Raw genomic sequence first — 114,014 nt, 5'->3', positions numbered from 1 at the left:
CTCGTCCGATGTATCGGTGCCGATCCGATAATGATTTAATTTTTATGTAATCCATGATTTAAAATCCAGCTCTGCGCTTTACACCTTCAAAGTTTTTTTTTAAATAACATATCAACAATCAATGGTAACTAAATTTCTAAGCGCTGAAGCAAATTCGGCATAATAACTTGGAAAACATTAGTTTTATACGGCCAATTTGATTATTATTGCTTATTTCATCATAGTTTTGACGTCATTTGAGAAAAATCTGTTTGATGAAGTAAAATATTTGTTTTGTCGAACATCATGATCGATTGGGCTAGCCATTATAATTATTTGATAAATTCATAATAAATATTTAGCTTAACACTTTTTTTACAAAACCCTCTAAAAAGTTAAGATTTTGCAAAAAAGTAACTGTACAGGCTGCTCTACAAAGCTATATACCCCAGAATGAAGGCTTTTACACAAATTTAACATAACTGTTTGATAGGTTGGCTAACTCTTATACCAGCAATTAAACTCCATATTAGGCGTCAACTCTTCAGAAATGAAATCAGCAAATAAGACCCGTCAAAATACAAATAAATGATTTATGACAGACACAGTTAAAAGATGATTAACTCCCTAAAATAACCTCCAGCCAACGCAGGTGCTAAGCAAGGACTGTTAGTTACAACATTTGATACTTCTCCCAAACAGCATTACATCATAATTTTATAGCCAGGGACAGGCATGGGAAATTTTCAGGTGGGCTAATAATAGTTGAATGAGGGGCGATATTAATTTACGCAACATCTAAAATTGACTACCGGTACTCAAATTATTTTTTTAACAGAAAATGGATGTTTCACCGTAACCGCATTGTTCCACAACTTTTTGCAACTGTTTAACATAATGGTTGGAAGTTTTAGAGACGGCTAGACGCAGTAAGAAAATCAAAGTAATATAGAAGTAGGTTGCGTATTAAACGTGTTAAAAAATGCTATACCCATGGACTTTGGTATTTTTATAATTACACTATTAGATACCAAAACAGATTATTTCAAAAGAAATTATCACTTACTTACAAATCACAGTTCATTTACCAAACAACAATTCGATTTTTTAGAAATTAAATAAAAATATTTTTTATTACACGCAAAACGTAGAATTCAAATAGCAGTTAGTAAGTCCTTGAATTTATACATGTTTTTTACCAAAAAAATAATTATTATCTAACAAATGTCTACTTCGTCCTGAACAGAAAATATCTAAATGTAGGTAGGCTACAAATTTCCAGTTCTCACTGAAACTTGAACCAGGCACGTTGTTGTCTAAAGCAGTGAAAAAAGTAACCGGAAAGTCCCGGACGGAGTTCCGGTAAATAATTTTTGCGTGAACACCATACCGGTAAAACAATGTTCTTTTTTGCCAGGCCATTTAAACTGAGATTTAAGCTGCACATTTGAGCAGTTACATCGAAGGATAACCTCAGACTTCCTATAAGGTTACTTTTTTAGAAGCCCCGTTATAACGTAACTTTGTGACGTCATCTCTGAAATTTTTTTCAGTAGAAAAACTATTTCACTTAACCATTGGTCTACTTTACTTATTTATGAAGTTATCGAGAAACCATTTCAAAAACAAAAAAACACTTAGCAGCTCTTACAATACTAAAAATCTGTACGTTCGTAAAACTATGGCAGTTCTTGTATAACTATTGCTGCAAAGCAAGTAGCTTCTTATCAACTAAAACAAAGTAAATTGTTTCGGATCCACTAAGACACACTATTCTATAACTTGCGATCCAAGTATGAGGTCACAAGCAGTATGGAAAACGTGGTTCTCGTGTTTCGTACACCCCAATACGACTTTCAAGTCACCAACATTTCCTCCTACTACTTTTCTGTTCCTTTCCCTGGGATCCGAGTAGCGAAAATACGTTTAAAAGCGCGCAAGAAAGTTAATCATTAAAAACAAACGAGGTTTCGCGCCCACTCTTTCCCACTCTATTGGTTCGTTCCACTTTGTCAACATTTGCTTTGTTACGTCACACCTTGCTTGACGTTCAAATGTTGCTTTTCTTTGAAAAGGGGAACTTTGCCTTTGTCTAATCTTGATGCCCAATCAACGTGCCTTTAACCTCGTGCCAAAAGATATGCCGGGGCCATCTTTTTTGTAATGTATTCACGTGGCAATTGTGACATCATTGTTCAAAACGCGGCAAACTTTGTTGACACTCTGAAATGCTATAGATGGGTTTTCGATACGCATCTAACAATAATATGGAAATGTGTTGCACTTCAGTTTTTAAATTTTCAATAAAATGTTTAATTTACTTAGAATTATTAAATAAATAAAGTAATTTGAATGAAATTCGATCCATTTGTAATTCTTTGCCTTTGCATTATTTATAAATTTAAACAACCGTAAATGTACAGCGAAAGTATCCAGCAGTATATTTGGGTACTTAAAAGGGTCGTTTCATATTAAAAGAGTTTTCAGTAGCAGTCTCTAAGTTTGATACGCAACAAACAATATTCTGAACACGTTTTAAAGACAAAATTATCCCAGGCATTATTCCTGTCAAGTCACATTGTTGGCAAGGTCTATTTTAAAAAACAGGCTTGTTTTTAACCCGAGTTTTTTATGCATCTTTCTGTCAAGCTGACAGTTTATTGCCATAAAGAAGATTGCCCAAATAGTTAAATCGCGCTTATAAATGTTAGAAGAATCCTTTATAATTGATGTTATGCCTTGCAGCAACAGTATATTCAGGGTTCATTTAGTTACTTTTTACATTTCTAAGCATTTAGAAACGATCAATCTTCTCTGTTTAACTGAACTTGAACCTAATTATGTATTATGCCTTGACATTTTCGGTCGCTGTTCTAAACACGAAAATAATGGCTACCGCCACCTTGCGTAATTTTGCTAATGATTTATGATTTCTATGAACAAAGCTGTAAAAAAAAAACTTAAAAAACAACAGTTTTCTAAAGAGGAGAATTCTGTTTTTTACATTTGTAATGTACAGTCATGAGCGTACTGACATTTACTTAATATAAAAGCAATGTTGTACAAAGCTACGATAGTATTCAGGTACTTCAAATAATGTACATAAACTACAAAAAATTGGCAAACGGAAACAATTCAATAAAGTAACACAACAAAAGACAATGGAAAAGAAATTTTTTTTACATGTCACGATTAACAAGAGCAATGGAAACAGAGAAATGGAAAAAAGATTTTTAAGAACTATTGTTTAAACATAAAACTTTATTTTTTTTACAAAACACTTTAACATTACAAGCACCGAAAGCAGGGTTGGGCAAAGCAGGGGTGGGCAACGTGCGGCCCTTCACTTTCTTCCAGCTAATTTTCCCTAATTAGGGCTATGAGTGTGTACAATGTTTCGGACTTTTGCTTTATCAGTTTCCTGTTTGAAGAGCGATGTAACCCATAGGCTGGATCGCTACACTAATGCAGTTAAACTAGAATGGGAAGCATTTATTACAAAAAAATCTTCAGTCATAAAGTTTTACTTGTGTCACGTTGTTACGATAAAGAATTGTTTTGCAACAATTACACTTGGCTGGTACACTCAAGGTTTAGCAGACTTTTGCCACGCATATTGACTGATTTTATGTTTAACAAATTAAGACCCGGCCCGCGGCTTATTTTCCTTAAAATACGTAGTCTAAGCGAAAACAAGGGCAAGTTTCTACATGTTTGGTTGTATCGTAAACACTTTTTCGAGGATCTAGTCATGACCCCGCCAAATTCGATTTTTAGCCTGTTTTAAATACTAAAACGGAAATTGTTTTCGCGCTTAGGGCGAATCTCTTCTGTCTTTCTCGTAAGTTCCACGCGGTTTTTGACAACTTTTCAGACAAATAGCGTCTTCTGCACTGTGGAACTTTCTCCAACAAAAGTTTAACAAACTTAGCATAATATTTGTATATTTTTTGCGCGTCGAAAGTATTCCGTCTTTAAAGTATGAACGAAATAACGACCGTTTTCTAAATCTAAAATATACCGATTCACCTTTTGTCAACCTAATTTAGTTAATGTCAGCAGTGTACTTTTTTGTATGTGTGCTCAATGCTTTACGATAAATCTAAATAAAAGTTTGCATTTTAAAACAATTATAACTATCGAAAATAAAGTCAACAAATATAACTATCGAAATTATATTCAAAAAGCTGTACACAAATTCTAAAGTAGCCTACTACACACTTTCAATTGATCTTGTCCACCATTCCACTTTTGACGTAAACTATGCAAGATTTTACGTTAGATTTATCCTGGTAATGGAGATTGTAATGTTTCTTTAAATGAAGTGTGTATTTTAGGTAAGGGTAAAAAGTTTTTGTTTTGTATTTATATGTATAAAACGTTTAGTGCATGCTCCACTTGTAAGATTGCGGCAAACTCGTTTAATTCTTTTAAAACAAGAACACAGACCAACCCTGTTAGGTATATGTTCTGTTTCGTTAGGGCTTGTTTGTTACAGGGACTGAGTTCCATCTGGTTTCGTCATTAAACCTGTTGGTGCTTAACGAAGCAGAATAAAAAACTAGTGGCAATATATTCAAAGACTCAATTCCTTTCATAATTGTCCATTATGTTTGACCATCGCAAGCGAAACGTTTTGCAGTTATTGTGTAAATAATTTTTCTAAAATTCCAAAATTTATATTCTTTACATTACGCGGTGTCCGTTTTTTCGGCCATTAGTTTTACGACAATGCAGCCAACCAAAAAAGAGCAATAAAAACTCCCCTAAACTGCAGCTGCGATATAGAGGCCAAACGTTTGTCCGCCTAACTGTGACATAATGGATTAACGATGCTGATAAACTATATTTTTATTTTAAAATTGATTTTCTAAACTCCCATGACTATAGTCGCACATCCGCGACTTGATATATTATGCTGATATTGTTTTTCCATTTAGAAATCCATTTCTACATGTTTGCCTTAATTAATCATCAGTTTTACGATAATGCAGCCAACCAAAAAAGAGCAATAGTGTCTGCGCGTTCAAAAGCAGAATGTACTCCTTTAGCGGAATCTGTTTCGCTGCTTTCTCAGAAGTCTGTATAACTGATGTCGTTTTAACCAATTTCTTTTTGGGAAATATTCTACCACTAGATAGGAGAAAAGAGCCAAGAGAAATTTTACGGTAACGTCACATTTTGTTTGCAATTTCTACCCCCAGCTAAAGGCCCCTAGGTGAACAGACCCCTATATTCGCAAAACGACAAATAAATATCAGGCTTCTACGTATCTGGATATTTAAAGTCTCTACGATTGATAGTTTAACTGAAAAATTTAAAAACGGGTCTGAAACAAACCATAACAAAAAAAAACATATAAGAATTCGAGCAAAACAAGATATGTCCCTAAAATAATTTTTGGCGAATACAACTCGTTCATATTCGAATGCTTTGTTCAGCTCGCGACGCGACTTGGCACAATGCTGCGCGTTTTATTTTCAATGGGCGCGTGCGACTTGCCCTTTAGAAAGAGGCTTTATCTCTAACCTGGAGGTAGTGTACTCATCTCTGTTAGCACCTGTTTCGCATGTTGCTTCAACTAAACATATCAACACCAGGCCGTACAACTTAAAATTGTAGCAAGCAAAATACTAAAGTTGAAGGATTTTTAGGGATGACGCAAAAGTTGCGTCATAACATGTCGTCATACAAAAACAAATTTTAAGAGCACTGCGTTTATTTGGTTTTAACAATGCTATAATTAAACACTGTTGCAGTGACTTCTTTTTAAAGGTACGTCATCCTCAACGTTGATTAAAACCTGCAAAAAAAGACACTTGTAAACTTCTAATTGCTCAGTTAACAACTTTTATTGTATTTTAAATAAATCACAGCCGAATGTGTTTGCTGGAGTGGAATACTATTTTGCTTATAGCTATTTGCAAAATAAATAAAAGCAACATCTTAAATACCAAAAAAATGCAAGCAGTTTTGTAATTTGACTCTAGCTATTTTGCTCTCCAAAATACCAAAATTAAACTAAAGGCTTTCGTATACAGCAGTGTTCTACAAAAAAACTTTCTTTAAAAGTAAAAACCACCCATTAAATTGTACCAAAAAAATATAAACTTCAAGGTTGAAATATACTGTACTGTGGCGAACCGTGCATCGACGTCGACGTTCATCGAAGCGTGTAGATTGCCCTTTTTCCTATTTCGTCATTGTACTTTATAAACACGTTTTGTGTTGCGCTACCCCTTGACTTTACTATGTCACAAAAAAGCGCCAACCGCTTTACTGGTGACCCAGCGTCTTCAAAACGTTTATTAAAGGTAAAAAAGAAGTTTTACAACGGGAGCCTTTTTAATGTTTTTCGCCTTTTCTACAAAGCTTTCCACGTTCTAGGCGACGCAGTTAGGTTTTTGGCTACTCGGCTCGGAGTCCGGCACAACGCAATCGAAGAACCCTTTTTTTTGGCATCTGCGCTTTCCCGATAGGAACGCGCAGCGCAGCAGCTAATCAGCATGCCTCACTTTGGGAGAACCAAGACGCAATGTTTTTCTCTTTAGTTATTTACACGAAGTATTTAATTTGCCTACTCATTGGATAACCAAGACGCAGCGTTCATTGCTTCAAATTCCAAAGATCGACTTTTTGTTTAAACAGTTCTCTCGGGAACAGAAACACTTGTTTGAAAGCCAACTATTGCAGAGCTCGCCTATTATTAAACTATTGGAAAACAATATCCTCGACTTTACCATGTCGCAGCTACGCAAAAAGCACAAACGCTTTAATCCTACACATTCTGTGAATTGAAACTCAATAAGATCAGTGAGCTCCAGTCAAACCTATTTATTGCCTAATTAATTTATAAAAAACCAAATTTGTACACACTCCATTTCAACCTGACCGAAAGAGATGTAATCACACTTAAATACCCATTGTGTACACCAGGGTTCAAACCTTTTTTAACAATGCCGGATTACTGTAAGAAAGTAAGACCCAGGCAGAGGTTTTTAAACTGGGGCCAATGGACCCCTTGTGGGTATGTGAGCTCATTTTTTGAGGTCCATGTAGGCTTAGTTTAAATGGAATACTTTTTGTAAAACTACAGGTTAATTAAAAAACTATTTAGCCTCTCCTTAAATGTATTTAAACTCGATTCAAATTTCCTATTTGCAGACTAGTTCGCCCGAAAACAGCAAGTTTCTTAACACCATCTTTTAATTTCGTGCCTACTCTGGTTCACGCCAATCAAAAACATATTTTTAAGGGTCCGCGTAAAAAAAAGTTAAGAACCACTGATCTAGGGCCTGAAGTACTTTATTTACCTGATCAAACAAAGGAAGCATAAAAAACATTTAGCTTAATAACTTGTATACACCATAAGGCCTATATACACACATAACATAGCTGTCAATATTCACCTGGGTAGGATGGGTGGCCTCGTTGAGGGGATACCCTAGCTGAGGGAGCGGAGGGCTTGCCACTGTGGAGTATCCTAGCTTAGGGAGCGGAGGGGTTGTCACTGTGGAGTATCCTAGCTGAGGGAGCGGAGGGCTTGCCACTGTGGGGTATCCTAGCTGAGGGAGCGGAGGGCTTTGCACTGTGGAGTATCCTAGCTGAGGGAGCGGAGGGTTTTGCACTGTGGAGTATCCTAGCTGAGGGAGCGGAGGGGTTGTCACTGTGGAGTATCCTAGCTGAGGGAGCGGAGGGGTTGCCACTGTGGAGTATCCTAGCTGAGGGAGCGGAGGGGTTGCCACTGTGGAGTATCCTAGCTGAGGGAGCGGAGGGGTCGTCACTGTGGAGTATACTAGCTGAGGGAGCGGAGGGGTTGTCACCGTGGAGTATCCTAGCTGAGGGAGCGGAGGGGTCGTTACTGTGGAGTATCCTAGCTGAGGGAGCGAAGGGGTTGTCACTGTGGAGTATCCTAGCTGAGGGAGCGAAGGGGTTGTCACTGTGGAGTATCCTAGCTGAGGGAGCGAAGGGGTTGTCACTGTGGAGTATCCTAGCTGAGGGAGCGGAGGGGTTGCCACTGTGGAGTATCCTAGCTGAGGGAGCGGAGGGGTTTGCACTGTGGAGTATACTAGCTGAGGGAGCGGAGGGGTTGTCACTGTGGAGTATCCTAGCTGAGGGAGCGGAGGGGTTGCCACTGTGGAGTATCCTAGCTGAGGGAGCGGAGGGGTTTGCACTGTGGAGTATACTAGCTGAGGGAGCGGAGGGGTTGTCACTGTGGAGTATCCTAGCTGAGGGAGCGGAGGGGTCGTTACTGTGGAGTATCCTAGCTGAAGGAGCGGAGGGCTTTGCACTGTGGAGTATCCTAGCTGAGGGAGTGGAGGGGATGTCACTGTGGAGTATCCTAGCTGAGGGAGCGAAGGGGTTGTTACTGTGGAGTATCCTAGCTGAGGAAGCGAAGGGGTTGTCACTGTGGAGTATCCTAGCTGAGGGAGCGAAGGGGTCGTCACTGTGGAGTATCCTAGCTGAGGGAGCGGAGGGGTCGTCACTGTGGAGTATCCTAGCTGAGGGAGCGGAGGGCTTTGCACTGTGGAGTATCCTAGCTGAGGGAGCGGAGGGGTTGTCACTGTGGAGTATCCTAGCTGAGGGAGCGAAGGGGTTGTCACTGTGGAGTATCCTAGCTGAGGAAGCGAAGGGGTTGTCACTGTGGAGTATCCTAGCTGAGGGAGCGAAGGGGTCATCACTGTGGAGTATCCTAGCTGAGGGAGCGGAGGGCTTTGCACTGTGGAGTATCCTAGCTGAGGGAGCGGACGGCTTGCCACTGTGGAGTATCCTAGCTGAGGGAGCGGAGGGGTTGTCACTGTGGAGTATCCTAGCTGAGGAAGCGAAGGGGTTGTCACTGTGGAGTATCCTAGCTGAGGGAGCGAAGGGGTTGTCACTGTGGAGTATCCTAGCTGAGGAAGCGAAGGGGTTGTCACTGTGGAGTATCCTAGCTGAGGGAGCGGAGGGCTTTGCACTGTGGAGTATCCTAGCTGAGGGAGCGGACGGCTTGCCACTGTGGAGTATCCTAGCTGAGGGAGCGGAGGGGTTGTCACTGTGGAATACCCTAGCTGAGGGAGCGGACGGCTTGCCACTGTGGAGTATCCTAGCTGAGGGAGCGAAGGGGTTGTCACTGTGGAATACCCTAGCTGAGGGAGCGGAGGGGTTGTCACTGTGGAGTATCCTAGCTGAGGGAGCGGAGGGGTCGTCACTGTGGAGTATCCTAGCTGAGGGAGCGGAGGGGTTGCCACTGTGGAGTATCCTAGCTGAGGGAGCGGAGGGGTTGTCACTGTGGAGTATCCTAGCTGAGGGAGCGGAGGGGTTGTCACTGTGGAGTATCCTAGCTGAGGGAGCGGAGGGGTTGTTACTGTGGAGTATCCTAGCTGAGGGAGCGGAGGGCTTTGCACTGTGGAGTATCCTAGCGGAGGAGTTGTCACTGTGGAGTATCCTAGCTGAGGGAGCGGAGGGGTCGTCACTGTGGAGTATCCTAGCTGAGGGAGCGGAGGGGTTGCCACTGTGGAGTATCCTAGCTGAGGGAGCGGAGGGGTTGTCACTGTGGCGTAACCTGGAGTCTGTAGGTAGTTCTACAATAACAAGTGAAGAGATTGATAAAAAGTTTTGGCAAAAGAGACCTTAAATAACAGCCAAAGGAATAAAAAATTACTGCAAACTGGTCTTTGTTACTACTTCAGTGAGGTGGTTTTCTTTTGAAGCCCTGCATTTTTCTAATTTTAACGAACTGCAAGTTCTAATTCACAAGTGTGAAATGCAAATAATATGACAAGCAAGGAATTAGGAAAAATAACCGAACATAACAAGAGAGATTCTAACATTAGTAGGAAATATTAACAAAAGCAAGTAATGTTACTAGTTACTTGCAATTAATTCAAGTGACAGTTTAATTATCAACAATTTGTGCATCCTTTCTCACGTTTGTTTCACAACACAAAAGAGGTCCCTGAAGTCCTAATTAAACCACAAATTTAATGACTACTATTCAACATGATAATAATCATTGGTCAAAAAGCAGCTTCCTAGGGGCTAAATCACAGTGGTTATTAAACACATACAGTATATGTGTGTGGAATTCGTTGATTGATACGGTACTGTAGATGCCCTTCAATATGAAGTTGCTTGTACGAACAAAATGCAGCAGGCAACGTGCTATTGTCGTCTCTCGACTTGCTCGCTATGAGCCTGTGTAGCTCAGTTGGTAGAGCCACGGTCCAAGTATGACCGAGGTCGTGAGTTCAAACCTCACCGCAGACTAGTTTTTCTAGTCTGCCCTGCTTGCATCATTGATCGACAGTTTCGGTGAGTCTGCGATCGTTTTTCGGTGTACTATAATATTTAACATAATATGACTTGGACCACAGAAGTCTACTCCGTGCCGCGCAACGGGGCCGAGGGCTTCGGCTGACAAACCCTGAACTAAAGTAATTGACCAGCATAACATAAAGCAAAGTTGCTATCTGGAAAGCAAAAAGAAAACAACATGATAGGCAGGTAATTGTAAATTTCCTATGAAAAGACAAACGAGCAATTAATATCACTATAGAGAGTGATATGCCCTTATTACAGGTAAGATTAGTAGCAAGTTGGGAGGGCTGATAATATCGAATCGTAGCCGATACCCGATGTTAAGTGGTATTATCGGTACATGTCTGATACTACGGTGGTATCGGTGCTAATCCGATCGCAAATCGATACATGAATTTTAGCAATGGTTTGCGATTCAACACATTTGATTCGAGCGATAATTTTTTTGAAAATTATACATATTCCTTTTATTACTTAGTGAAAAAGGAGTAAAAACTGTTGTATGTTGTAAAATGCATGTGTGAGCAGGGCTATTATCAGGTCGGATTGTGGTACTCTTTGTCCACCATATGGGGGTATCGTTATCGGAATAAAATGGCAGATACCGGAGATCCCTAACTGACAACTCTATTGCACGCAAACTTTTAATTTTCACGAAACACTCACCTGCCCGACTTGACCGCCTTGATTGGAGTTATGATAGTGATCGTTGTGATGCTTTTCAAGATGAAAGTGTTTTGCTCTTACGTTAAGGTTTACCTGAGGAGGATGAGCATCCTCAGTTCTGAGTTAATAACAAATTATTAAAAATCAATAGGACCAAACTATGAAAAGCATTTGACGATAGTTTTTACTCCAACGTAGCGGTTTCTGCCTTTAATAATACATTCTAAAAATCAAGTCAAAGAACAACTAAATGTAACTAACCTGAAAATTGAGGTTTAGTTTATTTTAACACGTTTAGGTGTTTACTGTGTTGATAAACACGTAACAGCAATGACATTATTTAGTATCATATCAGACGAAAGTAGCTTTTATTTGAAGTCAAATTTAAACGCTGATGTACAATTTCTGGCTTAAAGTTTGATTTTGGGCTAGAACTATCCGACAATATCCCGATACCAAGTGATAATATCGGACTATCAGTATTCGTCCGATACTAGGGTGACATTGGTGCCGATCCGATACCAAATTAAAAGGGGAATTTCTGCAATGATTCGTCACGCAACGCAGCATTTTCTATCTTCAAAGGTCAATTAATCAATTCTATCCAGTTTACAATCAAAGGTAACTGAGCTTCTAAAGCTAAATCAAACTTTGGCCTAATAATGGTCTATTTTACCTAATTGAACGGGGCGGTAGTGTCATGTGGCAAAGGCTCGGATCCCGCTAGGACCAAAATATCGGGTGTCGGAATAGGAATAAAATGGTGGCGGGCATCCCCGTTTTGGTTTCAGTCGAAGTTCGTGTGAACAATACCAGTTGTGTGGTTCAGTAGATCTGTAAACGAGGTTGCTTGCTGTAGGGCATGAATCTTACCTGTGGTGTCCGACCACTGCCTTTTCCCTTTGTCCTTGATGAGGAGCTTGTTTGTGATGCTTCTCCTCTCTTCGTTCATGGCCCTTGTTTTCCTATAAGAGGCAACACACGGCACATGTATCCACCACCACTACGCTTGTGACATCTTGAGAACAAATACACAAAAGATTGATAACAAAAATCGCGTTCCAAGATTTTTTAAAGGCTTTAGCTGAAGAGCTCTGTCCATAGAACATTGTGCTAGCCTAAAGAGCCTCGGGTTCTGAAACTTTTAGATGTGAGTAAAGCACAACAAGATCAGTGGCCGCGACAAGCAGTTAACCCGCTTGATAATAAAATGTTTCGAAATAAGAATAAGCTCAGTGACGCATTTATAAAGGATAACGTCAGTTAACGAACATTTTTCACAAGCATATTTTAATATAGTTTTTTTGACTTAAAACTGATAAAGTAAGGTCCAAAAAAACAAAGGGCAAATAAGGTCCAAGTACAACAATTTTTATTCCAAATCTGCCATGAGTTACTTGGTTTTTAAGCAATCAAACCGTTGCATGAGGCCAACACTTTGATCAATGCTATATATTAATTGTCCTACATGACACTTATAAAAACCTCTAGTAAAATACGTTTAAGCAACACGAGTAAAAGGAAAAGTGAAAACAAATCACTGCGTAAACATGTAAACAAAGGGGGTCGTGATGTCAGCTGGTCAATGCTTTCGAACTTACATGGTGACGTCAGTGTTATTTGCATTGAACTGCGTTGTTGTAGATATATTTGTTATACGCATTCTGTGTTGAAGCAATACTAATCGCACCCTAGTGTTACATTTTAATTGACATTTCGTTTTGGCTTCATAAGTCATCGGATATTGACCTAGAGCCAGTTCCTTTTAGGACGCACAAGAGTCACTTACGGGCTCACTAGGATATGTTAACTTAACCCACATAAACCTTCTTAGTTACCGACTAGTACTGTTAACTGCGGTGGTATTTGCAAGTGGCATCTTCTATATGCTAACTTGTTTCGCCCACCGGTATCTATAATTCGCAACTGGTTCGCTCATCGACTAATACAATTCTAATCACCAGAACGTCTTGTGGTTGGCTCGCGAGTTAGATACGCAACCTGAAGGTGTCTAAACGAAAGCGTCAATTAGAACGTACATCTGTGAAATAAACTATTATAAGTTCAACATCTTAACTTCGAGCCCAACGAACGACCCTCTGTTTAAGTCGGTACGATTTAATTTGAATCCCCCCTAATACCAGCAGATTTTTTAGGTTTGAATTTTCCCAGCCGTCTCCCGAAATATTTCCTACTTCTGTAAACACAGCAGAAAGTTAACGTCTAAATTATTTTAAAGAGCTTTCAGCTGCAAATGAAACGCGCCTTGTAATCCACCAAAATTTCTTAGCGGTCACCAAAGCAAAAACCTTAAAAAACGTGGTTATAAAAGCTAAAAAATAAACAGCGCGACTTCAAAAGTTGTCGGGTCTATCGTTTTTATATCTATTCGAACTGGTGTTCGGTGACAAAGGAAGCAATTAAAACCATAAGTTACTGCAACTGTACTACCGTTCGCAAACTGGCACGCAGTGGCACTTTACAAACTTAAATACGGCGCTTGGTGCACAGGTTTCAGTCAGCCAACATTCTGCGTTTGTGTCGCGGTCCCTACGCTCGTGCGCTAGTGCATTTTTACGTCATAATGACAGACTTGGCTTCTTATTGCCGAACACTCACCTTATCTCCACCCATGCTGGTGAAAAGAATCGACAGTAATATAGACGTAGACCGCTGGTAAATACCGGAAAACAACAAAAGTAAAAATAACAAAGTAATCAGTGATTAATCACCGACGAACAATTTTTAGGAAGTAATGTTGTCAATATTACTATTTTCTTGTGCAGCCATCTAAAACACGTTTAGCAATATAGTTTAAAGCGTTTCGACCTGAAATGAAGCATTTTTACCCCAACCGATAAGAAATTTCGCAAAATCCCAATTCCCAGGTCCATAGTAAAAAAGGTAATAAACATCAAATATTTTTTTAAATATATTTTAGGTAAAATTGGGAATTTAACGTTGTATTATTTTACATGCCTGTGTTTGTTATATGCACCATTTGGCTAACGGTATTTTGCCTGTCCCTGGGAACATTTTTCCCAAAAATAAACATATCTATCTATTTATTAGATGAAATACCCGGCGTTACCAACGTTGAATAGATTTTCTAACTGATAAAGAATAGTTGTGTTCCTGCGATGTAAGTAAATTACGCCCGCAATACGCGCGATGATTTGCGAAATCAACCTAAATATGCGTGGTTAAACAAAATGAAACATTCCATAAAAGCCACCGCCAACAAACTAAACCACAAATTTACTTATTACGCGTTATGTTATAACACAGTTGTGAAAACACTGAGTATAAAAGTCCTAACTTCGCAAAAGTGATAAATTTAATTGATTTTTACTGCCAAGAAAAATATGCCTTTTTTGCAACATCAAACCAACCCGTTATTCGTTTGAAATAAAAACTGCTTACTGTTAAAACTGCTGCAATAAACGCAATATTTTTGCAAACTTTGTCTGAATTTTTTGTGACTAAACTTAGTGCAAGAACAGTCTGGATAAGGGAGGGCGCACCGGAGTATTAATTCGATCAATGTGTCATTCAAAAACGAATGTTTATTGGCAGAAAATTATTATAGTGTGTTCGAAAAAAAATGACCAACCTCATCAAAGCACATGTACTTAACACCTGGCTTTTACATCCAAAGGCCAGGTGGTTTTCACAAAGAAAATCAAGGAACAGAGTGTTTGAATTGCGTGAAGCAATGCAAAGATTTCTAATATTCGTCCGATACTAGGGTTGTATCGGCGCCGATTCGATAAAAAATGATTTAAGTGTTCATGTAATCCACAGTTTGGATTTCAACATTGTGCTTTACACCTTTTAAGTTTTTTTTTCAGAAAAAAAAACAAAAGTTACAAAGTTTTGAAGCGCTGAAGCAAATTAGGCTTAATAACTAAAGAAATATTACTTTTATACGGTCAGTTTTATTCTTATTGCTTATTTGACCATAGTTTGTACGTTAATTGAGGAAAATCTGTTCAACGAATTAAACTATTTGTATTGTCGAACATCATGCGCGATTGGGCTAAGCATTATAATTATTTAATAAATTAAGAATAAATATTTAGTTTAACACTTTTTCACTACAAAACCCACTAAAATGCGAAGTTAAATGCCAGAATGAAGGCGTTCACACAAATTTAACATAGCCTAACTGTTTGATAATTTAAGTCGGCTGACTCTTGTACCAGCAATTAAACTTCGTATTAGGCGCCATCTCTACAGAACTGAAGTCAGCAAATGTCACCCGTCAAAATGCAAATTTTGTGTTTTATAACAGACCCACGTCACAAGATGATTAACCTCTAAAATGACCTCCAGCCACACAGGTGCTAAGCAAATAATGAGTGTTGCAACATCGTAGCTTCTCCGAAAGAGCATTCCACCATGGTTTTATTGCCAGGGACAGACATGAGAAATTTTCAGGTGGGCCAACAGTGCACACAATAGCTGAAGAAGGAAGATGTTGATTTCTGTAACGTCAAAACTGTCTGTCCAAACTATTTTTTAACAGAAAATAGTTTGTTTTACCGTAAGTGCTTATTCTACAGCTATTTGTGACTGATAACCATACTGGTTGGAGGTTCTACGGGGACGTAGTAAGAACATTAAAGCCATAATATAAGTAGTTTGCATTTTAAACGTGTTGAAAATCCTACCTACTTCTTCATGATGTTTCGTATTTTTGTAACTACATTATTAGGGACCACAACTGATTATTCCTTTACCTAAACAACAATTCTATATTTTAGAAAAAACTACAAACAATTTTTATTACACGCAAACCTTAGCATTCAAAACTGCATCGAGTAAACCCTTGGATTTATATAGGCTCTATGTTTTTTTACCATCAAATATTTAACAAATTTATGCTTCGTCCTTAAAGAAAAATATCTAAATGTTGGCGACAAGTTTCCAGTCTTCACTGAAACTCGAACCAGAAACGTTGTTGTGAACGTTTTCATGTGTTCCAGTAAGAAGACTATTCTACTTAAGGTCCATGATGCAGTATTAACAGTACAGCATAATAACTTCTGTCTGTTACATTATTTTAGTTGAGTGGGTTGTTTTATTTTAGTTGGGTGGGTTAATTTTAGTTGGGTGGTTGGCACACACAATAAACCTAAATGGCAACAAAGCAAAATCTAAACCAAAATACACAGTTAAATAGTACAGAATAAGACTTAAATCTGTATGAATACTTAATTCATCAGAACAAGGGCTAAATGGTTAAAATAACGCTTGAAACTGTAGGGAGAGGACATTCGGGGGCCGAAGGTCTGCTTTTGGTGTGACCCTAGCATGACCAGCATCGTTGGAGCGCCGCTGTTTTGGCGTTGGACTTTCGGTGTTTTCGCGTTGGACTTTCGGTGTTTTGACGTTGCACTTTTATTGTTCCTTTCCCTGTGATCCGAGTAGCGAAAATACGTTTAAAAGCGCGCAAGAAAGTCATTAAAAACAAACGAGGTATCGCGCCTACTCTTTCCAACTCTATTGATGTTATATACACTTTGTCAACATTTGCTTTGTTACGTCACACCATGCCTGACGTTCAAATGTTGCTTTTCTTTGAAAAGGGGAACTTTGCCTTTATCTAACCTTGACGCCCAATCAACGTGTCTGTAACCTCGTGACAAGATATATGCCGGGGCCATCTTTTTTGTAATGTATTCACGTGGCAATTGTGACATCATTGTTCAAAACGCGGCAAACTTTGTTGACACTCTGAAATGCTGGATGGGTTTTCGATACGCATCTAACAATAATATGGAAATGTGAATAAAGTAATTTGAATGAAATTCGATCCATTTGTAATTCTTTGCCTTTGCATTATTTATAAATTTAAACAACCGTAAATGCACAGCGAAAGTATCCAGCAGTATATTTGGGTACTTAAAAGGGTCGTTTCATATTAAAAGAGTTTACAGCAACAGTCTCTAAGTTTGATTCGCAACAAACAATATTCTGCACACGTTTTTCATACAAATTATCCCAGGCATTATTCCTGTCAAGTTACATTGTTGGCACGGTATATTAAAAAGAAAACAGGCTTGTTTTTAACCCGAGTTTTTTATGCATCTTTCTGTCAAGCTGACAGTTTATTGCCCTAAAGAAGATTACCCGAATAGTTAAATGGCGCTAATAAATTTTAGAAGAATCCTTTATATTTAAAACTAGGCCTTCCAGCAACAGTATATCCAGGGTTGATTTCAATCTTCTCTGTTTAACTGAACTTGAACCTAATTATGTATTATGGCCTTGACATTTTCGGTCGCTGTTCTAAACACGAAAATAATTGCTACCGCCACCTTGCGCAATTTTACTAATGATTTTTGATTTCTATGAGCAAAGCTGTAAAAAAAAACTTGAAAAACAACAGTTTTATAAGAGGAGAATTCTGTTTTTTTACATTTGTAATGTACATCATGAGCGTATAGACATTTAATTAATATAAAGTAAGCAATGTTGTACAATGTTACGACAATATTCAGGTACTTAAAATAATGTACAAAAACTACCGAAATGTTTGGCAACCGAAAACAATTCAATAAAGTAGCATAACAAAAGGTAATAAAACACAAATTAAAAATATACAACGTGTTGACATGTGACGATAAACAAGAGCAATGGAAAGATAAAAATGCTAAAAAAGAACTATTCTTTAAATAAAAAAAATAGTTTTTTTACAAAACACTTTTTAAGAAGTTAAAATGGCAGTAGTTTAAAACATTTCCTGTTTTGTTGAAAGATAAAAATATTTCATACGCAAGTAGCAGGTGCACTTCTTTCATCTTACTTAACCGTTATTAAACGGTCCTCTGATAAAAAACATGATTCACAGCATAAAGTAATATTTGCGCAAAAATTGTCTGGAATGTAATACGAACGCACAGCAGTAATATATTTGCCTCAAGCAAGACGCAATAAGAAAAAGTCGTTGTTTTGCCAATACGGTAAAACAAATTAAAAGATCTAGTTTAGTCAAAAACTATTTGAAAGAAACCCAACTTTAAAATGAGGTTTTAACGAAAATCAAGCTAAAGCACACCAACGTGTTCAAGTGGTAAAAAAATACAAATTGAAATGGGCCTTATATATGTAGGTAAAGGTGGTTCTAAAAAATATCAAAAACAAAAACCAGCTTTATTTAGTTAACTGTCGCAAAAAGTATTCCAAAACTAAAATATTGAAAAAGCATTTAAAGCTTGTGAAATCGAAATGTTAACTTATTCCAAGTAATTTGAAAAGTTGAGGCAGAAAAAGAAATGTTCTACCTTGAGCTGAATAAAAGTATCTTCTGTTTGACAACGAAAAAACTTTTTTTTCAGTTAAAAGCTATAAAAAATTAGTCTAGATATCATGCGATTGAAAGAGCCCCCAAAGCTTTCACGAATAAAAATTGTCTGAACTTCAACAACTAAGAGAACTTTAAAAAGCGTGACTGTGAAACCTACACAGATTTTTAATACTATCATTAAAAAGGCACAAGAGGTGAATTAAATGTTATCAGAGATATTTCCTTGCATCTTATATATCACAGGTACTGCGACTTATTACCACCACACCGTTACCGAACCGGTTGAAATGGAGAAAAGCTTCACCCTCAAAAGTAGTCGGAGTTCTTTCCATCGCCAACAAATGCGTTTTCCCGTTCCACAGTTAATCCCGGACCCACGATGTTCTGGCTGCTTCGGGCTGGTGCCTTTATCAGCTTCTCAACCAGCGACTTGGCTTTGTTTTCTGGCACAAAAGTGATTTTGGCCTTCAGTAACCGGCAAATTCAGTTATATGACGCTTTGAATTATATTAGAAAGGATTACGGCATGGTCTCATTGAGAGAAGACGATTAATTATTTGGCCAACAATTGTTTGGTAAACTTATATTTTAGTAGTGACCAGCGGTTTAGGTACCTGGTTTAAAATTGTTTATAGCCCATAAGTACCTGGTCCTGGATTTGAATCCTGTGACCAAATGGCCGAAATATTTTTATCTCGAAAGTTAGACTTTATTCAATGCATCAAGAAAATATAGCAAAATTTAGAAATAATTTGTTTAGTCATATTAGTCGGTATTTTAAGGATTGGATTCAAGGCTAGAAAAAAACTTGGCTACGGTAAGATTCGAACCCAAGGCCTCGGCCAAACCGCGACCGTACCTACAAAGTTTTGGATGTATATTGCTCCGTTAGTTTTTCTCACGTCTAAAGTGTTTTTCTCGTCCACCTGTTATCGGAAGAATGGGTTTATTGTCAGGAACAATGCGTCGCGTTTGTTTGATTGTTCTGTGGACCATTTGAGAGGACGCTTCGTCGCCATTGTTCGATTCGTTCGACGCCTTGCGATTATTTCTGAAAAATAATTGCAAAAAAATAACGCTTTAAGTGGCTTTGTTTCAAAAAAAAATTGTTTGTCGCCACAAATGCAAATACAGCTCAATCAAAAACCATACATAGTTCTAATATATGGCCATAAGATGATTTTTTAAAAGACCGGGAAAACTTTTTCAAATCGACAAAACATTTGTCATTAACTGAAGATGATACCTACTCGCATCGCAACGTCTTAATCAATATGATGTCGATCTACTCGAACTTTTTAGCCTTGCAATTTATTATCAAGCTACATTACAGATCCGTGCATAGTGTACCCAAGTAAAAACCTACTTTCCAAAAACTAAAACAACAAAAGAACAACTACTGCATAATTAACAGGAATTAAATTAAGCATTAGGCAGCAAAGACAGCATAAATTAATAAAATGAACTGCTATTGAAACGCTTCGGTATACGCTGAGCACTGTACTTTTAGTTAAAGCGATGCCTGTTTGACCAAGTTTTAACGTCCCACACAACATACCGTTGGTCGTTCTTGGCAGGCATCGGTCTCGTGACAAGTGTGTGCGTTTCTGTGGCCACAGAACTCACAGGAGAAGCGTTACGCGGTAGTTTCCGACCAGGCTGCGTCAACAAAAAAGTATACAGGTTTTGGTGATAAATAGAAGGTATATATATATAAACAATGATAATAAAAAATCAGTGAAAAGAAGGAATGCTGGCTGTTGTACTTGATTTTTTAATCTTTTTTACCATTCAAAAAAAAAAAAAAAAACAAGTACGTATTATTGAGTTTGCTACAATACCAAAAGGCGTTCCTAGGGTAAGCTTCCATTAATTTGCGAAACATTTTGTGTATTTTGGTTCATCGCAAAAATGTATAGGAAAAAACACGATTAGCAAAAAATCTAAAAAACATTTACCCTGGTCTAGGGTTAAAGCGGATGGTGTTTTATGTTTCTACGTATAGATTAAATTTGCAATCCTTAGATTCCGTAACGAACGTCTGGCAAACCTTTTTAAACTTTGGCGAACTTTTGAGCCAGTCGTGTACTTTTTCGTCCGGGTCCAACGTTTTTGCGGAAGGCACTCTGTTGGCGCGTTTGCGGACTCGTTTGTGGACCGGTTCCTCAAGTCGCCGGTTCCTTAAATGGCATTTAAAATAACAAAATTAAAGTCGCAAGACTGTATACTATCATATCAAAACAAATTCGAAGTACTTTACAATTGGAGCATAATGTTTGGAGGTTGTAGTCAGAGCAATATTGCAGTAATCGTTTTTTCACGCATGTGAGTTTGAATGTAGTTAAGCCAGCAAACTGTAAATTCTAAAGGTGGAATAGCATAATGGTGGAATATTTTCCAACCACGTACTGTGGGTATGTTATATGACACCCATGTGAGTGGATCGCTGTATATCCACCCTATTTAGTTACACGGGATGGATGGGAAGAATACAGCCTTCAGATTCGGAGCCGGACGATTTGGAAGTCGGGAGTATGACTCGGGTTGTTTGATTTCGACTCCACAGCCCCGACCTAGCATTTCTTGATAAATATGCATTTGAGACATTCTATGCCAAATGTATATATTTTGTAGATTTAATGACAATCAGGGGCTGGCAGTTCTCCGACTGAAGAATGCCCTTTATCGTGACTGTTAATGTATTAACGCGTTATTTTACTTTTTAGGAAAAGTTTTCTTCTCGGTCAAACGCAGTGGCTACCAAGTATTTGCTCGCGGCACCCTAAAAAATCTTAACTATTTCGCTGCACACTTTTAACAGAACAACAATAGAGTAATTTTACAATCGCCCTTACACAAGACAAACTATATGCAAGTGTCTTAAAATTATTAATTAGTAATGGATAGCTCGTCTTTAATTCTAAAAACCTTGCGTGTAAGGCTATTTGTAAAACAAATATTTCTTTTCTGAAAGTACAAAAAGTTTCGCGGCACACTTTTGACAATCTCTCGAGGCACACTAGTGTGCCGTGGTACACAGTTTAGGAATCACTGGTCAAACGACTACATACTCATACAAAGGTTCTCTGAAGGCTGAATAATATGGCACGTAAAACAGTTCTGTCGCCAATTAAATTAGTCTTCTCACTTTTTTTCTTCTTTCACCTCCTGCTCCTCCTCCGATGCTCCTGGCTCCTCTCGGATCGGGGAACATTCCCGGAAGTTTTGGCCCCACTTGGGCGCCTTGTTGCCGACGTCCGATGGCCTAATACAAAATGTCGGCTAAGTTTTGAAAAAAAGGTTGCCAGAACGTAACACAAATGCTCTCGGCATGCTACAAGCACCTGCTGAAGGACTAGACTAGAGGAAACACGTTATCGCTAATTATTTTCTAATCGTTTCGTTGCTCGCGTTTTTTTTGCATTTTTTTTGTGTGCGTTTTCCATTTATTGTACGAGCGTTCAGTGTCATTCACCCGGACGAAGGTGACTTACATGGGTTACCGAAACGTTGATAGTTAATTACAATTACCAGAGGAGCTGTGGTTTGTATTACTATGCCTGGTACCAACAGTTAATATGTAACATAATAGCATGCGTAAAATACAAATTATAGAATGTTAATGTTCTATGATTGGCAAATAAAGATTCTTCAAACCTGGACATAGCCTTGTCTCCTGCATTTCAATCCTGCATCAGACTGTAAGTAATCTATTTATATCGAAAAACTATCCAAGACTAGTTGTAAACAATTGCGTTCACTAAATTAGAGATTCGCTAGATTAATAAAAGGCACGATTAGGGAATGGGGTGGTTCTAAATTCCTAAACTTAAGATGCATGTGTAACTTTAAAACAACCCACCCATTTGAATAGAAATTGAGTTAGATTCCACAAATATGTGCCTCTTTAGATTTGTGAATTCGTGCTAATGTTTCTCGACTTGCTCTTCTCTGAGCCTGTGTAGCTCAGTAAGTAGAGCGGCGGCCCCAGTATGTCCGGAGGTCGTGAGTTCGAACCTGCAGGTTATTGTTTTTCTAGCTCCTTGCATTATTGATCGACAAACTCGGTGAGTGTGCAATGGGTAACGGTGTACATGCTTATAATGAAGAGTTTTTGGTTAATTTGGTCACCATAAAAAATAAAGCTCTAAAACATTTTGATACCATAAATTAAAGTTTAGTATAATAATCAACAGTGATTCTAGCCCTTTCACAACACAAGGGACCACCAACTCGCAAGAAATGGGCAGCCTGAATTGTAAACAATATTGTAAACCAAACTAAAAAAAACACGGAAAAAAATTTAACCTTTGCACGGTTTATAAAAACACGGTTTATTTTGCTTATAAACAAATCCGGCCAAGACTCCACAATCCGAATAGCCACCCACTCGTATGAACTGGCCATGCTTGCTCCACTCTGCTGCTGTCCTTTATCCGGGTTCTTGGACCTCTTCCGGAACTGATCCAGGATCCTGGCCGCATCATTCGGTTGGAGGAAAACGCTCTTTTCTCTTCTGAAGGAAGGAGGAACTTCGGATCCGTAAAGATCGTCGCGAACCTTCTGGATAAGATCCATCGCCTCCTAAGTAACGTCAACAAAGTATTGATTAAAATGCGCCTGTTTTGTTAGAATTGTATATTTCAACAGGTGAGACATGACCACCGTGCTATCTGACTCCACTAAATCGAAACTAAAACAAACTGCCATTGTAATTTAAGGAGCATACTGTCAGGTCGCTTGTAGATTTATTGTACATTCACATAATTTAACATAGCTCGCTTTCAATAAAAGAGCTTACAGCGCAGTAAACCACGTGTTGCCAGTAAGGCGTGCATTGTTGACTGTAGTGTTTAATCCAACAGCAGCGTGACACTATATAGCACAAGAGCGACTACGATGGGGATTAATTGAGTTGAAATGCCGGCTGGATTTGCCAGAACGGCCACGAAAGGAAATGAGTATCTAGGTGAAATATTTAACACTTTACCAGGCGAACACGCTATAATTACAAGCACAAACAGACATGCGTCGTTCCTCTACAGAATTAAGCTCAGGTATATCCGATATAATTTAATTGCGAGCCCTTTACAAATTTGTTAGTGATTCGTTGCAATACATTGGCTTATATAAAGTAACTTGATTGTAGTTCAATCAGTTGAATACACTTAGTTAAAAATATTAAAAATATAGGACCTATTCCAAACATTTACAAAATGCTATTAAATTCTGTATGGGCTTTGATATTCAATCTACGTCTAACTACAACCTCTATAAATTGGTTTAAAATGGTACTTATTTTAGTTTTCAAATTCAATACCTCTGACGACACGGGGTTACTATGACGTGGTTGTGACATCATCAGGTGATTGACCACTCCGGCCGCTTCCTCTGGGCTCAGTTCCAAGCCGGGGTTATCTTCAAGGGGCTGATTTTGTGGGGCATTGTTGAAGTGAGGGGGGTTAGGGGGGAAGGTGTTCTGGCCTGGATACCGGGGAATCCCCGTGTTGGCCACTGTTGCAATGGGTTGGAATGGGGGGTTCACCGAAGGCGGGAGTGGGTAGGGATTATTTATGTAGTCGTTGGGTCCGACTGGAAATTAATGAGGAGTGATAAAAATGTCATAATTTATTTAAAAAATATAGTAGATATATTTATTTTTACTAATTTTTTTTAAAGCCATAAGCATTATCCTTTTGTTTTGTTGAGTTTAACTATTTTGAAATGAAAATAGAAGCCAATTGAAAGTTAAGAATTGTGCCGTTGTCGGTTGATTTCACTTAAAAAATTAGTTGAAAAAGTCTGTTGTATTTATCAAGTATTTTTAAACTCTCCTAGTCAGGTCAATTTATTTACAAAATAGCTAAAATCCAAGTAAGATCGTTTTCAACAAATATTAAGTCTCAGAAAAAGTCGTTCAAAACGTAAAAACATGTGCTGTTTTGGTTCCAATTCAGGGACAAACTTAGATTTCTTTACGACAATAGGGTGAAAGTGAATAAAAGCAACTCACATTGTGAGAAGGCGTTCTTGAAATCGAAGCTCGGCCTCTCGTTGCGCTTCATTTGGTTCAGTAGGTTCACTGCTGCGTCAGGTGACACGTAATGCTGCGGTGGAAAGAAGTTCCCCGGAACTGAGAGAAAGTAAAGTTAGTCGGATTGGCTGACACGATATTCTCCTAAGATGTATCTACGTTGAAAATGTTATAACCGAAATATTGTTCTTCGGCGTCGTTCTAAGAGACTGTTAACAAAACCACCACTGTTGGTTTAAAATTAATTTTAGTTTGAATATTTTTTTATATTGAAACTGCTGTTTGTAATTTTATACAGTTGTGCTATTTTTTTTTTGAAATGCAATCCTGATATTTGCCGTGTGTAGCTTAGAGCTTGTATAACGTACAAAAAATATCAAAATCAAAATAGAAAGGAAACATGGAGCATGTTTCATCCCAACAACATTCTCAACTCGTGGGCCGCGACCCAAAGTAATCTTATGCGGTTAGATTTATCGAGATTGATCTCAACAAGATTGTGCCAAAGTGTAAGAAAATTACGAAAGAAATACGAAAACATGGATCATGTTGATTTAATTCAAACGTAGTTATGCTATCGTCTTATGTTTAGTTTGCTTTCAACAAGATCAGTGAAAAAACTGGGTCTCCAAAATTCACTGTTATTCACTGCGACTGATTTGTGTTCACCTTTTACGACAACACGGTGTTCTAATGTTTACAATGTTTGATAGTAAGACATCACCAAACGTACAAGCAAAAACTGGGTCTCCAAAATTCACTTATACTTACGCTTAGTTTTTGGGTTGCCGCAAAATATGTTTGAGAAACTCTTGTGTAAGCAATGCTACCTACTTCGGCACGGATTTTAAAATACAAACTCCATTTTTTTCACCGACCCGAGTCCCTTGTGAGTTGTTGTGGAGGTAAATACATTGACGGGCCGAGCATTTGGTTGTTGTGATCCAACTGCTTGGCTTCGTGGCGAGTTAGAGGCACCGATATTCTCCTGGAAAAAGAAGGATTATAAAATAAAAAAAGAACTATATATATCAATTGATAATGAATTGCAAGGCCAAAAAGTTTGAGTGAATCGACATCATTTAGATTAAGACGTTTCGATACGAGCTGGTATCATCCTTTAGTTAATATATCAATTAATAACTGAATATGGTAACATTATTTTAAATTTTGGTTTGCAATATATATGATGCATTATAGTTCGATTTATTTGGCAAATTAGAAAAGTTAAATAAGTAAGTTTAGATTTAAAAAAGTGATTGTTTAACTGAACCCAATCAAATTCTTTCCAGATGTTTTTATTGGAAAATTATTTCTTCATAAAATGGCGTAATCGGCCTCTTATCTCCACATGAATTGTGTCTATACTTATATTATATTATATACAATATTCTCTAAAAAAGGTCATCAGATATATATTATGTCTGGGTCGAATCTTATCAGAAGTAAAAATATAAAAATTTCCTATGATTTGCGCACACAATGTCTTTAGTGAAGTCGCTATTGTTTTATTTCCATTTTATTATTTTCGCTAAAGCCTATTGACTAACTAAAGCCTATTGAATATTAATGGATGATTAAGAACTCGCAAAACCACAATTCAAGTGTTTTGTCACAATGCCGTTTGTGAGGGAATATTCCAAAGAATGCGAAAGCAATTGATTTGACCAATCAGCGGCACTTGAACGAATTTGAACAAGTTCTATTGTTTCAAGTAAGAGGAATTGGTCGGTGATTAATCAACGGCAGGTGTTTCACGTATTGGCCTTCAACTATAGTTATCAATCTTAAATCTACAACACTAATCGCTTTGCGTATAATGGCCCTCGAAACGAATTTTCGAATGATGGAAGAAATGCCATCTGGAATAAAAGAAATAAATTCGGAACAGAAACGAAAAGAACAGAAAACGTTTTGTTATAGCCATCCATTTAAAGCAGACGTAAAATTAACATTGAATTAATGTTTTTTTCCCTTTGTTTTATTGTTTTGATTTGATTAGGCTTTACTACGAAACGTTGTTATAAACTAGTCATTTAGAAATAAAAAAGTCCAAGTTAGGTCATTTGCAGTAAACCTAAGTCAAATCGAGTCGTTTTTTAAAAATGAAAGGCCAAGCCTTAGCAGCAGTGTTGTAAACAAGTCATTTTGAAATGACTTAAGTCCAAGTCAAGTCATTTGAAAAATAACTTAAGTCCAAGTCAAGTCTTTTGCAAAAATAACAAGTCAAGTCCCAGTCCAAGTCATCTGTTGCCCAAGTCAAGTCCCAGTCATGTCATTATGAGAGCAAGTCAATTTCAAGTCATGTCATTGAGATAAAAGTAAATTATTAAACTATTAAAATTGGTAAACTCGTCCGATTATAAGCAACAATTTGACTAAAAAACACACACACGCAATACACAGCAATAAAAGTGTTTAATATGCAAAACTTGAGATAAATTTTAATGAAAAACACTTAATTTACTCCTAAGTTATTTGCCAAAATGACTTAAGTCCAAGTCAAGTCATTTGACCAAAAGACTTAAGTCAAGTCAAGTCATTTTGGTCAAAGGACTTAAGTCAAGTCAAGTCATTTGAAAACAGTGACTTAAGTCAAGTCAATGACTTAAGTCATTACAACACTGCTTAGCAGGTATTAGTTACCAAGTCAAAGTCAAAGTCATTCGCATCAAAAATTAATGCCAAACCTATAAAGTTGATGAACGCAGGGAAAACAATAAAAACTTCACGACAAAACATATTTAACCAAGTCAAGTATTTTCACTTAAGTGACAGTCACTTAAGCGCACTAAAAAGTACATGTTCGATTAAAAATACAAAACGAAGTTGTGTTTACTTTAGGGGGCTTTGTTCCACTGGGTTGATGCTGTGGGTGTGCGGCGGATGGGGTACGTTGGGGATTGTGTTGGCCGGGGGCATTATTTGGGGGTTTGTGGGGTAACAGGAGGTGATCGGTTGATACTGAGGTGACTCGTAGGCAGGGTTCACTTGGCTCTTCTGGAAAATGAAAGTTGGAAGATTAGGTTTCGTCGTTAAATACAATATAACAATCAAGCGGAAAAGTGGTCACAAAAAGGCTGTCAAGATCTGTTCTGGAGTCATTTAAAATCTTCCAGCAAAAACTAGTTTAAACTTTCAAAACCTATTTTTTCCTAAATGTGTCAAAAACAAATTTTGATGCGCTGTCAAAAAACCACGCGCGGTTTTCTGATATTTCGGGCTCAAAATATAAAATACCTATGTAAATTTTTTTTTTTATATACCAAATATTTTTCGTAAATTTTTTTTTATTGTTATTACACAACCAGCAAATTTTGCTGAATTTAGAAAAACGACTGTAGCTCCAATAGACGTTTGAGGCAGATGCCTTAGCTACGACTTTAAAATATAATATATTAAACAAAAATAACTTTGTGACCACCTGGGGTTTGGTGAAAATAATTTTTCTAAAAATTACAGCGACCTTTTTTTTCTTTTTTTAAGCTTGGTGGAAACAATAAATGCCTTAGCCGCTATATTAAAGTGTTCATAGCCCACAAGGTTCGCAAAAATGACACCCTGGGACCTAAGGGGTGTATTGTTGGCCCCACCTGTGGTTTGGGGGTGACTTCCTCCATAATGATCCCGTCAGACATCCGCTGCAACTTCCGCAAGAGGTCCTTGTTAATCGTCTTCGGGTTCGTCGTCATGGTAACGCTGTTGATTGACGTCGTGCGTCTGTGACGTTTCCCTTCAGTGCCTTAGATCGAGATTATGACGTCATAAAGGGTGGACATTCCGTGGTGTTTTTAAATGTTTCCAGGTGCTCAAAAAGTTTGTTAATGACGGTTCTTTGGCCACGAAAAAACTCACAAATATAACAATTATACACAATGCTATTTGTATATAGGGAAGTGTTCGCTGAAGGATTTTAAGCGAACATGTCAATTTTTTTTTTGTTCAATTACACTCTGTACAAACTACAAAGTACTACAAAGCTCCTGCATTTGAAGCAAAAATAAAATTACAAATGTGTCCATAAGTAAATCGTGGTTTAATTTGTAAATTCTTTTTAAGGTGTCCAAATAACCTATACGTATTATTCCTATTACTTGAGGCCGCGAACTTTTATGCCAATAGAAAAATAGTCCAAAAAAATAGTAAAATTTTGCGACGGTACCTTCACCATGCTCAGAGTTAGTCTTCATGTTGATGAGGGTGACTTCCTTGTCCAGTTTCTTCACAGCATCTTCCTCCTGTTCCCCGGATCTCTGGGACTTCCACCAGTACCAGAGGAAAATGGCGGCCAACAGAAGAGCGATCAGAACCACAGCAACTATGGCCGCCGTCACTACGCCGTTGTGGCTGAAAAATATTGTTTTTTTGGTAAAAGTGGTGATGAAAAATCATTTTTCAATTTTTTGATTTTGGAATCATTGAATTTTTGGCTTGACCTTGTTGCTGGGATAATTACGTTTTTCAAACTCCACACAGAACTGGTAGCATTTTTAACGTTGCGAAACGTCTTTTTGGCTTTGAAAAACTTCTTACTACAACCTCCAACCATTATACTGCAAAAAATGAAGTTTTTGTTTTGCTTTTTTTAGAAGAACTAAGAAGATTGTTTTTTTAGAATCATTAAATTTTGACCGACCCCATCGAAACTGAAGTTTTGTTTGTTCAAATTGGTGATAAGAGACATTAGGACGTGTGTTAAGGTTATGGCCGTAAAATCACGTTTTGTTTCACTTTTTATCAAAATAATGAAGAAATTATTTTGAATGTATATCGCCCTGAGTAAAGATTAAATTTTTGTTTTGTTAAACTAGATGTTGCGAGAGACTAAAATTGGTCTTAAAAAATGTGTTATGAACCCACAGGAAGCAATTAAATCCTTAACCGTTATTGCACTTTGTGGCTTAAAAACCACGTTTTTCAGCTATTAACAATAATGTTGACTTTAGACATTTTAGCTGTCAAAAAATGTATAGTTTACAACAAATTAAAAAAATAATTTAGACAATATATTTTGCATTTAATCCTTCGCAAAACTAGAGAAAATCAGGCGTTACGGAATCGTAACGTTTAACTTGGTAATTAGGTCAACATAAATCTATGAAACACTACAAAAAAATTTAAAAATTATATAACATCACGAGCCCAGTTAAATGCTACAATTCCGTAATAGCAAGCTAAACACATCCAGCATGTGGACCCCGACGATTCTATGCTTACCATAGCAAATTTTTTACAGGCAAAGCAACTTTAAGATGACTTACTTTGAATGGGGACCGGGATCGACTGGAGGGGGAGGTTCATCTGCGAAGAAATACTCATTGTTTTATTAAAATCACAACCATCTGTAGTCAGGGTGTAACATATATCTGATAATACAACTTTTATTGGTTTACTTTTATTGATTTGTTGATGGCTGCGCTCTGATTTTATTTATTTATTTGTACTCTTACAGGAACTGATGATGCCACTTGGCGAAATATATTTTCCTTTTAAACAAAACGTCTGGTCCTGTTTTTGTTTTTAACTATGAGTTTTACTTGTTCATATATCTGATAATACCGGATCTGAGTCGATAACCAAGTTAGGTTCTTTAAGCTAATAACTGGATAATTATTTTATGGTTGAAAAGCTCAAAAGGTTAAAAAACTGTCCATTATTTTATACCTATTTCTAACGGAATATCTTGTAACAGAACAAAACTCTCCAGGTTATGCTACTTCGTAAAATAAGCACATGAAAAAGGATCCATAAAAAGTATAGGTGCCATGGTGTTCATTAGATATTTAAGTAAGACATTGAGCAAATACAATATACAGTTGTTTAAATGTGATTATTTCTTAGTTTTTATTACGCAGCAAAGTCAGTTAAGTGAGAAGGCGTAATAAGAATATTAAAGCCCATATAGAAGTAAGTACCATTTTTGTGAACTTTTAAACCAATCTTTAATTATTTTCAACATGATAAGAAAGTACTCATGTTGAACGTTTCAGCTATCTCTTTATTCATTTTAGTGCCTTCTTAATATGTTGAGAATAAATAAAGAGTTATTTAAAACGTTCACAAAATGCTACCATACTTTTGTTTGGACTTTCATATTCTTACTACGTCTACAACCTTCAACCATTATGATTTACAGTCAAGTGACATTTCCAAAACTTTAAAGCCACTAACTATAAAAAATTACTGGCAGGACCAGGTTTAATTAAGAACTTAAAAATGTCTGACTTTGATTAAGACAAGAAAGTCTTAAGAATATTTACAATAAAGCCACTAACTATAAAAATAAACTTTACTTTCAGGCTCAGGTTCCGGTTCAGGAATTTCTTCCGGCTCCACTTCGGAGGTCGGGGATTCCCCTTCTTCCGGGACGGGGTCGGGCGGTGATGACGTAATGAGGGTAGTGGTCGAGGGGGCGAGGGTCGTGGTGGTGGGGGGAGGGGAGGGCGTGGGAACTGAAAACACGGAAGTAAATCAGTCACACTTAGGGTTTTAAAATTGCTAGGGGAATAACCTGTGCTGATCTTGTTTTAACAAAGTTTTAACCAGATTTGGGAAAATTTTTAGTTTTTTTTTTGTTGTTTTTCATGAACAAATAAAAACACCTTTAGGCAAACAAAGCCCTGCTAAAGTAGAACTGACCAACAACTACGGCATATATTGTTACTGCCAGGCATTGTATCAATCGTAAAATTGTTCCGGAACTATGTTTCCGAAAATTTTTGTTTAATTAAATGTACCGACGTTTGGGTAACCTATACAGGAAATCTTTATCAGGGCAATAAACAAGAAACTGGGCGAAAAACATACAGCAGTCAAAGAATAAAGAAAAACACAATAAGACACATATATCATTGCCGTGATGAAAATTTCCTGGATAGGTTGTCGAAGCGTCGGTACATTTATTAAACAAAAAATATTTTCCGAAAGAACGGTTTTACAATTGAATACGGCGTAGCCTACTTATATTAATATACCGTGTACCTTCGGAAAGGTTGATATCGGAATCAGTTCGGCAAAGAAAATAATTAGCTAATAGGCCTGGAATCCACATGAGCATATAAGCCCTGTGGGAGAGCTGCCTAGATTACCAGTTAACACATTGTAAAACATCTTGTTAATTGTCACACATAAAAGTACTCACTTGCTTCCTCGCAGTGATCTCCCAGAAAGTCCCTTGGACAAGAGCAAACATAGTCGACCACCCTCCCCACACACAGACCTCCGTTTTGACAAGGTTCCGACACACACGGGTCCGGTTCTGTGGGAATGAGTTTGATGGTGAGTTAAAGTAAAAAAAATTGTTACACAGGAAAAGAATACACAGATTAAGAAAACGAGGTTTCTCTAATATTCAAGACTAGACGAAATACCCGGCGTTGCCCAGGTTAAATAGGGCATTTACTTGTTTGCAGCCTTTTTCTATAAGCGCAATATATTATATGCCCCGATTTTGCGTGGTTAAAAATGTATGAAGCCGCAAGCTGTTGATTGTTGATCACCACAGCATATTATGGTGTACCATTTCCGTGTAAGTGTAAATGAATTTGTAATTTAACATGTAATCGAAAGTAGTGTTCCGATATATTGTGTATAAAATGGATCGAGTAAATACCTTCTCACAATTAAAGTAGGATACGGCCCTTATGAAGGCAGCAACAGTATTGCATATGTCGTGAGTTCGAATTTCACCACAGGCTAGTTGTTTTTCTAGCCTGCCCTGCTTGCAATAATTGATCGGCAGATTCGGATATTCTGCGTTGATTTTCGGTGTACGACAAGCAATAAGCTTCACACTTACCAATCTCGCACAACTCCCCTTCAAATCCATTAATGCACTGGCACGTGTAGCTGTCCACCCCGTCCGTACATTCACCACCATTCTTACAAGGGAACGACACACACTCGTCCTTATCTGCGGGAAATAGGGAAAGGTTTTACGGCAGAACCACTAACGTTCACTTAAAGTCGGGGACAAAAAATGGTGGCCACTAAGTGTTGGGTGAATTCACGTGGAAACGGTGATTATTCTCGATTGTTCAGCACTAAAATGAACTTGTAGGACTTTTTTACCACATGCGATGTGCCTGTTATAATCGGTGTTGTAGTTGCGCAAGCTTGTACCATAAAGGATTTGACAGAATAATTGGATGTCAGTCGTTGAAGTTAAACATAATTTGTTAAAGATTAACAAATTAAGAGAACAATTGTGTCTCAAACAACAATCAATTTTAGGCATTCTCCAGTCAGGCGAGTGGGTGCCAATCAGCACTCGCCCAAAGTGAATTTTACTCTCATTGGCAAGCGGGCCAGTACAAAATCTCAATCTGATTAGGGGTTGATCGACAGGATATCATATCAAAAACAATAGGGGCATGTTTGTAAGTAATCAGTAAGTCTTGGTATTAAAAAAGCAGCTTACCAAACAAATAAGTGTCCAAAACTTAAGCAAAAAATGTAAAGTAGATAAAAGTAAGGGTCTTCTTTACTATAAATGTGCTTAGATTTCAATATTAAGGATATCAAATCAAAAACAGTAGTGGCATAAACTCTAGTTCTAATCTAATTCGGATTTTACCAAAAATTCTACTTGTCCAACTGCATTTTTAGTCTCTTAGTCAAAACAAAGAATGGGAACAGAACAAATTAGGACACACATATTTACAATTCGCATTCTTATTAGAATAATTTGCGATTTAAATTAGATAATCAATCTGTGAATAATTGTAATTCTAGTTCAAGTTCTGGTTTAAATTCGTTTTTTAAAGAATTCGTAATTCTAATTCTATTATAATTTAAAAAAAAACTGAAATGATTTAATTCTAATTCTAATCTAATTAAAAAAATCCAAAACAAATCTAGTCGTCCAAAAGTGATTACAACATACATACCAATCTCGCAGTTTGTGCCAGCATATCCGTCCTGGCATTCACACTTGTAGTATCCAGTGTAGGTTACACATGGGGCTTCGTTCTGGCATGGGTTCGACTCACAGGGGTCTGGGCCGGTCAGTTCAACTGTGGGAGGAAATAGCAATGGGTGAGTGGTTGTAATATTGTACATCAGTAGTTTTTGTTGATAGCCTTGTTGGTCTATTTAGCCTTTCATTCGCGCTTGTGCCCCTACTTCGTGTATTTTAATCGCTTTTATACCTACTTAAAAATAATATGGCGAACTTTGTCATACCACTTGTGTTTCAACAGTGCCACCACATTACCACATTCAATATTTAAACTTGAAGGATTGCGCACTACAACCAAACAGATTCGATACAGCAAAATATTGTAAACTTCGTACTAAAATGGCTACTTACATTCGAAATTCATTTTGAAGCCGGGTCGATTGTCAGAGTCGTCGCTCTTAAAAGCAATAATTAGGGGGCCTTGACCCCTAAGATGTCCACCGTTCACCTTGTCGAGCCCCGAGCCGCAGTACCTGGGGTGAAATGGGGTTATTTTAAACCCCCCGAAAAGCACTAAGGCGTTTAAAGGGGTGGGGGTACCTTAAAGACTTCGAACAGTAATACCATCGGTAAAAACGCGGTTTTAGAACAAGTGTACTAATGGTTGTAATAACGTTAGTGTTGAGGCTTAACTTGACTTGGGTATTTTAGGCAAAAACATGACTTAACTTGAGTATTTTTTACAATAGGCTTCACTTATAACTTTAAAATGACTCGAGTTGGACTTTAGTAATTTTGAAAGGACTTATTTACCAGTGTCATAATGACCTAAGTAAGTGATTTAACTAATTGCATTTGCGTCACTGATTCAAATGACTTCAGACTTTTAGACAATAAAGTTTACTTGAAATAATCAATATAAACAATTGACTAAAGTTATACTATGGTTTGTTTGAAATGCTTTCAACTAAAGTAATTTCTAACGGTCATTTTTACAAAACCGAGGGTTATTTTAAAGCCTTATTTAGGGCCTAACTAAAATATTTTTATAACGAATGTGACACACTAATGGTTTAACCACCGACCTAAAGGTTTTGAAAAGCTTTTTATTTAAATACAAAATATTACCAGAAAAGGGAAAAAAAAATTTAAAAATAAATATATTTTTTGTGTTTATAAGGGTGGTATAAACAAAATATATCGTTAAATCTAAAAGCAAATCAAGCAGAAAACCAACATATATATTCTGTGTTTAGCAACTACAAAATGAACTATGGAAGCTGCACACCTGATTTAGCAAAATTTTTAACGAAAAAAAAGTCTTTTTGTAACACATTTTATGTTTTTTTGAATGAATGTTGTAGGGATTTATTTTTCTAAGCACCCATATTAAAGCAGGTAAGAAAGTTAATTTTTATTTTTTTTTTAGTTTTCAGCCTAATTTTACAAGCGGCTTTTGGTTTTAGTAGTGATTTAAAGCAGACAAAAAGCGTTTAAAGCCAATGCGCCTATCCACAAAAAGAAAACTTTTTTGCGAAGCTCTCTAGCGCTACGCGTGTTCGTTTACTTCTCAACATCTGGGTCACCGGAGGTCGCATTAAAAACAACCCGGAGATAGTCGTAGGCGCAATCTTCGCTCTGCTCAATCGCGAAAGTCTCGAAGTAAAGCTAGCAAGAGAAAGCAAAACTGAAAATACTTGCTAAAAATAAAAAGGGGAACCATAAACGCCTGTTGGAAAGAAATTTTGTTTGAAGTTTTTCTGTAATTTTGGCTAAAATTTTCTATAAAAATATGCAGAATTCTGTTCAAATATGAAAACCAGTTTTTCCGAAATTTTGAACATTTTCAATGAAAATATTAAACCTCAAAAATGCAGCAGAATTTTGTTAAAACGTAAAAAATATTTTTTTGGTGAAATTAACGCCTCTTAGAAAAAAAAGGTTTTAGAACGAGTTTTAAAATTTTAACGAATATTTAGAAAAAAAATACCAAACTTGTAAAAATTCAGCAGAATTTTGTTGGAATTTGAAACAAGTTTTTAGTTGTTCCAAACTTAAAATTGGGAAGGGGTTTGGTTGGCGTTTATGGTTCCAATGGCTGCGTGATGTCTTACTTTGTAGATTTTTTATCTCGGCTAGTTGCTTTAAAAATAAAATCCAGGAAGTCGAACCGACAATCCTCGCTCGCTTCCAGATCAAAAGAGTCAAAATAAATCTAAAATAATATCTCACCACGTTATAATCTTGTTAATTATACAACAGTGGTTCCCAACCTGGGGGCCATAAAGGGAGCTCGCCGTGTGGTATTTGTTGAAAAGAAAATAATTTAATAATAGATAAAATTAATAAAACATTTTACGCAATAGTTTTGTCTTAATTAGGGTGCCGCGTAAACTTTTTGACAACTGAATTGGTGGCCACAAGATTAAAAAGGTTGGGAACCACTTCTCTACAACACTGTAACACAATGCAATTCACGAAAAATGCAGATAATGAGAAAAATATTCAATTTTTATGCAACAATTTGTTTGAAGTTTTGATGCGTATAGAAATAAGCAATAGCCTATTAGTATAAAAACTTGTTTATTTCATTCGATATTTTAGCTGAAAAAAAATTATGTCAAACAAAAAAAAAATCGACCGAAAATGTATTTTTTTTGTTAAGGAAACTAAAACCGAAAAAGACTTATATTAATAGTAAAAAAACATCGAACATTGTTTTTTGATGGAATATTTTTCCCTTGATGGAAACAGAATTTTAGGACCAGAAAAATTCAAAAATTAACCGGAAAAAAAAACTTACATTATTAACAAACAACTTCGAATATTGTTTTTCGTGTAATATTCAATCTTTAAAACAAACACAAAAAACACTTACATTAATAAAGTTGTTTGTCAAAATCCTGAAGACACAACTTCTCATATCCGGGTAATTATTGGGGTAATTTGGGGACTCTATGGTCCCCCGGGGTTCGTAGAACTCCCCGTCACACGAAGGGGGAGGGGGCTCTGTGGGGCCCGGGGGCTCTGTGGGGCCCGGGTCTTCAGGGGGCGGGTCTTCAGGGGGCGGGCCTTCCTCGGCAGGGGGTTCCCCGCTTTCTTCCTGGCAGATCACGTGACCTGCTGTTAAAATGAAAGCAAAAAAATTGTTTACATATGGTTGAATTTAATTAAAAAAAAATATATATATATTTGTTTAACTTTTTTGAAAAAAAATATTTATCAAATTAGAAAAGTTTTACTGCACAGTTGGCTACAAATGGTATTTTGTCTGACTTTAAAATACTTTATTTATCTTCAAAGACAAAACATGCTTTTGATTTTTAATTACAACTAAGCAGCAGACTTCAGCGCTGGTCTAGAATCCTACCACAACGCACATTATTCGGGTTAGGGCTAGCGTGTTAGGTTAGGGTGGGTGAAGTATTATCTTTAAATTATGAATATAATAATATTTAAACCACCCACACCCAAACGCGAACTCGCATTCTAACCCAAATATAATTCGTTGATTTAATAACTGTGGTAGGATTATAGACCAGTGCCGTTTTTTTTTAATGGCAAACTAAACTCATTTTTAAAATTATGCTTCCTTGCTATATTAGGCAGAATACAAAGGCGGAAAAATCATAAAACCAACAGGTCTCACCCAGAAGTAGTGAAATGAAAACAAATTGGAGTAGTTTGACGAACGTCATATTCCTGAGTTAATCCATTCGCATCGTGAGCAGCAACCTATCTTTCCTTTGCATTTCACAGTTTTGCCCACACTTTTTAAAACACAAACGCCAAACGGTGATGATTAAGAATCCATGCAGTCAAAATGCCTTAAATTCAAAATATGTTTATATGTAATAATATCATTTTCATTATTACATTAACACAGGCAAGAAAACAGTTGGGGAAATTAACTGGACTATTACTAAGGCTAAGATATTTCCTAAAACAAAAGATTTTTTCGTAGTTAACAGCTCTTGGCGCTGGTCTAGAATCCTACCACAGTTCTAAAATCAACACACAAAATTTGAGTTAGGGTGCGGGTTAGCGTTCGGGTGTAGGTGGGTCAAGTATTATTATATTCTTTGTTTAATAATAATACTTGACCCACCTTAACCCAAACGCTAACCCGCACCCTAACCCAAATGGTGTTTCGTTGTGGTAGGATTCTAGACCAGCGCCCAGCTCTTTACTGATGCAATCGCTATATTCACCTGACTGGACAAAAGTAGATTAAAGCAGAATAAGTTATACTTGTTACCACATATACTCTGTTGTTGCCTACGCCCAATTACAAACCAAGTGTGATTCACGAAACGTGTTCAAGCCCCTTGTTACGTCATCAATCAATTCGCATCATTCGAATTTGCCACTTGTGAAGTCACCATTCGGTATAACAGTTTTATGCTGAAGGAGGCTTGAAAAATTAATCGATTTATTATAATTATTGGTGTCCGGCTGGAATTTTTCTGAATAAAAGTTCCACTTAAAAGTTGGAAGATAAAAATCCACTTCAAATAGCGATTAGGTGCCATTGTTTTAATACTTCTATTTATGATATAACAAAAAACTAGTAGAAGACATATCAAACGCTGAATCAAAACAGACAAACGAAAGCTTTTTAATACGAGGCAATTTCAAGCAAATTATTTGTTTGTTTTAATTCGGCTTTGCAAATTTCACACATTAAGTATTGAACCTGGAAAATAAACTAGAGTTTAATGTTTGTAATATGTTTTTGGTGGAGTTTTGAACTATCTTTCTGCATTATTATAAGTTCAAAAATAACACATTTTAAGTTTCAGATTAAACACACTTAAAAACACAAGTCAAGAAGAAACAACCCCAATTTTTTTTGTTATTTTTATTTTTTCAATTGGTGAGAAATTACGATTTTATTGTTTTCGAAATTTGCTAAACAAGCATAATAAGCTGCGAAAAAATGAAACAAATAAACCCTCTGGCGACACACAGCGGATTAAAGTAGCGAGTAAACGACCAAAAAATACAGAAGTTTGCGACAAAAAATTGCAGGAGACATAAAATCCGCAAACGCAAGAAGCCAAGAGTGCCAACGAAGTATATGTCAGGCTAAAACAAGTAAAACATCTCAAACCATATTCGAAACACCTCATAATGCTAAATGATTCGTGTAAAATAACCAAAAGCTTATTATAACAAACGTAGTCCGTTTTATAAATTAGTAAATCGAAACTTGAATTAAGAAGATATTTGCAAGAGCTCTTTTTATTATTTTGTCTTATTTTCTGTATTTTTGTTCCAGTAATATTGACTTTGTTTTTAAAATATCATTTCTTAGTTCACCTTTTTCGAGGCAGGATTGCATTTTATGCGTAAAAGTATCTAACATTTTAAAAAGTTCTTATCAAGAACAAACAGTATTTGTGACGTTTAAAAGAGCAGACCAGCCGCCAATATTACGTCACTATCGCGTGCCATAAACGTCACTGCCAGTCAGATGAGACAACAAGCAAGAAAAAACGCGACAGAGATATGATTGCCATTCCAGCATGTTCGGGACAACGTACTATGACGCGACAGATAATCACAATGCGCTTTCTGATGGCACTTATTACGTCACAATGTTATATCACGTTGGTCCAAGGCTTCGAAAGCCTAATATGGCATCAAGGTAGAGAAAAATACAAAAACGTTGATTTCTTGATACTCGAAATAGATCTAAATAAGGCGGCAAAAAACGGAAACATAATGTGACCTTGAGAGTAAAAGATTTGAACCTTGAGGTTATAGCTACCGACTTTGCACTCAGTACCTTGTAGTTACAGTAGTCACGATTTAAAGGTACTGGTGGTCGGTTAAAAACAGAAAGTACGCCAAACAAGGCCACGACGTCACAACTGATGACGTAATTAACTAAAATTTGCTCTTTTTAAAAAATGCTGATTGTTACCGTCACAATTCACGATTTGGATACACATAGCTTTTGACGGCAAAAGGTCTACAGAACTGTTGGATATCTGTCCGTGAGTTTGCGCTGCGATGACGTAATAAAACGTTCTATGACGTAAATAATTACTTTTTATGACGAGTGAATGGCAACCCGTTATAAATACGCGCGACAGCTCTACTAAGCAGCGTGCTGGCAATACTTGCGCGATTCCCACCAAGCAGTTCTAGCTGGACACATGGCTGCTCAACAGCGCTTACAGTGGACAGACCTCGGCTCGCGTGGGATCCGCTAGATGTCCTCGTTGAGCTACTGGTCGGCGAATTCGATTCCGACTTCGTAACAGAATCGGTATTGCTCCTGTTCAAATATAAAAGCGTGGTGATAACTTGTGGCAAAAAACATAAGGAAATTGGTTTAAAATTTTGGAAGGTAGGCCAGAAAAATGATTGAAAAAAAAACTTTCTTATGAAACCGTAAGGTATAAATGTTACTATCACTTACAAAAATACCTTAACTATATGTGGATAAGTCAAGTAATATAAGTTACCCATTGGACGCGTTAATGCGCTACTATTACTTCACGGTATGCAATAAACCTTAAAACACAACATTTATTTAAAATGCGACAAAACCCAATACAGAACACATATTTCTTAATATACGCTAGATAAATATGTTAAAAAAGTCACAAATAGCCAAGAATTTCAATAAAAACCTTTAGGTCACGCCACAAATACAATATATATTTAATAGAACGTGAATCGTCATAATACTTTAGTTTAGGATACTTTTCTGAACAAGTTAAACTTTGTTTAGATAAAAAAGTAAAACAAAACTTGGATAAACTCACCAGAGTTTCAACCAGCTGTGGTCTGACGTTCCTCAACCTCTGAACAGTGTTGAAAACATCGACAGAGAATTCCTGCCTCATCTGCTCGCACATGTTGTAACAAGAAACGAAGGTACCACTGCGACCAGCGCCAGCTCTGCGTAAGAAACAAGCCTTAAAGGTAAAACGAGTTGTTTAGAAGCAAACTTTAGCCTTGTTTCAGCTTTGCGCGTTTTCTTTCTGTAAATGCCTTGTCTATTATTCAGGGCTTACAACACGAAGATACCACCTACGGACAACATCCGTCTCGCAAGGGAGAAAAAGTTTCAGGGTTAAAGACGCATTTAGCCCTTAATAAAAGACGAGCTTAAAGGTGAAACGGCTGGTTTAGAAGACAAATTTGATCTTGTTTCAGTTTTGCGACAAGCGTAGGGGCGTAGGCCCAGTGCTTCTCAACCCTTTTTCGCGGCGACCCAAATATTAAGCGCAAGTATGACGACTGAGCTTTGGCGACCCAATTGTTTTTTCTTGTAAGCGAACAAAATTAGGCATTAGCATAAAGAATTTCGATTTTTAATAATTATTCTAAGACATTATTTGTATTGCTTCCCTAATTTTCCAAATTGAGAAATCTTTCTCAGAACCAATCTAAATTAGTATAAACATGTGACTAGTGGTCGGCGAGCCAACCAAATCAAAGAGCAACCCATAGGTTGAGAAGCACTGGAGGGTGCACGATAACATCGGATTGGAGTCAATACACGATGCCAGGTAGTGGTATCGCTACTACGATACTAAGTGTTTGGGTATCGGTGCCGATCCGATACCAAATTGATGGGAATTCAACCATGATTTCTGAATGAGAAAGCGGTTTTAATTTTAAATCCTAATAAGAATATCAAAGCCCATACAGAAGTAGGTATCATTTTGAACGTTTCGAATAACTCTTTATTCATTTTCAACATCAACGTTTAAAATGATTCCTACTTTTGTATGGGCTTTGATATTTTTATTACGTCTTACTACAACCTCCAACCATTATGCTCCAAAATTATAAATCTGTTTTAGTTTTAAATATAATTCCCTAAGTTTAATTATAAGAGGCGCAATGTAAGTTAATGATTCAAGTGATTGCAGCATTAATGCATGTTGCAATCCGCAACAATGATTTATGAATAAACACAGTGATTTTCTTATTTGAAAATGGTATGGTCACTTGAACCAACTAATTCTTAACGCCAAAGCATATACAAGCCTAATAACGTAGAAAATCTTATCCTTGATCTCATAGTGAGCCAATCTCATCTCTACGGCCTTATTGAGCATAGTTATGAGTGATGACGTCATTTGGTATCCAGTCGGATCGAAAAAAATCTCTTGTCGGTTTTGGGATAAGATTTACCCAAACGCGTAGTTACGAATCGCGGAGTCCGAGTTCTCATATCAACTAGTACTTACACGCAGTGCACCGCAATCCTCCCCTTATCCCCGTTCCTGGCGCATTCAGTCTGCCACTTGCTCGCCAGTTGAACAACCCGAAGTACTGCGTTCCTTGAGAAGGGAACAGGTTGGGAGCCTGGCCAGTTGGTGAGCTGGAACTGTTGGACCAAACGGTAGTTCTCGCCAGGCTAAATAAAAAATATAAAAGGATTTTTGTAAGTCTTATATTTATTTTATTATGGAGAATAACGACACTCGTGTTTTTCCAGTTTTTTTTCATTAAAATTCCAAACTTTGTTTTTTTTTCTTATTTTTCAATTTTTTTCCATAATTTGTTTATCTGGTTTATTGTATAAATTATGTAAAACTAAATGGATTATATAATGTTCTTGAAACAACAATTTAAAATTTTACTCTTTTTTTGATTTTAGGGGGATATCCGAAAAGTGTCGAAGTTTAACTTTTTTTGCTGAATAGGAGCGCTTACCCTTTTATTGTTCTGTATCTTGAACAACCTTGACACAACATCAACCTCATCATCTTTAGTAAGAAGTGTAACTGTGAATGGCCCGTAGGTGGCGCTTCCGCTCTCCGGCCAGTATTGGACGCAATTCTGCAACAGTACATCAAATTAATAAAGTATTCGACAGCTTTTATGCATTAAAAATTTATAAGCAATAAATGTTTAACAGGCAACTCTAACAAAATTGAGCCTAAATTGCGATTGATATTTATTTTATTTTCGCTGAAGGCCAGTTTAAAACAATTAGAAATTAACAGTACTACAACTTAGATTGGTATTAGAATTGGAATCCTTTAATACCTGATATACAGAACTATACACCTTGATTGGCGATCAAACGCTGTTAGAAAGTAGGATTATTATTAAAAATAAAAAAATAAAGTAAAATATAAAAACACAAACTACCCCCAGATAAAATAGTATAGTGTGGCCTTTAGCACAAAAACTTGCGAAAGAACTCGGACCTAAGTGAATATTAAGGTCTTTATTGTCAACGGAATTCCAGAAGACGAATATTGTTCCACATTGTGACGTAACAGGCGCGTGACTGATGGGATAAAGAGGAAATGCGTACGTCACAATCGCGGGCCCGCCGAGCGGACAAAATTCGATTATGACATCACAGGACAATTGTCACGCGACAGATTTGAGTATTGATGGTGGGAAAGCGGATAATTAGCGGATTTAGCCGGTTTAAAGAGGTTTTACTAAAATCTAAATTAGTTCTTGGAAATTTACTAACAGGGTTAATTGTCGGTATCATACTTCATACTATTTAGCTAGAAAAACTGTTTTTTTTTTTTATTTATTACAAAAAACATTGATGTTGGAATAATTAAAAAAATATTTGAAACATTTACAAAATGTGATCTATTATTATTGAATGGCTTCGGACTATTTTCAAGTTTAAATATTTATTATTAATTAATAATACATTACAGAAATAATAAAAGTTAAATCTACGTTTAGTATTAGTTGTATTTTTTTCATAATTGTTGTTTTTTTTATAAAATAGTTGTATTTTATAAAAAAAAATATTTTCTGCTCGAGTCCATTTTCCAAACAACAAATCGAGCATAAAACTTTTAAGTTGTTTTATGAAGAAACACAACATAGATATTTTTTAACGAAATAAAAAACGTTACAACTAGATAGGAATTCAACGACCCCAATAACAATTTTTAATGTTGTCCTGCCCAGGATTCGAACCTGTAACCCTCACCTCGTCATGTTCGGTGTGGTCGTTCATCATGACAACACTGTTGCACTTGTGGTCGTATATGAGCCTCCATATGTCGATCACTGTGCTGGGGAGGGGCATCTGGGTAACAAGAAACTGACCGCTCGTGGAGTAACTCTGCAATAAAAAATATAGTTAAAACTATGAGAAAATATAACTTTGGTTAAGTCAAGTTATAACATCTAAAGATGCTTTAAATCTTATTAAAAAACGAATTTTGGGGGACAAATACTCCCGTTTTGTGTGTTAATTGCGCCACTTCGATCAAATTAGCTGCAAAAATGTACATTTGTGAAGAATCAAAATGTGCACGTTGATAGCCACATAATTTTACCAGTTTGCACATGTTTTTTATTCAATTTTACCATTAAAACGTTCTTTTAACAGACCAAACTACTAACCATTTAAAACTTTTCAAATCAAAAAATGCGACCAGCGACTATGACGCGACAGAGGGGTAACTTACGTCACAATAGACTGCATTGATGTAGTTGTACAGAGGGGTAACTTACGTCACAATAGACTGCGTTGATGTAGTTGTACAGAGGGTTAACTTACGTCACAATAGACTGCGTTGATGTAGTTGTTGTCCTTGTCACTCGGGTCTGAAGTGACGAGGTAGGCGAGGTGTCGGTCGGCCGGTAGAACGTCCATGAAGCGGTTGGAACCCTTGTTACGTGGGAGTCGGGCAACAGAACATTCTTCTTCCGATAACTTGGGGGTGATAACGTTCAGAGTCTGTGCGCAAGGGTGGAGGGGTTAAGTAAAAACGGCCCAAAAAATTTTTAATGAACCGTAGAAAAAGTTGGAATTTAAAAAGTATTTAATCTGGTTTTGAAATGGCTTAAAAAATTCAAAATTTTGGTTAGAAATTGCAAAGAGTAAAAACGTTATATGATGATCAAAAAGTAATAACTTTGCTAATGAAGACATGAAAACAGAAAAGGTGGAAAAATATTTTTGTTTAATTTTTGGTTAGCATTCAAGACTATATTATAGCATCAATGAAAAATCAGAGTAAATATTTGTAAAAGTAAGAAACCAAACCTTAAAAACAATATTTTAATCTTTGTAATTTAGGAAAAAATCTTAAAAATTACCTCAAATTCCTCTTGTATTGGTGCGAAGTGCGATTGAGGGTCGACCGTTATGAGGTCATCGTAATGTTGAACCAGCATATCTGCGCTCACAGAAGTTTCACCGCACAACAGAGCTTCTAGCACTGACTCGTGGATGAATACGTACTGTTCCTGCGGAGGGACACCAAATTTACAACTTTAATTGCTTGGAGGAATAGTTTTATCGTAAAAAGGTAATAGGTAGACAGTAATTTGTTGATTTTGGTGAATTTTACAGTAAAAGCTTTTAGCACTGACTCGTGAATAAATACGCACTGCTTCTGCGGAGGAACATTACATATACTCAATGATCTGTTTAATGCCTAACTTCTATCATCACCAGTTAATGTCGATTTACTCGACCTTATTGGCTTTGAAATTCATTATCAAGCTATTTTACAGAACCGTGCATTGTACCCAAGACCTTATAATGTTAATGCAACAAATTAGTGATTAGACAACTCCTGAAAAACTAATATTGGTTTATAGCCGTATTTGGCTTATTCGAAAAAAAATGAAAACAAGTTGCACTTTTGACAAAACTGTATTTCATTGATGACGGGCTTTCGAACAACCGTGATCCACCCACCCTGACCTGATGAATCACGGTTGTTCGAAAGCCCGTCAATTTGAAAATTAAACAGTAAAACTCTCATAAATACTGCTTCTCATAGGGGAATCGCACCTCAGTCTGCACCATGTTGACCCTCCTGGTCCTCAGGTCCCTCACTGTGTTATGGATGTCGACTATCTCTTCTTCCCTCGCCATATCAAGCATCATGTCGATTGTGATGTAACAACCGGTACGACCAGAGCCAGCGCTGCAGTGGACCACGGTTGGACCTTGACCTGCGTGGAAAAATACCTCGTTCGTTTGGTGGACTATGACTTTAGATTAGATTGACCTAATAAAATTAACTACGACCGGTAAAGGAGTATCAAAACATAGGCTAAAACCTAAGAGAAAAACTCCCATAATCTTGAGCATTTTTAGAAAAACACACGAACATGTGCCCGAATTTTTTCGGCAGCTCAGTTGGTTTTTGGAAGTTTTTTTTATATTAAGACAATAAACGTCACTGGGTGATTGATTAAAATGCCCTTTATTTTGTCTTAATAGTGGTATGAAGTACTTACATTTTTCTACTTTATACGAATAACTTTTTTCTTTGTTTTCATGTCAAATCGGCAAACTTGTTAAAACCCGTGAATAGGGAGTTCATATCCTTGGGGCACAATATAACGCGGTTTAGAAGACATAATGTCACATTTTCGATATAATATAAGAATTTTAACAAAATCGCGCCTTGGCGTTTTATGACCAAGTAAAGCTGTATCGCGGATTTTCAGCAAAGTCAGGTGACACTCACCTTGCGGTTCATAAGCTTTCACGCGTCTCACGAATGAAAGGAGGTTGGTGGGTCGTGATGGCACCCCGTGATCGGGCCACGACGTGAAGTGGAACTGTTTCACTTCGCGCGCTTCGTACCCGTCCGACTGTGACGTCACAATAAAAAGACAATGGGTTAAGGGCGGTTGCATTTTATAGAAAGAAACACGGTTCACCAGGGTAATAAAAGACTTTTCGGCACAGAAGTTTTTTTAGTTTATTTCTAATGAACATGTTGTACATTACCAACTACAATAAATCTTTAGGCAATGTTTTTTCTTCAAGTTAGTATGTAAATCACAAAAACTTTAAACAACGTGATTGGGTTCACTTAAGGAAGTTCGCTTAATTTAAGGTTTGGTAAAAATATATTTTCCAAAACTAGAAGTTATATATTTTTCCAAAACTAGAAGTTTTTATTCTCTATTCCCAAAGCCGCCAATGGTGTTTTTTTCTTTTTTCTACGCAACAAACTTTGTTTAAAAGAATAATTGATATAAATTTTAATATTGGTGTCAAGCGAAAAACAATCACATTTCAGTTATTATAATAAAAAAAGTTGAAAAACATCCTTCAGGCAACCTTAACCGCTCCGACCTGCGTTGCCACACACCGCACACATAGCACAGTGACGTAACAAACCAACACCCACCTGTTGGATGACAAAGGACCTTATGACGTAATCAGCGGTCCGCTCCTGGTTGCTTAGCGACACCTGTACAGTGCCGTATACGTCCTGGTCATCTGGCCAGTACTTGTCCGACTTGCGCTTGCCCATCTCGACCAGGTTTGTTACCATAACGACCACGCTGCTTTTCTCTTGCCAAATCATCCACCAGAAGTCGCTAGCGGTCTCGCTAGAGGGCGCCTGTGTGGCGATGTACATGCCCGGCTTGCGGTAACCCTGGCAACATTAGTGAAAGGTTTAAGGTTGGTATTCGAAATAGTTAAAAGTTGAAAATGAACTTTAAAGCCAACAGGTCTTACAGTAAACCGACATTGTGTTAAAAAAGACGTTTCGATATGCACTTCTATCTTTATCAGTTAATGTGACTGATAATGATATACTAATAAATTTCCAGCTTGACATTTTCTGTATATTTCATTTTATTTAAGATCGTGCAACACTTCTTGGCAGATTCACGTAGGTTTTATTTTAAAATTATTTCTTGTGTACAATATAGTTAGAGTTATGGTTAACGTGTTGTTCCTAAAGACTGTTGCGTTACTCGTTGTAAATGGTGTCACAGCAAAAGGCATTCTCCAGTCAGAAGACTTCCACATGGTTTTTGTTTCGTTAAATCAATAATAACAACAGATACAAGCCATGTAAGCACTCACATTGATGAAAGAAGCGTTGATGTAGTCTCCATTGTATTCTTCCTCCCTTCCTGGAACCGGATCCAACACAACTCTACTGTGGTCGTAAGCCATCACGTTACCGTACCTGTTCTTGCCCTGCGAATACAACACATTTTAAGGGTTACAATCTAATGTAACTGGACATTTTTTAATTTTTGTTTGTCTAAGCCGTTATTCGTGTATTACTTTTCACAGCAAGTATGATTTTGCATTTCAATTTCCCTTTGATGCAGTTCAAAGTATATTACATCATTCTGTACGGGCCTTAACATTTGAACAACAACCTTAAACCACAGCGCTACAAATAAATTAAAAATACAACCTAGTACTACACTAAGCAATTACCAAACAAGCAAAAAACGGAAACAAAAACTGATTATTATAAAATGTTTTAAAGTAATTGTTTTGGGGTTATTAGGGGAAAACAAAAAGATTTAGTGCTGGAAAACTTCCTTATCATCAACATTCTATTTTGCAAAAAATACTATTCAAAATGGGTAACGTTTAGTTCGCAAACTGAAATACTTTATCAAATATCCATTCTGGTAGTGGACGAGTAGCGATATTACATCTTGACATAGGTATCGGCTCCGATCCGATATTATTGGACAACCCTAGTATTAACTTGAATAAAACTTACTCTGTTCTGCGGAACAACGACGCCAGGTCTTAAATCAACGGTTGACCTCTAAAAAATATACTTACTCTATTCTGTGGGCTTTCGGCAGCTATCCAGGGCGCGTTCTTTCCGTCTGGGAGGGCCGCAAATTCCTCCCTGAATCCGTACCCCCCTGTGGCCTTCATCTGGGACACGTGGACATGAAAATCATCGACACGCACAGCGAACCTCTCGTCACTAGAGGCGCCACCGTAGCCTGTTCCGCCGTTTTCTGAAGCCTTTTCAACCGCGTCTGTTAAAAAACGAAAAATTGCGTTTTATAATATTTTTTTTAACAGAAAGTGCGTTTTTTGAATTTTTTTTACAGAAAGTGCGTTTTTTATATTTGAGAGGCAAACTGACTTCCTAAATAAATCATGGTGTATTGGACGACGACCTCAAAAAAAACACAAAATTTAATTAAAAATAAGTTTTTTTTTTCATAATTCGCGTTATGTTTGATGACTTAAAAACTTTGAATACTAAAAGGTAGCAGTGGATTTTTGATAACATTTTTTTCGTTGACATGCGATTCTTTTATAATATTCTGTTACAATTAGTCATAGCGGATAAAATATTTGATTCATAGCCTTAAAAATGTCGTAAAATTTGGAAGTAAACAACCTAATTATTTCTGCCCGTTATTAGATTAGGATTTCGAAAAGCGAATTTTTTAACGAAATTATGAATTAGAAGGCAAATAATATTTGCAACTTTACAGATTACTTTGTATAAAAATAATTTTGATGTACACACAATTACAGCAATAAGTAAAATAATTAAAACAGTTGTTTGAAGCAATTTTATTATTCTCAGTTGAGAACAAGTTACAACTTTCGTTTTGAGTTTCACAAAACAAATCCGTGGTTTGTGCTTTAAAAAATTCAGAATTGTACACAAAAATTACTTTCAGTTGAAAAAAAAATTAACACGACACATACATTTACACATGGGACAAGACAACTTTAAAAATTGCTCAAAAGTAGCAATTATAAGATTACAAGGAACGGACGAATCGTGGCACTTACAGGCGCCTTAGATCCGCCTACATCTCCACTTTACTGGGACCAAATATGGGCGCACTTGACACAAAATGGCGCTGTAATTGCCCCGTAATTAAACAAATAAATTACTAGGTCACAGTAACGTTTATTAACGTGAACTAAATTACCGATATAACTTCTGAAAAGGTTCAAATAGTTTGGTGTGCTAAACTTTTTAAGTTATATGTCCTATTTTGTCAATTTTTGGCGATTCTTTTTTAATCAGTTATATATTTTAGTTACGTATAATCTCCAATTAAACCCAGATTTCCAATATTTGCTTGATTTCGCGTTAAACAAAGTTGATGTTTGGCTACAACTCACTATTAATAAATTTAAGAGCAAAAACAGCTAAAATTGGACTAATATTATATAAAGAATGTTTTTCTAAACTTCGTCAAAACAAATGAAAAGTTTAACTTTTAAAATATCCCTACTCTTAGCCAATACATGTTAAATTTAATTTGTGTAAAAGCTACAACTTTTACACACCATATCTACAACCTCTACTACCCACCGCCCACAAATTGGCTGACTAAGCACCCACGAACGTGGACAAACAATTGCTGACTCACGGTGAATTACAACAAGCACACACAAACACCAAAACGTGCCAATTGTGACGTCATACTTACACAGCGAGTGGAAACCTGTTGTGACGAAACAGTTGCAGGTTAGTAAATCGTTATGCATGTTCAAAACAAACGAAAAAAGGACTTTAGAAACTAGAATAAAAAAAAATTACCAACTTCTATAGTCACAAAAAAACTTCGGTAAATTGAAAAACATTATCTAAAAACATATTTCTTTGTGGAAACTTGAAATAGGTGGCTCAAAATATTAGAAATTCAATCGACAGCACAAAAGTATTGGTTAAACAACGGCAATATGTTTGTTTCTTTTCCACACAAAAACCCTAAACAAATCCAGTAGAATTTTCTATAATACTGTATAGTGTTTAATTCAACGGTTGGCCAACAAAGCTCTGTCAGGAATAGGTAAGGCCAGATAACAAAATAACCTATCATAACCGTGTTTTTATGTCTTTTATAAATATTTAGTAAAAATGACAAGGTCAAGGTTAAAAAAGAATTCTGGCCATAAAGGAACCTATTTAAACCAATAATAGACAAAGCTCTTCATAAGCTGTCCTCATAAAAGGCTTCCAGCATTGTCCGAATAAAAACCAGCGCCCTGCAGTCTAGACGTTCCACCTACCGTGATGTTCGTAGCCCACAACGTCAGGCATAAGGTGCTGTCGTTCGCCGGTGCCCCCCTCGGATCCTCGCTGTGGCCCCCCAGGGAGGAACGTGTGAGCGGGGGTGCTCACTTCTGACATCATCATGCGAACTTCGAATGGATTCACAACCTCTTCTTTTCTGGTTCCTTTCTTTTGCCTACAAGGCAAAAAATGGTGTTTTGTTAGTTGGGCAATTGTCATAGTGGGTAGCAATGTGCACACATTCCAACACAACAATGTTCATTTTTGACGTCATAATGATTTGAGTGTCCTTTTAAGAGTGCCTTTATTTTGCCGGCAGCTCAAAGTTATTGGTGTTTTAGCACTTAAAAACTTGTTTAGGTGAGCGTTGGATAAATGTTATAGTCGCATTGTTTGGGATATTCCTAAACGACAATGTGCATTATTGACGTCATAATAATATTGAGCATCCCCTTTCTGGTGCTCTTTTTTTACATTTACAACTAAGTTCTGATGTTTTAGCATTTAAAAACGTTTATTGTGAGAGTTTGGCAATTATCATAACGGGTAGCATTGTGTGCACATTCCTATACAACAATGTGAATTATTAGCGTCATAATTATTTGACATTTCCCTGTTGGTACCCTTATTTTGCCTTTATAACAAATGTATGGTATTTTAGCATTTACAACTTGTTTTTAAGTGGTCAATTATAGTGAGTGGCATTGTGTGCACATTCCAATACAACAATATGTACTGTAGACGTCATAATGGCATGGACGTTCTACTACAGGTTTTTTTTAAACTGGAGTTCATTAACCCATTTAAGGGTAGGTGGACCAATATTAAGGGGTCCGTCCGTGGAATCCTAATTAAATCTTGGTGAATAATTTAAAAGTAAACTATTTTTGGTAATAACAGTTTAATTGAAAAAAAAACGCTTTAGCGCCTTTTCCTCTAATGTATTAAGACTTAAAGACTTTTCAGTTTCACGTTTGTTGGCCTGAAAACAGCAGGTTTATTCAGTCTAGTTATTTTATGAAGTAAAGTTATATAAACACGCCGATCCTGTTCCACGAAACAAAACAGTTTCACTACATCCTTGTTTGTTTTACCTTAAACAGAAAGAAAAGTTCCCAACTGACAAACGTTACGAACATACCTTCTGTATCTTATTATGACGAGGATAATGGCGATCGTGATAATAAGAAACCCCACCGCTGCTCCCCCAACCGCCGCGTACATCATGACGTCATCGTCCTGATCGTTGTAGGGGTCACCCCCAGGGGGAATCACCACTACGTCACGACCGCCTTGAAGTAAATAAAATGTTGAAATTGTAGGTTAAACCTAAAAATAGAAATAATGAAGCCAGATCTATTTGGGCTATTTGTTATATAAAAGAAATTTTAAAATTGGTCAAAAAATACACCAAAAAAGGAATTAATTAATGGTTTATGGTAATATCGCAAATTATACGTTTCATGAAGTATTAAAATTTATGGAAAAGTACAGCAAAATACTATTTTTTTAAATAAGGCACACCTGAGATACGATGAGGCTATTTGAAATTTGTATAATAATGATACCGCAAATTATGCGTACAAAGAAAAATTATAGAAAATATCATGCAAAATGTTAAAATTATAGAAAATATCATGCAAAATGATTAAAGTTTCATGCAGCACCCGTTGAATTAACTGCGTAAAGATGATAAACCACTTCAGTTTAGAATTTATTGAATAGTTTATCTAAATGTTGTTTGCCCTTCACGTTTCAAACATTTTTTTGAAAAACATTTTGACCAAATTTGTACAAGATTTGAACAAGCCTTTTTTACATTTTCTTTTAGCAATAATTCAGCAGACAGTAAAAAAATCTAAGTTCAAGCAAGCTCAAATGACAATTAAAAAAGTTAAAACAGTATTAGCTAAAGCAGAACTCAAGCTAAGCTACAGTGCAAGTAGTAGCAAGCTAATATGCAAAGGTGAGAAAGTTTATTATTAAAGCCCATATAGAAGTAGGTATCATTCTGAACGTTTCGAGTATATAATTATTGATATTCATCAAACGTTCAAAATGATACCTACTTCTGCATGGACTTTGATATTCTGATTACGTCTTACTAGTTTCTACAACCTACAACCATTAGGCTTCAAAGAAAGTTTTTTTTTTTTTTTTTAAATGTAAGTAAAACAAAGATAAACGTGTAAGTGAGAAGAGAAATTAAAAGTCAGTTAACACAGGCTATAAAATGAAGGTTAAATAAAGTCAAATGCAAATTAAAGTTGTGATGATTCAAGTTATAGATTCAAGCTAAATGTCATGCTAAAGAAAGTTAAAATGAAGGTTAAGTAAACCCAAAATGCAAATTAAAGTTCTGGTGCAATTTTAAGCTAAACTTCAAGTTACCATCGGAGCCGGTTGGGCCGTCGGGGTTTTCCCCTGTAGGTTTGTCCTGATTGGTCGGTGGAAGGGGCGTTGGTTGGGGCGGGACATGAGCTAAGATCGACAATTAAAGTTGTATTTTTAAGGAAAGCAAAAATATTTACCACCGAAAGGTATAATTTGAAGTTATCTGTGTTTGCAACCCATTAAAAAAATACAAGCATGGATCATTTTTATGTTGGTTTGTCGACGCAATCAATTGTTACTTGTTTTACGAAGAGCTACATTTGAAATTGATATCACGAAAAGGGTTAAGGCGACAATGTTTTTACTTTTGACTCGGTAAAAGTTTTATTAGGGATACTTTAGGCCAAGGGGTTCGCAAATAGAAACGTTATTTTTTCTTCTAAATTGTTTTTTAAATGTCTTTTTAATTAAAAATTCTTAAGCTGGACATAAAATAGACTGAGAGACTATTTAAATTCCCATCGAAAAACGGGGTCTTTTGAAATACTTTTTCAGAAAATCAACCTAAGAATTTTAAAGATTTAAGACTTTTGTGTAACCCTGTCAACAACTCTGACAATGTTGGAACAGACATTGTTCCAAAAATAAGCTGTAAAGATCATAATAATAATAATAAAAAAACGTGCATCATTATTATTTTATCAACAAGAACAAAAACAGTAACAAAGAGTGACCACAGGCAGAGGGCTGGCGGCTGGGTCTGCTTCTAGCTAAAACGTCGCTTTATTAAACCTTTAGTTATTTACCTTTAACTGCAGCCAGCACACATGCGACTTTTGTTTTTCCATTCGCTTCACTTTCAACCCTGATGTAGATCTTGTAATCCCGGTTGGGGTCCAGTGGGGGGTTGGGGTAACCATTGTACGCCGACCCATCACCCACCGTAAACTTGGTCTCCTAAAACGAGGGTGAAATGGGGTTACATTTCGACGCGATTGGACAGGATTACACAACATGGGCCAGGGCACGGATTCGAACCCACGACCCTGGGAAAATATATGCACCAACTAAAAGAGCTGTTAGCTTGACCAATGTACCGCAATGTTAGCTCAATAATATGCGTAACATATATATTGTTGTTTTACGTGTTAGAACAGCTCTTACTTTAAATGTGCAACATAACGTTTGCAGGTTGTAAAACAATAAAAATATATTAAATTTGAATACAAAGGTCTTAACAATGTTTCAAATAACAACCCACAGCACAAAATAAGAAGAGGGTGGACATAGCCCAAAAGTTTGTGTCCAAATTTAATGGTTTTTGTTGTTAATTTACATACTTTTGCGGAAAATACTTGAAATTTCTCAACTCTGTATTTAGCCTCTTACTTTACCCTGTTTGTTTATCTTATTCCACTGACTTACAACGACAGGTCTAAGTTTTTTTTCTGTCGTAAATACCACTGCTTATTTGGCTTTATTTTGTCGTTTGTCTTAATAATATGTTATTATGCATCGTTTTAGATATTGCTGCTTTACAGGCCTTGATTGTTCCCTTATAAAAAGTGTAACTTATAATGGTTTCCGTCACGTCTGCCGACGCAGTGATTCGATTCAACAACCCCCGGAACTCGCACTCACCTGTTGGAGTTGATCAGGCGAAAACTTTGCGCCGGCGTACGAAGTCGAATTGTCTTTTTTCGCCGTCTCGTAACTCACTGGGTTCTTCTGACAGGCGCTGGACGCCGCGTCATCGGCCTGACGTCGTTGCCGCGACACAGTGACGTCATCAAAGCGAGTGATGACGTCACGCCTGTTACGGTTGCGATTCTTGTTGCGCCGGCGTTTGCCTGACGGAATTTGTTTTAGAAGATATTTTAGAAAAATCATAAAGCTTATGAATTTGAGGGAAATGTAAAAAAAACATAAAAATAAAAATAAATTAAAATAAATAAAACGTTGGTCAAAAAATGCCCGCTTGGCTAAAACGACAAATTAGAAAAAAAACGCGTTTGGGTATTGAATAAGTTTACATTTTTTGTGTTTTTTGTAGTGGTGAAATATTACACTATATCCTATGCAAAAAGTAAAACTGTAATCAAACCTTTCCGCTTGTTCTTTGGTTGTGGTTTGTTGACAGGAGGCTAAAAAATACAATTTTGTTTTTAAATGTAGCGGTTTAACATGGCAGTACGACCGATAACAATATGCATAACTTACTTAGGACATTTTTTGTTTTTATAACAAACATTTGGTGAAAACCAAGCATAAAACTTACCTTACAAACAGGTTTGTGCACTAAATAATATTGTTAATAACTTTATGTAAAGTTACGAAAGTTTTGCTTAACTTTCAACATGATGAACCGACCACAGTTCTAAATAAGCAATATCTATATCAAACTACAGATTGTGAAAAAAAGCCACGAGCAAAATTTAAGTTGATCATACGTAAAAATAACTTGATAAGAATATCAAAACCCGTGTAGAGGTAGGTATCATTTTGAACGATCCGACTAACTCTTTGGAATAAAGACGAAAATGAATAAAGATTTATTCGAAACGTTCAAAATGACACCTACAGTTCTTCTGTATTTGATGATATTCTTACTTCGTCTTACTGCAACCTCGAACCATTGTGTTCGATAAATAACTTATTTGTGAAATATTGACGTCCTTGTCGTTTTCAGAACTCACAAACACTTACCGCGTCGGTGACGTCTTCAATGATGACATAATAGTTGGAGATGGGGGCACCGTTGCCCTCTGCGGGGATGACTACGATTTCTATGGTGGTGGGCGTCGTCACGCTCGAGCTGTTCGTCTCGCTTGGCTGCGGATACTGAGGCATTGTGGGAGCTGGGGAAACATGAAGGTAGCGAATTAGGGTAAGTACCAATTATACGCCGATGATTTAATCTGAGTGTATCCAAGCCATTGGTGGAAAATTATAATGCGGATATTACGGAGATACGGCGAAATACTTTTGAAAGATGACTAGGAAGGCTAAAAAAAGTAGTTGAAAAAGTAAAAGTAAATAATCACTCTAAAGAATTACGTATTTCCATGTGTGACTAAATGTTGCGCTGTTTTTTTTTTTATTTAAACAGCACCTAAATAAACAAGTTTACCAAATCATGTTTACTGGTTGTGGGGGTTAAAAATTCTACAGTATATTTGGCAATTTATGGGAAACGTTTTAAAACATAAACCAACAATTTGAAAAATATTTAGCGTTTATTAATCACTTAACCTTCATTATCTAATTTCAAGGATATAAAACGAAATAAAGTTCAGACAAAATTGAATTGAACAATCTTCCGCCTGCCACAAACAATGATATGTCTGGGTTTGGACTGTACTAGATTTTGACATCTTACATTTTTTACAAGTGTATTTCCGTAATGGGAGATTAAACATAGTAATCGGTTCAAGCGATACAAACGGACATTAGGGCTTTCTAGCACTTGATAAATTACTGAGATCGAAGGGACGTTTAAAGCGATATTTTAAGCGGATTACTTTGTAGGGGTTTTACGTCCATTGGGCAAAGCGAAATGCACGTGTTACATTACCGTTATAATAATTGATACAACACCTGTCAGGTTGTAATAAAGCAAATTTCCCGAAAAAATTAGGAGCGGACACATCATTTTAGAGGCCGCACAGTTTAAATAAAAAATAAAAGGTCGCTTTTTTGTTATAATATTAAAAAAAGTATGACTAGAAGATGTTAGCATATAACCACAAGATGTTTTTACTTTTCTTTCGTAAATCTGATATCTACAATTCACTTTGATACTAGAGTGTATCTAATTTCGTGTCTTTGGGAGTACACAGGGCCAGGGGTAGCTATTTTGGTGTCAGAAACGACTGTAATAAAAATAACCGTAGCCACAAAGAGCAGTATTTGGAGGGAGGGCGTATCAAAGCCAAGCCTGGTCGACTTATGTGGGAAATTCAAAACGCAATCCGTCAAACGTCACTCCAGACAATAAACTGTGAAATTCTATAAACTTACAGTGGTGCGTGCGAGCCAAAATTACAAAATGTGAAAAATACGCGCTCTGCCACTACTTTTGCAGCACGTGAATCGCTATTTTTGTAAACTGGCGCATTTTGAATACTAATTTTAATAGAATGCATAATTTTATTTAATCAGAAAACTTTGGGGTTTTCATAACGTAGCGCTCATATTGTAGCAGTATTTTTTTTTAATTCTGCATAAAAATGACAACCTAAATTTAAATTTTAGTTTAGAAAATCTGGAAAACAATTAGTGCTGTTACACGACAACCTTAAATATAAAGTTGATCTAAACAATTTGTCGCTTAACGTTCAGATTTTGAATAAAGATATATACGGCAATCACTAAAGAACCAAAAGCATCATTCAAATATGCCGTTTGTTTTGACAAGAACGTGTCGGTTATCGATTAACAATCGACATAGTGACCTCATATCGGCGATTCAGCGCGACGGTGACGTAACAATGCCGGCACAATTTCACACAATCGCAAGAATTGCGACAAAGTGAGAAATCCAGCACAAAGTGTGTGTTCAGCGGCGCGTGCAATCAACACAAACAAGATTGTTTGCGCTCGCTGAAGCGTGAATGTGACCTTGACCGGGCGAGGTGCGGGAAATCGCAACAAACTGAAAAGTGGAGCAAAGAACTAAAAACCCGACAAAAGAAGGGCAAGTAAAGAAATGATTCCGTTTCACTGATAACACAAATAGTTCGATATTTCTATGCTTGCCAATGTTTGCTTTGGGTCGTTTAAGATTCTTTTTCGCGGTTTTATTTCCATTTGACTGGAAGGTTATGTGTTGACAGAATATTTATTTATGGGGCGCATATTTATTTTCGAAATTTGTTTTTGTATGGTATGGCGCCCATGCCAATATTGTCACAAACTAACCTCGGCAATGATTTTAAAACAGCTCTATTTAACTTCGTGTTTATATTGTTTCCATCTTTACATCTTTAAAAGAAAAACATGAAGGCATGATGTTTAGTAACATTAATCGAAATTGATGATAAAAAAGCATTGTTAGTTTCTGAAATAAAACAAATAAACATGTAGAAAATATATGTTTACTAAACAGTCTAAAATTCATCTTATTTCAACTACGATTTTTTACAAATTTTACTGACTGCATGGGATTCTAGTGAAATAAAAGTAGTCCAAGCATTTCATTTCACACAAAAGTATCGTTTTCGAGAAATTCCTTCAAAGTCTGCATTATCAACACGACAGCAGTGGGCTACCGAGCAGAAAATAACTGGATACCAGGAAACCGGGTTAAAAGGGTTAAACGGGGGTCGCACCCATTGTTTGAGCCTGGGTGTGGGTTACCAACTGCTTGCGGGTGACTGACGGGTTTGGGTCTGTTTGCAAAATGCTCAAGGGTGATTGGGGAAGCCCCATTGTTTAGGAGGCTTTAGGAAAACGTTATACAACGTGTGATGTGCATTTGATGAACTTCAATTTATTGTGACGTCCATAAAGTGCATTGTTGTACTAGAACTATTCAAATAATGCGGAAAATGCCGATCACTTTTAAATTGGCTTGGTAGTTGTGGCCAATCTTTATGCATTTGCATTTATATTCGAAACCGCCATGAAACTTTCAACTAATGTATACTCAGCAATATGCGATTAAATCATTTTAAAATTGTTTGGTCACTTCGTAAAAAAGCAGTCTAAAACAAACATATTAACGTGATAGTCATTAGAATAACGCAGTTTTTGCCAACTTGGCAAAATGCCGATCGCACTATCCCTTTTACCCACACATGGGTGAAGATACATCCCCCGTTCGATTGTTTATAGGTGGTGTGGGTTACCCAATCTCACATGGGTGACTGCCTACCCATTGAGGGGTGTGGGCGTTGAATTGCCACAAAAGTTCCCACGCGGTACTGCTTCACTTTCAGTTCAAGCGAAGCTACTTTGATGATGATTTTTTTACTGCTTGGCGATTTTTTCGCTGAAATTTAGACTTGATCAAAGAGTATATTTCTGTCCGCAGCAGACAGTTGATGTATACAATGGAACTGATATAAATTATTTAAAGGCAAAATTAATTTTTTGAAGATATCTATGCGATAACTTACTTGAAAGGTCTTTAAATGCCTTATATTTTAAAGAGAAGTTTGCGATTTAAAAAAAATTTAAGATTTTTTTAACGTTACGTAAAGCTTACTATATTAGTTGCAGCAGAAACTTTATCGCATTTTTTGATGATAATTAAAGTTGTAGAAAAGTCCGAAAAGTAGCTTGTAAATTGGAATGCACCTTTCTAAACAGAAATACATGAACGGCAAATTGGCTCACTTGTCGTTATTTTTAATTTAATTCGAAAACGAATTCAAAGAAATTCACAGACTAAAATCCTTTGTGAAAGGTGGCAACCCTTCGTGATTTGATTCTTTCCTTTTGGCAAAAGTAAATATATAATCTTTGAACTGCCAAAATGTAGGCGCCCCGACACCCCGTGTTATTGCAGGAACACAAAACTATGTGTGAACGTCGCATAAACAAATTATACGCATTATCAAACTTCCGTAAACCTTAGACAAAAATAGTAAAAGGTGCGGTTTTACAACTCAAAACGCAGTGGGCCCTTATTAATACGCTGTGTTATCTAAGCAAGACAAGATAGATTGATTGACCAGGTTGTAAAAGCAAGTATGGAACATGTCGAACAACAATCTGGACAGCCTTTTACATGTAGTTTACATAGCACAGGCTACGTACTTAGTTGAGTGTCTGGGTTTGTAAGCCTGCGGTGTCCAACCTAAGCCCACAGTTTATGTTGGACGATTGCACGCCTCAGCGAGTTTACAGCATTGTGTGACGACACAATGGGAAGAATTTAAAAAAGGCGAAACGAGGCTGATAAGACCGCAACGTGGTCGCTTTGGTGAGTGCTCTTTAATGATGGAAATTTTTAAGATTTTTTTATTGTTGTTCAGGACGTTTTTGGCTTGGAAAAGAGTAAAACGAATTGTGCGCGTCTTGCGCATGTCAATCTCAATAAAATTCGAAAACATGGTGCTTCTTTGTCTATTCGTTTAAAATTAACATCCAGCAAATCTAAAGGAATCAAACGCTAGTTGAAAACATAGCTTAATTCGGGCATTTTCGGCCAAATTTACTGATTAAATAGTCGCTGGCTAATCACTTTAAAAAGTATGTTATTCTTAAAAAGTATGTTATTTAATTTTTAATTGCTTTTGATGATTAAGAAAGTGATGATATTCATAAACCGCTATTTATAACGGAATAATAAAACTGATAGAATATAGTGCCCCTAAGCAAATTACAAACGATATGGTGCGTTTCTCCGACTTTCTCGGTAATGTTGGTTTCAAACTGACCACAATGTTTCGCTTGCCGACCGATCGAAGTGTAATAACACCGAAGGATAAACGGTAAATATCAGCAGATTAACAAATCAGACGCGTAAGGGCTGCACGTTGGGGAATTCCCGACCTTATTAGTGACGTAGTTTTAGTTTTTTAGCTCGAGTGTGTGATCAGCGTAGAAGAAACAAAACTATGGATCTTTGTTCTATTTTTTAGCCATCTTTGAAAACACGTAAACATTAGGTCCTGAAGCCAACAAAGTTAATCAAAGGCAAAATATAGGCGACGAAGCGTGTTGGACAAAATTGCTTGATACGCAAGATCAAAACTTGAAAAAATATATATATTTAATATAGAACGAATATCAAGTGCAAAGCCCAAAGAGGTAACATTGGAATTTTTTGATATATTTTCCTAATGTTGAAAATAAACTAAGTTTTCTTCGGAATATTTACAAAATACAGGCTACTACTTCTGTATGGGCTTCAATATTCATGTCTAACTACAACCTTCAGCCATTATCTTAAGATTTATTTGAAACGTTCAAAATGATATATACTTTTGTATATGCTTGATATTTATTCAACGTCTAACTACAACATCCAACCATCCTGCTCAAAATAGTTAATCAAAACTAAAGGCAACAAAATAAAAGGCATACCTGCAATATCAGTAGCTGCTGTTGTTTCGGTTAAGGGTCCAATCCCTGCCAAGGTTTTTGCTCGAACTTGGAACAAATATTCGGTTCCCGGTTGTAAGGTGAGGGTAAGTTCTTGTCCGTTCACTTCGACTTGTTGGAATCCAGTTTCGTTTTCAAGCGAAATTGCTGGATTGTAAGACTGCAGGGCTTTGAAGAGCACCTACACATATAGGACCGGTTGATAAAAATGCTTTTCTGTTGCATAAATGTATGCTCTTTCATTAGGCTGTGATTAACACATGCAGACTTCTGTTTTTTGTACATTTTAGTATATTTTCTTTTTAGTATATGTACTTGTATTTATTTATTACTCCAGTTGAGACCAATAATAACGTTAATTAAGTTATAAAGATTGTCGTCATTTTCTGTTAAACAGTTTCCCCTTGCAAAATTTTAAACTCTCAAATTTGCTGAATATTATCACATTTACATCAATAAGCAATGTTCAAAAATAAACAATTAAAGCAGCCCTACTTTTCAACATTGTTTTATAATCGATTATACAACAGTCACAAACAAAATATTACATACTAATAAAATTTTGAAAAGGAATTACAACTATTTTTCAATATCGAGTATAAAAATAAAGCAAAGAACTTGCAGTTAAGTAAATAATTAAATTACTTTCCCTTAGGGCAGACATAGGAGAAATGGTTGTGCCTAACCAAGTATCTTTACACAGAATAATGTTGTGCTTGTTCGTAAACCGCATAATCATTTACTTAACCTTCAACTGCTAACTAGATGTTAATTTTCAAGGTCAGGGGTATATTTTCAAGGTCAGGGGTATAGCTAATTTTCAGGGTCAGTGGTATAGGATAGCCACTACAAGAATATTAGAGTAAGCATTAAGACCATGTTGCTACCAATCAGCTGCTAATTATAGTTGCACTGGAGTTCTTTGGAGCAGCTAACTACTGATTAAAGATGTTTAGAATGTCTGTGAGCAGAGCAGCTCTTTAAAGTTAAATGCACCTTTTATTTAAAGAGTGCTAAACAGGAACAACTCAATATAAGTAACCACAATCAGGGATTCCACACAGTACACTTGTATGGCCTTCATATGCCTTGAATTTCCAAGGGGTTGTTTGCAGGATAATTATTTTTTTTCTGTGACGTAAAACTTACTTTGAGGACTACCGAACAGGAAACTCATACAAAGTTCTATGTGGCTTAAGTCGTAGACACTCACAAAAAAAAAAGAATTTTCATAGCTTAATAATCTTTTCATTAAAGAGTAAACAATTTAAATTTTGCAACAAAAATTGTTGTGAAAATATATAGCCTAAAATCATGCAAAACATTATACAGAAACAAACTGTTTTTATGGGTATATAAATTGCCCATGATAAAGAAACATACTTTTTATACAGTAAATAGTGCTTAAAAAATTCAGACTTACATCGTAATATACAAGTTCTGCGTTTGGTTTCAGCGGCTCATCCCAAGTCAAGGTCACCGATGTCTCGTTGCTATGGGTTACACGGAAAGATTTCGGGGGCACTGGGCCGGGAACTGAAACAAATCAATAGGTTGGCGATACCAGTAGTTTTTATCTTGTTAGTACACATATTTTTGTACCTTTATCGATGAAAAACAATTGATACACTTTGAAACACAATTTAAATAATATTACAGTCCTAAAACTAATTTTAGGCTTACATCAATTAAAATACATAACTGTGTTAAATTACAAACATTACACAGCTAAAAACAACTAACTAACATTATCAGTTAAAAAGTGTGGTTAAAATCTTTCAAGTATAAGATGAAACGTAGGCTCGATAAAATATTTTTGATTTATTTTTAACCTTTATCATTTTTTTCAAGTAAACTGAAAATAAATTATTTAACAATTAGACAAAAATAATGTGATCAAACCTCCTTCTTTGGTTTGGATTGTAAATTCGCCGGTAGATTGAGATCCGATGATGTTTAAAAGTTCTACATTTATGTTGTACTTTGTGTAAGGCTCCAAACCACTGATTACTGTGACATTTTGGTTCTGAAAAAAGGATAAGTCAGCTAAAAAAGTGTTGATAAAAAGTAATTTAAAATAACCTATAACAGAGCCAATAGCTGAGTTTACATTAACAATAAAATACTTGAGTTTTAATAAATTGTCATAAATATGAAAAGCAACAAAATCAGGAATACACACAGACTTTTATCAAAAACGTTACAAAAAAACTTTTGAAAGGAAATGAATAGCTTAGGTAAGACTTAAAATTGGACATTGGACACTAAATAAATTCGAAAAACTATTAAAGAATTTATGGAAAAACAAATATATAATACACAAATCGATTTAAAGACTTGTGGCCATCCAGTACATTTCTTGGATGTGTAAAGTAGCAAAATGTTCACACTGGCTAAACTATATTTTTAGGCAAAATCAGCCCATATTTTTTTTTATATTAGTAAATCACTGTTAAATATTCCCTTTTTGGTTGACCTTTAATACTTTTCATACTACTTGTTAACATCCCTGTCAGTAAATTCTTGTGTGGGAATACTTTCCATACCAGTCTTTCAATAATGGCAATTTTCTTTTCCCAAGGGGGGTTCAACAGGAAAGCTATTAATCAATTCTGTCAATATGGACTGTTTAAATGGGACAAGATGTCTTAAGTATGTAAAACAGCCCTGGGGAATCTAAACATCCCAAATCTCCCATGTATTGTACAGTGTTCCATAAAATCCTACTACAGGAATTGTTAAGTTCTACTGAAGAATTTGCCAATCAGACTTCAACCGAAATCTTTATTCAAAATATTTTTGTGAATGGGTTTTAAAATTAATGTCTAACTACAACCTCTGATCAATATCTTAAAGATTCTTTAAGATTTATGCAAAACTTTAAAAAATGCTTCTTACTTCTGTGTGGGCTTTGATATCCATTCTACACCTAACTACAAGATCTGGGATAGTGCTCTAAATTTTACGACTCACTACACAGTTTAAAATAAAAACAATTTGCTGTAAAAAAACAAAACAAACAGCAATCACCAGAGCATACCTCTACAGGGATAAGTTTGTACGGAGGTGGAGTTACGTTGCTGTTGTTTCCAATATACTGACGGTATCGAACCAAGTAAGAGAACTGACGACACTGCACAATACTCAGGTCGGGAACCTTTAAAGCAGGAAAAATTTATATTTTTAGCTAAAAGCATGAAAAAGGGGTTATACATTGGAAGAATGCAAGGCTTTCTAAGAATATACATGAAAACAAATGTTTAAAAATATGTTCCTGAATAAACATAAAACCTATTAGGATGCTTAAAAAAAATTAATTATTTCGTACTAGGGTACTATGTAAACTAAAATCTCCAACCAGTATGCTTTGAAGATGTGTTCTGATTTTGTACATCCTTAAAACACACCAGGTAAATATTATAAAGACTAATAAAAAAGGTAAACTATAAATTTACCTCATTTTGTGTAAACAATCAGTAAAAAACTGTAAAACTTACTTCCCAGGCCAATTTAATTTCATGTGATCCAAGTCGTTCCCATTTGGTGATTTTCACCGAACGTACGGGAGGCCCGCATTTTGTCTTGCGCACAAGTTTTGGGCCAGGGGCACCGATGCCTCCGGGGCCGGATCGGGCCAGTGTGACCGAGATTTGGTACTCGGTGTCCGGCTGTAGGTGCCAGAGTTCATATTCGGACTGATCAATGTGGTGAACATCTGTGATGTAACAATCACTATTGTTACAATTATATTTCAAATCAAAACCGTTCAATTGTATGCATATTTATATACTACAAAAACTGCCTGTAATTCAATAATAACGTTAAAAAAATAAAATAATATTCGAAACAAATAAAAAAATCAGTTGCTGGCCAACTGTGATTATTATTTAGTGTTAACATTTGCATTAACGCAGTGGTTAGGTCGATTTTTATTTGGCTAACTTGCAACAAGCTTAGTAAAGGGGTTTATGAAAAAGTTTATACCTAACACAATTACAGTGACAATGTTAGTTATGAGAAAAACAATTAATAATTAAAGTTCAAGTAATAAAATGTAAACATTGGATATCAATTACAAACAGTGATATGTGAGAGTGTGTGCAAGAAGAGCCAGGAAATACAAATCAAAATAGTGCTTTTTATTGAATGTTTTTATCTAACAACAAGAAATTAATTGTAAAGTTAGAATACAGATTACTGTGTGAGTTGCTTTGATGTGATTCTTCTCTGTATATTAAAACAAAATATTTTTTTGCCATTTTTACCAACTTATAACAATTTTCAAAAATTCAAGTGTTTTTAATAAGCTGTAACTCCATTCATTTTTAACAATAAATACAGATTAAGCCACACCTCAACACGGTTAGGAGAAAAGACAGAATGACCTACACGAAAAAATATGTAATTTGCCTTTTTAATGACCTAATTTGTTTTTTTTTTTGGTTGTTTACAACAATATTAGAATGAAAATTGGGGGAGTCAAAATAATACAAGATATGGTTCACCAGATTTCACCTGGAATTTATCTGTACATAATAAAACTATTATGACTTGACTAAATGGAAGAGATGAAGATACAATTATACTGGTATGCATACTAGTTTTTTTTGTCATACAGCAGTTAAAAATAATGAGCGGAAATGTAATACATAATGTAATATACAAAGCTATGTGAATGTAACAAGGCAAACAAGAACATTATACAGGGCACAATGGCAGTTCTATGCTTCAACGACTGTGCAAACATAGCTGGGCCCACTCAGTACACAATATCCAACCTTTTATGATCGGCTTTCCTAGGCCAAGCAAGCCTTCGTGCGCTGTTATAAGGCATGATATCAAGTCACTGGGAATCTTAGGTTGCGCAAAACACAAGCAGATATCAATATCATTAAGTAGGTACAAAACATGTGCCACTATGGCAGGCTAATGAGGCCAATTGTGCTACAAGGCATAATATTTATCAAAAACAGATCCTATGGTAATTAAAATTGTTAAACCAACGTTTGGGCTACCTATAAAATTCACCTTCTTCAGGGTGGATTACACCAATTAACATCATTGAAAAAAGCAACTTAAAGAAGTTTCCGAAACAATGGTTAAGAATTTAAAATATCAGAGGAGCTGTTTTTCATTAAAATGAAACTACTATACTACATGCATGCTATTAGGTGTATATTAAAATTAAGGGGTACTTAGCCAAAAGCACGGTTTTCTTATTACAGTAAACAAAATTCCAAATTATTATGAAAATTAAATCCGCACAAAAAATCATTACTTGTTGTTTATCATTTTTTGAATTGCAACACCACACACTGCTAATATCAAATTGTTTTATTTTTAATTTTTTTTAAATTATGTTTAAACATTAGACAAAACTGTAGCTAATCAAACAAAAAAGTGAAATTGTTGTCATGCAAGGGCAATAAGGCATGCATGCAAGTGCTGTCATCTACAGGTAATTTATTGCAAGTGCTTTCTGTATGCTTACCCATAGTAGCTGCAAGCAGAATGCAAAGTAAGCAAGTTAAAAGTAAGCCACAACTAATGTTGACCACTTAAAATCCACAACATGTATTATTTCACTGCAAAGTTTTATTAATAGCTGACTAAAAGGCAAGAAAAATAAAATAGTCTGCACCGCATTCAAACCGTGATGCACCTGAAAGGTTATCACCTCAAAAATGAATAATACAACAAAATGTGCAATGCATAATTTAGTATAAATGCCAAGATAAAATATATGTTCTCAAGCTTAGGCCCTAAAATTACTATGCATGTCACAAGTATTCAAACATTTTCCTGTCCAAACTTAAGTAATCACACTTTTCTATATCTAACTAAATATACAAAAAGTTGGCATAAAAAATGTTAACGATGATTAATCAAAACTAAAGCTAAAACAAAATCGGTGAAAACTGTGTAGTGTGAATGTTGGATATATTTTTTAACATAATACTATGGGGTTTTAACATGCATTCCAACAACCTTTAACCAACGTGTCCGACCCAAAAATTGATCTTTGTTCAGTTTTTTTTTTAGGAAACATTTTAAAAAATACCAAATTTGTGAAACACTTACCTGACCAATCGCCATTCACAGGCCTGTAGTTGAGAATCTTTTGGACGACGGGACCATCTCCATGATACTGGTCGGCGTTAAGCTGAATTACCATGCTGGTTGCTCCTGGTTTGACTACTTTTGGACCACGAGTTGGGACTGGTGGAACTGAATAAAGCAGGAACAATAACAAAGTGTATTTAGCAGGGTTGCCAATTTCAAAGAAATAGTAAAAACAGTTTGTAGGTTTTGAAAGACCTGAAATTGTATCTCTTGACGTTTTTTAATATAATTCAAAAAATATAATAATGCCATCGTCAACACAATAACAAATAGTTTAATTTTTTTTACAACAGCACATTTTTTAACATATAACTTTATACTGCACATGAAATAAATATATCCAAAGATCATCCAAGACATGAAAAAAGAAGACCAGCTGTGTAAAGACTTTTTTTTTAAGATTTAAGCAGTTGACATTTTGCGTTACTTAATTTTGTAAAAAAATATAGCTTTGTTCTGTAAAAATTGTATATACCTTGGAAGTAATTAAATATTTTTTATTTTATACACTTTGAGACCGGATGGATTGCCATGACATTATGTTGTGTCAAAATGATCTTGTTACAAGCACAGCTCACAATTCCAGACTTGCCACCGATGACAAAAGCTAAGGATTTAAGGCGAGGGTTGTACAATGGGAGTCTCATTACACCTATTGTTATGAGGTTTGGCTAATTATTGGTTTGGGAGAATTGTGTCTACCACATATTATATAGGTTGCCTTACAACAGGACAGAGCACACAAGAGTGTAAGGTTCTAAAAATACTATTAGGTTTTTAGGTTGAATAAGTTACCATAAAAATTCATTTTTATTATAATGACTTATAACTTCAATGTATATAATTATATAATGCGCTGGGCTGAGTTGATGGTACATTGCTTACCTCTGACAGATAGCTCAGCATAGTTGGAAACCCCAACACTCAGTTCCTTGTGTGAAATACAGCGATACATCCCACTATCTTGCCGCTTTACGTTTACAAACCTATAAAAGAGATAATTGTTAGTTTAGATTTAGGCATTTTGCAAAAACATTCCTGTAAAATAGGGCACAACCTTAATACAAAGGAAATGATGAAATACATATACAAGCTAAAATTCAAACCCAACCAGCCTTACTCAAACATGATCAGAAGTTTTACTGGTGTTATCAATTAGCTCAGGGCACAAATAATTCCAACCACCAAATTTAAAAAATTATGAAGCTAGCACCTGTAATGAAATTAGCTAATGAAAGGCAAAATTGAATAGGCTAAAAAGGCGAAAGTACCACTTTTTGCTATTCAGTAGTCTTGTATCATTGTACAAATTACCTAATTGGAGTTGTTAAATTCCCCTTTTGGGGTTATTACCACAGGTAAAGAAGTACCCAGTCAGCAGATCTAGATTGTTAAAAACCTACCTAAAAGTTGCAACGAGGTGATCAGAGTGTTCCTTTTTCGAAGTAGGTTGGATAATATCCCCAGAGGACTTTTCCAAAACTACTTGTGCATCGGAACCCGAATAACCCCAGAGGAGGCATTGAAGGGTTTGGTTTTGTCCGGCATTCACCTCCTTGTTTCCCAGTCTCAAAAAATGCGGGGCAGATTCTAAAAAAATTTAAAATGCTTATGAAAACATGCTTCAAAGAAAGTTTACAAACAATTTTGATGTATTGAAAGTTTAATGGATAATTGAGAATGGAGTGATAATCATCAGCACATCCAAACATTAGGAACAAATATTAAAATATTCCTCAAGTTATGAGAACCCAACACTCAACAAATTTATCTCTTCTCAAGCAGTGGTTCCTAACTGGGGTGCGGTTTCTTACGCTCAGAGGTGCCAAAATAAATTGTCAATTGTTTTTTGTCTTTAATAACCTTCTTGATACAATTTTTGGTGTAGGATTGGGATGAAACAAGTCAAGAATGATTTTCTAAGTCGCGCACATTTGATGTGCGTTGTTTTATTTGGTTTATAGCAACATCATAACAAACCACTTAGCAAAAATGCTACCAAGGGTGCTGTAAACTGTACATATTTCAGTTATCAGTATAGGGTGCCTTCAAAGTAAAAGGTCGGAAACTACTGTTCTAGAGTCACTATGTTCATCATAGGTTAAAAAAAAACACATGCTTCAACCAGTATACATTTACGAAAGGTAAGAAAGCAAATAACACTGGCCATACCACAGGCTGAAGAGGTTACTTTAATGTTGTCCAAGCTGATTACTCCAAGGTTTTGGTCAAGTACAACTGCCTCAAACACAACCTGAATGACAAAAAAGGGTAGAATTCTTGTGGGATTGATATGGGATATCACGTTTTTAACTAGAATACTATTTGCATTACAACTAAAGTCTTGTTGTTTGTTCCACACAAAAAAGGGATACAAACTTAAAGTTTCATCAAAAGTACTTTGGGAGTGAATATGTTTCTACAAGTAGAAAAAAGCATTTGAAAAAATAGGTTTTCAAAACCCTTTTTTGACTATAACAAGACACATCTTAAAAACAATTTTTTTATTTATTTAAAGTTAAAAAAATGGTAGTGAAAAAAATTGTAGTAATAAACTTATATGTTTTTCAAAAGGCTAAACTTTAGACAGTTACCTGGTATGCTCTTGGGTTTAGAGCTAAGGTAACAGTTTCCCATGATGGATAGGCTTTATTCTGACTTTTCCAAACAGGTTGCTTAATGATACTGTTCGCGTGATCCAGTACATAGACGTTAAGTCGCCCTGGTAGGCCACTAGAGGGAACATTGCTGACAGGGGTAGAATTAAAATTGGTTACTTTCGTAACGCTCGTGATGCCCTCATTCATAAAGTCAAAAGAAAAGCAGTGTGTGTCCTAGAAAGAAATGGAATACATTTAAAAAAGAGCAAACAATGTTTTTTATACACTAAAGGATTTTTTTGTCATAAACGAACAAAAATAGTAATACAATATATTTTGGATAGAACAATATTTTACATAGATGATATTAGGAAACAGTTTTATAGGAAGTTTCTAAGAGCGTCTTTGCTACAAGGCAGCAATAGAACTTAAAACATAACAAACACAAATAAATACAGCAGCATAAATACATTAAGTTACGTTCAATTTACCATACAATCTTCGGTGTATTTTATATAAAACTATCACAAGGGTTTATAACAGGGTGGTCCAAATCAGGCTGGTGGTCACATAACGTATTACTTTAGAACAGCCTTTAATTCAGTGTTTTTGTTTACTTCTTTTCAACATTCGCATTACATTTTAAAAAAAGTACTTTTCAGCAGACTTGCAAATGTGGCTTGCAAATGTGGCTTGCAAAGCATATGCTGATAATATAATAGACACAGATGTCAGCAATCTTGGATCGGTCTAAGCTTAAAAACAGTGGAGATTATAATTGAATGCAACAGTGACATGCACCAGACCTGCTGTGTAATGACAGGACTGATAAGTTTTGCGTTGCTTTTTTCTGGGTGTAGTTCGGTCTGCACTTGCATGTAATGACCTCCACGGCCATCATCGCGCAACTGCCAATCGAAGTTATCGTCGGCACCTTGCTCGTACCCACACATCCAGTCTTGGCCCTCGAAATTGCATGTACCTATAAATACACAAGTTGAATATTTACATAAAATACTTCCAATTATGTCTAATATAAAAAAACGTCCTAGTAATGCTTGTTAAGAAGCATATTGCATTTAGAAGAGCTGATATGGTATATAACACAAATAATCCTAAAAATTGCATGCCCGTACTGATACACAAGTTCGTAGTTAAACTTTCACATACAAACTACTTAAAAAATCCTATAATAGTATAAATCCCTTTAAATTTAGATTTTTATAATGCCACCTTTGCATTCAACTGACATAACATCTAATACAAAAAAGAGTGATATCTCCTGGGTACATATTTTTTTAGTAATTTTAAAGGTTTTTAAGAAAAAATAAACAGAATTTAATTGACATTAGAGTCTGAACATTTTTGTCAAAATAAGGGAAAAACATTTTTTTTTCAAACTTACAAGTGTAAAGCATTTTTATAAACCAAAGCATAATTTATTATATGATTGTTTGTTTTACTGCAAATAAAAATTATCAGAAGAAACAAAAATTATAGTTTAGAACTTTAATTTTCATGTGTTTTGCAAGATTATTGCTGTTATTTAAAATGTAACAAAATATTTTGAAATTTTTGAAAAGTAATGTTTGTTTAAAATGAATATATATTTCCATGTTAGTTTGTTTGTTTGTTTGTGTTAGCAAAAGATTACAAACTGAAAGAAATGCACACAATGAAAAACATTTTTTCAAGGAAACAAAAAAATTCTTTAGAACTTTCACTTTACTAAGATCGGGCTAAGTCCCGCTCACAATGGCCACTTATAGCACTTGAATGGCCAGACGTCCAAAGAAAACGCGTTCTGTTCAAATAATGGCGCAATTGAGGAAATTATTTGTGGCAACAAGTCTAATCAAACACGCCGTCTTGTTTCCTATTGAGCAGGAACTAGCGGACGAATGTTTAGCGGTTTATGCGGTAAAAACGTCCCACAATCAACGCCGCCATCTTGAAATGCGACACTGTTTTTGACAAAGATTTAATGGCCGACTTTCGGCGTAGTTTTGAGTACAGTAGTGCCACGATATTGCGTTGTAGCAAATCAAAACGCGTTGTATAGCCCGAGGCATCTCTAGCCACTCGAAAGCATTAAGACTGACGTTTCCTGAACATTTAATGCAGCGTCGATTTTAAATAGCGGCTGTTTTTTATAGCGCCGTAAATTGCAGTTTGATTACTAGTAAATACGCCCACTAATCAAATAAAATACATTATAATATTCCATTATTTCTCAAGAATGCGTAACCCTTTTTAACAACGCCCAAATAGCGTACATTTTTTTGCTAGTGTAATCGCTGGTTAGCGTTAATTTAAGGCGAAGGCTTGGCAGACTACTGCATTCCAAAGCGCTGACAGGAGGTTTAATACGCCTTTTTAAGTTGTAGGCGTTTACATGAAATTCGCTCCAAGCGTGATTATTATCTTAATTGGTTTAGGTTCAATTAAAAGGCCAATTATTAGGAGCCTTTAAGTTAAATTACACGATCACAAAATTAGGATTACAGAAATAGGTTTGAAGTGTTGGTAATGCTAATCAAATTAAGGCTGACAACGCAACAAACAAAACGTAACAAAGGAATGATAATCATAACTATTGTGTTGATATTCAAACAATGCAATAACAGGTGAACAACACGTTATGCTTCTCTGAAGCAGCCAGTCTGGTACCTAGCTCATTCAAAAAAACGATAAAAAGCATGAAGCTTATACGACAAAAATATTACAACTAGAATTTTGGCAAGTCAGGTACATGGCTTGGTCTTGTTTTACAGCTTAGTAGTCCATAAAACGTACACGTGTTTTTAAAGGTATAAGGTGTTATAGCTTACAGGTGCTCTTACAAATTTCAGGTTTAACAAGATATGTTCTTCCAACTGTCATTTGAGTATAACATGACATATTTTCTATCTACAAATATAGAAGTTCTAGATTTATGCTCTCCTTTTAACAATGTCACAGTTGGAAACATGTTTATGTAAACCTGACCCAATTAGTTTCTATTGAAACTAGCCAAACAATATAGAGCAAAACCAATACTGGGCCATGCTATATCCTGTTTTTTGTAACACACAAATTTAACCAATCTAGGTTTTTTGTGAAAGGGCTTTTATGGCACTAAGCCAGTTGCTGAAACAATGTGACAAAAGATTGTTGGATGTGTGATAATCAACATCTCTGAATAGCAGCTTTGTATGGGGCAAGGATTAGGTTAGAGTTTGTGTTTGATGTTTCAGGGATAATCCTTTCCTTGATGTTTGTATTTACAGCATGAAACCAATGATCTACAAAAGTTTGGTTGGGTGTGTCTGACAGCTGTAAATATTATATTGTATCTACAATAAAATGAGATGTAAAAAAATGCATTTGTCTTGAACTGTTTTAAAGATTAATGAATGCTTATCAATAAAAAAAAATTTAATACTGAAAGCTATAACTTAATCCCTTTAAAACAGCATTTGGTAGTTATTAATAACTGTACAGCAATTCATTTATCTTAATCACGATTTCGTTATGAAATGGATATACAATGTTTTACCAATCAATTTTCATACAAAACAGGAACCGGATAAAATCTAGTCCCACAAAGTGCAAAGATACTTTATTTGTTATAGTACACAGTTTAGTAAAATTACCATAAATAGTTTATAGTAGTTTCAGAACATTTTTCATGTATAGCTATTTAAATAAACGTAAGTCTGATAAGTATTTTGACATTACAATTTGCTGTGTGCAAAGCACTGCATATAACTTTTTGATAAAACAATATATACTGAAGTACAAAACAATGTGAAATCATACCTAAATTGTTAAGCATTGAAGAAATAAAAAAATATTCTTACCTAAAGCACTTGACTTTGCATAATGAGATTGCGAGAAAAACACGATTGAAAAAACAGAAAATATCCGGGCTGCTTGAATAGGCGTCATAATGGAAACAACAGAAACAAAGGTTGCACAAAAACAGGAAGTCTCAAACCAAAATCATATTCAGTAAAATGTATTTCAAAACTAATTCAGCATTTACAATACAGAAGCTTTAGAAAATTCTAAATATTCAATTAAAAGTGGTTTAGTTTAATAACTTTAATGCTTCTAATTAATGCTTAAGATATACCACATACTACATCTATGGTAGCATCACAAATTAATCAAAATTACAGGCCATGATGGTATCAGAGGCTATTAATAAAAACGGTAAAAAAGGATTTTGTAAATTACTATGTTCCTAAGGGAAGTTACTGTTTCTATTTAAGCATGATTTACTGCTGTATTTTTAAACAGTGTGACACACAGGCCTACCACATGTTTATCACCACATAAAAGGATAATTATGCTTAAAAGGGACAAAAAGTACAATGCAAATGGATATCCACGTTAAAACAATTCATAATCTTACACATTTAGCACAAATAATAACAAACAAAGATTTGCCACCTACACCTAATGAATATAAAGGTGGTTTATGAGATGATGATAAGGAAATTATTAGGCCTGATGCTGTCGTAAAAAGTCACTTAACTCAACACTATGCCTCATGCTAAAAAGGCACAAAAAATAGCAGTGTCTTCTAGGGCAGTGCTTCTTAAACTTTTTTAGTTATGTTCACCCCTAACATCTATCTCCAGATTTCATTCACCCTTATCTTGTGATATCATAAAACTATCGCGTCAATATAACATTTCTGACGGTTCACCCTTATTCATCCCTTTTGGTTGGTTCACCTCTGCAAAAAAATTATTCACCCTGGGGTGAACCATTCACCTGATTAAGAAAAACTGTTCTAGGGGACCATTCATTTTCATAAAAAATAAGATATATCGTGTACCTATTGTGTAATTCCCAAGGGAGCAACAAAGTTTCTACAATTTTGCCATGTTCTGAAAGACATCGTTATTGACCTACATACAATAGCGTTAAACGTTGTGCAACCCTTATGAGTTTGGTATAAACAAACCTGAAACAGCTACACCTTGTTTTTAACTGTAAAAAATCGTACGTGATTATTCCCTTAGTTTGAGACACGTAAAATAACGAGCTGACTAGCAATTGCTAAACCGCTGTCTTAACGAAATGCCAACACAAATAATTTAATGATAAGTCAATCTAAGAAATATAGCCAACAACTCTACGTATTTTACGCAACAGCGAAGTTTGTTTGTTTTTCTCTTTCTACAAAAACAGTCAGTTAGGTTAAAGCTCAGATAAACAACAAGAACGGCTTTCTTGCAGTAACATGTGGGCGTACAAAAAACCAAGTCACCTTCTATTATTCGCTCACAGCACGTAACAATCGCAAGCTCTCGCGTCGCGACGTCGACAGATGTTAACAATAGACGAGAGAAGAGAAAAAAATAAGTGGTCTTTAAACCCGTCGACCAATCACAGGCGAGGATTCATAACAATTCGGACACGCTCCGGTGCCCACGGAGACGAGATAACTCGAATCGGGAAATTTCAGGCAAAACACAGGTTTTTGGCGAGTGCGTTTACGGTTCATTAAAACCATACAAAGTGGGGAGTTTTTGAACTTTTCGAATATATCTTCTCATTTTTCGACCTACTTGAATAAGGGCTTTGATATTTTTACTATTGGGTATCATGTATTGAAAAGAATAATGTTGTTTGCTGTTCTGAAAATAAATCTTAATTAGCATAAAAAAATTAGCGCTAAATAACTTATAAGTTTAACAGGTTCCCTTAAATAATGACAATTTATTAGAATACTATCTTCGTTACATTCCACAAACTAATGTTACCCCGTAGAATCCTAGATGATGCTAGGAAGGCATTTTACTATACGCAAATTTTCAACATAGATCACAAAATTAACAACTATAAACTAAAAATAAATATGTTCCTTCGTTAGTTAACGATCAAATGTATAAGCATTATAGATTAAGTTTCTAATAGCGACGAACAATTTCTCTAAGGTTTCTCGAAATTTAAGTCTATGTCTGCTCAAAATGCTAAGCCACTAAAATCAACATTTTAAACACCTGCTGTTTAAAGATATGTAGAACTCTCAAATTTAACTAATATACGATCTTTGTATATGGCCGTATTTGTCTAATTCTAAATAGAGGAATCAGGTTATACACGATGTAACCTTAAATTGGACCTAATAATATGCTATTGTCGCCCAAAATAGTGCTAATATATAATATACGTCCATCAATAAGACATCCCACGACAGTCTGGGAATGTGGCGATTAGCGCCAACGTGAGAATTTAAAATTGTGTATTACACTGGTTGCTTGTTAAACGTTTGAAATCAAACAACAACATGAGTAGTATTAAAAACGTAAAAAAGGCAAACCTCATTAAACTTTCTTTTGACTTCTAATAAAAACATCTTTTTTGCCAGAAAAATCCAATAGAGAAAATTAAGATTTTTCTTTGCTAAACTTACACGCGGCTCGCAAATTTTCGTCCCATTTCACAGCTGAAACGACAATAGCTAGCAACACTTGTCGCCCTGTCAGCACTAAACAAGTGAAATATATTTTAAAACTCAAACTTAATCCAGATAATCCTGCATTCTTGCTGCAGTGTGTATGTACGGCATTCTGCACAGAACATACCACCTTAAACTTTTTCTTAACTAAATGGGACATGGGTAAGTGTTGCAAACGTCTGAACGCAAAACAAAAAAAGAAATTACTTTTTTCTTTATTCTGTCTTGTGCTTCTCGAGTGCCATCTTGCGGTAATTTTTTTGTCAAAATGTAACCGCTAAAGTCAAATTTTATATGATTGTATTAAATGAGCTCTAATACGTTTTCATAAAAATAGCAATAGGAATGCGCTTAAATTTAAACACGCAAAACAAAGGAACAAGATGGTGATATTGTTTGCATGATACAAATCAACATAGCATATTGATCTAAAAAAACACCTAAAAAGAGCAGTTAAGAGGCATATTGCATAAAGCATACAGAAAATTGTCGAGTTATGTTAATTCTGGCTGATCTATTATTATAGTCACGTCAAACAGGATTTTTTATCAGTACAATCCGTTAACTACGACTGTTAAGAAAAATAATATATAAGATATGTTGCTTGCCCATCAGTTTGGAATAAAATAAAAAAATAAAATACAGAGTAAAATACGATCGCACAGATATTTGGAAACATAATTTGATCAAAGAGTTATTAGCAAAATAACCTTTTATTTCTAATGAAACAACTTATCGCCAACATAAATGTCAACGTTGCGAGGAGTCAGATGCTGAATCGGCAATGAACTCAAAATCTTCGTTTGCATCTGTAAATACAAAATCTGTGTCAGATATGTAGTGAAAAACATTGTTTTGGTAATTTAAACTTTTTTTTCGAATTATATGGTACGCAATTTCGCTTAGGATCAATTAAAAATCTCGTTTCACCAGTACATATCGGTTTCATTTAAAGAGTCTAATCAGTCGTTTAATTAAGGATTTTTGGGCAACGCCAGATTAAAAGACTATATAGCCTGAAATGAGGTTCAAACTCACGACCTTGTCCATACCAGGGTAAGCTATACAAGCTCTGAGTCGAGCAAGTAGAAAAAAAACAGAGCGCCTGTAGCCTTCTTTTAAATGCAAAAATACGTCTTATTTTGTTAACTTTTTGACGATACGTTTTAAAGTAACAAGTTTTACGTAACAGTATGACATCATACCTGAAAAAAAATCTGAGCCGCCAAAAAAAGTTTCATGGAACCGCCCCTGCTTTACGTTTCTCTCACCCATAGTTTCAGCCATGATACGTTTACAAGAATATATGCTTTTGGGTTTACAAAGAACTCACGAAACCACTCACGATCTTCCAAGAGATTCAGCAATTGTCTTAACGGCTCACGGCATCTTACGACTGCCCGCATCAAATCGGACTTTGATGACGTCGTGCTGACATCCTCTTTGGCAGGGATGACGTCATTTTTATCCGAGTAGCATTTTCCGCGCTGAAAGCAGCCCATCGGGGCTTGTATTACGTCATCTGCGATAAACGATCGCAATAAATCACGTGATAAGCAGCATTAAAGTATCACGGGTATCATGCGATGATTAAAGTCTCTATAGCTATCACGAAATTTATGTACAATGCACAACTATGGAGTTAAAAATTAAATTTAAATGTTCAAGCCTGTGTCTCCTCTAAGGTGCGCAACTTGGCGGCATTCCAGATTATGTGAGCAGTAAAATTTGGTTCTCGCTCTTTCATAATAATTCATCTATCAAAACTCGGCACAAAGCTTGAACAAAGTGTATATACATTATAAAAGCAGAAAAAAACAATGAGAATCTATAAGGATTAAATCTATAGTTGTTGAAATTGTATGATAACTTTACTTTTCAAATTTGTAAATCATTCAGGAAAAAAACTCCAGTTGGAAATATACGTGTTCACTTAAATAAACATTTGCTCAGCCGAAAGTTTGTTTAGAGAGAACCCTGATTTATGCAATATATAGAATTTATTTTTTGTTAATAATATAATTGTCACATAGTCGTGAAAACGACATTCGTCATTAATCAGTAATTCCGTTTCTTTATATTTACATAAAAAGCTCTTACCGCATACGGTTGATGTTCCGGGGATTTCGGCTCTTTGGTGTTCCAGCCTCGCCAGAGCATCCTTTGACCTTGCACTCAGCCTCAATGTCAGATGAAGCACGCCGCAATGCCGTGGGCAACTGGGACATAGAAATCATACAAAAATAGGAATCGTAAACATATAGTGTTTTTAAGCGCCAATTCTGCAGTGAAAATTTAACAATTCGTGAGCGATGAATTTTCGTTGTATAAATTTTATGTGGCTGATGTATTAAGCGTCACCATAAATTGTAACCTGGTGATATTCTGCTGTGGCGTAGCGCGACCTTCAGTGAAAAGCCTGCGGAGGATCTGATAACAGTTTCCCAAGCTCCTGATTCCCTTGCTTTGTATCTGCTGCTGTATAAAGTCGTCGCCCTTTACTCTTCTAACGAACTCACACCTGTAAATATAATTTTTAAGCAATCAAAGTAAGTCGTTTTATTAACTCGTTTGTAAAATCCGCGGTTGGTTAAAGTTAAACTTTGTTCTTACTTTGGAAACCACTTTGCATGTTCCACCCAAGGTAAATCCCATTGAATCCAATGGTGGATGCCCCCATTGCAATACCAACACTTGACTAGATCATCTGGTCCTAAAAATTAACAGAAAAAGTTTTTGAGTTGCTGTTAATTTTACAATATTTTTAACAACATCATACTTACCATGGTACGGTTAAAACATTTGCCTTTAATAGTATTGAATAAGTATAACGCAGCATAAATAAACCAGCTAACGGCAAAAATTTAGTATATACATATGGGTAAACCCAACTTATAAGAATGTTTAGGCACCTTCGCTCCCTAAGTGGTTTTGTTTTTGTTGTTCTTTTAAAATAATTTTTTTTGGAGTTTTTCGGTACCTTTCCCGGTATAATGACCAATTTTTTACAGATTTCTGAATTCTTTTGTTCGTCATTTAAAGTTTAACCCGTTTACACTTACCGACGTGGTAAAAGCCAGCTTCGGCCAAATCCTCTTTGCTCGGCATTTTTCGTTTCCATCTTCCATTCCCAAACGTCTTTAGTCGCGCCACCCTGCTGCTCATTGCTGTGTTGGCTGGAGAGCTGGGAGAAATGTTCTAAAAACATGTGATTGTATTGGATTTATTTAAAAGAATCACTGAACTTTATTGTATTAAATGTGTAGTTGAAATTTATATTAATTTGTAGCTTTCGCAAATTCTTGAATTCTATATATTTGATACAATTTTGCAAAACTGCAGAACTATGCAATACTTGGCCCACCTAAACCCAAACGCTAACCAGCACCCTAACCCAAATAATGTGCCTTGAATTGATAATTACATAAATGATTTAGGTCCCAATACCTCAATGTGTGACGTAACAATCCTATATACCATGGACGAGAAACTATCTTATGCCCACTGAGTTTTTTTTTTCCAGCGTTCAATTATTACATTAACGCACATTATTTGGGTTAGCGTTCGGGTTAGTGTTTGGGTTAGGGTGGGTCAAGTGTTATTTCTATCTCACACCTTTTTTAATCTTTTGTGAATTTTCATGGAATATTTTCAATTTATCTACGCCGAGAGTTTACCTAAAGGTCCAAATTAGTGCATTGCCAGGACCTCAAGGTCTAAAAGTCAACCTTTTCTGCCATTGGATGCCCTAATTGTCGTAGACCTTTTTGCTTAGAAATGCACTAATTTCTAACGGAACAGGTGGCATTGGATACCAAGGCGTTAAGTACAAATAGCCCAAAAATAATCCCCACATTATTCAGTCAAGCTGTAAATTGGTCGGTATAAAGTTTTGTTTTTAAAAGACTCTATTTCGATCGATTTTTTGCGATATGATTACTACATAATGGTATTTGTTTCTTTTAACGAAACCAGTCGATAGTAAGATAGTACCAACCTCCTGTGTTCTGATTGGTTGGAAACTTCTCTGCCTGATCACGTGACAGCCTGTGAGGTGCCAGTGACTGAAAGGAGCTGATTGTTTTCGGTCATCTAAAGTCCAGTCGTCCCACACACTCTTGCAGCTGAAAAAAGGTTATAACAGTTGAAACAATTTAACACGGAGATTTTAATAAATATATTGAGCCATTAATAAAATACCGTAGCTTTAATATTTTACTGAAATTGCTACGCCAAGACGTGTAGTGATCCAAAAAGTGTATAGCTATTAGTGCAGGTTTTCTTAACTTTTATAACACGGGCCCCTACAATAAATTCCGGTCGCTTGGATTTCCGATAATATCAGAACGTTGCGGATACCCGAAAGTGGTATAGTATTGATACTCGTCCGATACCAGGGTGGCATTGGTGCCGATACTAAATTAATACAAGAATTTTAGACAAAATTTACGATTAAACGTATAGCGCGAAAAGTAACTTTATGACATAATATTTTAACGTCCATAAGACAGAAAATAAGAACAACATCCACGTCGGAATAAAACACAGTTTGGAATAAGACCAAAATAGGTCTAATAACTATAATAGTCGTAATTGCGTCTAAATCGGATTAAGTCTTACGCCCGTCGGAATAAGACTTAAATGACCAGATTTAGGCCTAAACAACAATTCCAAATCCCACCCCTAATACATCACTAACTTTTCTAATAATTCCAATCCTAACCAATTTTCTTACCCTATCCATCACCAATAACCCAAAACAGGGCCAAAAAATCCGGTGCCAAAACTAAACAAAAAATCCGGTGCCAAACTATATAGGGCGTCCAAACGTCGAAAGCAAAACGGCCGATGGCTGACCGACGGTCCCCGATCGTCCCATACCCTCCACTTACAGTTTCAGGCGTTATTTTGGCCTTATTCGGAATAAATTATGACGTATTTCGGCAGGTTTATGTCTTATACACATGATTTAGATTATTCTGTTGTGTAGATAATACAGCGTATTTGGCGTGATTATGTTGTTCGTCTTAATAATGGTTTTATAAATTTTCTCCTTTAGGTATTGTTGCTATTCAGGTCTTATTGTGTGTTCCCACCAAAAATAGTTTAGTTGTCGTACCTGTAACATTTGACCTCTCCTTTTTTAAACCCAGTGTAGTAGAATCCGCACCTTGCCAGTTCCAATATATCCAGGTCCACGTGGTTAGGAAAGAACAGAAAGGTCAAAGCTCTCTCGTTTTCATTGGTCATGTCACCGGGAGGAACGCCCATTGTTACGACACAGTCAACGCCTTGACGTGAGCAGTAAACGGTCACGCGTGACAAAACATAAGTCTCATTCTTTGGAATGCTTAAAGATAACTGTGAAAAAGCAATGATAACGTTTAAATTGCCAAACAATTTGCGCCAAGCAAGCAAAAGGTAAAAATGCCATAAATAAAAACGTTCAGTTGAGCTGTAATTTGTTTGGGGCAGTGGTTCCAACCTTTTTCGGCTTGCGGCACACTACGGAAATTATAAATAGTTCCCGGTACCCTTGTTTGTTACAATAAACGAGATTAACACAGCACATTAACTGCGCAACAAGGTTGAAAATACGTTTTGGCACTTATATCGTACACAAAAAATGTATTAAGAAGCTTACCAATAGAGCAAAATTGGAATTGTAAAGAATTTCAAATATCTCTCGGCACCAGTGAGCGTTAAAATAGCACCCTAGTGCGCGACACTTCGGTTGAGAACCTCTGGTTTGGGGTACGAAATATTTTTGGAAAATCGCTCCCTTTGCACTCTGCAGTGTATCGAGATCGTCCTCGCACTCAAGATGACTTGCAAGCAGCGATAACAGTATTCATTCAGTTTATTTCAAGGAAGTAGCTGATTGAGGTGTTTAAAGGCAAAATAAGAAGGATCCAAACCTAATGGTTGCTAACTGGGGTCAATTTCAACATTATTTACAATTGTAGCCTAATTCATATTTACCCCCTGAATTCTATACTGAAATATGTCTGGTAATAAATAAGTAAGTTCACAGTACTTTTCCGAACATCAAAGTTTTGTAGGCCTACTTTTGTAGGCGAAACGTCGGTTTATACTTCGTTTACACCAGAAGAGCGGTTTCTATCTATTGACTACATGCGCTGTATTCGCCACAATAGCACGCCAGATTGCTGGCGAACACTTGTCATTTACGAACACTCGTCGAGCTTTATAAAGTCGCCGTCGACGGGTGAATTTCGGGGGAATCACCGAACGGTGCAGCCAAAAAGAAGCGTCCATATAGTTGCGTTTAACATTTAACCAGTGCTATATTTAGCGTGTGATTCACAGTGATTGTCGTCACATTTTGGAACAAAAACGTCTATAGGCAAAGCATGTGACGCACAGCGTTTGCGACTGGAATGTTATACAGCCTTTATCTTAAACGGACCATAGGCCTATAACAAATATCTAGTGATGCATTTAAACCTAACATTGAAGTGTTTTCGTAAGCGTATTTTCATGCCTAATTGCTTATTGTCACTTTACATTTTCTAATCGTGTAGTGCAAGGTGACCATACCACGGGTCACATTTGGCTAGCGACATCATTATTTCCACATTGTGCAAAAAAAGTGCGCACATTTTTGAAGGCAGTTTAAAATGTGCGCACATTTTTTTTTGAGGGCATTAAATGTGCCCACATTTTTTGCACATTTTGGCGTGCACATTCTTGCGCACATTGTGCAAAATAACGCCACGTCCCCTGCTGACCAGGCCGTGGTCAGTTCAAACAGTTTTTTAGTTAACTCAACCATTTCAGCTTTGTGCAAACCTTTTCAGCCCAACACGATATGATGGCATGTTGTTTTTCTAACTTAAACTGGTCAAATGAAAAAATTTATCTCGCTTACCAAAAATATTTTTTACGCCTTTTTGTGTGACAACAGGCTGCTATACGGTATGGACTCGGGCTATAAATCAATTTTTTCGAAATCCATCTTATCATAAAGTTTGGGCGAATCTACTTTACGTCTTTACAATACGGACATAATTAAATAACACTACTACAACTTTTCAAAAAAGTTTGACGACTTTGCAATTTGTTACTTTACTTTGTTTCTGTACAGCTGTATAGCTTAACCTCACAAAGGTTAAGCCAAACGCCCTGAGAATTTTTTCAAATATCATGGTGATAAACATCATTATATCGAACTATGAATTTTTTATGTGCCCAATGCGTCAATTTCCTTCTAAACCGAAAGCTTGGCCAATTTAAACCCAATACATTGATTTGATTGGCGCTTAGCGCGACTTGGCTTTGCGCAACAACAGCTGGTTATTCTCGGATTACTTGTTTCATGACGTCACGCTATGGCTTAACCTTAACATTGTTCGGTCCAAAAAAGACACACGTAGTGATAAAATATTGATAATAATATGACTCAAGTGATGGCAATTTTGTATCACCCTGATCTATAGTGTGTTGTGGCCCGCAGCTTATTCCACATGGTTTCATTTGGCCCTCTTGAGACCCTTGTATCTTCTATAGTTCCAAATACTATAAAGGGGCATTTTAAAGAATCCTGCATTTTTAACAGCCTTTTTATCGACGTAAATATGGTGTCGGTCCAAGTAATTTGTAACTTTATTCTGCAGGTTGTACATCGGACGCCTTCGTTCTCAAACTTTGTCCCGGGAAACCCTAGCGGCCCGAAGTTTTGAGGGTCCTCGCGACTTTTTTAAATGAGGAAGTTTTGAGGGTCCTCGCGACTTTTTTAAATGAGGAAGTTTTGAGGGTTCTCGCGACTTTTTTAAAGCAAATAATTCCTACTGATTTTAATGGTATTAATACGTTTAATAGCCTGAGTATGATAAGTAGTTTGTATTGTAGATTCAACTGTTTGGATAATATTCTACCTTGGTAAAAAATATTAAGTATAGCCTACAGAGGGGTTGTAATAACTTAAGTCAATTACGTGAGTGCACTTAAGTCACTGTTTTCAAATGACTTGACTTGCGACATGAGTCTTTCGGACGAATGACTAGTTTAAAAAGAAGTTTTTTTGGACTTATGTGATTTTAAAACGACACGTCGCACGTCTCGTAAAATCTGTTAGTTAGTTCAGAGTTATACAGTTGAATTTTTATTAAAAATTATTTAGATTTTAAAAACAAATACGATAAAACCATCAGCTGAGACAGTTATTAACTAAAGTGTGGTTTTTACAAGTCTATAAGTATATTTTTGAATTTCGTTGGGTTGAGACTATAGCCTGCTTGCTTTGTTCGTTCCATATACCATTACCCACATACAGGTTACAGGCAATATAGCCCAATTAATACGAACTATAAAAGTCTTAATTTGCAATCCAACGCTGCAATTTTTACCTTGAAAAGCGAAAAAATAGTACATAAATATTTAGAGGCAACTGCCCTTCCTAACGCTAAAGCAAACTCGGCCTTATAGACCTCCTGGACAAATTATATCTTTGAACGTTTTAATTTAATCTGTTTTGTTTGTTTGAACATAGAAGTGACGTCATTTCGGATCGCGATACTTTTGTTCAAAATATCGGGTATCAAAATAAAAGGAATGAGACATTCCTAATCTCTATATAAGGTCAATGTTTAACTAATGGCAATTGGGCTAAAGCATGGTTGTTGATTGCATAAAATAAATGACATTTTATGTTCCAGATTCCAGCTTACCATAACGCCATCGTGGCAATAAATAGGCTGGAAAAGATTCATCAAGGTATGAAGAAAAACTACCCGAATCTAGTTGAGAAAAACGGTTTGCCTAACATACAAAAACATAACCTGAAATTAAATTCCGACATGCTTCTACGCATATAGGCGCCGAACGTGGGCGTGCAGAGCGTTTTTAGACGCCCTGGATTTCTCATAGGGCGTCAAAACGCCTTGGATTCAACTAAGTTATAAATAAGTGTTTAAAATAAATCCTACAGCACAGTCTTAGTTAACCAAAAGTGATTAAAATTTTTCCGAATTACTGTATAGACAGAAGGTCATAGAATTCCCAAACTATTTTTGAAATGGTTGGATCAGGTGATATCAGGCAAAAGCTGTAATCAAGATCTCACATTTTTATCTAATTCATAAGCAATTTTGCACTGTCTAGAAAATAACGCCCTGGAATTTCTTAAGTTCGGCGCTTATGCTTCTACGAATACAAAATTCCATTCTTTCATGGTTATTTTAAACTCTCACCACTTAGTGTCACAGAACAGACTTTAGTATTAAGTTATGCGTAGTTGTATTTAACGCTAATTCTTAACCAGACTACTTTTTGTGATTCTATGACGTGTGTTGGGCATTAGGGGTGATCTCGATAGGAAAATTTTAGGGATCACGTAACAAAGTTACGCCTAAATACAATTAATCTCAAAAACACCTGTTATAGAACCCGTGCGCAAATATGCAAGTAAAATCGAGTGGAATTAAGGTACAAAAAAGACCATATTGATCGTAATCAAGGAATTTATGGTCTATCTATAGTTCAGTGTCTTTTTTTCAAGCATAAGTACAAGGAGCGAACCGTTTAGCGAATTATCTTCGCTGAACTTTTGTAAGCGGACAAAATATTAAATATTTGCCCAACTAAATTTAACAGCGGGCCACAGCAATTTAAAAAAGCTAGATATATTGATGAATTTAGTTTCATTTGTGTCCAAATCTAATTTTACAGGATTAATGGGTAGGGAGGAATTGAGAAGGAATGTAAATGAACATAAATTAATTGTTCAAAAGCAAGTACCTCACTAAAGCATGGTTGAATAAATAATCTGTATTAATATATGCTCCGCTATTTTTTGTTTTGTTCTAAACCCGTTTTATAGTTTGTTCTTTCATAAAAATTTATTGGGCCACAGAATTTTCGTGCAACGAAAATGGGCCACAAAAGAAAAAAGGTTGAGAAACCACTGCTCTAAAGGTTGAGAACCAAGTACCGAGTCATATGGCAAACATGCCATAGTTAGGATCGCACCTTTGGTGCTAATTAGATTTGCGCTAAATAATATAAAGTAAAAACAGATAGAAGTACGCATCACTAACCCTTGAAACGAGAAACTTATTGGCCGCTAGATGGTGTACACGTGCAATTGAAAACTACTTCAGGCACTGCACTATTAACATAATAATACCAGTGCCTAGTCCTAAATATTGTACCGCTCAAAAAATGGCCACTGATAATACAACATATATTTTAAACATTTCGTTTTAAACAAATCAGTTGCAGAAAAAACATCTTTTAACCATAAACACAAATTTATTGCTGCTGTAAGCTTAACTAATTCAGACTAACAGCAGCAAAAATTTATCAACAGGGTTGATTTTTAGGGATTAGAAAAACTATCAACCTCACAGTCAGACATAAGTTTAAATTTTACTGTAGGTTAAATATTTTTTTATTTTCTTGCTCTCACAAAAACCTTGACAGGCCAATTTATTTTGGTTCCCCCCCCCCTACTTTTGACCCATCTACTATTGATATCGAGCACTTATTTTGGATCAGTTAAAACTTTTTAGAAATGCTAGATCACAGCTGGACTCGAATATGTGGTAAACAACATTAGGAAAAGTAACACCTCAAATAATAAAAACAAAACCAAGCATACAACTTTTTTGGGGGGTAATTTTTTGTTTGCTTTTTAGGGGGTAAAAAAGCTGCAAACTTTAATTTAAAAAAATCGAGGCTTTATGAAACAACAAAAAGGCTGACTCAATGTGACAAAACCAAACAATTAAAGTAAATAAATTTAACAAAATGATTTAGCATTGAAAAAAGCAAAATAGGCTCCTTTTTAATGAATGCTAAAATATCAAGTAACAAAACCCCAGGAATACCCTACTCCCTCTATAATTTTAGCCTTTTGTTTAAACATAAAAAAAATGTAAAAATCAAATGAAACTTGATAGAAATTGTATAGTTTTTAGTACATTTTACACCAATATTAAATTTACCAAGTTTTAAAATAAATAACCACTTGTATAAATTAAATGGTTATAATAGAACATAAAGTTAACCATTTCATAAGTCAGGCCAATACACAAAAACTTCTGTTTCAATAGGGTCTTTGTGCTACTGAAAATGCCTTTGTTTACCCAGTCAAGTTGGATAACCTGCGGTATATCATTGAATATAAAAATAAATTTGCTGAGTTGCATAAAATACTGAAGAGTCATCACTTTCTACTGTTTACTTTACAGAGCACTAGTATAGGTAGGAAGAGACATGTTTTCAATAGTTTTAGCAACATATTTGGTGAAAAGTAAATACATATATACTTAAATATAAATAATCTTAAAAAATGGCACTTTTTGGTTGGTTTGTAGAAAAATAAACAGAGAATTAAACATAGTATACCATCAATGGAGTAATAAAGATTTTTAGTTGCACATTACATTTGTACAAAATATGAATCAAAATTAAAAAGAAAAAACACAATATGGAACATTTCACTAGTGCACCATAGTCCATGTGGATACTAAAATCGGATTTAATTATTTAACTCATATATCCCTTTAACTACATAAATAAAAATATTTGTGAATTTAATCAAATTAATAAACTTTATTATTATAGACACCTTGATACTCTCTTCAATGGCAGAGACCAAAAACTAACCATTTTTTCTTTGCCATGCAAAGCAGGCTTAAAAATGCAATGATAAATATTTAACAAAATGGTCATCTACCATTTGCAATGTCATACACTTCAACCAAATCATTTTGCACTCTTACAATGTTTTCTTCTGTGCCTTTGTGATATAACGCTTTCCACCATGGAACCTCTGCTTTAGAAGATAAGGGAACTTCGACTTGACAACATTGCACTGCTAAATGGATGACAGCAACTGCATAGATCTCCGGCCCATAGTTAAGGCATGTATCTGAAAGGTAGCTGTCCTTAAGAATAGACCAGGCCATGTCACTAATTGGATTTGTATCCCAAACCCTTTTGTGGATTAGTTGTGACAGGGACATGAGATAATGTAAGAGGTATTTATGCGGGTGCACGTAAGTCACGTCGAATCTTAACATGCGCAGCATTAGAAGTTCACACGAAGCAATTGTGTCACGCAAATTCCAGAATTCGCTGTTCAGTTCTAGATGCTTTGAGTTCGGATGCATGGTTCTATGGCAAACGTTAACAATGTCGCGTAGGCGGGTGTGCTGTTCTTCTACCTTAGTGGCGAGGTATATGGCCGTGCTTGCGATAAGATAAGGGTCGTAATCATCCGGTGTTGAATGCCGGAAAAAGCGGTGGTACAATACACACGCACTGGCCAAAGTAGTGTCATCCAAACGTAACTTTGCGCAGCAATTAATCACAAACTTCACAGCCTTGTAGTGTATCTCGCGCTCAGCCATGCTGCGAGCCTATAAAAACCTGCACACAAAATTCCGGGAATTAAAAACGCCGGTAAGGCCACGCGGTAAATGGAAAACTTTAAAAAGTTTGCCCCATTGTAAAAAGGCGGCTGCTCGATAATGCTGCCTCAGTTAGCAAACAATATAACACTTGACGTTACGCTTCGGCGCATTCAGCTATTTACGGCTTAAGTGGCGACCTTGCTAGGCTTGCAGTTTTGAGAAGGTGACGACTTAACTTGCCTTTGCGCTTTGAATTTGCACAATAATCGTAAAGCAATCGGAAAAGGCAGCCTCTATTTCGTTTCAGGCACAATTTCTGTAAATTTTTATACTTCCACTGTATCAGGAAACAGCCAAGAATGCTGGGAATCGGACATCTGACACGGCGTTTTTTCTCGTCGTCACAGGTTAGTTGTTTGCACAGGCTGTTGCATTAAAGCTGTGCGTTTAAGCTAACACCTAAGCACTTGTTGCGTGCATTTAAGCCGTTAGCACCTGATGTGTACTGTGTCTGTGTTTATTGCAACTGAAGTAATGCAAGAAATGCAACTTTTTTCTGCGAAGGCTAATGATCACTGTTAATTTTTAACCAGCAACAATTGATCTATAATTGTGCCACGTCATGCTTTCTAGGAAGCCTGCCCTTTTTTCGACATAAAATTTAAAAGCAATTAGCAGTTAACAGTTATTTTGTAAGTAGTGTTTATACTTTTTAAGTGTCTGTTTCAGACCAATCTATTGTTTGTAAAACTTTGCATTATTCCAGAACGTGAATAACAGTAAATATTCAACCATACAGCAAGTATTGTAACGTAATTAAATGCAACTTAACTATGAAAAACACTTGTTTAGTGCTTCATACAAACAGTTTAGTAACCTCTTTACTTGATGGAAGTTTAGTTGCCAATGACACCAGTTCAGTTACTTACATTTTCATTTGTGTAATGTTATTTTAGCAGTTGGGGGTTACTGCTGATCAGTAAGGTGGAGTATCTTACACATTCATTGTATATATCTGACTCCAAAGGAGCAGGCCGCTAAAAATACATGTCCTTAACTTCTTAGACAGAGTCACTTCACTCAGTTGATATTGCCTGTTGAGTGTATTCACATTTAAATCTCAGTACACATGATAACTAATGCAGTGATTTAGATTGCTAGCATAAAACCAAATAAAGAAGAATGGCATCAAGTTTGTAGCGAAGTAGAATAAATTGTAAAACCCCGAGATTATTTGCCTTGTGTGTTGGCCACATTCTTTATGAAAGCATGTTAAGCAGCGCAGTGGGGAAATTATTTGCTACTGCCACAGTGTAAACAAAGCAAAAGACAATACATTTTTTATTACACTTTAAAGAGCAAATATTAACATCCTTAATCGGTTTATTTGTACGTAATTTTTATCTAGATGTATATAAGGAAATTCCAATGCTTTTAAAAGTGCCTCAAACTACTAGTGTTGCAATAAATGCCTGGCTTAAAATAACTTTTCCATGTAAGGCAAATGAATTTATTACTGACTTTTATTCAATGTGTATAATGTTTGTTTTCAGCAATACTGGGCAAATAAGATGAAAATAGCTGTTATTGGACAGTCCATGTTTGGTGCTGAGACGTACAGCATTCTACGCAAGAACGGACATGATGTCGTCGGAGTTTTTACTATTCCTGACATTGGCGGGAAACAAGATCCCCTAGGTAAGTTTGATGACAGAAAGGCTTTTAACTATTTTCATATAATCTTTTTTTATTTGTTTCTGTTTGCCACTTGCTTGCATTAGAATCAACAAACATGTGAATTTGTGTAATTGTTTTTTTTTTAATGTACCATTTTACTTGATTCCTAAGGCTATGTTGCTAAATGCATGCTATGTTATTGGTTAGTTATAATAGCAAAAGAGGACTTTATCTCTTTTTTTTACATAAAACAGTCAAAAAAAAAAAATATGCTTGAACATTTTTTATTGGTGTGAATTGGTGTGTCTCAATATGCTTCAAAATTGGTAATTTTCAAGTTCCACTAAAAAAAAAAAAATTATAACTCATTTATATTATGTAAACAAAATTTCACCCAACTTTAATTCTGATTTCCCTGCTTTATTTTAACTCAGCTGTGGCAGCAAGCCAAGATGGAGTTCCAGTTTTCAAGTTTAAAAGGTGGCGATTGAAGGGAAAGCCCCTTCCTGAGGTGGTCGATCAGTACAAGGCCTGCGGCGCCGAGCTGAACGTCATGCCCTTCTGCTCCCAGTTTATTCCGATGAATGTCATCGACCACCCGGCCAACGGTTCCATTATTTATCACCCGTCTTTGCTTCCAAAACACAGAGGAGCATCTGCTATTAATTGGTGAGTTAAACAATTTCTTATAACAACATTTGACGACTATATTTTAAAAGTGAATGTCAAATCAAAACCAAATAGCTAGACTAAATCTAAATCATCTTAAAAAAATATGTTACACACTGTGCCAGATGCCTTCAGAAGGGCCTACCGAAATATGTCAGTGTGATCAAAACTATAGTGCAAGCAATGTGCTTTCTCACAACAGACCAGTTGTTTTCTAGCCTGGCACTGTTTGCACTATAATTCTGATCAGGCTAATTAATTTCAGTAAGCCTTTCTGAAGGCATTTTGTGTACTATATTATGTGTGATCGTTGGCCAGTACGACTCCAGAAGGGCTTCACCACAGAATTATGTACATTTCAGTTTTATTATCTTCAGTTAATGTTACTGAAATATATTCAAACCTCACTTATAAAAGGTTGCAATAGTTATCATTTGGAGTTGTTATTGGTTTTATTGACAAATATGTCGTTTTAAACTTGGTAACGGCAAGTGACTTTGCACCCTTAATACAGTTATCCCATTTCTGACACAAAAAACAATTGGAAATGATTTATTTCTATCCATTTTATTCCTTTAATTGGAAAATCCTTCTGTGCAACATAACTTAAAAGAAATCTTAAAAACCATTTGCTAAGTTTTGCTAAAAATTTTATTTTGTGTTGATAAGAGTGGGTCAAATAATAATCCAAAAGTGTCTTGGGGTAGATTTATTAGTTGAATAAAACAATAGCAGATTATATAATTTATGCCTAATAATGTTGCAGTTTACCTCTTTAGACTTTACAAAAGGCTTTAAATATTGATTGATCTATTGATTTTCTGGATAACCCTCTAAATCTGTTTTTATGGCAAAATAGTGTTTCGGGATAGCATGGTCTCACTCTCACTATAAACAATATTAATGCATTGTGTGACTTTGAGTCTAAAAGCACTACAAATATACATAAAATATATGAATATAGATACTTGAGGGTAAATTTAAACTGATGCTACTTAAAAAAAACTGTAGCAACAGCTCTTTGTAATATTATTTATAAAATTGACTTAGCATGTTAAACTCACGCCCACTGAAATAGTGATCTTTGCTCTAATGGTTGTTAACATCCTGTTTAGTTGAATATGAACCAATTGTTACCAGTGTTTTAAAAACTTTAGTCATTCTATTCAATTTTATCATAAAATGGTCTTGATTGTTTTTATTTAATATGTTTTCAGGACTCTGATGTCTGGAGATAAAAAGGCCGGTTTCACAATATTCTGGGCAGATGATGGTCTTGACACCGGACCCATTTTACTGCAGCGCGATTGTGACGTGAAGCCAAACGACACTCTGGACGACATCTACAACAGATTCCTCTATCCAGAGGGAATAAAAGCAATGGTTTGTGCTGCAACTTAGGCTCCTGTGCCAGTTTTATTGAGATATAAATCTGAATGTAAGCTAGTATGCTTATGCTTGACAAGAATCTCAAGATTGCTTTCCAAAAAATAGTTTTTTGGAAAGTGTCTATTTCTGTCACCTTTAAATATATTTTTTTTTCCCCAACAAAAATTAATTATATTTGCCAATGTTTCGATGACCTATTCAGGTAATCTTCATTACTGCAATGACTTTCCTTGTTTGAATGAAAATTTGATGAATTAAAATTGAATGAAAATTTGCACTTGCCAATCGGGCATGGGCCAAACAACACTCTTCAAAATGTTGTAACGTTATTTGTACGCCCTACCCAATGTTTTTTACTATTGATTTAACTAGCATTTTTTTACTATCTCATAACAACAACTAATATTTTTACTAAGGGAAACAGTATGTGTCAATCAGCACTTGAGTGATTTGCAAACGATTACCTTGTGGGCGAGTGCAAAATCCCCATAATGCCCTATTTTTTTGATGAATAAATGTTAATCTTGTGATTTCATTTCAGGCTGAAGCAGTCCAGCTTATCGCCGACGGAAAAGCCCCCAAGATAATACAACCAGAAGAGGGCGCCAGTTATGAGGGCATCATGAAGAAACCCAAGGCGAAGATCGATTGGAACAAGCCCGCTTTGGATTTGCACAATTTCATTCGAGGAAATGACAAAATACCTGGAGCTTGGACAGTTATTAACGGAGAGGTTTGTAAAGCCAATAAAAACCTAATATTTTCCTAAATAAGATTTTTAATCTAAATAAGCACAACAACTTGTAAGTTTTTCTGGGTGTAATTATTTATTTTTTGTTACAAACTTATATCAGAGTTTAAAAGTAATCCCAGCCCTTGTTTTTATTAAATTTTAAAGTAAAAAATGCTGATAATGATAATTTTCCAGTATGGAGGAGTGAACTTCATAAGATAACTTTTGTATAATGAGTAATGTCCAACTTCAAGTGATGGCATTTTTACTGTTTTGTTTAATAAATAAGTAAAAAAGCATCAAGCAATTTAAGGAGACCATATATTCTTTAACAAGTCTTTCTTGAATTTTTTTCAAAAAGTTAGTCTTAAATTTTTTTTTGCATAAATGTGTGACACTACATTTTACATTTTACATGATCATTTTTTATTAACAAATCATTATATTGTACAAACCTTGTTTTTTACTACAGAATAAATCACTGTCCAAATGCTATAATTAGGGTTAAATTAGGATTAGTAAAAGTGTAACATTGTTTGTTTGTGGTATTTTTGTAGTGATTTTTTTGTCATATTTTGCATTAAACTTTAAACAATGTTTTGAAATTGTTTAGGAGGTGACATTGTATGGGTCGAGCATTCATCGAAGTAAAATGCCGACCGGTGAGGATGTTAATATTGAGGGCTTGGATAAACCTGGAATCATACACAAGAACGGACTCCTTATTTACGGAAACGACGGAAAGAAGGTCGGACAAATAATAAATGTTATTGTATTGCAACTGTAGCTACCTATATATGTTTTATATTTATTAAACGTTATAGCTGCCTTATTGACATCTGTGTTGTCACTTGTTAGTATTGTTGTAGAAAAAATCATTTTGAAATGGCCCATGTACCAATTAAGTCATTTCAGAAATGATGGCTATATGAGCAATTACTCTACACAAAAAAGACGTAATTTAAAGCCAGCAAATTTTTATACATGCAAAATTTGAGATAAAAGCCTAATTTTATTAAAATATATTTAATGAAGAAATTTTCACCCAAGTAATGTGTCACAATGACTAAGTCCAAGTGATTTATTTCAAATTTAGACAAAAATACAGTTTTGGAAATAGGCAGGAAAGGAAAAAAAATACCCGATTCATATTAGAATACTTTTATTCTAAACATATTCACAAAGCCCAATTTACTAAGAAAATAAAAAAAAAGTTTAAAAATTTTTTAACATTGACAAAAATTGTATTTTGTTATAACAGATCAACGTGAAAAACATTCAATACAGCGACGGTCGTATGTCTCCTGCGTCCAAGTTTGGTCAAGCGGAAGGATCGGAGAAACTGGAATTGACGGAGGAAGAACTGGAAATGAAAGATAAGCTCCAAGCAGCCTGGGCGGGAATAATAAACAAGGAAATCGACGGGGAAACAGATTTCTTTAAATCTGGAGCAGGATCAATGGATGTAGTTAGGTGGGTGAAAATTAATGAATGTAAGAACAATTTGATAATAAATCTAAATGCAAAAAAGGTTGAGTAAATCGACATCATCTTGGGGTTAATTATTATCAGGCTAGAGTTTCATTTTTAAGCTACTTACAAATGCAGGCATAAGTGTACCTAAGAATAATTTTGTATTTTATTTTAGTGCTTTTTAGGAAAATGTTTTGTGATTTATTGCAAAATATTGCCAGGCATTCAGAAGCTGATTTTTTTATTAAGTTTGTTTCAGTATTATTAGTTGTGATATTTTTTTGGCTCTTTACATACAAAGTAGCTTTATAAAAGGTGGTTCTCATCAAATACTTAATTAATTTTTTTTTAATTCATCGGAGACTTTTTTATATCTTTTTCAAGTATTGTTGTGAAATTTATAAAAAGCTTTTTAAATCTACATTTACTGAAATACACACACAATGCTAACTTGTATCACTTTTGCCTTGTTATTTTAAATCCTTAAGTCTAATTTAATTAAAAGGTAACTGTGAACAGCATGTTGTTTACTGTTTAGATTGGTTGAAGAGGCGAGGCAAAGAGTTGGTGTAGTTCTCAAGAATGAAGATGTTTACATGAACACAACGTTTGAACAGTTCATTCAGAAGGTCACTGGCTTACATAACGTTATTGCAGCAATTACATAATAGTTGCCTGCAGAAGGCCTTTACATTGACATTTTTATTTATTTCCTGCCTCATGACTAATTAATTGTTGATCTTTTTCGAGGCTCTTTTACAGACATATTGCTTTAATGAATCCAAAGTATGGTTATTAATGGTTTATTATTAGAAAACCAAAAACAAATTTTAATAAATTTTAAACATATTTAATTTGAAAGACAATTTAGACATTTTTAACCAGTGCACTCTTTAATGTTTTTTATGCTTCCTTTATTTCATAATATTTAATTCCCCTTTAAATCGAACTCAATTTTTTTTATGTAACCTACAATTTGTAGTCATTTTTCCAGCACTTAATGTAAAAGGTTTTGTGGCCCCTGGGTAGTCCATTATTTCACAAATCTATAAATTTGCTTTAACGCTCATTTTCTACATTGGGTTGCCGTTTATTTTAATCCAGTTTCAGAGGCCTTTAAGTTCCATTACGAAAAAAGATTTTTATTTATGTTCCGATTAGGAATGTCCACTGGACTTTTTATTCCGATACCAATGCCTAAGATTTTGGACAAAAAGTATATAGTTGGACGAAAAGTAATATTTTGGACAAAAAATATATAGTTGGACGAAAAGTAATATTTTGGACAAAAAATATATAGTTGGACGAAAAGTAATATTTTGGACAAAAAATATATAGTTGGACGAAAAGTAATATTTTGGACAAAAAGTATATAGTTGGACGAAAAGTAATATTTTGGACAAAAAGTATATAGTTGGATGAAAAGTAATATTTTGGACAAAAAGTATATAGTTGGATGAAAAGTAATATTTTGGACAAAAAATATATAGTTGGACGAAAAATATATAGTTGGACGAAAAATATATAGTTGGACGAAAAGTAATATTTTGGACAAAAAATATATAGTTGGACGAAAAGTAATATTTTGGACAAAAAATATATAGTTGGACGAAAAGTAATATTTTGGACAAAAAGTATATAGTTGGATGAAAAGTAATATTTTGGACAAAAAATATATAGTTGGACGAAAAATATATAGTTGGACGAAAAATATATAGTTGGACGAAAAGTAATATTTTGGACAAAAAATATATAGTTGGACGAAAAGTAATATTTTGGACAAAAAGTATATAGTTGGATGAAAAGTAATATTTTGGACAAAAAATATATAGTTGGACGAAAAATATATAGTTGGACGAAAAATATATAGTTGGACGAAAAGTAATATTTTGGACAAAAAATATATAGTTGGACGAAAAATATATAGTTGGACGAAAAATATATAGTTGGACGAAAAGTAATATTTTGGACAAAAAATATATAGTTGGACAAAATATATAGTTGAACGAAAAGTAATATTTTGGACAAAAAATATATAGTTGGACGAAAAATATATAGTTGGACGAAAAGTAATATTTTGGACAAAAATTTTTGCGTTCAGATACCAATATGACGTTATTTCTATGTGAAAACAATCCAATTAGGTAAAATGAACCCCCCTAATCCTGTTGATAAATTGACTATTCAATGTAGAATACCACTGCGTTGGATCGCAAAAATCATGGCTGAAATTTAAAATATTAATTTAGGTTCGGACGAATACCGATGCTGCTGCCACTTCGGATATCAGTAACGATCCGATATTATCGGTCATCTTTAGTCCCTCTTGTAAAAAAAAAAAAAAACTTGTTGAAATAACAAAAAGCTCACAACTTAACACACATGACTTGGAAACCCGTTCTATGCATTTGTTGGACCACAAAACACATTTTTTAGTAATTTTCATTAAAAATAATATAATGGCTTAGAATTGTTATTGAAATTACTACAAAACGTGTTCTGTGTTCAATAGTACAGCAGCTTTTTAAACTAATTTTGAATAAATAATATTTCCAGGTGATTCGGGTGTTCCGTGGTTTGGAGGTCGAAGAAGAATTAGAGGTCGATTATGCCGAGAAGACTGCCCTTGGAATGACCTTGAAGATGCCGCATCAATTGTTCATCAACAATGAGTTTGTCGATGCTTCAAACGGCGACGAATACGATTCTATTAATCCTGCCGATGCCTCGGTAAGTTGCTTTGTTCTTTTTTGTAAATTCTGTTAACTGCTGTAAGTTGGTACTTTGAAAGAGTTTTTGATTAGGAGTTCGTTTAATCTAGGCCTACCATATGTCCTCTTTTATAGGAGGATTTGTCCTCTTTTCTCAGGAAAACTGAATGGTCCTCCGAGGACTTTCAAAAATGTCCAAACGTCCTCTTTTTTTGTATTTCGAGTTAGTTACTTATACTTTTAACAAGACTTTTTTAACAAGACGTTGTATTTATTTAAAAAAAAATACTGTAGCCATAAAGCATGCTGAATTGCTGGTTTAAAAAAGGTTTTCCAACAAATTGCCCTACCAGTACCAGCCCTAACTTTTTCATTGTTACTGCAAACATTTCTCCAGAAAAATTGCAACTGAACCTCACATGATAGGCCCATTAATAAACCAAATAAGTGTGATTATTCACTTTAAAACGTAGGATTTTAAATCGTCACTTATAACTCTCGTAGCCGCTAACTGCAAAACCATCGCGCTCGCACAAATAGATTAATATTTGCGCTCAAGTCGGCCAGCAACACAAATTTCCTATCGAAAATTAATTCGAGAAACCCAATACAACCAAACATTCCGAAAATCAGAATAAAACATCATTAAACTCAAACGTAACTATTCTACTTTCGTTTTACTTGCCGCCAATAAAATGTCCTTTTTTCGGGTGCTGAAAATATGGTAGCCCTAGTTTAATCAGCTTTCTCTTAAAAAGCTAAAAACAGTGGAAAGTTTATTTTACTTTTACTTCGATTTTTTTATTTTGTACAACCGCATCGAGTGTCTATCTGGTTACAAATATCACCTTTACTAATTTGTTCGGAACCGCATTTCGGTAAAATATTTTTGCCAGGTCCCTTTTGTATCTGGCCATCGAACGATAACCTCCGGTTTTCTAAAGTTACTTGTTTTAGACGTCTCGTTATGACGTAGCTTGTGACGTCACCCCTGCAAATTTTCATGCATTTTGAAGTTTCATTGTTCCGATACGAAAATTTTCTATTTTCACCCCTGCAACAAATACTAAAAATTTAAGTATTTTAGCTCCAAAACATAAGCCTTAAATGTTTTGTACCCACAGGTTGTTTGTCGAGTGTCGAAGGCCACAATTGATGACGTGGACGAGGCTGTCGAAGCGGCCAAGGAGGCCTTTGAGGGTCCCTGGTCGGCCATGAACCCGAGGGACCGTGGAACCCTCATGTTCAGGTACCTGAAACAATAATTCATCCATTGGTGGTGCCTTTACCTAAATCAGTGCTTTGTGTTTTTTATTTTTTTCGCGAGAACCCAACTACTAAGCGTAAATGTAACAGCAAAGCTTCTGACCTCTTAACCATATCCTCTTAACCATATACTATTGTTAACCATATACTATTGCATGGTCTCTTGCCCTATAGAAAGCACTATGCCTACCATGCCCATTAATATTGTATTTTTACAGCTGTTTTGCTTTATTTTGTGGTTGCGACATGGGCAAAATACGGCCCGCGGGCCCGTCAAGCATTTTAATCCTGCCCGTGGCTTATTTAAAAGATTTTTTTCTCGGTATTTTTTGCGCTGATTTGCAACGCATCTCCGACACTATCCTAGAGTGTTTTTGAAAGAAAGTGTTCACGGAACAAGCGACATATAAATACCCAAATCTTGCCATTGCAAGGCGGGTCCAGGCATTTCGTCCCAAACTCTATTGTTTTTGTTTGTTTAACTACTTAAAAGAAACTTGTTTCTTAAGTATGTTTTACGCGGTTTTTGAGGCTTTTTTACAGACAAAGGGCGCTAGTCACCCTAGTGTACCATGGCAATACATTAAACGAAAGTTTTGCAAACCTAATATTCACAAACTTCTACGCTTTGATCGAACGTATGTTGTCGTGCAATTACCAACGAAACATTCGTTTAACGACAATGTAGCTTGATAACGGATTGCAAAGCCAAAAAGGTTTGGTAGATTGACATCATCGTGATTCAGTTAAAAGACATTAACTGAAGACGATACAAGTTCGTATCGAAACGTCTTCATCAAGATGATGTCGATCTACTCGACCTTTTTGGCTTTGAAATTTATTACCCAGCTCTTTAAACCTGTTTTAACGCCCAGATTCACAGTTTTTTAACCTAATTTATTGAATGGATTTTTATCGTGTTTAGCCCGATTTAAACCGCACTTGGTAGATTAGCCACATGATACCAAAAAAATTGGAAAATTAGTTTGTAGCGTTTTTTTTTCGAATAACGTGTTTTTCAACTGGACCTTTAGGATTACATTTCGTTTCCTATGACGATTAACGTTTTATACCAATTTAGTACTTCTATGTATACTTGAAGCTGTTATTCTCACCAGACTCGCCGATTTAATGGAAGAACACCAGGAGGAATTGGCAGCTATTGAATCACTCGACTCTGGAGCTGTTTACACCCTTGCACTTAAAACACACGTGGGCATGTCGATACAAACCTTCAGGTAACACAACTGCACTATTGTTAGAACAGTAGTGTGTGATATGAAAAACAACCTTTACTTTTGCAAAAACTTTCATATAGGGTTGTATGGTACCTAACATTTTATTCCAATACTGAAAAGCAAAAATAGATATAATAAAAACGTTAAAAAACATTTTTCGAAGATATTAGGCAAAAAGTTGCTTTAACGTTCAGTTACATCCAGTTGCTAACCTTCAATTTTTCGATATATTTATCTTTTAAGGTAAAATCGCTGTTTTGGTTTGCAAATCATTGCTAAAATGCCTAAGTTGATTTAGTATCTCATCGGCACCAAAACCAGTCTAGTATATATGTGTTTTAATAAGCTATGGTGTTTAAATTTTCGTCACTGAACTTATGCGTTGGACATGGTATATTTTTCGCTCAGTTTCTGTAGTGGTTGACTAACAATAAGCATTGCAAAAAAAAGGCAAAAAGGTGGAGTAAATCGACATCATCTTGATAAAAACGTTTCTACTTTCGACACGCACTTGTAATAATTTATGATCAATCCAAAATGCTGAGAATTACGTTCCACATTTTAAACATGAGGTTTGAATATATTTCACTCCAACTGAAGATAATACAAGTTCGTATCAAAACGTCTTAATTAAGATGATGTTGATTTACTCGACCTCTGTGCCAAGAGTGAAAAAATATCAATATCTCACCAAAATCTTCCTGCTCGAGCACTCTGAAGCCATCGTTTCTAAAAAAAATATTATTTTTATTTCGTGGCTCTAATAGTTCGCTACAGGTTACATTAGAATTTGTGTGTTCCGAGAATACATACCAACCTCCGTAGGATGGCATGTTCGGTTAAGATGTTGTCTAACTAAAAACAAGCTACCCCGTTATTGTAAAATATTAACAACTTTGGAGCATAATGTTTGGAGGTTGTGGTTAAACGGATAGTAAGAACATCAAAGCCCATATAGAAATATAGGTAGCATTTTGAACGTTTCGAATATCGTAATTGTTGGTCAAAAAAAAGCTTCCGAGGGGCTAGATCACAGTTGTTATTAAAACACATATTATAGGACGACTATCGATACTACCACTTGGTATCGGGTATCGTCTCTAATCCGATATTATTGTGTTCACTTTTATATTAAATCTATGCTACACTGAAGTCAACTAAAAGTGTTAAAGTAGATAAATTTTTACATTGCGGGAATCACAGGCACATGTCTTTTGGTATTTATTCCTTGTCGAAATGAAACTTCCTGCCATTTGGCTCCCAAAGTTCAACTCATGGTCTTCTCTCACAGTTTGTTTGGTCACTTAGGTACTTTGCTGGTTGGTGTGACAAGATCCACGGCAAAACGATCCCAGTCAATCAAGCACGACCGAACAGGAATCTCACCTACACTAAGCGGGAACCGATCGGGTAAAAATCATTTTATTTAAGTTAAATTCAAATATTTTGGTTGGCTCTGGCAAGTAAAAAAAAACGTGTTGCTTTGCAGAACTAGGCTCATTTTTGAATAGCCTCCATAAAGCTTGCTCTTTGTTATTCCACTTACATTAAGTTATTCAACTGTCCTTCAATTTTCTCTAGTGTTTGCGCAATCGTTATCCCATGGAACTATCCCCTGATGATGTTGGCTTGGAAGATGGCGTCTTGTCTTGCCGCTGGCAACACGATGGTCTTAAAGCCTGCGCAAGTTACACCCCTCAGCGCTCTGAAGGTTGGTAGTGGTTTTAAACACTAGTTTTACTTGATAAAGACGTTTCGATACGCACTTTTATCATCATTAGTTAATGTGATATATACGACCCTTTTGGCTTTCACATTTATTGTCAAACTGCTTTATCGATCCCTTCATATTGTAACTAAGCATTTACTCTTGTTTTTAATTGGTCCTTTTTTACATTGGGGCTTAACTGTTTGTTTAACTGATTGGTGAACTTCCTAGGCTGTAGGCTGTCTAAAACAACAACAATCAGTAAAATTTTGCTGGAAAATTCCTGTGGTTTTATGCAAAAGGCATGAACCATACACACATCTGGATTTACTTCTCATTTGGATATTTAATTGTTTTTACAAGGTTTTAAATCACTAATTCTACGTTAGTCTAAAATTAATTACAAATTTCCGCGAGCCCAACGTTTAAAAGTGACCAACAGAAACTTTTATGCATTTGCCATTTTTGCATGCACTTGTTTGAACCAGGGTTGGCAACTTACGGCCCGCGGGCCATGTTTGGGTCGTCAATATAAATCATTAGTCCCGCCACCCCTTTTATAAATTGCGTATAAAGACATTTCTCATATTTTTTGCAATTTCAACTACGCAAATGCGAAAAAGCAACTAATTTTGCTTGGCTTGAATATTTCCCTGAACCTAATATTGCAAAATCAGTGCCTCGAGTGCCTACATGCAATTAAAAAAACACGTACGATTACATAGGACCTCAACAGGTCACAAATTTCATATACACTTAGTTTTCTGTTCTGAGGACTATTCATATATATAAAAGTAGTGTTCTTCATCTTTTCATAGCTTCAAAAGGCACAAAATACATAGATTTTTTTAAAAACGGCTATTCATTTTTTAAAAGTAAAAAAGTATCTTGATTTATGTTTATTTTATTCCGTGTAGTTTGCCGAGTTGGTTGTAAAAGCGGGATTCCCGAAAGGTGTGATCAACATCTTGCCTGGTTCGGGTTCCAGCATCGGGCAGCGGATGGCCGACCACCCCGACATTAGGAAGCTTGGATTCACCGGTTCCACTCCCATCGGGAAACAAATTATGAAAAGGTAACTTGGCAATTAGAACAACATCAACGTCGGAATAAAACACAGTTAGGAATAAGTCTATTATTTTTTTCAAAAAAGTATCTGGCAACCCTGCATTGGTTACAACTTAACTATGTGAAATCATTGTTCTTGAATTTCTAATAAAAAAATTACTATCGAATTAGATCAATGCTAATCTCAATAAAAAATTTGCTAGTTTCCGAAAACAGTGGCGTATGTCTTTTCAACTAAACAGACACCTTATAAAAAAGCGATTTCTAAAAAAGGTAGCACAATTAAATGCGTTTTTGTTGTTTTATTCTCAGTGCTGCGGTGAGCAACTTGAAAAAAGTGTCGCTTGAGCTTGGCGGGAAATCCCCTCTTATTATATTCAGCGACTGTGACATGGACAAGGCTGTCAGATTTGTAAGTATTAAACTGTTTTTTAACCTGTTTTTGCTGAACAGTGGTTCTCAACCTCGAATAGTTTAACCATTTTATTTCTTTTGCTCGCTTTTGCGAGAAATACGTCACACAGAAAGTCATTAAGGAAGGCTATAGTAAAAACAGAAATTTTTGTTTAGGTGGCTAATAATTATAATTGAAATAATTCATTCTGGTAGCCCACAGAATTGCTCCAAATTTTCTTTATAAGTTTTAACATCTATCTGTGAGTTTTATCTCCATAAATGGAAACAAATTTACTTGAACTATTCTTTAAAACAAACGTTCAAGGCTTGTAATACAATGCAGCACAAATTGTTATAAATATAAAAAAATGTTGCTGAAAATCATAATATGATATTTACAATGTCAAATCTCCTTTAAAAAGCATTACTTTCCAGGGGATGAGTTCGGTGTTCTTCAACAAAGGTGAGAACTGCATCGCTGCTGGGAGGTTGTTCGTGGAGGAATCGATCCACGATGAGTTTGTGGCGCGCATCATCGAGGAGATCAAGAAGATGAAGATTGGCGATCCTTTGGATGCTAGCACGGATCATGGTCCGCAGAATCACAAGTAAATTGACATCACTGATTGTTGACTTACAATTGCTTTAATAGAAAGTTTTTAACATTTTAATCAGAATAAATCTTTTAAATAGTGGACGTTCCCATAAAATTTTGTTGCCATATATCATCAAATGTTACTATGATTTACGCGATAGTTGCATATTCGATAGCCCCAAACGATTTTATTCGGTTTGCTAAGCTAGATTGCTCCGAACGCCTTGTTTTGTTTTGTTTTTAAAACTTTAATGCTATAGCGTCTCAGTTTTACATCATGAAAAATAAGTTAAACTGTTTTTTTTTTATATGAGGCTTCGCATTGCCTTTTTTTTTTTTTAATTTTCTAACATTTTGGTGAAATATTTTTTTAGATCCATTCTCAATAAATCTAAGCATATAAAACTTCTGCAGTCGGCGACCCAACCAAATCAAACGGCGGTCAAAATTTGGGTCGCGACCCATGGGTTAAACCACTGTTTACTACAACCTCTTTTTAACATCTTTTTTATTTCTCAAGGTCTCACTTGGACAAGTTGGTTGAATACTGCGAGACAGCTGTGGGTGAGGGTGCGACCCTTGTGTACGGGGGTAAACAGTGCGACATGCCGGGGTACTTTATGACCCCCTCCGTCATCACTGACGTGTACGACCACATGTACGTCGCTAAGGAGGAGTCATTTGGTCCGATTATGGTCGTGTCCAAGTTCCCCGAGGGGTAAGAGTCTTTATGACTTATTTTTTTTAGTTTGTCCGCACTGTATGAAAGGTTCAATATATAAGTTTTGCTGTAAGAGATTTATTTAAAGTTTACCACATTTTTATCTGATACTGATCACTCAATATTTTGAAAAAAAAAAATTATTCTCGCAGTCCGTTTCGATGCCAATGACGTCATTACCATGATCAATGTATCAATGAAGCTTTTAAAATCGTTAGCTTAGCTCTAAATTCAAATTGCATTGATTATAAAAATCGTTTTTATTTATTTTAGTGACATCGACGGGGTTTTGAAAAGTGCGAACGGAACGGATTACGGGCTCGCCTCTGGTGTGTTCACCAAGGACATCAGCAAAGCGCTTTACGTATCCGACAAACTAGACGCTGGCACCGTGTTCGTGAACACTTACAACAAAACTGACGTGGCCGCACCCTTCGGTGGATTCAAGCAATCCGGTTTCGGAAAGGATTTGGGTAAGTTGGGCTGGTTCAAGTTTTTTGTTAGTTTCTTGTGTGAAATCTGGCATTTTTTTGGTTAATGTGAACTAATTTAAAACAGTGGTTCTCAAAACCGGGGTTCCGCGGCACTCTAGGGTGCCGAGAGATATTTCAAATTCTTTAGGATTCTAATTTTTGCTCTATTGGTAAACTTCTTGAAACAATTTTTTGTGTACTATAAAAGTGCCAATAATTGAATAGTTTTTTCAACCTTGTTGCACTGTTTAATCTCGTTTATTGCAACATTACCCTTAACAACTCAGCAAAAATACGAGCAAGGGTGCCGCGAACTATTTACAATTTCCGTAGGGTGCCGCAAGACAAAAAAGGTTTCGAAACACTGGGTTAAGTGTTTAACAGTTTACTCTCCTAAGCTCTGTAACAAAAACACTTCGCGCTAAATGTGGCAGACATAACAACACAGATTCACACCGGTTCGCACCGCAGCAACCTTAGATTACATGAAGAGGTGTGTAGACTGAAGCGTATACTCGTAGAAGCTACAATGTTTAACAGTTTACTTTCCTAAACTCGTTAATTGAAATTAAAACTAATGTATTCTTGAAAACCAGAATATGAACTAGAATTTTGATAAAAAAACGAACTGTGGGGCGGGGTTTCTTTTTTATGATGTCACGTTCACATGTGACTTTGTTACGTAACGCTATTACGTAGCTTTGTGACGTCAACTGTAAACAATTCTCAGGCTAACCCCAAACAAAATCCTGGACCAGCACCATTTAAACAGGGGTATTTTAAATAGCAGTATGTGTCATGTATGGACAAAAAAATGCAATTTTAACTGGATTTTTTTTTAGGTGAGGAAGCTCTGAATGAATATTTGAAGACAAAGGCTGTGACCGTAGAATATTGAGGTGTCTATGGACAAAAGGCAATTTTGGCAAAATTGTCTATAATTTCCTCCATCCTTCGATTTTATTAATGTGTATAGTATTATCTTGCGAAAAGACTTTTTTTTGAGAAATTTTAGTTTCAAATAGGGTTTTGTATAAAGAGTTTATTTAATTTGACTTTATTTTTAATTGTTGGTATACAATTTGCATTGACAGATTTTTTTTATTCAATTAGCTAAATGTAAATTTTGTTCGGTCAATTGTTGTCCGTTTGTATTGATTTATTTTAATGGTTTATAATTGTGTGTTTTTCATACACAGAAGATGTTACTACACACATCTTAACACAACAATGTTTTAATTTGTGTCTTGTCATGCGACATGCAAATTAGCCGACTGAATTTACCTGTTCCACTGAAATAACGGTTCCATCGAAAAAGTTCCGACATGTTCCATCTGCACAGCCCAGTGTTGTAGAAGTAATCTTATTTTTTAGGCAATGCATTGTTAAATGTGGTTGATGTATTTTATCGCTTTGGGTTCCATGGTAGTGAACTGTTGTTAATATTTACATAGTAGTTTAAACTTAGAAAACTACAACTCTAGACTTTGGCAACTATTGTTAAGATTTCCATTTCCATATTTGTTAAACTTTTGAGCATTAATCTGTTTATAAATCTAATTCTTTATAAAGAAATAATCACTATCAACATCTAAACAATCCAATAAACAGATAATTGCCATGATTTTGTTCCTAGCCATCATATTATTAAATATCTAATGTAGGGTGCCGTTAAAATTCTCAGGTTATTGTTACATGTTGTTGTATATATAATATACTAACGGGTGTTTAGGAAGTTTTTTTCTTGTAACTAAATTTTGATTAATTTTTGGGTTATAGGTTACCATGTGTTTTCCTAGTATGCTAACAAAATACAAAAAATAATTTTGTACTCTCCTCTGATAATTCAACTCTAATCCAATAGTTGTATGCGTTTAAAAGAAAAAGTAATATCATTTGACAATTGTAGTATCACACAATGGACTTGTTATTTGAAAAGCGTTGCTTTGTATTAGTCTATGGATCTATGTGGCCAAACTACAAAAAAATGTCTGATAGATGAACTCTTATCACTGAGTTACATTCGTTAAAAATTAAGAATAATGTGCTTTGGGTATTTGAACGGGAATTGCTTTTCATTTTATTCTGGTCATGTTTTCTGCCGAATATTCTTTAACGAGCAGTTTGTGTAAAATGCTTTGCAATTGTTTAACATATCTTCAAGTTCTTGCATGAGCTTATTTCTTAGACCGTTAATTTGGATTTTGGTTATTCTGCATATTTTTATTGTGGATTTTTGCTTATGTTTTTTTATAAATAAAAAAACATACATACTAGGTAATGCTACAACAAAGTCATCTATGTTTTGAATTTTTGGGACTTATTTAGTCTTTCGTTTTGTAGATCTTATACCAGTACTTAATATGAAATCCCTGGTTTATCGTTTGACATGTTTTAAACACATTGCATTAATTTTACCATCTCACAAGCTAAACGTTGATATCTGACAAATTTTAATTACTGTGCATTTTTATGCGGACAATGTGACAACATTCTGTACTTAAATTACCAGTATTGCTTTATAAACGTTGTTTCTCGAACTACTTTAGCCTGCGGCAAATACCAAAAATGTTGTTTAATACGACTGTAAATGGTTAACAATATTTGTAATTGTATTTGATATCCTTATAGTCGGACAATACCCGTTTTTTAATTATCTGTATTGCCTTAGCCACTGAATAGAATGTAATTTTAATATTTTTTTAAAGGGAAATACAGAGAATAAGTAATCTAACACGATTCTGTACTTTTTTAATAGTTTTGTAACAGCCTATTGGATAAAAAAATAATAATTGCTGTGCATTTTGGAAAAGGTAAATCTTGCGTTTTATTGCCGTTTTTTCTGTAAACATGTTTTATTTGCCTTTGGGTTTTACTTGGATGAGAACTGTGCATGTTTTTGCGGGATACTTTTAGCTTTATTCACAAAGATCAACACAGGCAACAATAAATTTCACGCCTCTTACTTGGAATGTTTCATGTTTACAAAAAGTAAAAGAAGTCGATACAAAGTGTGAGTTTATTAACGATTTATTTCGTTTTCATAGTTGGCCAGCATACATAAATGAAATCCAGTCAGAAAAAAGAATCGTTTCAAACCACCTAGAAAACGAAGAAAAATTAACTAGGAAATTGAAAGAAAAAAATTCGCCTCGGCTGTAATTGGATTCTGTTGCCCATGATGGCAAAACAGCGAGTGAAAATTTGTTAAAACCTCTTGCACAAAAGCAAGTCAATTCCTTTTGTTCGTCTCATCTTGGGATTAAGTGCCTTGCGTTGTATTTTGCGCCGTGATCGAACTTGGTCATTTCCTTGTCAGCTGTTCCGCACGTTCCAACACCAACCTTACCCTCCGCGCCTTGTGGAGATGCAAATATGCTCTTTTTTGTCTAAAAACATATCTTTGGTGTTTAAATTTTCCACGATGATTTGAATATAATATTAAAATGAGGTTAATAAGACTGGTTTTAGGGGTGTAGGACTAATTAAAATCTTGAAAAGAACAGAGTTTAGCTATATCGCCTTTTTGAAAGTATTTAGTTAATACATTTTTTGACGATGACAACAACAGATTTATTTTATCTACTTGGTCGCAAAATTATGACTTCAACTATAAAAAAATTATTTGTTAAAGTTTTATTTCATTTTTGGGGGGCCAAAATCAGCAGTCTCACAAAGCCAAAAACATAAAATTTAAAGGGTCCATGTTAAAAATACTACAAGAATCATAGGTTAGTAGAACAGTTCTATAAAATTATTATGACAATTAGTAATTTTACAGAAGGTGCAAAAAACAGTTTTTATTTACCAATTATTTACGCAATACTTATCTTCTAGAAGTTACACCAAAAATTAACTTTCTTTGCAAAACTTTCAATCAGATTAAAGCACCAACCCTTCCTTTCCAGTTTTTAGAGTAGGCTTTGCGGTTGAAATCCATCCACTTGTTTTTGGATATTTCCGACTCGGCTTCTTTCTCTTTCGCCCTCATCTTCTTTTTGAGGTTTCTCTTTTTTCTGTATTCTCTCTCCTGAATGTGCTGCTCCTTTCTGTTGGAGAGAAAAAAAGTTTTTTAGTGAATACTGAGAAGAGAAGTTACATTTAAACAAAGGAAAATATAACTCAAAATGAGCCAATATTTAACATCTGATATAATTGATGCATTAATGCAGTGTTTCTTAAAGTGGTGAATGTTTCACCCCAGGGTGAATAAAATCTTTGCAGGGGTAACCCAACTAAAAGGGGTGAATAAGGGTGAACGAAATTTCAGGAGCATCTTATAGTCACTAGTAAACAACTTTCTTAAGTAAATCGACTACTGAACTGTTGTTTTTTGGTGTTTATTTGCTTATTGTAATAGTTAAGTTGGTTTGCACTGAGTGTATGAGTTAGGCCTATCATATGTCGTCTCTTTTAGAAGGATTTGTCCCCTTTTCTTTAGAAAACTGAATGGTCCTCCGAGGACTCTCAAAAATGCCCAAATGTCCTGTTTTTTCGCATTTCGAGTTAGTTGCTTATACTTTTAAAAATACTATTTGGCGAGAGGTTGTATTTATTTCCAAAAATACTTAAGCCATGAAAGATGCTGAATTGCTAGTTTAAAAAGGGTTTCTAGGGCAGCTCCAACCAATTCGTAGGGGGAGGGGCGAGCTCTAAGTTAATATTTAGATTTTTTGCTATGATTCTAATGGCATCGTTTTTCGTTTTCGTTTTGGTTGTACACCACTCCTACAGCGCTGTACAAACTCTGTTTTTGCCAACTTTAACATTAAAAGTGCCAAAAAAAATTTGCGAATCTTCTTTTATCTAATTTTGTTTACTTTGTTGAGCACAAAGTCTCTTTGAGTGCCATTCCATGTTTTCATATCATCGAAGGTATAAGGGCCCTATTAACTTATAATTTTTCTAACTTATAGATAAACGATGAAAGTCATCCGCCGTTCAAACTATTTTTTATCCATATTTTATATAATTGGATAACAGGCTAGCAACAGGGGGACGAAATGTTTTGCGAAAAGCCTCCTGATTTTACAGTCTAGCGCCAATTCAACCAATTAAATCCAATTTTTTTTTACGCTTCGCGCGACCGACAACAAACTACACTATTTTTTTAAGTTATCTCAGTGATATTTAATTAAAATTTATTTTTTTCGTAGGGGTGAAGTCATATGAAAATTACAAAGGGTGCCGCTGCTGAAAAAAGTTGTGGATATGGCACGTATTTCTCAAACGTAACAATTCTATTTTTGTTTTACTTGCAGGCAAAAAAATGTCCTCTTTTTTGGTGCTAATAGCCCTAGTATAATTACAACAATTTGGTGACTTTGTTTTGTGCTTTTTTAGCTTCATATTGCTGGACTCGAGAAATTGTAGATTTACAATGTTAAAACTTAGCTTGAGTTGATTTTAACAAAAATCCAAACAACCTCCTAAGTCATTTTTATCACATCATGACACAAGGGTGAATGAAATCTGGAGATAGATGCTAGGGGTGAACAAAACTAAAAAAGTTTAAGAAGCACTGCATTAATGTATCTCTGAGTAGCTTTGGCTTCAATGTGTATTGTGGTAAGTATATTTACACAGCCATTGATCTATCACCAAACTATCAGCAATCCAACCTTGATTTAACTGTGTTTTAAGCAAAGAAATAACAAAAATAAGGTATAGCATACATATCAACCACAATTCATTTTTAATATCAAGAGTTACTGCTTTGGCAAACTAACAATAGGCATTCAGTTTAGGCATTTTCTAGCATTTGCAAACAACTTCATAATTTTAACTCCAGTGTGTGCTGTAGTGATTGACACTTACTTTAGGAGAGTTTTGCTTTTTCCATCGCTCGTGCCGGGAATTCCTGTGGCTCCAGCAGGTAACGGACGAAGTGCAGTAATTTGACAAATATCAGATTTTTTTGTACGAGTAAATGAAACTGCAACGGTCTCACTTTGTGGGAGAATGTCTTCTATGACGGCTTCATAATATCTGCAACATAAAACCTTTCGTTTCAACATAAGCTAACTGTAAAAAAAGAACGTCTATGGTTACTAATTGAACAACAGTTAAAATACAGATATATACAAGAACATTCAGAGATAGTTTGGAAGACATTGGTTCCGCCTTAATGACCAAGCGCCTTTCTTATTTCTAACAACTTTGGAAATATTGGTTTAAACATTTTCCAGAACCGCAAAGTAAAACAAAGAAATGTTTTGCCATTTACTTTCCGTCGTCGTTTTTCGGTGCTAGACATCGATCCCCGATTGTCCAACCTTCCGACGATTGCTTTGTCGGGGCGACAACTTTCTGGGTGACTTTTTCCTCCTTTGCGGAAAGTTCCGCTCCGACAAGATCTTGTGTCAACTGGATAACCTGGAAAAAAATTAAAGATTGTGTTCACATTTGGGTATATACCACATATTGAAACCTTTCAATATTTGGTTGAGCAGATGTTTATGCAAAACTTAACATTACTGCTTTAATTTGTACAGGTGAAATAATTTCATTTGTCAATTTTGCTAAAAATTAATTAGTAATAAAACCACAAACACTACAAAGTTTTTAGCGTTTGATCTAGTTTTTGTGGCTGAACAGATTTTATGCCAATTTTCCTTTTCCTGTTTCCAACCGGACGCAGGTGTAAATGTACTACAAATGTCAGCACAAATAAAAGGTTGCACAGCTAAACACATTTACAGTATTTCGTACAAAACGTGCGATATTTAATTAATTACATGTTATATTTATTAGCCATAGAAACCGGTACAATGAAAGCCATCACAGACTCATGGGATCTGTCAATCAATGGTGCAAGTAAGGCAGGCTTGAAAAACAACAAGTCTGTGGTGAAGTTTGAACTTATGACTACCGGCCATACCAGGACAGGCGCTCTGCCTACTGAGCTACACAGCAGGCTCAAAGAGAGTGAGTCAAGAAACAACCATACGCCCAATGCTTGCTTAAACACATATGTATGTGTATAATTCTATAGCAATCAATCACATCTATAAAAGGGGTAAATTATTAAAATTTACCACCTTACAGCTTTCAAAAAATACTTTTTTTCCTTTAAAATTTGATGTGAAGTGTTTTTAAACGCAAAAATGCATATATTTTTACATTGGAAATTTAAGCTTTAAACAATATAAATTATTATTACCTCGACCAAATCTTGCTTTAATTTGATCAACTCGTCATTTTCTTCGTCGCCTTCTAAAGCAGCTTCGACTTGAGTTAGCTGGATTTTGTAATTTGACAAACTGGCCTTTAAATCTTCGGCCATAATAAAGCCAAACACACCAATAGACCACTTTTAATCGCCTTCTATTGTTGTCCAACTCTCGTTCGCTATTTAACAAGTAACTTCTTTAAATATACCAGCTAAAGCGAAGAAAACTATATTTTAACGTCAACAATGTATTAGACAAATTACAGATTTAGCTTCATTTGCATAATCTATGTCGTTTACGGCGTGTCGCGTTCAATAAATTGTCGCACAATATATTAAGGGCCTGTATTTTTTGTTCTAAAATCATTTTGTTTCCTCAACGTTACAATTAATTGAAAACATAGATTTTTGTGTGGTTATCTTGCTTTTTTCGTAGTTAAAAAAGTGGTACAGTATCATTGGTTAAGTTCCCAGAATATTATTATGAACAAATTCGTTATACAGTACTGCTGATGATAAGGAAAATAATAATGCAAAATACAGCGAAGAACTTAAAGGAATGTACAACAATTTAAGAAACATTATTAACCTTAAAAAGTGGGCCCAAAGTAGGCAAAATTTTGTTTGGTATTTGTAAAGGCAAGTTTTAATCGTTTACCCGGTTATAAAAAAATGGTCAGACGTTTAGAACATTTAAGCTGTATCTAAAACTTTCTTTTGTTGTTGTGCTATTTGTTTTTGTTCAAGACCTAGGACCTCAGCTTGACAAGAAAGTACAATACCAAGTTCACTCAGTATCCCGGGATTAAACTGGACCGTGCGTAAAAAAAGTAAAAAAAAACTGTGTCACAGCATAGAGCACTGCTCTATGGTCACAGTCTCACTTCGATCAGTTTAATGTCGCCAAACGTAAATTGTGTTTAGTTTAGAAATGCTGTATTAAAATCACAACATTGGTTCAGGAGACGAAGCGAGGCAATTAAATAATAAATCTTAAATTAATAATGCATGACCAGTTGAAAGGCGAAAACACGTGACAAAAGACGACCGAAAGAAGTAGCTGTCACGTGATCAAACTCTCGCGCCTGAAATCTCGATCCACATGGCGGGAAATCTCTTTGTTGTCAAGGAGATGCTTCAAATTCAAGTTCGTGGTTAACTGACTGAGTTGTAGACATTTTCTGTGAAATGCTACAGTTTTAAAGCGCTTTTCTTAGTTTTCTGCCTAGATATTTTGCTATTGTTGCCTTGGTTTTGTGATTTGAAATGATGTTCCAACTCTGCTGCAAAATATTAAGAAATTAATCTCGAAAAACAGGTTTTTGAACGCTAGATAAATGCATGAATATGTATTCAGCGTTGAAGTGTTGTAGCATAAAATATTTAAGAAAGTAGGCGATTAGTCCTGTCAGATGCCAAACATTTTACAAAGCTAATAGTTGAGTTGGTTTTAAGAGGAACTAATGTTTGATTTTGGAAAATATTTTCTTTCAGTAAGATTTGTTTCTTAAATTTTTATGTAAAAAATTGTTAAAAATACAAACTCTGCCTATATGGTCAATAGGTTATATTATTTTGTGGAGTGTGCAACATAGTGGTTCAAATTCATAGTATGTGTTTTGCAGTGTTTTTACATATTGATAGTTTTAAAACATTTAATAAATCAAATCATTGGCGCTGGTCTAGAATCCTACCACAGTTCTAAAATCAACGCACAAAATTTGAGTTAGGGTGCGAGTTACCGTTTGGGTGTGGGTGGGTCAAGTATTATTATATTGTTTGTTTAATAATAATACTTGACCCACCTTAACCCAAACGCTAACCTGTACCCTAACCCAAGTGGTGTTTCGTTGTGGTAGGATTCTAGACCAGCGCCAAATCATTTTTTCAGGTGTATTTAATTTTATAGCAATCCAAACATTATTTTATTCTGTTGCAATTATGTTTGTATCATTTGAAGAAGATGAAGCTCCAAAGAAGCCTCATATTCCATTTGTTGGACTTCAAAATATGGGAAACACTTGTTACCTCAACAGTATTTTACAGGTACTTTGAATTTTGCGTGGGAGAGACGATTTTGCAGCTTGATATTGCGCGGCTGTAATAACGTATGCTAAAATTTGCGTTGCTGTAATAATGTTATTGGTAAAATATACATGGCTGAAAATGAAGTTATATATTAAAAACCATTAGCGCGACGGAAGTTTTAAGCGATTTTTCGCAGCCAACCACATTTTACGTTGATTTACATGAAATGCGCAGCTATGTCCGCGGCTGGACACGAAACTGCGCAAGGGATAAATCCCCCGTGCCTCAATTTCCAACCTGTTACAGAGTTGATAAATGTAGCAGTTGCGAAATCATGGTTCTACCCTACCCCTTTTTGGAAAGTATGGTAGATCTTGTGGGTACCTGACAGAAAAAATCCATATACAGGGGTCACCAAAGGTCAAAATTGCACCCTGCTAGTGTAACATATACAAAATGCGGGTGCATATTTGATTTTGGGGGGTGCAGGTTGGGTCTGTTGAAAAGACTCCGGTTACACCCGTATATCCTGTTTGTATATGTGGGGCTTACACTTACAAATTTAAACAATGTTATTAAATATAAGTTGTATAGTATTGTAGGCACCACTAGTATTATTTATTATAATTGCTGGCTAGCTAAATGTGTTTTTAAATGTTAGAAAGCACTGGGTGAAAACTTAAATGTAGTATTCATTAGAATGTTTAGAAATGTTTTTTTATTAATATAACAGGTTTTATGCTTTTGCCCGAGTTTTATTGATGGCCTTAATGAGCTTAAGCAAGTGATCAACAAACATTCAGAATCTGACA

At 35.6% G+C, this 114,014-nt stretch overlaps 6 protein-coding genes across 7 annotated transcripts; 1 reads left to right on the top strand and 5 right to left on the bottom strand.

Annotated features, from left to right (window-relative positions):
- Positions 1–18,559: 18,559 nt before the first annotated feature.
- Positions 18,560–36,884, bottom strand: LOC146163190 (uncharacterized). The gene is made up of 21 exons (XM_083382971.1): positions 36,836–36,884; positions 36,065–36,309; positions 34,754–34,854; positions 33,598–33,719; positions 33,176–33,301; positions 32,086–32,199; positions 31,429–31,545; positions 30,581–30,739; positions 29,549–29,588; positions 28,450–28,634; positions 27,881–28,029; positions 27,127–27,287; positions 25,166–25,275; positions 24,267–24,386; positions 23,574–23,845; positions 22,644–22,837; positions 21,402–21,518; positions 20,304–20,433; positions 19,812–19,912; positions 19,180–19,304; positions 18,560–18,696 (listed from the first exon to the last, which is right to left on the bottom strand). The coding sequence occupies exons 1-21, from the start codon at positions 36,882–36,884 to the stop codon at positions 18,560–18,562; spliced, it is 2,874 nt and encodes a 957-aa protein (XP_083239097.1).
- Positions 36,885–38,067: 1,183 nt separating this feature from the next.
- Positions 38,068–73,093, bottom strand: LOC146163189 (receptor-type tyrosine-protein phosphatase mu-like). The gene is made up of 32 exons (XM_083381026.1): positions 72,892–73,093; positions 69,856–70,031; positions 69,044–69,283; positions 68,622–68,703; positions 67,853–68,039; positions 67,335–67,435; positions 66,408–66,554; positions 63,824–64,041; positions 63,367–63,483; positions 62,229–62,352; positions 61,750–61,862; positions 60,309–60,507; positions 54,981–55,132; positions 54,379–54,418; positions 53,916–54,124; positions 53,081–53,231; positions 52,332–52,421; positions 51,082–51,232; positions 49,937–50,115; positions 49,354–49,368; positions 47,723–47,928; positions 46,997–47,113; positions 46,308–46,559; positions 45,636–45,762; positions 44,951–45,114; positions 44,248–44,397; positions 43,706–43,885; positions 43,130–43,264; positions 41,872–41,997; positions 41,403–41,572; positions 39,966–40,101; positions 38,068–39,472 (listed from the first exon to the last, which is right to left on the bottom strand). The coding sequence occupies exons 1-32, from the start codon at positions 72,977–72,979 to the stop codon at positions 39,422–39,424; spliced, it is 4,593 nt and encodes a 1,530-aa protein (XP_083237152.1). The 5' UTR covers positions 72,980–73,093; the 3' UTR covers positions 38,068–39,421.
- A 2,696-nt stretch (positions 73,094–75,789) lies between these two features.
- LOC146163188 (baculoviral IAP repeat-containing protein 8-like) lies at positions 75,790–81,671 on the bottom strand. 2 transcript variants are annotated; one of them, XM_083382182.1, is made up of 9 exons: positions 81,151–81,671; positions 80,626–80,867; positions 79,504–79,630; positions 78,569–78,704; positions 78,120–78,219; positions 77,881–78,027; positions 77,607–77,725; positions 76,852–77,028; positions 75,790–76,315 (listed from the first exon to the last, which is right to left on the bottom strand). In XM_083382182.1, the coding sequence occupies exons 2-9, from the start codon at positions 80,775–80,777 to the stop codon at positions 76,257–76,259; spliced, it is 1,017 nt and encodes a 338-aa protein (XP_083238308.1). In that variant the 5' UTR covers positions 80,778–80,867; positions 81,151–81,671; the 3' UTR covers positions 75,790–76,256. The 2 variants fall into 2 exon arrangements, with proteins under 2 accessions (XP_083238308.1, XP_083238307.1); XM_083382181.1 differs by having other exon boundaries at positions 75,790–77,028.
- A 5,522-nt stretch (positions 81,672–87,193) lies between these two features.
- On the bottom strand, positions 87,194–87,955 carry LOC146163187 (cyclin-Q-like). Its single transcript, XM_083381100.1, has one exon. It carries the CDS (start codon positions 87,881–87,883, stop codon positions 87,200–87,202), a length of 684 nt encoding a protein of 227 aa, XP_083237226.1. The 5' UTR covers positions 87,884–87,955; the 3' UTR covers positions 87,194–87,199.
- A 62-nt stretch (positions 87,956–88,017) lies between these two features.
- On the top strand, positions 88,018–106,718 carry LOC146163186 (cytosolic 10-formyltetrahydrofolate dehydrogenase-like). The gene is made up of 19 exons (XM_083381099.1): positions 88,018–88,293; positions 89,440–89,584; positions 89,998–90,232; positions 91,450–91,615; positions 92,163–92,354; positions 92,968–93,102; positions 93,616–93,827; positions 94,366–94,456; positions 96,384–96,557; positions 97,663–97,787; positions 98,923–99,042; positions 100,351–100,452; positions 100,624–100,753; positions 101,668–101,825; positions 102,131–102,230; positions 102,650–102,822; positions 103,330–103,527; positions 103,804–104,003; positions 104,846–106,718. Exons 1-19 carry the CDS (start codon positions 88,246–88,248, stop codon positions 104,899–104,901), a joined length of 2,760 nt encoding a protein of 919 aa, XP_083237225.1. The 5' UTR covers positions 88,018–88,245; the 3' UTR covers positions 104,902–106,718.
- Positions 106,719–107,080: 362 nt separating this feature from the next.
- Positions 107,081–111,428, bottom strand: LOC146163185 (survival of motor neuron-related-splicing factor 30-like). The gene is made up of 5 exons (XM_083382278.1): positions 111,166–111,428; positions 110,230–110,378; positions 109,821–109,991; positions 107,899–108,052; positions 107,081–107,392 (listed from the first exon to the last, which is right to left on the bottom strand). The coding sequence occupies exons 1-5, from the start codon at positions 111,286–111,288 to the stop codon at positions 107,255–107,257; spliced, it is 735 nt and encodes a 244-aa protein (XP_083238404.1). The 5' UTR covers positions 111,289–111,428; the 3' UTR covers positions 107,081–107,254.
- Positions 111,429–114,014: the final 2,586 nt, after the last annotated feature.

The sequence above is a fragment of the Ascidiella aspersa genome, chromosome 2 (genome assembly GCF_963924565.1).
Source record: "Ascidiella aspersa chromosome 2, kaAscAspe10.2, whole genome shotgun sequence".
NCBI classification, from domain to species: domain Eukaryota; kingdom Metazoa; phylum Chordata; class Ascidiacea; order Phlebobranchia; family Ascidiidae; genus Ascidiella; species Ascidiella aspersa.
Note: the sequence above shows the minus strand (reverse complement) of the source record. Positions and strands in the feature narration are given on the sequence as shown.

Bases quoted from the DNA above. Each gene is read 5' to 3' on its own strand.
- LOC146163190 (XM_083382971.1), bottom strand. From the start codon at position 36,884: ATGACGTTCGTCAAACTACTCCAATTTGTTTTCATTTCACTACTTCTG. The intron at 23,846-24,266 runs GTGAGTTGCTTT...ATTAATTTCCAG, and splicing joins CAAGAACGCCTTCTCACAAT to TCGGACCCAACGACTACATA. The intron at 18,697-19,179 runs GTGGACGAGAAA...CTTTTGTGCCAG, and splicing joins ACCCATTCTTCCGATAACAG to AAAACAAAGCCAAGTCGCTG.
- LOC146163189 (XM_083381026.1), bottom strand. From the start codon at position 72,979: ATGACGCCTATTCAAGCAGCCCGGATATTTTCTGTTTTTTCAATCGTG. The intron at 67,436-67,852 runs GTAGGTTTTTAA...TCTCTTTTATAG, and splicing joins CACCTCGTTGCAACTTTTAG to GTTTGTAAACGTAAAGCGGC. The intron at 45,763-46,307 runs GTGGGTGTTGGT...GTGACGTCACAG, and splicing joins GGTCCTTTGTCATCCAACAG to TCGGACGGGTACGAAGCGCG.
- LOC146163188 (XM_083382181.1), bottom strand. From the start codon at position 80,777: ATGGGCGTTCCTCCCGGTGACATGACCAATGAAAACGAGAGAGCTTTG. The intron at 78,220-78,568 runs GTAAGTGTAAAC...GTTAATTTTTAG, and splicing joins AGCTGGCTTTTACCACGTCG to GACCAGATGATCTAGTCAAG. The intron at 77,726-77,880 runs GTTACAATTTAT...TCTATGTCCCAG, and splicing joins CCACAGCAGAATATCACCAG to TTGCCCACGGCATTGCGGCG.
- LOC146163187 (XM_083381100.1), bottom strand. From the start codon at position 87,883: ATGGCTGAGCGCGAGATACACTACAAGGCTGTGAAGTTTGTGATTAAT.
- LOC146163186 (XM_083381099.1), top strand. From the start codon at position 88,246: ATGCTGGGAATCGGACATCTGACACGGCGTTTTTTCTCGTCGTCACAG. The intron at 100,754-101,667 runs GTTGGTAGTGGT...TATTCCGTGTAG, and splicing joins CACCCCTCAGCGCTCTGAAG to TTTGCCGAGTTGGTTGTAAA. The intron at 101,826-102,130 runs GTAACTTGGCAA...TTTTATTCTCAG, and splicing joins GGGAAACAAATTATGAAAAG to TGCTGCGGTGAGCAACTTGA.
- LOC146163185 (XM_083382278.1), bottom strand. From the start codon at position 111,288: ATGGCCGAAGATTTAAAGGCCAGTTTGTCAAATTACAAAATCCAGCTA. The intron at 109,992-110,229 runs GTAAATGGCAAA...TTTATGTTGCAG, and splicing joins CCGAAAAACGACGACGGAAA to ATATTATGAAGCCGTCATAG. The intron at 108,053-109,820 runs GTAAGTGTCAAT...TCTCTCCAACAG, and splicing joins AAAAGCAAAACTCTCCTAAA to AAAGGAGCAGCACATTCAGG.